General features: G+C 39.0%; 1 protein-coding gene across 1 annotated transcript; it reads right to left on the reverse strand.

Moving 5' to 3' along the window:
- Positions 1-11028: 11028 nt before the first annotated feature.
- Positions 11029-121423, reverse strand: LOC139725469 (polycystin-1-like protein 2). Its single transcript, XM_071636546.1, has 24 exons — positions 121420-121423; positions 117806-118410; positions 114772-114985; positions 104858-105076; positions 97498-97680; positions 94370-95347; positions 87908-88063; positions 83460-83655; positions 76268-76515; positions 73811-74047; positions 72820-72965; positions 69678-69941; positions 67485-67610; positions 60064-60158; positions 51572-51701; positions 49261-49515; positions 45724-46314; positions 33669-33899; positions 32120-32403; positions 28582-29647; positions 27122-27512; positions 22636-22895; positions 12642-12783; positions 11029-12254 (listed from the first exon to the last, which is right to left on the reverse strand). The coding sequence occupies exons 1-24, from the start codon at positions 121421-121423 to the stop codon at positions 11029-11031; spliced, it is 8247 nt and encodes a 2748-aa protein (XP_071492647.1).
- Between the last annotated feature and the right edge of the window lie 360 nt (positions 121424-121783).

Here is a 121783-nt window from a genome sequence, read left to right on the forward strand (position 1 = left end):
TCTCCCTATCTCCCGTTTGAGATTTGATTTCTCCCGCCCTGGCTCTGTGTCTCCCGGTGGAAAGGATTTCTTACTTATTTCTATCGTATGTTGAAAAAATAAGCCCTAGATAGCACCAGAGAACATCTAGAATCCTAGGAACTTCGCGCTTCGCACACATCAGCTTGGAGTCTCCCGTTTGCTAGGGGTTTCGGGCGGGACAATCTCCAGATCAGAAGGTGCTTGGGGTTGGAGTCTCTGTCAATATGCCCAAGCCCAAAACTGTCAAGATATTCCCACAGGCACACTCTCTCCATGCATGTGTTGAAATCTCAACAAATATGCACCAGTGTGCACCATTTAAAATGTAAGATTGTCAAAGCTCCCTACAGTGGAAAGGGGGGGGGGGGGGGAGACAGCCCCCTTCCACACAATGCTCATGCTCATCCCCCAGCCACCACTAGCTTTGATTCTTGGGTTTTGGGTTTGGTGGCTCGCTCCCTCACAGTGTCTCACTCCAACTCTCACATAAGGTTGGCAGCCCTACATCTGAATAGTTTTCCAGTTTGCAGTCATACTCCCTCACTAGAAATGTGGGATGTGATCTGTCAACCTTGGATCTTCTTTCTTCAGTGATACTTTCTCACCCCGCGTTCACATTGGTCCCCGCGACGCGGGGAAAGTCCCGAGCTGTGGGACTTTCTCCTCCAAAACTATAATGTGAACGCTCACTGGGACTTGTCCCCCCGTCCCCGCCAAGCAAGTCGGGTACGGGGACAAGTTTTGGAGGGGAGAGTGACCTTGGGGCGAAATTGATAGCGTCCAGCTGTGGTCATCAAATGTGCGCATGCGCTATGCCTGGCAGAGCTCGCCCCAAGCCCCAATTGCCCCCACAGCTCGGGGACAGATGAGATACCAATGTGAACGGTCAGTCGTAAAAAAGATAAGATCTCTTATGGCTGTCCCGGCGTCGCGGGGACCAATGTGAACGCGGGGTCAGAAGTAGTGTTTGATATAACATGAAATGGGGAAGGCCCTGCCTATCAAGAGGCGTGGTCAGACTGGCAAAAGATCAAGAAGATTAAGGTCGCAATCTTTGAGATCTCAAAGTTTTGCCAGTGTGACCGCAAGCATCCTGCAAAACTTCTTGCGAAATTTTCCACTCCAACTACGGATATTTCCCTCACCCCCGACAAACTTCTTGATCTTTTGGCAGTGTGACGAGAATCTGAAACTTCGTGATTTTTGTCATGTGACCAGTCCATCACCTGCTTGCGGGCAGTATCTCCTAAGCGTGAGGCCATTGTCATGTACAGGTGCGCATTCTTACATCACAATCACTTGCAATCAGAAGGCGCTCTCTTTCTCCTTTGTCACGCTTGCGCACTGATGACCCAAACCAAAGATCGAGAAGTTTGGCTGCCAGTGTGACCGCACAACAGAATAGCACAAAGATTTTTCAATCGTAAACGTCTCGATCTATTGCCAGTCTGACCGCACCTCATATGTGGTGGGAAGGGGCAATACATTGCGGCCATCGGTGGTGCGATCGCGATGAAATTTTGCATGCGTGAGACCCACGTCATAATCTACAAGATTGTGTCATAAGATTTTTTGAAACAATCAATTTCTAATTTCCATTAATTAATTATGCAAATTCAGCTCAAGATCATATTTTAGCCTAATTAAAAGCATTGAGAGTCTAATTTTTGATCTGTAAATCTGGTTTAGCATATTCAACAATTGTACATCACAAAAACTTCCAAAACTCATTTCAATTCTTATGTATTTTATTGTTTTCAGAATTTCTTATGTATTTCCTTGTTTTTCAACATTTGTTTTTTCTTTGTTTTTTCATTGGAAATTGTCACTTACCACTTTTCTACCATAATTTGCACAAAATTAATCAATGATAGTGATTAATTGTAAAAATAATCAGGCTTTTATGACTTTCATGACAGAGCTCTGTTTTCCATAGGAAATGTACACAAAATCACAAAATTGTGCCCGTTTTGGGGCGACATTCCGTTACAAAAACGGGCGTGGCTTCGCAAAAGTATGCGCGGACGTTGCAAATTTGGTCTCAAAAGTTGCGTGAGACTTGAACAAACAAAGTCAAGAAGCCTTGCGACGAGGCCTTCTCGCGTTACAGAATTATAGCGCGAAACGTCGAGGGGGGGCGGAATCCGCCCCTCCCGGCCCTTTTAGGGTTAATCTTGTATCACGTACAAGTGTACATTGTAAATGATACACAGGTATTTATGGTGGAGAAATTGACTACAGTCCAAGGTAGAGCTTTGTACTGCTCTGTTTTTGGGGAAAAAATATGACTTATTTTAGTGTTGTCCTGGTGTGCATAATCACAAAAGTGGAACAAACAATAGTCCTAGTCTTCAGGCATAATTTTCACCACGATCCATGTGGTTTTTGAAGGATATTGAGTGATCCTCTACAAAATGTAACCATTATGTTCTACTGTTTGCATATGGTATATGTTCATTTTCATGCTTTCATACATAACTCTTCATTACCTCAGGGAAGTGTGGCTTGAATGCAATAGACTTTTACTGAACACATGCAGAAGCACAAACTAACTGTGGTTTGTGTCTTTGCTTTTGAAATTTGTTAAATCAGAACTGCCCATGCACTTCTTGTGATATTTTGAGAAAAAAAATTACACTGCTTGTAATTACAAAATTCATAGGGATTATTATCAGTGCTACGTGTAATTCAGATTGGCAGATCTACATTTGTACCTCCACAGCTTATTGAAGTCAATATTGACATCAATACAGTACTTCACAATGATTGATTGCTAGCTAAAATGCAATGACATCAGTAGTCAGGATGAATATGATTTAACACACAATAAGCTGTGATGAAATGTGATTTAGCAATCCTATCAAAGGCTGATGTTTGCAGTAGTGGTCATTCCATGTACAGAGTAAGTCATGAAACAACTGCAAAATAAAAATATTTGTTGATGGCAAGTGTTATCGTTCATGGATTGTTTTCTTTCTTTCTTTTTAATGAGTACAATTGTGTATGGTGATCATGCAAAATGCAGTTTATCCCATTTCATGTAAATATGCATACATATTCTGAATATGTGCACAATATTACATGTATAAATCAGAGAGAATCATCCAAAGTACAGTTCACTGATGATCAATTTTCATAATTTGGTGATCGTCCTCCAGTCTCAGGTCTAATGTCCCACAATGTGACTTTCAGTATTATACTGACATTTCTTGTGAAATTTAGTACATATCTAATCACCATATTTGCTAAGTATATTTTCCATTCCACACATCAACCACGTATTGTTCAGTCTTCAGTGAATTTGGAGAGCGCTGTGCAAGGATAACATAGCTTACATGATAAGCTCACAGATAAGTGAGGTAGACATGCTGCTAACATAGCCTGTTCTAGCCCATATTAACCACATTCATAATTACAGACCAATTTCCCTTTAGGGCAGGGTGAAGAATAGAGTCAAACTTTAAAAGTTCATATGGTCACTGGGGTGACAGGACCATGTATCTTGTAGGTGAAAACGACCTTTTTGGATTAATGGTTAGATAATCATTTAGGTGATGTCCTGTCCAAATTCTAGCTGTCTTACCCCAAAGATGAAGCCACCATGGCCGCATGTCAAAGGAAAGGCTATCCCATCTTATACAGTGCTTTGGCTGCCATTTGTTGTTTTTGCTCTCCTAAACATTTGACATTTTGTGGATGGGCCCTGTTGCATAAAGCCTTAACCAGAATTTTTTTCACGGTTAAATCCAGAAACTCTGGTTAAGAATTTTTAACCAGAGTTTTTCTATTGCATAAAGCTTAACCATAGTTTTTTCTCAGGTTAATGTTCAAGAAACTCAGGTTATTTAACCTTAGCTCTCTGACCAAAGATTAAATCTAAATTACTCTAGTTAGCCCCACTTAGACTCAGAGCTACCAAGGCTGCCATTCTGGAAACAATTCAGCTGGGAATTGGACTAGGAGAACTACTGCGCACTGTTCATTCATTTCTGGGAAGATTTCGGTGCAGGAGTCAGAAACGCAGTAGAACAGCTAGAAAGTTCTAGTAAGACTCTACTAGATCTAGGCCTAACAGTTAGATCTAGTTCTCTAATTGGGTTTCTAGTTCTATCTGTAGTATCACCTTTATCAATGTACTAATCGATCTAGATCCAGCTAGGTTCTTACTTCCTAGTTAGAATCTACTCATTAGACACTTTTAGACGTATACTAGAACTAGATTTAGACTCTAGATACTACTATTACTAGTCTAGAACAATCTAGTTCTAAATTCTAGAAGGCCTGACTTTAGAGCACTAGATATGTGAATGAAGGTAGCACCAAAGAGGCAGATTCAATAGTATTAGAGGTAGACCTACTGCAACAGTGCAAGTAGCTGTAACATAGACTAGATGTAGGTAGCATGATGTAGCCTATAAAAGTATTACCGGTAGTATACCCAGTCATTGGGTGTCCGGACAGGTTGTGGGACCGGACGCGTACTGTAAAGTGCGTCTGGTTTGACAATGATGCGCCTACATAAACAGTTGTTTTGTCAGTGAGGAACTGTGCGTAAATGCGTATTCAAAGTGAAATAAGCAAGTCAGTACGCGAGAGTCTTAAGTGTCCCTACACCCAACCCCCCATCCTATTACAAACTGCGACCAGCCCGAACGAAGCTAACGTTACAGTATATCTGTGTGAAGGAGAACCCCGGGGTTAGATGTAGCCGTAACGGTTGAGTTATACAGTGCACTCCCATTACAACGAACACGGTTATAACGAAATTTCGTTATAACGAAGCAAAACTTCTGGTCCAAAAATTAACACCATTAAAGTCTATGGTACAAAATTCGCTTATAACGAACACGGTTACAGCGAAATTCTCGTTATAACGAAGTCTTTTCCGGGCGTCACTGACAAAGAAAAACAAAAGAAATGTGCTCCGTTATAACGAAATTTCGTTATAACCGTGTTCGTTGTAATGGGAGTTCGAATTGCTTTCGAAAATACGTAGCGGAACAAGCACGATAGCATGTCTGCACGGGTGAACGCTTCACATCACTGTGTGTTCCCTCCTTTTGTCACGCACAGTTTCTGAGGGGAACTTACGTTTAATTTTGTATAATTCCATTCCATTTCACATAGCTTTTCAGTGTATGATGAGTATTCAGCAAACATAATATATATATATATATATATATCTCGTTGTTTCCTTGTTTATCGTTATATATTGTATTTGTACGGTTATAACGAAATTTCGTTATAACAAAAGAAAACTGCCGGTCCCGAGCATTTCGTTATAACGGGAGTGCACTGTTTCTACATTCAGGTACCGCTGTACTTACTGCGCCTGTAGATGTGTAGGGCGTTTGCACTTTCGTATCCATGTCGATATCTCAGCTTCCATAATGCTGTATAGCACCAGAATCACAGATAAATCCCTATAACTCATAACTTATTTCCGAAAACTTATTAGAACCAGATTGGCTATCGGGAAGCTTGTAGCAGGCTCGCTAGCGGAAATACCGACCGGTGCTTGTACTAACGTTAGAACTCTACATGTTTGTGTGGCAGCGACAGCATGCAGCGCGATACTGTCATGTACTCCAAGAGGGACCTCTTTGCATGTACTACAGTACTGTACATCGTACGTACTAGACAGCGCGTAGCGGTGATCGCTAGCTGCGCGCGGAGCGTAAAACTGAGAAAATCACTAGCACTTCCGCATTTTATCCTCGTTCAAGTTTATTTGAATAAAAGAAAGCCAATATACCGCAACCTTAGATTTTTTAACCAGAGAAATTGACTGACCATGAAACTCGGGTAGGCACCCGCCTCTAACCCGAGTTTTTCTCAGGTTATTTATGCAACAGGGCCCAGGTCTTGTTGCCCTAGCAATGATATGTTGTTACTTCAAAAAGTAAAGAAAACAACTATGAAAAACAACAGCAATGACAAAAATGGTACAATGTACATTTTGTACAAACACAGAATTACTGTGTGATAAGTATAAATCACAGGGTAGGAATATATGGTTGATCACAGGAGTGACTGGTCATGCTTCCTTTAGTTGTAAATGTGAGAATATCATGCATCCAGGGGTATTAACCCGTTGAGGACGAGTCCCGAGTATACTCGGGCAGGTGTCTATGGGAAATGCGTGTTGTAGCAAAATCAAACCGTCCTCAACGGGTTAAAGGAGGTCTTCGTAAACGCTGAGTGTGTGCATGTTTATGTGTGTGTGTGTGGGGGGGGGGGGGGCATTTATTACCTGTGTTGCATAACAATTACTGAGGAACATAATATCCACATAACATCATGAAACTATTTAAAGCTGTGTAGGTGTACATGTACAGTCGGCAAAAAAAAAAAGTAAACACTATTTCGAGTTCATATTTTTCATAGAAGATTTTGATGAAAACCAGCGTATTATATACCATATTAAAGATAATTTAAGTGGCTATCAAGCTAGTTGGTTAATGCAGAAGGAAACTCTACGCATGAGTGAACACATTCTTTTTTTGTCCTCCAAGGCACAAAAGTAAAAATTGCAAAAATGGACATGTCTTTCATTTGCAAGTAATGTCCTTCATGATAACAATAACAAAAGACCAGTTTAACACGAGAGACATGAATGAAATAGCAAAAATAAGATTTCGTTCTCTTTTTCTCTTTATAACCTCTAACAAAAACAAAGTGTGGGACTGTAGGGGAAAATAAGAATTTTCTGTCAACTCAAACTTCAAATGACATAGGGAATAACAAGCGTCAAGATGATTAAATTAACAGAATTTCTTTATTTAATTCTTTTAATCTAGTAATTTAAGAATTCATACGACAAATTAAGAAACAAACCTTAATTACAAATTCCTAATTTGAAAAACACCTCAAATTTCTACCATTTTTCTTAATTATTGCTTCTCCTTTTATTTCACTTGAATTAAGATTTGACAGAAGATTCTTTCTTTTCCTCCATTATTTTTAGCATTCGTTGATCTTTTGGGCTTTAAATATATCATAGAGATCATAGGTTTATTTTTGCAACTTAATTCATGTTTCTTTTTGTGTGAAATTTGTTGTTTGTTCTTACGGTTACATGGAAGAGCACATATGCTTGAATGACAACTTGTTCAGTTTTGCAAGTTTTACTTTTGTGCCCTAGAAGAGAAAAAGAAAGGAGTTCACATATGCATGAAGTTTCCCTCTTTTGTGGACTGACTAGGTTGATAGCCAATTAAATTACCTTTAATATGGTAGATAATACATTAACCTTTAGCTAAGTATTGTATGAAAAATGTAAACTTGAAAAAGTTTTTTTTTTTTTTTTTTTTTTTTTTTTTTTTGGCTGAGTGTATATGTTGATGTAAGCCAGGATACAAACTACAGAGCCTTTTTATTATGTGCTGGAAATGCAGTAACATAAATAGCAAGACCAACTCATCACTTTGAACTGATCAACATTAATGTCAAAATAACCTATGGTATCAAAACTCTCATAATACTTTTCTGAATTTTCCAATTATAACACTGTCTTTACCTTTTATCTCTATAGATAGCACAAACCACTCAAGCATTGCTTTGGCACTTTTGTACAAGCATTGATGAAAAACCATTGAGTGTGTGGGCTACTGCAGAAGAAATAATGAAAGTACAGTATGAGTTTAGCTCTTCATCCTACTTTGCCCCAAACCAATTTAAAACATAAGACTTCAGACTTTGACCTGGACTCATCTTTCCAATATTATGTGTACAAAACCAGTCAGTTGCAAGCAGCATAAAAAGGTCATAACATCATGTTTATTTCAGACTTGCAAAGGGAAATATTGTACAGTGTGTGTACAAGAATGATGTACATTGTAGGCACAGAAACAAACAAAATTCAGAAAAAAAAAACTGTGCACAAACTAAACTACTTTAAACATGACCACTTCAGCAAACAGTTTATATTAACTTGAATTTCAGTGGTGTACAAAATAAAAAATCAATATATTCACCTACTGAGAACAAAGCATCGTTAATCTTAGATTAAGACTTCATTTCCAAATAGTACATTTGCTTCCACTTATAATCATTTAATTTCAGTTGATCTAAAACAAGAGAAACAAAAAAGATGAACAGTGAAAGTGTACGCAGGATTAGATGAAAAATGAAAAAAATTTGGAGGTATGTGTTGTCACAAACTACTGCGATATTGGTTACAAGCATTTACCCTAAGATGAGGTGATGACATGTGTATCTCCTTAAAACTCATAGTTTGCACATACAGTTAGGTATCTTTGCTCTTATACTTACGAGCAATTAATGTACACCTAGTACACTACAGACATGGCACACACACATGAAGACACAATTCAGCATGTTTACCTGCAACTTTTGCAAACATTTTTTTTTTTTAAAGAATTTAACTCTTTCAACAGGAAAATAAAAATATGCATTGAAAGACAGATGGTCCATCTCCATTCCATCTATTCACTTTCTGATCAGTTATTGTGACAAACATTCAAACAATAAGCATTTTTTTTCATACACACACCATTCTGAACATCACCTAAAAATAGATCAAATGCCAAATAAGTCGAGGCAAATTTGATGTAACATGCGAAAGGCGAAGTTTGTTTCAGTCAAATCATTTTCTTCAGTCTCTAGTGGGTCTGGCGCTCACCTGTGTGAGTATTGCAAGTTCATTTTCCATGCAGTCTTGCTGAATATTACCTATCAAAAAACACATAGCAAATTAGGGGGGGCTTTTGGGGCCTCTAGGGGCATTGTGTCCAGTTTTCAATTATTCTATCACAATGCCGATAATTCCCGCCAAGTTTGTAGACAATTGTCTATGCATTTTAAAAAAAAGAAATCAAAATGTGAAAACTTGCCCTTTTATTTGACCTTTTTTTTTTTTTTTTTTTTTGCATGAACAAAACTGGAAAGTCCAATTTTGTACACCTAAACTAAAGATTCTCTAATTTGGAAGCTCTGGGGGCCCCGGTCGGGGTTGAGGATGGGGGAAGGGTGCCATGGTGTCCATTGTACAAACAGTTATTCTATACAACACCCTAGTTAAGTCTGGAGAAATTTGAAAATGCCATACATGTGCAAATTTGGCCCAAATTTGGTCCCCACCCACACACCTCGGCCCCAAGGGCGTACCAATTTATGCACATTACATTGTCATAGGAGATGGTGCGACTGATTCTGATTCTTTGGTATATTAGCTTCCATTCTTGGATGGATGGTAGGACAGTCTTAAAAAGTTTGTATTACAGTAGGAACAAGTGGAATGTCCCCTCCTCACATGATGTTTACACTCACAAAAACAATTGAGTTACCACTGGCAAGCACTGCAGGCACTGCAGATGAGCTCCTCATTTTCCTCGGTAATATTAGGGGAAGATAATACCATCATCTCTACATTCAAAGTTTCTGGATTCTGCTGGACAACTCTCAGGAAATTTTATGCAGAAAAATGCATGTTTGCTAGGTTTCATGTGGATGGATAACCAAACTGTTTAGAGAGTAAATATTTGAGAATTTCAACATTTTCACTTGACCTTTGATCCTTGCCTTTTCACCCCCATCATTTCTACAACTGTTAATTCTTTAGAATTACTAACTGGTAACATCTATCATCGTGACAATACTCTGAGCTATTTTCAAAATATTTGGAAAAACGTGATATTTTAAAATTTTTCACTTACCTCTGACCCCAGGTCCAAAATCTTTCTGTACAGAGTCATTGTGCAGTAATTCATGTATACACCTACTTTGATTAAGTTTATGCATTGACCTTTCATCCTTGACCTTTGACCTCGTGACCCCCAAATTCCCAAGAGAATGATTGTCAGGTAGTATGCATTTGCACTGAGTTTCATGAATACACCTCGAGCCATTTCTGAGATATGGAGAAAAAAGTAAAATTTTAGCATTTTCATTTGACCTTTGACCTTTGACCCAAAAGCCCAAAACTTTCCTTAGAGAATCTTTATCTGGTAATTAAATATATGTGCAGGGGTGGATACATGGATCCAGGAATTCCGTAAAGAGGGGGCGCCTTTACACAATTAAAGGGGGGCACTCGTGCCCCCTCATTTTTTTCTTTTTAATTCTTGTTTTAACAAATGATAAAAAATAAAGGGGGGAGGGTGCGCCTGGTGCGCACCCTTCTGGATCCGCCACTGATATGTACACTAAATTTCTAGAAAATACCTTCAGGCATTACAAATATAGGGTGGAAATAGTTGGATTTTAAGAATTTGACCTTGGCATTTGACCTCGAGCATGTGCCATGTTTCATTAAACATTATTTTAGTTATGCTATCCACAAAATATTGACGGAAGGACATACAGATGCTACAACAGATGGAAGTACGGACAGACAACATGAAAACGTTATGCCTCTGGCGAGCTTTCATGGCAGGGGAATAATTAGAGGAAGATTTGTGAGTAGCTGGCGGAAGACTGTATAGAAGATGAGATGGCTTCAACAAATGCACATGCAAAATTTTAAACAGAACTCTCTTCTTCGCTCATCTGATTCTAATCAAACTGTCCTTGTTCTTTTGGCCTCCATTCTACCGAAGTCAACTTGAACATGTAGCAGATTTTATCTTTTATTGCAGTGTTAATGCTCTGCACCATGTATACGTCTTGCAACTATCGTAGTGTATCACAGAACACTTCAAGCTGGAAGAACTTGACAGGCATTGGCTGACATAGCTCACAATAGGTCCTAACACATCTCATGATGGGAGAGCATGAAACTGCAAGATTTTAAAAAATATTCCTTTAATTGAAATCATATATATGCATGGAATATCACATCCCTATCACAAAAGGGATAAAATGCTATTAAAGAAAGGATATACTCACTCAAATCAAGGCAAAAATATATGTTTATATTATACAATGTAGCAACAGCCATTGATATGTCATGTTGTTTACATCTCTTGTTGAAAATCACTAATAACAGCTCAAGCAAAGAGTGAAAGGCACTGTCATACAACCCTTAGGTTTTTGATACTGAAGGAATTAATGGTAATCATTTCTCTTCACTCGTTTGATGGAGAGCACAGAAAAAACCCAATCCACTAGTGCAGAGATTACATCTCTATAGTCCTCATTGGTGGTTAGAGTTCTGGCATCACGAAATGCATATAAGATAAGCAGGATGAAGAAGTTGAAAACGAGGAAAACTAAAACAAATGTCATGAGAGTGAAGTAGATAGGACCCAGCTTTGGGTGGTACTCACTGACATCCAAGAATTCCTCATAGCCACCCTCTAGGAAGAGAAAGATGGTCTGGAAGGAAAACGATATGTCTTTGAAGTCCATCACCTCAGAACCAAAGGCTATGCAGAATAGTATTGAAAATCCATAAAGGAAGACAAAGAGGACAAGGAGAAAGATGAAAAACTGCGAGGAGATGCAGGAAAAGGTGGTGTGCACGGTCAGGATACTGCTGTTGAAGCGCAGGATCTTGGCACATCGGAATGTGTTGATGAACACAAGGAGACCAACAGTGCACATGAAGGAGTGATTTATGTGTGCTGCATAGTGAAAGGAAATGAATTCTGTAGGACTCCTTCTGTAAGTGTCCATGGCCTGAGCAACTGCAAGTGCCCATACACAGTATAGAGCAGCAGCTGCAATGAAAGAGATTATGGTAAGCAGATTCAGGATATTCCAGAATTGGAAGTAATCTACCTTTTTACACTTCAGCTTTTTGTACTCCAATCTAATCAGTGCTACAATTACAAAGATATAGGTACACTGAAGCGCAAGGTTCACCTTGTCAATGACTGTTTCAATGCTAAACATGCGGAAAGACTCAAATTGGCTAGATGTTACCACATTGCCCATCATTGAAGCCTCAAAGAGAACTGTGCAAATGCAGAGTAATCCTGCATCAGGACTAAAGACTGTCCACTCAATGAACACAGCGCGTGTGTATTCATCCAGCCATCTTCCACTCTCCAGCTTCTGCAGAGAACCTAATGAGCTGCGAGCAGTGGCGCCAAGTACCTCAATGTATCCACCGCGAGAGTACTGCCCCTCAGTGCCCGTGAGGTGGCTTCCTTCAGACCTGCTCTGTGGAACAAATGCCCATGGATTGTCACTTTGGTCAGTGTTGATGTCTGGTACTACTGCTGACCAAGACATGTTGTATGTCTTCTTGTCCATTTTCTTCACTGATGTTAGAATTCCAGTGCAGTTCTTGACAGCAATATCTGTTGGTGATGGCACTGAGCAAGAACCTAGGATATGAACGAAAATGGCTGACTATTTAAAGACTACAGCAAGAAACATTGCTTATGAGTATTTTACAGATAACTCATTATATTGGTTAAAGGTAGCTGCAGATAATTGTGGAGGGCCCTTTGCTTATTTATCTAATATTATGTAACATGATGGAACAGGCTTTTACACTTCATGTTTTAGTTTCTAACAGTGCACATGAGAATATCGGAAAAAAACTTAACAAATTACTGAGCGATTGAATTAAACCTATAATTTGTGTCATGTTAGCGTGATAAACTTAAAAAGTGGATAAGTAAAAAGATTATGAGGTTCTGTATTTTACAAACTCCAGCTTCATTACATAATTTACTTATTTGAACTGAACTGACCTTGACTCTCCTTACCTTTTTTCATTCTAACTTGACGTACTCTGGCACGCCCCACACGGAATGTTCTATTGTCTTCTAAATATCCACTTGCTTCTCCATACAGTGCCGGAATGAAGGATTCCTTCAAGTAGCCATAGACATCATGTATTGCCACAACCTGTCCAGTAAAAAGGATATACTGTGTTGATTCTTTAATTCTTACTCTTACAAAGGTTTTTATGGACTGTTGTTGTTTAGTTCGTTCAGATAACAAGCTTTAACTAGAGCACTCGCACAGGAGACCCATTCGAGTACATGTATCGGCCAAACCCGTCTCCCATACCCCATCTGGGGGGCGTTTCATCAACGAGTTCGTCGGAGTTTTCACCGACAAATTTGCTATCAGCCAATCAGACCAAGGATTTCATTAGCTTTTAACAGTTGTCAGTGTAAATCCTTGCGTCTGATTGGCTGATAGCAAATTCGTCGGTGAAAGCCTCCGACGAACTCGTTGATGAAACGCCCCCCTGGATTACTTTCTAGGCCAGAATGTTGTATAATATGGCAACTATCGCAGGATACAATAAAATCTGACGACAAAGGAGGCGATGGTATATAGCACATACAGGGAATATGACATGGCATCATTAAAAGTCGGAACAATGAGGGCGCTGTCAATGGAAACTGTTGTTACCTAGAATAACCCCCACAAACCTCCATCTATAGCAAGTTTGATTAAAATCCGACAAGAAATGTGGCTTATAGAGCATACACAAGAAATGTGACATGGCCTCCAAGTCGGAACACTGAGGGCGCCGTCACCACAAACTGTTGTGTCCTTCATGTACTAGGTGTTTCAAAAAACATTTCCCACTTTTGATTATTAATAGTTCAAAAACTATTCATCCGATAAAACTGTCATTGATATGAGTAATAGCCGAATAGTGTACAATTTTGTTGGAGGTGATTTGAATGTGAAAGCATATGTCAGTTTCATTAAATCTAAGATTGATTTTGAAGTAAGATTTCAGATTTTGGTCAAATTTTAACCCTCTGTACAAAAATTGAACTTTGCACAGGAACCAATGATGTGTATGTGAGTGTGTGCTGACAATGGCCCTGAACAATTGACATGCCTGAACCACCTGTTGACTAGGCGTCAGTCTCGCGCTCCCATGCAGGCACATGAATGCTTCATGTGGATTGCCCTGGGCACTGCTAGTCTGAATTCATGCACGGTAAAGGGTAAAATGCATGCAAATGGAAAAAGTAAGCACATGTTTCCATGTGCTTGCAAACACCACATTTCATTCCAGCTGGCAATCATTTTCAAATTTTGCTTCACATATCACTAAATTTGGGATATAAATAAGCATAAATGATCTAAAGTTCTTCATTTTAATACAACTGTCTATTAATAGTCTGACAAATTTGTCGCTTTTTCGATAAAACGAGATCATTTTTTGTAAAGAGTTCAGCAGCATATTTCATTGTGGCGATTTGTTTCACAGTAGATTTATTCAAGGCTCCATATTCACAAGTGTATACTCTAATTGATTTTCTTTGCTTCCTGTCACCATGTTTACGACAGTACAGAAGGTATTCATTGTAATTTCGTTTTTCAGAAGTAGGGAGAGCACTGTCGCGACTCAACGACAGTATCGGCAGGCGTTTGACTTTACACAGATACTGCCAGAGGCTGAATAAAGACTAGTTGTGATAGTGGAATTTCTCATGAATAAATAACGAAGCATTCAAACCCTGGCCATTGTTCAGGACCATTGTCAGGGTGTTAACCACACACTCCCACACACACCCATTGACCCCTGTGCAAAGTGAAAGTTTTGTACAGAGGGTTGAAAATAGAGCAAAATCTGGAACCTAACTGTGAAATGAATCATGGATTTCATGAAACTGATCTATGCTTTCATATTTAAACCACCTCCAACAAAATTGTACACTATTCAGCTATCACTCCATATCAATGACAGCGTTATCTGATATATACAAAGTAGTTTTTGACTTACTTAGAATCAAAAGTGGGAAATGTTTTTTGAAACACCTAGTAGAATGACCACCCATACACCTCCTTAGCAAGTCTGAATATAAAATCTGTTGAGTAGCAATGAAGTTACTGCATAGATAAGCACTTTTGCAAATTTTGACATTAGGGTTACCTTTGACCCTGTAAAAGGGGGTACAGTGAGGGCAGCATTATCAATAGGTATAGGTGTATAGATTAGACTATGATACATTTACATACCAAATTTGAAAACTAGAAATGTCGCTATGGCGACTGATGCCTCCGCCATGATGCATGATTCTCCCAATAGGCGTATAGTACAATGTCTTCACAATGTGTGATCCATGACAGTTTCACATACAGTGTAACTGGCAAAATATTGAAATGACAGGTTTGTCAGAAATGTCTGAACTGGGTTTGCTATAATTTTCTAAGAGCGCAGGTACACATATTTGGGGAATTTTGGGGAAGTTTATGCACTGAGTAATTTCCAAGGTAATGTATGAAGAAAGAATGTGATGACGGTACAAAATACATTTTTTTTTTTTTGGGGGGGGGGGGGGGGGCATTGAAACCTGGTCTTTGACCCTTAACCTTTGACCTTTGACCTTCTGGCTGGAAATTTCCCGGAGAATCTCCATTAGGTAGTGCATGTATTAAGTTTTGAAACTAATAATGCAAGCACTGCATATACTAGTATATGAGGGAAATAGAAAAATTTTGAGGAGTTGACCTTGACCTTTGACCCATGACTATTGACCCATAACCCCTAAATTCCCTAGATAATCCCTGCCAGACAGTACATGCGTAGATACCAAGTTCCACGAAGATACATTGAACCATTTGCGAGAAAAGTGATATTGCAACATTTTCACCCAACCTTTGACCTTTTGACCTTTGACCTTATGACATGAAACTCTCTCTGGAGAATCTTTACGCAGTAGTACATGTCCACACCAAGTTTCAAGAAAATACCTTCGGGCATTGCATAGATATGGGGGAAATTGCAACATTTGCAGCATTTGACCTTGACCTTTTGACCTTTGACCTCTTGCCAATGTCACTAAAATCTCTTCAACTAATCGTCCCATCATACATCATCCTTGGACCAAGTTTGGTGAAAGCTGCTTCATCCAGTTTTGGGTTATCACGTAAACAGATAAATTTTAGGATTTGACCTTGATCTTTGACCTTTGACCTCCATCCGATTTCACTGAAAAACTAATCAAGTATTTGTCCCATTATACATCATCCTCCAACAAAGTTTGGTAAAATTTGCTCCATCCAGTCTTGAGTTATCGCGTAAACGGATACAATTTTATGATTTGACCTTGACCATTGACCTTTGACCTTCAGCCAATTTCACCCAAAATCTAATCAAATAATTGCCCCATCATACTCCATACTTGGACCAAGTTTAGTAAAATTCCAGTAAATATTACTCAAGTTATCGCGTAAACGAAAGCGGACGGACGTACGTACGGACGGACAGACAACCCGAAAACATAATGCCTCCGGCACCACTTCGTGGCGGAGGCATAAAAAAATTGGTAAAGAAACAAGGCCAGCGTCGCACACACAAGCAGATCCTGTTAAATTTACCTTTTTCATGTATAAAGACGGAACAAACAAGGGCGCCATCACCAAAAACAATAGGCTTCTTCGTTTTACCATAATACACCTTCATGCCAAATATGAAGATGATCTAAGAAGAACTGCAGCCAGTAGAGCGCTCACAAGAAAATCTCTGCGGCGGACGCGGCGCAACGAGGCCAAATCCATAGTATCCTCCGAACTCTGTTCAAAGGAAACAATAATTGGGACTTGTGACTAGTGTTTATTGTTGATTGTTGTTGTTTGCCCTTTGGTATCAATGGGGACCATGATTTCTTTCTCTCTTTTTTTTTTCTTCTTTTTTTGCTGATTTGCTAGTGTGTTCAAAGGTGGCTATTAAATTCCAATCTGAGTAGAGAACTGTCGGCCGCAGATTCCACACTTTGGGCCAGTGGGTGGTTGGGTGGAGTATCTAGCTGCTCTCGCTTTCAGTGCTACCCTTTTTGTTTTCAGCTGTGGTTTTGCGATGCTGCACCACTGCTGAACAGACTGCGCCATAGTGGTCCGTCTAAGGCAAGGTCCTCTCAAGTTCCGACAGGAATTTTGAGGCTCTTCAGGTTGGCCTTCAGGTTATCTTTTAAGCGGCGCTTCGGACGTCCAACTTAACAGGGCTTCCCTTTTGCTAGTTCACCATACAAAAGGACCTTGGGGATGCGTTGGCCATCCATGCACGGGACATATCCAGTCCATCTTGCCTGTGCCTTCCTAAGGAGGATGTGAATGCTGGGCATATTGGCATGGGTGAGGATCTCTGTGTCGGGAATGTAATCCTGCCATCTGGGGGGCATTTCATGAAGGAACATGTCAGATAAAATGTCCGACAAGGCAATTATATCCAACAAGTTCAGAGAAATCAGCCAATCAGACTAAAGAATTTCTCAAAACTTGTCGGATATAATTGACTTGTCAGATATTTCATCCGACAAGTTCCTTCATGAAATGCCCCCCTGATCTTCATTAGCATGCGGAGACAGGTTGTGTGGAAGTGGTTCAGCTTTCAGACATGTCTGCTGTATGGTCCAGGTTTCACAGGCATAGAGAAGTGTAGTGATGACTACTGCCTGGTAGACATTGAGCTTATATAGTGCTAAGGCTGATACCCCTTCACTCCCAGACATTTTGTTGGAGCCTCCCAAAAGCACTGCTGTCCTTGAAGATTATACACTTAACTTCCTCGTTAATGTTGATCTGACTTGACAGGGTGCTGCCTAGGTACCAGGTTTGTGAACTTGTCAACATTATTGAGCAATGTACCATTTCCTGTGATGCTGGGTTTCTGGTACGGCTTGCCAGGGCAGCTAGGTTGACACATGACTTCGGTTTTCTTGGTGCTGATGGTGAGGCCAAAGTTGTTGTAAGACCTAGATAACCTGTCAGTTGTTGCTTGCATTGCCCGTTCACTGGAGGCATAGCACAATCATTGGCAAAAAGAAAATCTGTAATGACTGGCTCTTTCACCAATGTTACTGCCTGCAGTAGGTGCTGATTGAAGAGCTTACCATCTGTGCTGTATCCGACAGCTATTTCTTCCTCACAGTCATGGAAGGCATCAATGAGCATGGCAGAAAATGTGATCCTGAAGAGTGTTGGCGCTAGTACGCAGCCCTGCTTGACACCATTTGTCACTGGAAAGGCCTCTGATAATTCACCATCATCCTGTACATGGGCCATCATGGACCTGGTGTATCATAGTGATGGTGCTCTGGATATCCAAACTTGGTCAAGATTTTCCACAAGCCCTCTCTACTGATTGCATCAAATGCCTTTGTAAGATCAACAAAGGTGGTGTAGAGGTCCCTGCTGTTCTTGGCACTTCTCTTGAAGCTGTCTTGCTGCAAAGATCATGTCTGCTGTGCCACTACCCGTGTGGAATCTACAATGACTTTTGGGAAGGTGTCCCTGTTTAAGGTGCTGGATAAGGCAGTTGAGAAGGGCTCTGGCAAGAATCTTGTGCGGCTGTGGACAGGAGTGATATATGCTCTGATGATTGTCACAGGACTGGCGGTTACCTTTCCTTTTTGTAAAGGTGCACAATGGAAGCATCCTTGAAGTCCTGGGGTATGACGCCCTGCTGCCACATGGACTGGAAAATGTCTATAGCTTTCGGGGGAGGACAAGGCCTCCAGACTTGGTACACTTCTACATGGATGGCATCGATGCCAGGAGCCTTTCTGCATGGGACAGTTGACTGATGGCCTTCTGAGCTTCCTCGAAGGTGGGTGGTGTGTAAAGTCCCTGGTTGACTGAGATCTGTGGAAGGCATTGGATATCTTCATCATTAATGGAGGATGGTCAATTTAAGACAATCTCAAAGTGTTCAGCCCAGTGCTCCATGATAAGGCATCGTAGAAGCACTTACTGTCTTTCCTGTCCACAAAAGCCTGAATTTTATCAGCTTGTTGTTACTGAGCCATTTGTTCTGCATCACACGAAGCTTGGTCTGAACTTCCCTGTGGATGCTGGAGAAGGCCACCCTCTTAGGGACTGATGAGGGGTCACTTAGAATGGTTCTGTGAAGACGGTGCTTTTCGGCCAGGAGGGATAATATTTGCTCATCATTCTTGTCAAACCAGTTTTGACTTCTTTGCTTTGGAGGGTCCAGATGCTCAAAGGTGGTTGAGTACACTACAGTACCAGCCTGAGGGCAGACCAGTCATCCTGCACAGGAGAGCTCCCTCGCTGGAGGTCTTCCAGTTTTCTTTTCAGGTTGCTGATAAGACCATCCACAACCATGTCCTGCTTAAGTTTGAAGACGTTTAGCTTCTTGTAGATCATATGTGACCGTGCATCACAAAACATACAAAAAGTTGCACACACTGATTTTGTGTGACTGAAAATAGGTGAAATGGGTCAACGTAGCCGATCTAGACTTTTTCATATTTTCTGAAAGAGCAAGTCTTCTCTTACATTATACTAAAATTTGGGATCATAAAATGGGCAGGAAACTGTGCTTTTTAGCAGTTTATCTCCAATATTTTTCGCTAGAATAATGTGATTAGGTGTGTCTTTAGAGTCCACTTTTCATTTCTTAAAAACCTAGTACACACTCTTCACTTTCAACTGTAATAACTTTTGAAAGGATGATGCTACTGCTTTGAAAGTTGGCATAAATTTTGGACAGAATGTGTTAATAAGGCATGCTCAATTTCAGTTTAATCTGATAATCCCTTCATTGTTGTTACTCCTGCGGTTTACATCCTGTTTTTTGTCCCATTCATCACACAGCCAGCACGGCTTGGTGAAGATTAAGCGCTTGAATAGACACTGTACTTCAGAGCCTCTTTTCTCAGTTCACACTTTTCCTGAGTGTGTGCTTTCTTTCCAATATTTAGATAGGTTAGGAGAGTCCATTTGATTTGAGTTATACATCATTTTAAAGCTTAGAGTCTGCTCTTTCAGAATATGCTCTTAACTAAAATTTCATGTCTGGCGACTTTCTGTTTGTTTTGGGATGCAGGGTCACATATTTCCCTGAGGCCGTTTCTTGGGCAACATCATAAGCTTTACCTTGGACACAATCAAGCAGTGGTCTGTCCTGCAGTCACCTCCACACATGGTATTGGTGACCTTCACATCCTGTATGTCCTTCCTCGATCCTGGTGATGATATAATAGAAGTAGATCAGATGCCAGTGTCTGGAGCACGGGTGCATCCAGGATGTTCTGTTGCGGGTAGGCAGATGGAAAAAGTTGTTGGTGATGAGAAGGGTGTGCATGGTGCACAGCTTTAGAAGCAGCAGACCATTAGTGTTGCAGTTCCCAACACCATGAGGCCCAACCATTCCATTCCAGGTTTCATGGATTGTGCCAACTCTGGTGTTGATATCGCCAAGCAGGATTACATTCTCGGACTTAAGAACTGCCGATAAGAGGATGTTGAGGTCTTCATTAAACTTGTCTGTTACCTCTTCAGGACTGGTCATTGTTGGTGCATATGCACTGATGATTGTTCCACTCTTGTTTTGACCTAGAGGGAGTTGGAGAGTAATTAAATGGCCATGCATTAGCACCCTTTGGCAGGCTGGCATGCTTGGACAAGATGTGACTGCAAAACCAACTTCTGACTGTAAAACCAACTCCTGCCTCTCTGAATTCCTTCTCGCTGCAACCACTCAAGAAAAAGGTGTAGTCTCCTTGTTCATAGATCTGACCTACCCCGGGTAGGCGCGTTTCGCTGAGGGCAGCGATGTCCATATTAAATTTGCCAGTTCTCTAGCCACAAGTACTGAGCGTTGTTTAGGTCTGTCAGCCTTGGAATTGTCCATTACGGTTTGCATGTTCCATGTGCCGAGAATGAGTGGTGTCACCTTGGTTTTCTTATTTGTTGTTTGACCGTATGTGTTGGAATTCCCTCAAGCTGCAGCCAGCTGGTCGGGTTGGTTGGGTTTAGGCAGGCTATGTTTGAGGTACCTATTCTAGCCCAATCCTCTTGCTGTGGAGGCGAGCAGAGTGATCCTAAAGAGGGCTGCTTGGTCGTTCAGGGGGCTGCCGAATTCCACTGCTGCCTCGGTCCAGTGGGAGACAACCACATAGCCTGAGCTGCCTGTGTGCAAGTTTGTAGCTGCAGCTCGTGTGTAATCTGCACTTGCTGGTTCATTACTCTCCCATCGCCACAGGACTTCTTGAATTCATGGCTTGCGCTGCTGAGTTGATTTAGGTGAGGAAGAAGCGTGCAACATCATCAGCCTCACCCTCTCTTCCTGGCTAGCTCATCTGAATCCAGCGGCAGGACTGAGTCAAGATAACTTGGGATGAAGGAGAAGGGATGCAGGAGCTGCCAGAATGCTGACAGAGTTTATCCACAGACCTTATCGGGGCTTCACTCCATGTTGTGATTACTGTATACACCATATATTTAAGGAGTCTAAATTTTCGCGAATTGGGACTTCCTGTCGATTTCGAGAGTGGTTAAATTCGCGATTGTGGAGTACACTTACAGTAACTGAATAAAGAAATGTGTGTGTGCAGGTCATATTCAAGTAAGGAGTAGAGTCAATATTTTCATGTGTTTTCAAATTCGCGAATAGCACCCGACTTGCAGAATTCGCGAAAATAAAAATATTTCGAAATATTCGGTGTATGCAACATTCTTTCTCAATGTCATTTTGGGTGATTCCTAGTGTGTTAGAGGTCATGTACACTTGTGCACAGTAACACTACAAAGTCCACCTGCAGTGCCTGTGTCACCGGTCACATGTGTACTAAAAAGCTGTTAGGCACAACTTTGTCCACTCATACATACATATCGCAGTTGGGGCGACAAGACCTCATATTTAAACAAGGAAAAGTAAAAATTACGCGGTGCATAATATATGTCCCCGCCGGAAGTAGCATTTTGTAGCAAAATGTACAATATAGGTCAAAAATCAAGGTCAAAGGTCAAAGAAGTCAAAGGTCAAAATTCTGTGTAGAAGTTTTGAAGCCCTCACCTAGTGCCATCACATAAAGCAAACGGAATCGAAATCGGGTTAGAAATGGCGAAGGAGTAGCATTTTGTAGCCAATGTACAATAAAATGTAGGTCAAAAATCAAGGTCAAAGGTCAAAGAAGTCAAAGGTCAAAATTCTGTGTAGAAGTTTTGAAGCCCTCACCTAGTGCCATCACATAAAGCAAACGGAATCGAAATCAGGTTAGAAATGGCGAAGGAGTAGCATTTTGTAGCAAAATGTACAATACAGGTCAAAAATCAAGGTCAAAGGTCAAAGAAGTCAAAGGTCAAAATTCTGTGTAGAAGTTTTGAAGCCCTCACCTAGTGCCATCACATAAAGCAAATGGAATCGAAATCGGGTTAGAAATGGCGAAAGAGTAGCATTTTGTAGCAAAATGTACAATATAGGTCAAAAATCAAGGTCAAAGGTCAAAGAAGTCAAAGGTCAAAATTCTGTGTAGAAGTTTTGAAGCTCTCACCTAGTGCCATCACATAAAGCAAACGGACTCGAAATCGGGTTAGAAATGGCGAAGGAGTAGCATTTTGTAGCAAAATGTACAATATAGGTCAAAGGTCAAGGTCAAAGGTCACAACTGAAATTCTGTGTAGAAGTTTCAAAGCTCCCATGTAGTGCTATCATATAAAGCAAACAGAATCAAAAGTGGCTCATAAATGACAGAGCTTAAGTAGCAAATTGAACATTTCGATCACACACAGACGCACACACGGACACACACACGTACGGAGCCCGTTTCATAGTCCCCTGCTCGAACTCGTTCGGCGGGGATAAAATTGACAAATGCTCAGGAGAGCAAAAAATCATGGCAGACAAAGCACAAAATAAATGGGATTGCCATTCATTTGACATGTCATGATGTACTGTACATATTTTATGAATTGTACACGAACCACCAATACATTACGATTGCAATGCAAGTATTACAGGAAAGAGGAAAAAATATTTACATCATCAATGCCATCAGTGAAGAGGTCTGTCATGGCATGGTTCAGCATGAAGCTGTTTTGGTCCATCTGGAGATGGGCTACCTCCAGTGCCAGGATCACAAGGACAACTTGTCCCACAAGTTCCTTTAGCATTTTGCACATCTTAACCTCTGCCTTGCGTCGTTTCTGGGCATGGCACACATACTCCTGTGCAGGTGGATGGTAGTAGTTTGCAATCCTTTCTCCCATGATGTGCCTGGTGTCAGCAGCCTTGTAAATTCCTGGAATGTTGGAAACATATCTCTATGGGAGAAATGTTCTGTAAGTGTGTTGTATTACCTCATTCAGGGCTCGACATTAACTTTTTGCTCTGATGGCCCATTTACATCACTAAAATCTTTGAATCTGAAATATTGAGAGGCCAAAAGAAGGAATGAAGTGACCCGAAATAAAAGAAAATATAAGAATCCATTTTGAATTTTAGTTGCCATGTCAGGCCAACAAAGTGTTTTTGTATTACATTTTTAGAATTGGCCCTACATCAATTTTTTGTGGCCCCTGGCCACTGCTAAAGTCAAGCCCTGCCTTATATCCTGAGGACTGGTAACTTATTCTTGCCATATTAAGGGACCATAACATCCACTGTGAAATGCCTTTTGTGAAAGTGAGAAAAACAGGGGGTGCAACATTCTCGTGCTCACCCAAGCCGCACACTTTGCCTTCATGGCACTCCACCTTTGGCAAGGTATTTTAAAATCATTTTGAAATTCAGGGACTGTTGCAGGCACTGGACTGTGAGTGATTGCAAAAGTTCACTTGAACCATTTGGCTCAGGTGATTGAGCTAAAACACAAACATATTGCATGCATTCCTTTTCAATTCAGTTCAATTTCATGAGACAAATGCCTGTACAATGATTTGCATTTGTGGCAGTGATTGTCTCTCCTAGCGGTTGACATCCAATCAAATTGAGTGCATTCACAAGGGACAATTGTCCCTTTTCTTTTCTTAGGATGAAACACTGGGAGAAGCAGTTTTGTTTTCCTTTTTGTGATGGAATTACTTGCCTATTACTTGCCTATATACTCCCCCTGTAATCCTACAAAATTATTGTAAACACAGTAATTTTCATGAGTGACTTTCTTTTTTTTTTCGCTAGGCTGGGTAATTGTTATCTTGCACATTTCTTATTTTGCTGAATGTTAAGACAACAGCTCACCGCTGCCACAGCAGTTAGGGGATTTAGAATGTCCATACCACAATAAATGGTAATTGGTCCATATTACGACAGTAATTTCACTTGACAATGCTTCAGGACTAGCAAACTCAAAGACAAACTCAAATAAAAATATAAGTGCTGTTATTTTCTGCACTAGTTTCATGTCATTCAAAATGCACAAAAATTTCCAGTTTTACAATACTGTAAAAGTGGTTTCTTTCGCGTACAGATACTTTCGCGGTTTCCATCGGTGCCAACTTTTTCGCATTTTTAAATTCGCGGTCGGCAAAATCTGTGAATTCAGTCGGCAAAAACTGTTTTATTTTGCACTTGAAAACCCAAACTATAATCCAATTATTCTTTTATTTATTAAATAGAAATTAAAATTGAACGCAGGCTTACCTGAAATCCTGTCTCTCGAGTATTTTATAACATGCTTGTACCTGCTTGTACGTTGCGCGGTATCGCTGTGTGTGTGTTGACCATCAATAACCCATCAATACACTCAATGCGCGGAATCTGTGTGTGTGCATATGCGCTGTAGCGTTGTAACAAGCGGCGAGTTCAAAAAATTTCCTTGCGTGGTTAATTTTGCGCGACTTTTCAAAACATTTTCGCGTGATGTTAAATTCGCAGTTCAACCTCAAAGCGCGAAAATAAAACCACCGCGAAAGAAACCACTTTTACAGTACATAGTCTTGAGTTGCTGTGAAAACATTTAGCATACATAGTCAAGGTTGTTGCTAGCTGTTGCAAATGAAATGTAGATCTTTCCATTATACTACACACATACAGAATTCAATTCAATTCATTCAATTCAATTCGGTTTTATTTCAAATCAAAAGAAGCATAATAGTTAGTCCGCAGACTAATAGTGTCATGCGTACAGAATAAAAATACATGCATGATTACAGAACATTCACAATCCAAAAAAGAATCAAAAAGTTAAACAAGAGACCCGCGGGTCTAGCGCTCACCTGAGTATCGCAAGTTCACCTTTCACGCAGTCACTAATCTAAATTATTCACAGCTCTACCAAAATTTGACCAGGCATTCTCAAGTAGAAGATGAAACTGTACAATAAGGGCCCAAATTTTTTAAGATTCCTTAATTTTGGGGGGGGGGATTGGGGCCCCCTGGGGCCCTCTGGGTGGGGCATGGTGCCCATTTTTATAAATTGAGATCCTGACCCCCTAGGGATGCTACCTGCCAAGTTTGATGAAAATACATCATGAGGTTTTCAGGAAGAAGATGAAAATGTACAATTCAGGTCCCCATTTGGACCTTCCCAACCAACCCCCCCCCCTGCCCCCAAGAGGGGCACCCCTTGATCTCCTATGAACAAACTTGAAAATACAGTCATTAATGTACTCACTCATAGTATTATCTTACCTCTATAACTTCTGATTCTAGAGAAGATTTTTAAAGATTCCTTCATTTTGGGGGTTTGGGGCCCCCCTGGGGGCCCCCTGGGTGGGGAATGGTGCCCATTTTAAGAAATTGAAATCCTAACTCCCTAGGGATGCTACCTGCCAAGTTTGGTGAAAATGGGTCATGGGGTTCTCAAGAAGAAGATAAAAATGTACAATTTAGGCCCCATTAGGACCCCTCCTCACCCCCCTCCCCTGGGTCCCAAGGGGGGCACCCCTGATTCTGCCATGAACAAACTTGAAACTACAGTTATCAATGTACAAACTCATAGTATTAACTTAGCTCTATCACTTCTGGTTCTGGAGAAGAAGATTTTTACAGATTCCTTAAGTTTGGGGCGTTTGGGCCCCCTGGGGGCCCCCTGGGTGGGGCATGGTGCCCATTTTAACAAATTGAGTTCCTAACCCCCTAGGGATGCTACCTGCCAAGTTTGGTGAAAATGGGTAATGGGGTTCTCAAGAAGAAGATGAAAATGTACAATTTAGGCCCCATTAGAACCCCTCCCCACCCCCCTCCCCTGGGTCCCAAGGGGGGCACCCCTAATTTTGCCATGAACAAACTTGAAACTACAGTCATCAATGTACAAACTCATAGTATTAACTTAGCTCTATCACTTCTGGTTCTGGAGAAGAAGATTTTTACAGATTCCTTAAGTTTGGGGCGTTTGGGCCCCCTGGGGGCCCCCTGGGTGGGGAATGGTGCCCATTTTAACAAATTGAGTTCCTAACCCCCTAGGGATGCTACCTGCCAAGTTTGGTGAAAATGGGTCATGGGGTTCTCAAGAAGAAGATAAAAATGTACAATTTAGGCCCCATTAGGACCCCTCCTCACCCCCCTCCCCTGGGTCCCAAGGGGGGCACCCCTGATTCTGCCATGAACAAACTTGAAACTACAGTTATCAATGTACAAACTCATAGTATTAACTTAGCTCTATCACTTCTGGTTCTGGAGAAGAAGATTTTTACAGATTCCTTAAGTTTGGGGCGTTTGGGCCCCCTGGGGGCCCCCTGGGTGGGGCATGGTGCCCATTTTAACAAATTGAGTTCCTAACCCCCTAGGGATGCTACCTGCCAAGTTTGGTGAAAATGGGTAATGGGGTTCTCAAGAAGAAGATGAAAATGTACAATTTAGGCCCCATTAGAACCCCTCCCCACCCCCCTCCCCTGGGTCCCAAGGGGGGCACCCCTAATTTTGCCATGAACAAACTTGAAACTACAGTCATCAATGTACTAACTCATAGTATTAACTTAGCTCTATCACTTCTGGTTCTAGAGAAGAAGATTTTTACAGATTCCTTAATTTTGGGGGGTTTGGGCCCCCCTGGGGGCCCCCTGGGTGGGGCATGGCGCCCATTTTAACAAATTGAGTTCCTAACCCCCTAGGGATGCTACCTGCCAAGTTTGATGAAAATCGGTCTTGGGGTTTTCAAGAAGAAGATGAAAATGTAAAAAGTTTACGCACGACGCACGACGGACGACGGACGATGGACGACGCACGACGGACGACGCACGACGGACGCCGGACGAAGGGCGATCGCAATAGCTCACTTGAGCCTTTGGCTCAGGTGAGCTAAAAACCTATTAAATTATTCAGTCATACCAATATCATACAAAGCGTATTCCTTACAGTCCTGTAATTACACATTACATTTACACAAGATTAAAACTGGATACACATGTGGTGATATTGCAGAATTCATATGAAGCACACTATTTTGTCCCAGTTTTTAAACCACATCATATGAGACCAATTCTAATCATAAATCGTATGATTTTAGATTGGCAATCATCAAGTCTTCATGAAATCTAACGATTGTAAGATACATGTATATCCAAAGGAGAGACAAAAGGTTCATACCTTGAGATGTATCAGCAAAGAGTTCCACACCAACATCATCATCTTCATGCTTCTTCCACACAACAGCAAAGAAGGCAGCAACAAGGATGACCTTTCCTGGTTGCAGGACAAAGATGCTTTGGATGAGGGCCACTGTAATGCTGACAAGCCAATCAATGGAGGCCTGCCTGCCATAGCTAAGGCCGTACAGCACAATAAGATATGCACAGATGGCATTGACAACCACTACAAAGAACCATCCAATGTAGGTGAACCACCATGGCAAGCAACCTTTTCCCTGACAACAACTTTCCTGCCTGTCCTTTTGGTGGCTTGCATCTTTATTTGCATTGCCTTTGATGAAGTGATGCCATCCCTGCAACTTGAGGGTCTCCTCCAGTTTGTGGGTGGCCTACATGGATGTAAAGCATTTGTCAATCAGTTGCAAGGATGTTGTTACCTGGCAAATCCTTGTTTGTTGAAATGTAGATCAGCAGTTGTGATTTCACAAATTTTATTTGTACAGAGAGAAGACAAATTGAAGAAAACTCATACTTCATTCTGAACGTTATCTGTTAATTGATGGTGAGGTATGGCGAGTAAGACCCAATCGCTATCAATAGACCTTATCATTACCACAATAAGGTAGGAGAAGTTTTAACATTCTAAGTGCATATAACTTCTACAGCAAATGCCTGCCCTGTGATGCTTAGATACAAAGTAGGGAAAATGCAAAACAAGGTTAGGAAGTATTGTTAATCTGTAGGTTCATAGTTGTCAAATTTAAAGGGTTTAATGAAAAGATATCTTCTATTGAAGTATGACATATGTCCTGACAGAAGTCTGCACTTGTCATACACGTTTTGATGTCATGAATCAGCAGTATTAAAAAGAGAGACTGCAGGTATTATTACACTGCTTGAAGAAGTTATTACCTTAAAGCAATTTGTTTTGTTTTAATCGATATTGGATAATTATTCAAACTTCAGGATACATGTATTTTAAGATGGTGACAGAAATTAAGTCAAAATCCAGTGCATATTAGTCTTACAAGTACCTTCCTATTCCAGTCAAGTATTAAGTCAACTGCAGTGCAGAGTTGACTAGGATGTCCTTTTGTTCTCATGCAATCACTGTATTCCTGCTGTATTACACTGCCACTGAATATTCCCAACTGCATATGTATGTATAAAATGACATTTTAGCAAACTTTAAATGACCTTTTTTTTTTCTTGATGACAGCTCATTTACAGCCTATGTACAATATCTGTTTTAAGTATCAAGATATCTAAATGTACCATCAAGTTTTTCTTTAACATTTAAATATCAAATTTGGCTATAGTGTAGACAGACATAAGGAAATGACCAACAATGAACAAAATCAATGCCTCTGGCACCTGCCTGACATGGGGTCAAAACCCTAGCATTCATCTTTGAGATGAAGAAGATTGAAGATTCCCACAAAAACATTTCAGGCAAACCTTTTTTTGTTCTTCCTCACTGGAGAAGAAGCCTTGTGGAGCACTGCAGAGCTCTTCATACAACTGGCTGATCTGATGGTGGAGGTAATCTTCATGATGCATGTAGAAAGGATGTCTGTTTTTACCCAGTTCCACTGCAGGCTGTTCATGCTCTTTATTCTTTAGGTGCTCACAAACAGATGAAGAGTCGACCTTGGATGATGTACTCCCATCAGGACGCTTGTATCTGTTAGACAACTTAGTGACAGAGTCACCTTGAGAAAACTTCTCACCTAAAACACTGCCATCCCTTTTCTGCTTGCTGCATGAGCTAATACAACAATACTTTTGGTGGACACTTCCAGACACACTCAACGAAATGTCACTTGAGGAGACTACTTCAGATTTCCCATTTAAACTCTTTACTGACTTGTGCTGCTGAGATCCTGAACATTTGTCGCTAGTACTGTGGGCATCACTGGAAGCTAAGTCTGTTTCTTCACTATTTCTGCTTTTGCGCTTCTTTGTACAATTAGCTGGTCTACCTCCTTCAACATTTTGCGGCACAATCTCCAGAGGTTCATCTGCTTTGTCCGAATGTCGAGGCCTTGCATTGCGAAAAATCTCTAAGATTAAAAGATTGCCTGGTAGGACCAGAAGTCCACTCTCAATACCCACCAGGATGTCAAACCAGCTAAATCGAATTGTTCCAAACCCAATCTCCTGAGACATGTCAGGTGCGGATGAGTCATCCACCTGTGCATCATCTGGAGAGATATTGAAGAACATAATGCTGGCCAACATGGACATCATAAGAAGGGTAAAGCAGCATGTCACACGTTGCAGACGGGTAAAGTTGCTGTTGGGTGGCCGTGTAAAAATTGACACCCAGAGGTGATGGTCCTTCATATCTCGCAAAAGGCGGGTAATAAAGAGGTGGTCAAACTGATGGAGATCTTCAGGCTTGGCAACGGGGAAGGTTTTATCCAGGACACCTTCACCAAGGTCTACTGCCAGCCATGTATGGCAAAGGAAGTACCAGAGTTGACGTGTCTGGAGGTCGTGTACAAGGATGCGGTTGATATGCCTATTTCAGAAAAGTTAAGACACAGGTTACTATGTCAGTGCTTTCACAAGGGGAAATTCTCTTGGAGAATATCAATGTGTTTGACTGCTGAGTACTAATATCTTGCCCTGAAATTATACAAATTTTCTTGGGATTTTTCCCAGTTTTACAAATTTATATATTCCTTTACCAGATGACTATAATTTAATGCACCTCTCTGTAACATGCATGAAATTCTTATCATAGCAAGACATCTTTAATAACAAAGTCACATCTTTGTGTGTGTGTGGGGGGGGGGGGGAGGGGGATGCAACAATTACACTGTATATGGAATGTCTCACCTTATTTAAAATACAGCAAGGTACAAGATGCAGTGATTATGAACATGGAAGTTTTTGATTTGTGGAAATTTTCATAAATTTCACACTCCAGTGAATTAGCATGAAAATAGAAACATAAGACTATCTTACGGAGATACCAGTATTGATATATCTGCAGAAAAAAATGTCATCCTGGGAAATTATAGACAAGCGATTTTCACTGATAAATTAGCCCACAGATTAACTGCATGAAAGTTTCCTCTGTAACAGTGAGGTTAATAACTGTATGAATGTATTTTAGCACATTTTTAGTTCACTTGGCAGTTGCTTTGGTAAACTATTAAAACATGATGAAATATTGTTGTGAAAAGGAGCTCTTCACCAGATATGAACATGTACGGTTCAGCGGGTTAAATAACAATGTTGGGAGATGTCAGTTATAGGAACATGGCCATTTATGACACTGAAACAATAAAAAATGAAAAAAAAAGTAACATCTTTGCAGCAAATTTATGTTGAAATATTGATGATTTATGTCCGTCATACAAGCATGAAATCAAATTGCAACTTCTTTAAGAGTGTCCAAATGCAATATACTTTAATAGATCGTTTTGCTTTGATCTTGACCTGGAGAGAATTTTTTAAACTATTACCATTAGTGGACCTTTCCAGTCACTCCTGGACTCCCATATGAGGGCCGCCTGAACTGCAATGTTACAATGTGGTATAAAATATCTGAACTTGAAAAGTGTTCATTTTCTTCTTTTTTTTTCTAAGGGTATTTCACCAACCTACAGTACATATAGCTTGTTATTCCTTTTCCCTGAGAATCTTTCTTACTAGGTTGCGGTTAAAATCTTGGATATTATACAAGATCGCAATACTATCTATTGAAGAGCTGGGCTTTGTATCCCTTTCTTGTAAAAATGATTCCTACCAAGCATATTAAAGGGGATGGCTAGTAACTGATCAGTGGGAATCAGTGGGAATGCTGGGGGATGATTGTTCCAATTCTTGTGGGATTCATTTAAAAGGACACTATATATCTATTGTTGTGTGAAAATTATTTGCTTCAGAACGGTCTCATATTCAAGTACCTGGGTAATGTGCAGTTTAATGCCCCATCACTGTACAGGCATGCTGACCTGGAAAACATTAAACTGCATATTACTTGAATATGAGACCATTCTAAAGCAAATAATTTTCACTCAACAATAGATATACAATGTACTCTTAAATGAATCCCACAAGGACTGGAACAATCATCCCCCAGCATTCCTACTGATTCCCACTGATCAGTTACTAGCCATCCCCTTCAACTCTTTATGCACCACATTCGCAGGCCTGAATCAGTCGACGGTGTGCTGAGTTCGCATATTTTGCTCAAGCCCACCCATACCCATCGATAAATCACCAAATGCCACTTGACAATCAAAGCATCACTTGCAATTCTGTCCTCTCACATAAAGCTTTCATTATGTGGTGATGGAATATTAAGGGATGTTCCCTGTTGGATTTTTGTGTAAAATCCTTAGTTTCTGTCATTGTTTTGTGTGCAAAAGTCATGCTTGTACATTACTAAAGCTACTGGTCATTTGAAAGAAAATTAATCACGAATTTGTAATTAAATCTTTGTCACAGCAAAGCTCGGGATTTTCTCTATGACCTTGCTATTTCCATGTCAAGCATAACAAAAAATAAGAAGTTAACTCCATTTGAAAAAAGGAACAAAATGTTTTCCCAAAGCATACCTGCAGATAAAAGGAATAACGTGGCACACAGGAGGTTTACACTGTGGCGCACGAAGAGTTAAATTTTGATCATAATTATGTATATTCAGCTGAACAAGTTCATAATAACCATTAGGCTCCACCCCAATCTAGGAACCACTGCCACAATCATGAATAACGTATATTCTTTGCCCCTACGGATTATCTACATGCAATTGGCACGGTTGTTATATTGCTTTGTTGTATTACAGTGCATATCATGTTTTTACATGTCTCCAGTCCATAGAGGTGTCTGTTACTTCTCATGTTTGTCAGTTTGCCTCTGAAGAAGTGTCTGTTAGGATTGAAAGCTCAGGCCTCTTTTGACTAAACCTTTCTTACCTTTAAAAAACAGAATTTATGCAAAGTTTGGGTATGAAATCAGACTGAAGAATTAAGTATACCATTCAGGACTCTTGCCAGAGTTGTTATGCCACACTCTAAGAGCAGTGAGATCTCCAAGGGAGCCATGAGTTGTCAGCAGAAAGGAGTCAGTGCCACCTCGATTCAGGATCTTGCGGCTCCCCTCTGCTGACAGCACATGAGGATCGCTAGAACCAGAGGTGCCATAGAGCGTAATGGTAGCCACAGCAGAGGTTCCTGCTCCCCGCCGCATTCCAGTGAATATGGTCACATGGTACTTGTATTGAGCAGCAGGGTTGTTATCCCCAAGGAAAATTACATGAGCCTATGCAGCCAGAGAAATAGACAAGAATCTTCATTACAACATATCAAGGAAGAAAGAGTGACCCTGCATCACAAGACTGTGATTACCAGATAAGGGATTTCTGTCGAGGTAAAATTATGACAGAGATTAGCGGCTTTAGAATTACGTAAAACGTAAATGTTCTGTAAAAGTGGAAATTTTCATAGTGTTGAAATTTTCACACATTTTGTGCAACCAGAAACTAGGGAAAAATTAAAACATGTCAATATTTTTGCTTGCCTAATGTTCCAGTATTTGATGTCTTGATTCCGCAGAACTAAAAGTATGTGAAACTCTTCTTACCCTGCTGAGCACCAAAAACTAGTTGCACAAAAATATCAACTTTTACAGTATATAGTTCAGCCCTTCTTAACCATATTGATCAAGTCAACTGATTTTGACCCTAACTTTCTCCATGCACTCAAAGGAAATGTTTTCAATTCATTCCAATCCATTACACAAAATATCAATATTGGAATTTCTCAATGGCAAGAAAATAGCATTTTGATTAAACTTAGATCACCTTTTACTATAACCTCTGAATTTTCATATCTGTCATTCAAGGCAAATAACTGTACATTTTTTATCCTTCTTACCAGATAGTATTACATCTAAAAAGTAACAGCGTAAATTAAGGCTTGAGAATGACATCTATTGTTTTTGATACACAAGTTCTGTAAACTTTTACCTTGACCTTTGACCATTATCATTTCATGGAAATGATTGCTTATACGTTTACATCCTTCATGCCAAATTATTATTACCAATAAGTGCTCCTAGACGACTTAACAGCTGCATTCGTAGGGCATACATAATAATGTGGTTTGTAGACTGGAAATACTGATATTGTTGAGATAAAAGACCCTTACAACAGCATGTTGCCATTTGGTTGGACAAGAAACTATAAGATTTAATACCACATGTAAGTGACTTAATTGTATGATTACATACCTGCCAACCCTGAGACTGAATAAATCTGAACAAACAAAGAAAAATTATTCAAAAATCTGAACTTTCATAAATTTCATATACTTTACTATTAACAGATATTTCTAAAAATCAGAACACACTGAAATTAATGCATTTTCTTTCCGTGAAAAATATGAATATTCAGATTGAATCTGAACAGTTGGCAGGTATGTGATTACAATTGTGTCTCTGTTCATTACTAATCTTGAGTAATTTACAACAGTTTCAATACTATCCATTTAACTTTGTTAAAATGGGCTACATAACATGCAACATACCTCTTCCACTTCTTTTCTATCACAGCGTCTTGCCCACACTCCAGAAAAGATGTACAAACCAAAGAGGGTTGCCACAGTTATGACTGTTACTGGATTCTCCAATATTTTGGTGAAGAGGACAGCATCCTTGATAAAATTGATTCTATTTGGCAGAACAACCAAGCCAGCTGCAAAATGTGACAAGTGGTTGCATTGGCAGTGTGTCAGGCTGCGAGATGTCATGGGTCCCACCTAGAACAAAATGACAGATTGTTGAATGTCTGCATTATCACACAATGCTAAGAAGTTTTTTGTTTGTTTGTTTTTCCAGGCCACCTATTCCAGACACACTGATGATAACCTCATGTATTCAGTACATAAAAGTGTGTTTCCTTTTCATTGTTGTGTTCACATATGACACCAAGAGTGGAGATGATGACTTTATTTGTGTGAGCAAGAAATTTTGAAGCTTTAAGATGCAGAACTTTTTGATCAATTTAGAATTTAGGCATCTTCTGATATTTTTGCTCTTTCTTGATCATTTATGTGAAGACTTGACATTGCACAGAATTTACAGCAGTGTTTCTGTCTGCATAGGAGAAATCACTGATGGGGAGTTACAGTTTGTACATCATAAAACTATCTTGGAGTAAGTCAGTACTTTTTCATAAGAATGTAGAGACAGCAGACTCAGTGGGTGTGATGTTCAATTCAACATGACAGTACATGAATCATGTTTGAATACTCTATCAAATATATATTGTATTTATATATTTCAGACTTTCCTGAATGGAGGATCGAGTTTATTCAAAGCAATTCCTAAAAATAAATAGACAAAATTAACAGAACTTTATTTCTAAAAAGTCTTTCAACAGAACATCAGCAACAGAAAATAATAAAGTCATGAGTGATATCATATCTTTACAAATCAAGACACAAACAAACTTCAGGCTCACCTGTGCATCACACTTTGCCCACATGGTACATACATTGTACTTCACCTGAGACAAGCTATTTAAAAAATCTTGAGATTCAGACCTTATTGCAGGCCCTTTGTGCAACACCTCGACCTACCCTGGGGAGCACTACCATTACAATTTGTACAAACTATAATAATGATGATTCTTGCTACATAACACACAGAACACACAACTTAAATACAGCTTAGATATGCTACAGGTCAATACCGTGATGGCGGTGGTACTGGGAGGACATATCACATCCTCTCTACCACCCTCTCAATTGCAGGTTTTTTAGCTGTAAACGGGTCTCCAAACGTCTGTTGATAATTTCAAAATACGCTGGCATCCAGCATACAATATCCAAATAGTTGGCGGTGGTAAGCCTCTCCAAAGCAAGATCTGGAAGAACTTTCTTGGCTCGGAACTCAACCCACATATAGTTTCAAGTCCAGCATTCCATATGATTTACCAACAGGTTGATTTATCCTATTCTCCAGAAGAAGTCTAGCAACAGACAGACTTACCTAAAAAAACATTTACGACTCATCACCTGACATACTTTGTTGACACCGTAAGTACGACCTAACAGTCTTCACATACTTTGACAAAATGACCGCTTGCACACACAAAAGTTACAGTAAAGGGAACTCCCTTTTGTGAATACATCATGACTATTTGGGGAAACAAAGATTTCTAGACTGTTCTCTAGTCTATTTTGAATGGACGTAAGTTCTGATTCATCAGGTAAAGCTCGATAAAGGTACAAAATTAAATCATTATTTCTGGGCTTACTGTTTTAAATTACAAGGACAGTTTTATGTCCAAACTTTGACAATCAGATAAGTTGATGAAACATTGAAGATCAGCTCTGAAATCATCATCTGAATTGAAAACAGTAAGTCCAGATGCAATGATTCAATTTTGTACCTTTAGACAGCATATTTTGTCACCAAATATTTGTAGTGTATTCTCCAATCGCCTTGCATAATCTAGGATATTCTGAATCATTGTAGCAACTTCTAAAAAATCTTTTGACAAAGAATCACAAACCAGCTCTCTACAAAATCTAAATAATACAAATCAGTGTATGACATGCAATCCTCACACTGCCAAATTTGGTCAACATCCAGCCCCCGTTTTTCCAAAATGAGATAAAAATGTCAAAAATCATGAAACTTTGTTTATTTGGGGATTTTGATTGAGCCCTGTCCTAGGGGCCCCTCTGAGTGCACTACCACCATTTCAGATCTACCAAGTCTCATGTCCCAGCAACCCATCTCTCACTCAACCACACAGCAATAATTTTCTCATGCCTATGAGGACAAGAGACCCAGGGGTCTCACGCTCACCTGAGTATTGCAAGTTCACCTCCCATGTCTCCTTGTAGATGAGAACATTGGAACTAGGGGCATGGTGCCATTTGCATATTCCATCACACTGGTAAAAATACCTGCCAAGTATATTGTATTTTATAGAAGGTTGGATAATGTAGTTTGGAAAAAAAAGACTTAAAGCTCTATCACTTCTGATTCTAAAGAAGAATATTATAATATATTCCTTAATTAAGGAGCCCCCCCCCCCTTCCAGGTGGGGCATGGTGCCCATTTGAAGTAATTGAGATTCTATCCCCCCCCCCCCCCCCACCCCCGATGCTACTTGCTAAGTTTGGTGAAAATTTATCATGGGTTTTTCAAGAAGAAGATGAAAATGTACAATTTAGGCCCCATTAGGACCCCTCCCGAGGGTCCCATGGGGGCACCCTGATTCCACCATGAACAAACTTGAAACTGCAGTCATCAGTGTTCTAACTCATGATATTAACTTAGCTCTATCACTTCTGGTTCTAGAGAAGACGATTTTTAAAGAATCTTAAATTGGGGGGGAGGGGGTCGGCCCCCCTGGGGGGCCCCAAGTGGGGCATGGTGCCCATTTGAACAAATTGAGATCCTATCCCCCTAGTGATGCTACTTGCCAAGTTTGGTGAAAATATGTAATGGGGTTCTCAAGAAGAAGATGAAAATGTACAATTAAGACCCCATTAGGACCCCTCCCCCCCCCCCCCCCCCCCCCCCCCCCCCGATCGCAATATTGACATGTATATTATGAGCATAAACCACTGCAAACAGAAAGCAAGATAGATGCAATCATATTAGTAAGTGGAGACATATGGGCATAGGAGACATGGGGAGGTACATTGGAAAGGATGAGAATGCGCTAGAAAAATGCCAGAGCGATGAATGCACAGGAGCCCAGTCAATCTAGCGATTTTTAGGGGGTAACCCACCACTAATTGCAACAGTAGAAATTCCACTGCAGAACAAGTTGTTGGGGTCTCCACAACCTCATACTAAAGGTCCCCAAAAATCCCAAAAAATCCAGTGGGGCAAAATGGTTAAATATTTGTTCCAACTGTGACAGAAAATTCATAATCCATCCAAACTGAGCTATAAACCATCTGGTTTTAGCAATTTAAACATCAAAACTTATATTTTGTAGGTCAGTATACACAATGGATGTATTTTCAAATTGTTGGAAACAATGCAAACTGCATAAAATGCAAATTTGGGTGGACTATAAGAAGAAATTATATGTTTCACTTAATTGTTTTCCATCTTTATTTCTATTTTCAGTGATCACAGTGTTCAGATTTGTGTTTCTAAAGGTCAGACAGTAAATTTGTATTGTTGCATATATCAAAGTTGATGCTTTTCCCTTATAGATGTTATGGCTCTTATTTGAATAAAGATCTAAATAGCGCCTGCTTACGGTAAGAAAATCACGCTTTTGATTATTCGTTATGGCAAAGTGCGGAACTAGAATAAGCGGAATTCAGATTAAACATTAGCTGTTTTTACAGCCACATTAAACACAAGATATACAATACACTTCCAGATAAAATGATGCAACGCATAATGTGAATCTGATTTGCATCACACATACTTTCGCTTTAATCTATTTTCTCATAAATACGAATTTGATTGAGCAGTGACATATGTTAATTTTTCTCGAGAAGAATTAATGTGTGCCATTGCTCAGTTAATAGCTTGAAAGATACCAGAGAGATATAAGATGATCCCAATTAATGGTAGCTCATTTCTCTATAATTACCTCCGCCAAGGGAGGAGATTTTGGTTTTGTTACCGATGGTTTCTTTGTTAGTTTGTTAGTTTGTTAGTTTGTTAGTTTGTTAGTTTGTTGGTTTGTTGGTTTGTCCATGTGCAAAATAACGCAAAAAGTAGTTAATGGATTTTGATGAAACTTACAGGAAAGGTTGAGAATGACACAAGTAACAAATGATTAAATTTTGGTAGTGATCCAAGAATTTGGGGGGATTTTATGACGGACTTTTGATATTTTGACAGGCAGGGTCAATGAACTTGGGAGTTCAAGTTGCGCATTTTTTAGGTTTTCAAACGCGCACTAAAGTGTGTGCTCAAGTTTCTGCTAGTTCGAGGCGCGCGCCACACAGCTGAAGGTTTATGACATAACAAACGCTTCTATATTGGGAAATTGGGCAATTTTTCAGCATATATACCTATGGGTGGAAATTATTATTGATTATGCATAGTATTATCTATAGTTTGTTGACTTATCAATTTCTACGCGAGTGGGAACAATTCAAAAACAAGACAATGGACCATTCACCTTTCAATACGGCTGCGTTGTTGTTTTTTGTGTGCATGACCATGTGTATATATTTGTGTGAGTGTGATGGATGGCTATTGTTTAGCTGTGCACTTTGGCTTTCTTACTCCCATTCCCAAAATGAAGAGGAAGACATCTTTGTGAGTGCATTTAAAGCGTTTCCTCAGACCGACACCAGAGTATCACTTTCTTCAAGACATTATTCTTATAACAGTTACCATTGTTGTTGTACATGATTCTTATCAGATTCTAATCTGAGTAGACGATACTCTTAAACTGGTAGACAAATGTGTGAAAATCCAAAATTGATTGAGGAGTGCATCATTAGACCAGGTTCCCGTTTTAAAGAGAATCTCTCCCCTTAAATTTAAATTTGAGAGGTGTGAGAGCATGTCCTAAGAACTCTAGAGAAAATTCTATCCCATCACAAAAAATGTCCCAAACTGTGAAATATTAATTTTAATAAATCAGCACGCACTAGTGCGCGCTGCAATAGTAGCCAGATCTGAAAATACTAGCCGCGCGTGGACCATCGGTGTGTGCACGTTTCCTTCGTTCGCCTCTGTCTGCACACAGCTATATCGATTACTGTATATCGGTACTGCCTCATTGAGCCATATGCATCCACATGAGTAGAGGCTGCCGCAGCTGCCTACATGGTCAGTGGCCCGGCACGGCACGGTAGCACCAACCTAGCTGCGTACGTGGACATTTGCATGCGTTTGCGTGTTTTGAGAGTAGCGTAGTACACTGATCGTACGGAAAATTATCGAACTACGCAATCGAATGCAGTCGATAAGGCCAGAAGACTACTCTTAGATCAAGGCGCATATAATTTTTGGCAATTTAGAGATTGCTCTATGTCTCTTTATATATTGCTATATCTCTGTATGTGAGTAACGTTGCACTCTTATATTTCATAGGGATATTACCAGTACAATAACCTACAATGTCACAAAACTAAATGTCTGTGTAGAGACACACTTTAAGTTATTATCAAGCTGTGGCTATGATTTCATATCCAGAAGAAGAGTTGAGATGTAATATTAAAACAAAACTATTTTCAAAACTTTATAATTTTTCCTCTTCACACCTTATTGTTTCATCCTATCGTGTAACAGACTCACCGTAAGCTTGTTTTCCTAAAGCCCTAGATATTTTGTAATCCTCAAGAAACATTAGATTCTATAACTACCTCTGCTAGAATTGTGCATAACCGTTGAGTACTATTCATGAATCTCCTTCAATTAGACAATTTTGGCTATGACAAAAAGTAGCAGAAGTGACCTACTGAATATATGCAGATGACATTTAATTTAAGTCTAGATGAGTTTTTCAATAGGAGCAACCTTAACTATTATACTGGGCTTTCATAATTGCACTGACTGAAAATATTTCAAAATATAGGCCTACATACATATGTCTGGGAGAAGATTCTCAAAAACTTTTGCAATCAGAGATTCGTACACTTATTCTAACATCTGTCTATCTACATATTTTTTAGGATCATCATAGCTTAGAAAATCAAAGTTTATCCTCTGAATATTGTTGTTGTTGTTTTTTCAGTACAGGTACTGTAAAAGTGAACATTTTTGCGTTTTGCCGTGTCAGAAGACTTTCGCGTGTTTTTAATTCCGCGGAATCAAGACATCAAGTACTGGGACATATGGCACGCAAAAATATTCGCGTGCTTTTATTTTCGCGCTAGCTTCTCGTTACACGAAAATGCTGGAAAATTTCCACTTTTACAATAGTCGATTGTGTTTCTTACTGAAGAGCTCAGATTGAAGCAATACAGTAGTCCTCGAGAAAGGGGATACTTTCTTACCACCTCTTCTTAAGATATTTCCCAAACATGTGAGTATTTGAAAGAATCTTCCTGTATAAGTTGTTTTTTTTTTTACTTTTGAAACAAGGACATCAAAATGTTACTATTATATGTGATTCAATTTTAGATGTGAGCCTATGGAATTTCTTGTCAAAAGGAGATACATCTAACTACCTGCTTTGGGCTCAAGCAATTTCTTTAACTGAAATATTTTACTTAACCTGCAAGTATAGAGAAGAAAAATAACCATTGTTTTTAAAAAAAAAACTTTCACTCTAAAACTGAAATCATGGACATAAACACTTACTGAGACATTATTTGTATTTTTCCATCATCACGATTTTAGAGATCTGACATTTCAATGTGTTTTCTTTTCTTCATTGCTCGCAGGTAATTATGTCAGATGAGTGCGTTTTCTGCAAGAAGAATTTACATGGCCAGGATACAGTAGTCCTGAGAGATAAGTGGAGCCAAAGTATCAATAGGGCCCGTCAGCAAAAGGGCAGTGATGTAAGAACCTGTACAGGTCAATGGGTACATAAAGAATGCAGACAGGTTTTCACTCATCCACATACAATTGCAAATGAACAGGAAAATGAAAGGGAACAAGATCTGACATCAACAATCGTCCTTCGTTCCGAATCTCGAGTGTTAAGGTTTGACAAGCAGTGTTTGTTTTGTGGTCATTATCGTCAACCATGCAAGAGGAAGTGGCGTGTTGGCAATGAAGTTTACTCTGTAATAATTCCATCGTTCCATAACGCCATAGTTCACTTTTAGGTGAACAAAGGAAGGATGAGTGGTCTATTTTAATTGCAGCTAATGCAAAATACCATTAAAGTTGTAGTGTCAATTTCAGAACTGGAAAACAAGTTCCAAAGTAACATTATTCTCCTCAAGGTAGTGTTGCGGAAAAAAAAATGAAAGCTGTGCAGACCTAAGAGAGATGAAAGATACGAGGCATTTCTGCATATTACCGAGTACCTGGAAGATAATGATGATGAGCAAATCACAATTACAGACTTGATTGAGAAAATGGAGACAAGTCTTTCAGATTCACAATCTACTGGGTATGGCTTCACACATATGGAAAATAAACTGATTGAACATTTTGGTGACAGTATCATGATTACTGACATGAATGGGTGGCCAAATGTTGTGACATTCAGACGAAAAGCAGCAAGAATTCTTGATGACTTTTATCAGGAACAGAAAAAATAAGACCCTGATCGGGAGGAGATGCAAATGATTGGCACAGTTGCAAAACTTCTCAAGAGCAACATAAAGAAAGCTGATTAATGTAATGATGTCTATCTGTCCAAAGAACAGTTGTCATCAACAGAAGGAGCTATTCGATACTTTCCTGAGTCACTGTTGACATCATTGCAAGGTATGCTTGTTGGCAAGAATACTGACCTGAAAGTAGCCTCAACTGGACAAGCAATAATGCAAGCAACCAGGCCAAGAGATATTCTTGTACCATTACAATGTGAACTAGCAATTGAAATGCACCACCAGTTTGCTTCTCGTTTTATCGTAGACACCCGTCATAAACATGGTTTCTGCTGTTCGTATTCTGAGGTGCAAAGATTTGAGATGAGTGCGGCTCACATACAAGGTGATGACTATCCTGAGCATGGATCAGGAGACTTTGTACAGTATGTTGGGGACAATGTGGATCACAATGTAAGAACTCTCGGTGGATACGGAACATTCCACGGAATGGGAATCATTTCCACTTTCACACTGGGGAAGCTTATCAGTGAGCCTGTACCCCGCGTGTCAGTAACAACGGATGACATTATCAGACTTGGAAGAATCAACATCTCAAATTTCAGATCTCAGCACTCAGGATGTGCTCCACTGACATTCCAAGAGCTGCAGGCGATGGAGTACATGAACCAACATATCACATGGGTCTGTTGTGGGAGATATCACTAGCCATCAATGCTAAGAGGCCAGCATTTTGGGTTTCATGCAAACTGTTCATCAGGGTGACTATTCAGGCAAGTCATGTGTGCAATTCCTACTAATGATAAACAAGGACCCAACTGACACATGTTGTATCTTCGTTACACTCACAATGCATATGCAAACAGTTGAAGTCCTACAACGTCACCCCAGTGATCACATTTGACCTGTACCACTTTGGTGGAAAGCCTTGATGGTGACAGAGTCTGAGCCAAGTAGCAGTCACCAGAAGTCAGTAGTCTTGAGACTTGGAGGTTTGCACATGGAAATGAGTTTCCTAGGCTCCATTGATTACCTCATGGCAGAGAATGAATTACAAGAAGTCCTTGAAGTTGTCTACTCTGGCAATGCCGTGAAACAGATGCTTAGAGTGGGAAAGTAATTTCCAGAGCAGTGCGTGCAAATGGCCATCTCCTGGTTGATACAGTTCTTAACACAATACTGGCAGCCAATGCATATAATCTGCCCTTGCCTACGTACCAACTGGACCAGTTAGAGCAAAACTCTAATAACACATTTGTTAACATACATATGACAGACCTATCAGAAGACATGGGATTAGTTGAGAATGGCATAGTTTCAAACTACCAATCCAAGCAAGATTTGTTGGGAGCCAAAGAAATCTTTGATCAACTTCTGGTGGACCCAGGCATCATTGGTGATCTTTTATCTTCAGGAATCCTCTCAAGAATGGCTGGTAAATTCAAGGAAGAACGAGACTCAATGAGATACATGTATATCAAGATGGCCCAACTTTGGTTACAATACAATGAAATGGTTTCCATCCTGAAAATATTCTTGAAAGCTGAACGTAAATGAAATTGGATGCTACATCTGGCAGCAGTACAGGACATGCTACCTTTCTTTGCAGCAGGACATAATCTGTACGCCAAAAGTGCATACCTGTATTTGCAAAAGATGAATTAACTGGACAACACTGATGTGCATAAAGGCTTCATGAATGGTTTTCATGTTGTCAGGAGAAGTGATCGGTATTGGACACGCCTATCAACTGATCTTGTGATTGAACAAGTGCTTATGAGAAGTGTAAAAACAAGTGGTGGGGCTTACCAAGAGGCAGAGGTATGACAGAGATTCAGAGACTGATGCGGATACTGGGGATGCCATTTTGTGCAGATGTAAACTTTGCGATGCAAGCGCTTACAAGAGTTAATTACAGCACCAAGGAGCAACAGTAAGACACATCGGAATCTAGGCAACAACGAGACACTGAAGACACCTTCAAATTGATTGCAGCATTCAGCGAGTGGGATCCATTTGGAAGTGACCCATCGCTGCACTTTATTGTGAGTGACGTTGCTGCAAATGACAATGTGAATGTTGACAAGACGAGATCTGTAGGACAGTCTATCATAAATTTGATGGCTGGGAGAAATGTGACTGACTGGACTTTCCAAAGGAAGGATCAGGCTGTAACGCTGGGCTCCAGGTTAACGGTTGTCACTGACGGAGATTCGGTTCAGGTTGACCCCCATCTGCTTTTTCAATGACTGAGTGTCATTGCCACTCACAAAGACCAGGAAGATCCTGCAGGACTTTTCAAGTACAAGTACTTTTGGAAATGGTCAAACAGGATCATACAGAACCTACCAGTGATGACCTTCACCATGTACTTGATGGTGGTGCACTAGTGCATCGTCTACTCTGGACAAGAGGTCAAACCTTTGAGAAAATATGTCATGCTAATGTCACATACGTTACAAATAGGTATGGAAAGGCAACTGTTGTCTTTGATGGTTATGTACATTGTAGATAGGCCCGATATCAAAGATGCAACTCACTGCAGGCGTACAGGTAACTCAAGAGGGCCTACAGTGATGTTACTTTCGCATCAAACGCTGAAGAAGAATGCGTTCCTTGGCAACAAAGTCAACAAGCAGAGGTTTCTTCATCTGCTTGGTTCATTCTTCGAAAAGGCCGGCTGCACGACGGTCAATGCCAAGGGTGATGCAGATATTTCATAGCGAAGACAGCAATGGAGTCAGCGAAGATTGTCAGAACTGTCCTCATCACTGACGAAACAGATCTGCTCTTCTTTTATGCTACCACAGTGATGCAATCAAGGAAGAATTGTTCTTGAATCCTGAAATCAAACTGACACCAAATATCTGAAAGCAGTAGCATCATCCTTTCTAAACTGAAGAGTGTGTACAGGTTTTTTAGAAATGAAAAGGGGACTCTAAAGACACACCTAATCACACTATTATAAACAAACTAGAAATGTCGCTATGGCGACTGGTATGCCTCCGCCATAATGCATGATTCTCCTAATAGGCTAGATAGTCCATGTGGACAATGTGTGATTACATTTTCACAAAACTGGCAAAATATTGAAATGACAAGTTTGTCAGAAATGTGTTGAATGTTCACCTTCCTTGAACTTGGTTTAATTGGATGAATAGGAGAGCATGTCTTTGGGGATTTAAGGACTTTAACTTGACTTTGACCCATTCATACATTTACATTGAGTAATTTTCATGGTACCGGTATGGAGAAAAAGTGCAATTTCTGTACTGAATAGTAAATTGTTACCATGTTCATCTGGCCTTAGACCCTAAAATTCATAAGATAATCACTTTCAGGTAGAACATGCATAGATATGAGTAGGTTTCACGATAAATTGAATCGAGATATGGAGGAAAAAGAAGCACTTTCAATCTTTGACCTTTTGACCTTTGAGGCAATCTCTCCAGAGAATTTCTATTAGGTTACACATGCATACACCAAGTGTAAAAAAAAAAAAATACTAATCCTGCTGGCATTGCATGAACATGAGGGAAATAGTAAAATTTTGAAGTGTTGCACTTCTGACCCCTCACCTTTGACCCCATGAACCCTACATTCTCTAGATAATCAGCCAGTCAGTACATGTATATATACTATGTTCCATGAAGATACCTTGAACAATTTTCCAATTTACAGAGAAAAAAAAAGAAGTTTTAATACTTTTACTCGACCTTTTGACCTTTAACCTTTGACCTCATGACCCAAACTTTCACCAGAGAATCTAAATTGGGTAATACATGTATACACTAAGTTTCAAGAAAATATCTTCAGGCATTGCATAGATATGGTGGAAATAGTGAAATTTTATGTATTTGACCTTGACCTTTTGACCTTTGACCTTGATCACGTGCACCCAAAAGTTGATAGGCACAACTTCACCCCCTAATACACACATGCCAAGTTTCTCAGGATATCAACAGCTTTTGATAGTTACCTTGTCCACAAAATTATTACGGACGGACGGAAGGACGGACGGACGGACGGACGGAAGGACGGACGGACGGACGGACAACCCGAAAACATATGCCTCCGGCACCAACAAAAAATGTTCAAGATAAACTGCTAAAAAACACACTTTCCTGTTCGTTTTATGATCCCAAGTTTTAGCATAATGTAGAAAAAGACTTGCTCTTTCAGAAAATATGAAAAAGTCAAAATTGGCTAGGTTGGCCCATTTCACCTTTTGTCAGTTCTCACACAAAGTAAGTGCGTGCGACTTTTTGTTCGTTTTGTGATGCACGGTCACAATTATTCTTATTAGGAGTATCACGACTGAGAAAAAAAAAATAGTCCACACCTATTGCCACCCTAAACGCATCTCTGGAAGTGTTAGCGTAACCCTGAAAATTAACTTGTTACTTACTTTGCATCCTCTGTTGTCCCACATTTCCTTTTCCTTGTCCCAGACAACACACTCAGCTGCATAGGCATAGACAGAGTAGACTGACAGATCAACATTGTCCCAGCCCTGAAGAGTCAGGTTATACTCGCCAGATTGCCCTATCTGGTCAACTGGAATAATCCACAGGTAAGGATTGCCTGTTATGTTATTAGTGTCATTCCATGCTGACGCTGGTGAGATGACATCTGCAGGGAATGAGGTGCTAAGTTCCACAGAGTCCTTACTCGACAGGAAGAGCTGGAGAGCTCCTAGATGTGTATCACTGAGTGATTGATTGTTAAGAACAATATCTATGACAACAAATGCAGCTTCTGAGGAGATGTTGATGGCATAATAACTTGATGATGAGTCATTCATTCCAATGAGCTGAAGTGCTCCGACAGAGATATTGTGGTTAACAAGGAAAGCATCAACATCTGTCGTTAGGTTAGTGAGGGCAATGTGTTTTTGCTCTCTACCTATGGTTACAGTCAAGTCCAAACTTGTCACATGACTTGTGATGTCAGCGCTATCCGAAGACCATCCATAAGGATTTTGATGGTAGAAATGCATCTGACAGACAGAAAATAGAAAAAAAAATTAGATTAGGAAAACATGAAAACAACTTTATACATTTCAACATTATGCTTTTATACATAAAATAAATAGATAAAGATCACTTTATCAAAAGGTACATTCTCAGCTTGCAATATTCACCATTATCAGTCAAAATCTCAATACATTTTTTGTCTAACTTGAAGTTACCACTCAACTTAATATGTGCACATGATGAAAACACTTTAACAGAATAGTGATTATTTTGCGAGTGTTGTACTCTCTGTATTTAACCACAAAAGTAATTAGAACTATCAATGAAGGTGACTAAATACCCCTGTTCCAGCAGCTCAGACTCCTATGAAAAAGAATTGAACCATGGTTTGACATAAAAGGTTCTGTTTGTGTGTGTGTGTGTGTGTGTGTGTGTGTGTGTGTGTGTGTGTGTATGTGTGTTGTACCTTGTGAGTACCTTGTGAGATTGATCAGGTTTGTCGTGCTCTTTCTTGTACATCCCAAGTTTATGCAGAAAACCCCAAAACGTCACAAGGTTTTTGTAAAATTGTGGTTACCATGGCAATGCTTTGTCAGTAAACACAAAAATGAGGTCTTCCAAACATATACCTCAATCCATAATGTCCACCAAATTTGATTTCAACTGCTTAAATATTGTGGAAGTAGTTCACTCCACAAGATTTTCAAGAAAATAATATGCAGTTACCATGGCAATGCCTTGTCAAGTACAAACACAAAGAAAATCCTGCATAACTACACCTGTACATCATTATACACACCAAATTTGATATACACACCAAATTTGATATAAATTGCTTAAATATCGTGGAACATAGTTTGATCAATAAAGTTTTGGAAAAATTGTGATTACCATGGCAACGCTTTCTCCGGCAAACACAAAATATGTCTTGCACCATCTACACCTCAATGTCATCATTGTACACACTAAATTTGATATGAATTGCTTAAATATTGTAGAAGTAGTTCGCTCCATCTACACCTCAATGCCATCATGTACCGTACCCCAAGTTTCATCAAAACTGCTTCAAAACTGTAGGAGTTCACAACGTGATATTTGCTGAGTATCATTAATGCCACAGTGTCCATTTTTGCAATTTTTACCTCAGTCTGTACTTTCAGAGAGAAAACAAAACAAAACATGTGTGCTCATTTAGGCATAAGATTGCTCTTTATGTAAACCCTACCGATATGAAACAGAATAATTTTTTTTTTTTAATTTGACATATATATATCATTTGATTCTATTAGTGTGATATGAAAAATCTGTACTTAAAAAAACTGTACCTTCTTATTTTGCTGAGTGTATATTAAAAATCCAAGACTTTCTCATTCTACACCTGATTTTAATCTAGTTTCAGTTTCAATGAGTGTATTTCTAATGGAACACCTCAAATTGCCTCCCATTACCGCAATATTTTTGTCCCCCCCTCCGTCATCTCATATCATCAAACTGTTTCTACCTAACGATAAATATGTGGTGATGCGATATGATGCAAGAGGCCAGGGGAATCAACTTACAATGAACGCAGGAAGTCACATATTTTAGGTTGAAGATCAGGTAGCGCTTGTACTGCCTGTTCATGGTGGATGGTATACAACAATCTAGATGGCACAAACTAGACTGAGAAAATCATCCCTCGCATCTTTTTGCATCGATCATATCAAAAGGTGGATGACAGAGCACCTTGCATCACCACGCATCCGCCATCCAGTGTGTTTCTACTGAGGTAAAATTTGAGGTGTCACCATGCATCGCCACGCATCACTGCATATCACCTTTTAAATACATCATCTTCCATCACTTTGAATTTTTATCGTGCAGTAGAAACAGGCTCATAGATTCAGTTTGTTTGTTTGATTTTACAGTATTCATGGAAATAATGCACTAAAATGCTATTTCTTCAAGTGTAGGAGAATCAGGCTAAACCATGTGAGAGATATAATGATTTGCCACTTCTGAACAGAAAAGATGAAATGCAATGTTTGACATTTTTATCATGTTCTTTTCACTTGTAATGCCAACTGGTATGCCAGGTTCCAAAATGTAGACAGGAGTGTCTGCATTTGTGACCTAAATTATGTTTGTATTTGCTATGCTGACTTGAAAAAATGACTTAGATGGAAAGATTAGAGTTTCTTCAATCAATATACACGTATGTTCTTTTTTTGCGTCTAAACTGTGTGTATTTTTAGTCTAATTTACCTTTGTAATGTAGAATTGTGCTTGATTTCCTACAAAAGTCATTTGAAGATGTACATGTACAATTGAGGCTGAGCTCACTAGATTTTGATTTTCACTGATCCCATTCAGTTGCCTTTGTAGTGTATAACAAAAGAGCTTATGAGCCCATCTGGCACATGCTCTATTCATAAATTCACGTCCAATCGATATTTCCCATTGTTCAATGGCACATGCAATTGACCGTGGAAAGGGGATACATGTACTGCATGACTGCTTTCACACAGGCGGATATCAACCTGTCATTTCTCTGTTCAAAGGCAAAAGAATCTTGTTTGAGGGTGGGGGGGGGGGGGGGTTGAAGGTTCTTGGAGAATTGTGGATATTCCTAATGGATGCTTGGAGGTTTCATGTCAAAATAAATATTTTGTCTGTGTAGATAGACATAATACAATGCCTCTACCACACTTTAGGGTCAACTTACACATTGATGATGAAATAAAATGCAGCTGTTGTCAAAGCACATACAATTACATAGAACATGTCAGGCACTAGTGGTCTACAAGGTAGAGAGAAACATTTTCAACATTCATGTAGCAAACTCTCCTTACCTCCTTATGCCTTTGTTTTGCTTTTATACTTCCCATTGATATCACAAAAGTGCTGCAATTCCAGTTACCATGGAATTGAAATATTTAATTCCTCTGTAAAGTCAATCACTTTCAATGCTTTCTTATAACACAACTCACATGACTGTCGATGATGACATCAAAATCTTCTTCAGGGTCATCGCTAAGAACGTCCTCCGGCAGCTCAAAGAAGCTCCTCCCTGCCTTGCTTTCTCTAAGACTGGAGACCAACTGCCATCTCTCCTGCCTCTGCAGTACTAATAACAGGGCATGCGTATTGATGACTTCATGGTTTTCACCAGGGACCTTGTTTCTCAGGACTGCAACTTGGACATCCTCTATGGCCTTGAGTGAAGCCAAAGTTACATTGCGTATCTGTACGACACAGAAACAGTCAATATTAGTTCATATTGTCAGTATGACATTTTTGCGGCACTGCTGGTGAAAAAGTCGGTGTACAAAAGATAAATTGGCAATTAATAGATACCCGATGTAAAGTGTAAATTATGGTGACTATGTTCCATTCTCAGTATTGGTCATGCAGCTAATTTTCATCTCTATAGTTAAGACATGTTGCATGTTGTCATTATCTGAACATGACATTGCCCATGAATTACATACACTTCACCTTGAGTGACAGATTAGACTTTACACAGAAATTCAATGAGCAAATCAGGTAAGAACTAGAAATGTTGCTACAGTGCCTGGTATGCCTCTGCCATAATGCATGGTTCTCCTAATAGGTCTATAAGACAATGTCTTGACAATGTGTGATGACAGTTTCACATACCTGGCAAAATACTACAAGGCATTAGCAATATTGTGTCTCGCCCATGTTTGTATGCGAAACTAACCAGAAATATCGCGATCTCCGTTGCCACGCAAAAGAATTGTGTAAGCAAATTCAACAATTTGAGAACACCCAAACATATGGATGGACACACCCACAGACACACCCCAGGACATACAGACACACCTCTATATGCACACACGTACTGAGGCCATTTCATATTCCCCTCGCCAACCTCGTTTCAGCAAGGGCAATAAAATAGTTTTGCCGGAAAACTTTAACTTAAAACCTCAAATGACCTCCAACATCACTGTAACATAGAGGTCCCCCCAAGTGCATCTATGACCCAAGTTTGGTTGAAAAGGGAGAGACAGCTGCAAAGTTATTTGTCATAATTCTGCAGGTAAAGTTGACATTTGACCTAAAATGACCTTTGACCTTACCATGTGACCTCCAACACCTCTGTTGCATGAAGGTCTCCCAAGTGCATCTATGATCCAAGTTTGGTTGAAAAGGGAGCAATGGTTGCAAAGTTATTTGTCTTAGACTCTTGCAGCTAAGCTTTAATATATGACCTCAAATTACCTTTGACCTTACCATGTCACCACTGATGGCAACATAATATGCATGCAGGTCCCCCAAGTGCATCTACAACCCAACTTTGGTTGAAAAGGGAGCGATGCTTGCAAAGTTATCTATCGTAGGGGAGTCTTGCAGGTAAACTTTAACATTGACCTGAAATAACCTTTGACCTTACCATGTGAGCTCCAACGGCATCATAACATGAATGTATTCCAAGTGCATCCATCACCCAAGTTTGATTGCCATTGTAGCAACATATGTGCTGAGTTACGTGTGATAAGAGAGTCTTGCAAGTAAACTTTAACATATGACCTCAAATGACCTTTGACCTCATCATGTGACCTCTTACGGCACCATAACATGAAGGTACCCCCAGTGCATCCATCACCCAAGTTTGATTGCCATTGTAGCAACATGTGTCGAGTTACGAGTGATAAGAGAGTCTTGCAAGTAAACTTTATCGTATGACCTCAAATGACCTTTGACCTTATCCTGTGACCTCCAACGGCACCATGACATGAAGGTACCCCCAGTGCATCTATGACCCAAGTTAGGTTGTAATCCAAGCAACTTAAGGCCACCGCACACTACACGATCAGACTGGTCTTAAAGTCTTAAGCCAAGCTGGGTCTTAAGACCAGTCGTACGACACCGCACACTATACGACCCGACTGTAAAGCGCATCTTCACTTGACTTTTGACATTTGAACTTTGACCTCATGACCTGAATCTCTCTCTGGGAATCTATACTTGGTAGTACATGTATACACTAAATTTCAAGAAAATACTTCAGGCATTGCCTATAAATAGGGGGAAATAGTGAAATTTTCAGTATTTGACCTTGACCTTTTGACCTTTAACCTTGAGCATGGACACCAAAAAAGTTGATCAGCTCTGCACATATGAGCCCTGTATGTATATTAGCTATCTGGTAAGCTGGTGACAATCACTTTGCACAGTTTATGGATACATTCAGACTGCCCTCAGGATCTAATAGACAATTTTGTTTCAGAGATGTGCTAAAAGAGAGGGAAAACCTTATGGAATGTGGTCACTTACACTTGTAGTGGCTTCCTCAGAAGTTGTGTGTGCGTCTGCAGTTTGGTGGATGCGCCACGTGTCATTCTGATGGGCATTGAGGACAGCGGATGCAGCATCCATAATGTTAGATATTCCTGTCAACAGCACACTGAGATAAGTGAGAGACCAAGATAGAATATTTGGTGAAACTAGACATGTCGCTATGGCGACATGTATTTATGCATCTGCCATAATGCACGGTTCTACCAATAAATCTAGAGCATGTCTTGACAATGTGAGATGACAATTTCACATAATTGGCAAAATAATAAAACTAGAAAAGCACTCTGACAGCACAGATCTCTGTCAAGCAGCTAATTTCCTCCCATCATATGTTGAAAATTGTCAAATGTCCCAATGTAGAAAACTTTTGTCTACGTCATCATCTTCCAGCTGCGCAGTGTCTCGCCAGAGCAGAGCATGAGCTTTAGAGCACAAAATATATGCAAACCTCAAATACATGCAGCTTGAACTTACAAGTTCATTGACCCTATCTGCAAAAAGATAAAAAATTATTCCAAAAACCATAAAAATTCCCAGATAACTACCAAAACTGAATCATCTGTTCCTTATATCAACTTTTCCTGCATGTCTCACCCAAATCCGTCCCCAACTTTTTGAGTTATTTTGCACACAGATAAGCAAACCGATGCCTAAGAAAACATAACCTCCTTTCCTAACAGAGGTACTGAAATTTTTTCTCAAATGCATTTACTTTCCTTGATGTAAGTTCCATTTGGATGGATGACTAAATTATTTACCTGGTGTTGAAGACTAGCCCTCAGTATACTTGGGCAAGTGTCTATGGAAAATGTGTGTTATAGAAAAATCAGCCAGTTCTGAATATAGGTTTAGAGGGCAGGTATTCAGGGATTTGAGCATATTCATTTGACCATTGACCCTTGACCTTTGACCCCATGGCCAACAATTATTCAAATAATCTGTAACTGGTAACATCCATTTTCATGACAATATTTGTAGCGATTATCAAAATATGGGAAAATTGTGACATTTGAATATTTTCCCTTGACCTTTGATCCCATGGCCAAAATCTTTCCCTACAAAATCATTGTGCAGTAATTCATGTATCATACATATGTAAACTGTACTTAGTTGTATGAAGTTAAATGCACTGAGTAATTTAAAAAGAAAAAGAATACTTACAAATAAAAGAATCTCAGCATTTTAACCCGACTTCATCTGACATTTGCGGAGGTCGGTGCAATATAGTGCGAACCCACACTTTTGTCAAAATTGAGTTACATGCATTTTCATAATCCTTATTCTTCACTCTAACCTCCGTGAAAATATCATATTTGAATTCAACCAATAAGATGGTAAAAAATGCATGCATCCATGTTCTATTGATGTACAATGTATGGACTTTCCAAACATTCAACAGTGATTATCTCAAAATGACTATAGTGTAGGTTAGCACTATATTGCACCGACCCCCCTCATTTGATCCCATAGCCCAAAAATTCCCATGACAATCATGGTCAGTAAATACATATGCATTAAGTTCCATGAAACCATGAGCCATTTCTGAGATATGAGGAAAATTTAAAATTTTGGCAGTTTCCTTTGATCTTTGACCTTTGACCTCATGGCCCAAACTTTCCCTTGAAAATCTTTATCTGGTAGTGCATGTATACATCAAGTTTCAGGAATACTTTCAGGCATTGCATATACAAAGTATGGGGGAAATAATGAAATCAATAGAATTTGACCATGACCTTTGACCCTTGACCCCCATGGCCCTCAAAATCCTGAGAATCACTCTAGGCAGTATTTGCATTAAGTTTCATGAAGAAATCTTGAGCCGTTTCTGAGAAATGGAGAGAAAAGTGAAAGCATTTTCACTTAACCTGTGACCCTTGACCCCATGACCCAAATTTTCCCTAGAGAATCTTTGTCTGGTAATACATGTATACAACTAGACTTGGAATTTGTCAACACTGACAAATTAGGTGATCCGATATATTCGGAAATAAATGACCTTTGACCCTAATTTACCTAGAAAAGACAGTGTCTGATGAAGTAATTGTTATTTTATGAAAAGATGTACTTGACATGGACTAAACATGTGCAAAATGTGGGGGTGAAAGGCATGTTTTTCTTGAGCTATTGCAAAGAAAGTCACCGAAAGAAAGACATATCTCCCGACATTGAAGCTTAGTGTCATATTTCAACCAGGTCTTCAGACGTAACCCCAACTTCCAAAAAGAATATGGATCACATGAACGAGAGCCCAAAGTTTCATCTACAACATATTAAAATCTGGGAGAAATTCACTGAAGGATAATTTAGCTAGTGCTCGATAAAGACAGTCATGTCATTTTTCATTTCCAGAAAAAATGTACTCCCACAGAGATAATACCTTATTTGCACAGCCAAAATGACGTCCGACCAAAGCGTCATTATTTTACAAAATGATCCATCTATCGAAGTCCATGTGTGTGCAAAATACTGTAAAACATGATATATTCGCGGCATGAATTTTTCGTGAATTGGAGTCGACGGCCTTTTTTGCGGCATGAAATTTTCGCGAACTGCCACTGGCATTCAGTGCATATAGTGTACAAAAGAACTTTCGCGTGCCTTTTAATTTCGCGAATCTTCACGCTCGCGAAATTCGTGAAATTAAAATGTACGCGAACATTTCTCGTTTTACAGTATGACGGTGATACCATCAAATGAGATTACAGAATGAAGTATATTTGACCTGTGACCCCACTTTAACACAGCCAAGATGGCATCTGAGCAAAGAGTTGTTATTTTGTGAAATGATTCTTGCAAAATGTTCCTTCCATGTGCAAAATCTGGGAAAGATAGGATGTGTATTTACCAAGATACAGGATTAAACACTTTTGACCTTTGACCCTAATTTACCTACCCAAGATGGTGTCCGAGGAAGTAGATGTTATTTTATGAAATGATGTTCGTAATATGAACTAAACATGTGCAAAATATGGGGTTGATAGCCATTGTTGTTGTTGATCTATTGCACACAAAGTGGAAGAAAGAAAGAAAAAGTTAAGGTATTGTAAAGGGAGAATAAGACTAACTAAAGAAAAAGAGGAAAAGAGTGTTTTTTAAAAAAAGCAAAAAGCAGGGGTGAGCCTCATACCTGGGACCTTTAGATTAAAAGTCGGATGCACTATCCACTGAGCTATTTCATCCCCTATAGGCTCTGTGTATTAAGCAAAATGACGCTACATCGAAGTCAAGTGCCAATTTTAACCAAGTTTTTCGACATGATCCCGACGTCATATGGGAAATGGGGGGCACATCCACAATAGCCCAAAGTCTCATCTACAACATATTAAAATCTGGGAGAAATTCACCGAAGGAGAAGTGAGCTAGGGCTCGAAAAAGATAGTCATGTCAATTTTCATTTCCAGAAAAACTGCACTCCCACAGAGATAACATGTAAACTGGTCAAATTTGACAAGGTTACTATCAATCCATTTTTACCAGGTGATGCCGTCATCCAATCAAAATTTTGATATACAATTATGAAAGAGCATTTAATAAGCTACAACATACTGAAATCTGGGTGAAAATTGGTAAAGGATAAGTGAGATATGCTTGAGTGAACTTAAAATTTGATGACGTCATTTTGAAAATTTACTTTTTTTATTCTATTAAGAAATTTGATATCTTTTAATCATATTTCCAGCATTGCCAACCCACGGAATTACATGTACAACTCATCAGCTTTCAGAATATGTAAAAAAATGGGGGGGTCATTGTCCATCCAGACAAGTAAAAGTGGATTTAAAATTGGCGGTTTTTTGGCATAGTTGCACTGTATATCGCCATTGACGCGCGCGTGGAATTTCAACTTTGATGGGCCCGTATGACATCTTATCTTTTAGTGATCGTGAATTCTGTAATCTCATTGGTCAATCAACCACTGAATATATCCCGTATTCCGTGATAAGGTCATATTGTGCGCATGCGCTAAATCTACCACTGAATATATTATTCTGTATTCCGTGATATGACGTCATGATATTACCCAGCTAGCTGCGCTGCGCCTACTCAGTACGTGGATGCGCGCATAATCAGCTCGATCGCGAGCTAGCTAATTGTATTAGTGTCACTGTTAGTGTTACTGTCAGACGTACATAAGTCAACATGGCAACACAGCGATTTAAACATATTCAGAAGAAGAAATAAGCAAAAGAAGTTACTACAACTCCTAAAAACACAGCAAAGCTAGCCAACGAAAAGGCAGCCCGGGCCCTCAGGGCGTACTTGAAAGTAATTCATCAAGACTGATGTGAATACCGGAAAAAAGATTTGTATGCAAAGCCATCGACGAATTGAACAAGAACCACAATGAGTTGGATAGGGAGAGCTACACAGCAGTGATGCCGGAGTTACCAGGTAATCCGCGGTGACCCGTTTATGTCATTTGAAACCTACCTTCAGCACCTGAGTCCCGACTGTGACAGCTTGTGGCAGCGACCGAGAGACAAAATTCATTTGAAGAACAGTCAGATTTGGGACTATAACAAAGTCTTGGCATTGACACACTCCAGTCTTTCATGAAGAAGGTTATAGTCAGAAATATGAGTTGTCTCAAACATACACCAACCATTCAGTGCGTGTTACTGGTGCTACGATCCTATCAAGGAAAAAGTATGCTGCGTCACAGATTCAAGCAGTGACTGGACACAAGTCAGTCAGTTCCCTTGCTGTCTATGAACGCGAATCACACCGAGAAAAAAATGGACATGGGAAGAAGTCTTAGTGAGAATCTCCTGGATCAAGTAGATCTACAGTCAAGCACGTCAGATCCAAGCGATAGTCGGTCTTATAGGCCTGGGCCTAGTTCGACAGTAACCCTAGGCGCGTCATGTTCACAGCCGAACGTTAGATCTACTACTACGACTACGAGTAGTACGACACCGCCTCACACTAGCACAACTGTTCCACAAGAACCTCGATCTCTAGCATCAAGCCAAAACCAAGACCAACTTATGCCCAATTTTGAATTGGGCCCATTTTTGACAGAATTTGATGAATTAAGACTCATTCTTTCAGCAACAAACCCAAGAAATTCATGTGAGAGAACATGGCAATCAAATATTAAGAACAGCTCAGCTGTAACTAGCCTGAGATTACCACGACAGAAATCTGCAATGCCTTTTCATTCAGTGGGTGTAAAATTCACAATCTGGCTGTGAATGTGTATCCACCACAAAAATAGTTAAAGACTGTTGCCAAACCTGTAATTGTACATACGTTTGGACAGTTTGAAAATTAACTTTTCGAGTTTTGGAATTTGGTTTTGGCATTTCAACGTTGACTTTGACGTCTTGAAGTTCGAACTGTCAGTGTTCACATTTTCAAGCGAGAAGCAGGAGTTATGTACAACAAATGACTTAATTAGAGACTGCTGATGGAACATGTATTCCTGATGAATGTAGGAGAAACTGGAGACAAGAAAAGTACAAGTGGTGAGTAAATGCCGTTCATTCATTATTTTTTGTTGATATTTGTGCGCATGTGAATATTCCGCATAGAGTTGGATTCAGCTCTATGGTATTCCGTGACTGGTGAACATTACGCACAGCTGCAGCTGCTTGCACCATAATCAGTACGCTAGCTCAAGCATTCGACAGCCGGCAGCTGGCGATTTCAACTTCACTCGCTGCAAAAAATTAACGGGAACAGAAGTGAAATCCAGGATTGCCTGTGTAAACTTTACCAATGAGATTACACTACAGAATTCATGTAGATCTATAGGGCCTACACTAAAAGATAAAATCGTTACTCCCTGCTTGTTCTTACAAAATACGGTAAATATCTACAGTCTGGTGCCATATTCCATTCCGCCTCCGGCGTCATGGAATATGGCACCAGACCGTAGATATTTGCCCGTATTTCGTGAACAAGCAGGGGGTAACTAATAATATTGAGTCAGATTGACTTGAAACTTGGTAGAATTATTCCTTGACATTTGAGACATCCGATCTGTGTGAAAAAACAGGAAATTTCTTTTGCATAAGAGCTGTGCATGCGTATATGCTCGCGCGCGTATGCGTCCGTCCATTTTTTTTCAATTTTTTGAAAAATGCTCCAAATGATCTGAAATGAGTGCAAAAAATTTTGAGCTAGATTGGAGCATGTCAACATTTCAACGTGCGCGTACGTGTACGTTTTAAGTGTAGAGATGAATTTTGAGAATATGAGTAGAAAGAGCTTGACTTGAACTATATGAGACGTAAATTTCATTGAGAAATTCTTTTTCATTAATGAGATATGAATGCAAATGTGATTTCATATAATGACGTCATAGTGACGTCGACTGATCACAATGATTTTATTAGATCTGTCGTCTTTGGGACACTATACATATATGGTATAATTTTGAAATTGATAGGCAGAGGACCTTCTGATTTAACCTCTACACGACTTTTGAGGAGAAATATAAGAAGAAAAACAAATAATCAGTACAGATACAGAAGGTGATCCAAGAGGATACTTGGATCACCTAATAAGTTTCAAGAAAATACCACCAGACGCAGGCATTGCAAATTAAGAAAAGGGGGAAATACATGTAGTGACATTTTAAGAATTTGGCCTTAACCTTTGGCATTGAACACATTCAACCAAAAATTAATAGGCACATCCTTGTCCACTCATACAAATGTACATAACATATGGTAAGTTTATTTGGATACCTCAAATGGTTCTTCAGTTACGCTGTTCACAAGAATTTATTATGGATGGATGGACAACCACAAAACATCATGCCTCCAGCAACACTTTGTGGAAGAGTCATAAAAAAGCAATGACAATGTGGCAACTATAATTTAGAAATAACCTGGTACTTTTTCATGAAGTTATAGCTATTGCAAAGATTTGATAGACTATTTGACATCACCTACATGACGTATAATACAGATATTGACTTATCAGAGGTGGAATATAACATTTGAGATCCTCGCGGGAAGTTATATTTTAGTCAAGGAAAAATATAGTTTTCCGAGACAAAAATATATCTTGTCAAGGGAAATGAAATGTTATATTCCTACCAAAGGAAAAAAGTCAATATCTGTTATATTATATGACCTACAGTACAAGAAATAAACTCCTTTAAAAAGCAAAACGACTTCTTGTTTTTCAAACCCACAGTCAAACTAATGAACGCAAGTGACAACAGCACGCTAGTGGTATTCAATCGAGCCATACGTATGTAGTGTTTGTCAGATCTAGCATAACTGATAGCTTTCATTCTTCTATGGAGCACGACAGCTGAAATATCATCGCTAACTATACACAGCCCAGTCGCTGTATGTTTCGCATGGCGTCTGGTCGGGCTACATCATCGCCTGACATTACATTCCTAACGTTACTTTGTTATAACAGTCGCTATTCAATGATCAATCGTACGTAGGGCCTAGTTCCGTAGCATTCGATCTAGATTTTGTAATGACAGTAATTTTTGTAAAAATTGTAGAAAACTACAACTGCCGCTTTTGGTTTAATAAGCAAGCTTGTTGAGATAACATTTGTTTGTGGTGATGTATGAGAATGTGAATTTTCTGACAACGTAGGGCCTAACGTTAGTATCTTCTGTCTGTGATCACTGGTACCAGAGCTGCAGACTACGGACCTGGCCCCGGTCCAGGTCCTGCGCTAGTAAGTAGCATAAATTATCTAAGAAACTTACTCAGTTCAGGCGTTGGTAATGTGATGGGAAATCCTTCTGCTTCCCTGTCATGACTGTCTAACATTAGAGCAGCAGGCTCTTTAGCTTCCAGCACACAAGCGAAGTACAGCTGCTCATCAAAGCTGCCATAGATCTACCAGTTTGCCGAAAACTAATCTGTTGTAATTCCGTAATTCCAACTTGTGTATGTAGGCTATATAACGTTGGTAACGTGCGCTGCTCATACCACTAGTGTGCTGTATACTGTGTGGTAGATGGTCGACTGGTCATGACTGTATGTATTCGTGTGTGCAAAGCGTCTCTGTGTATGTTGCGTGGTCACATGACAGCATTTTGACCAATCACACATTGGTATCTATGTATTCATGGGTCATATAGTATATTCAACAATAGCCTTCTTTTTCTTGCCCACAAAGCAAATAGTTTCCTGCTTTAGTTTCTAAACTTGTCTGCAATAGATTTTGTGTTTATTGAACATTATTAAGGAGAAATTATTGCATATTAAGGAGAAATGGTAACAGAAATAAAGATTGTTAAGATCTGATCAAGTCATACCAGCTAAAATCACTTAAACATCATGTGAGGCCACTATTGCATCAGCCTGAAAAAAAAAAAAAAATCACTCATATGACAAACTATATTCTTACCTTGGCATTCTGAGTGAATTGGAATACAAATGTATAGGTAAGAAATACATTGTATATCTTTTGCATCTTAGCAACATTAGATATGAACAATGAATATATCATGATAGCATTACAATGACAGTACCAGTAATTACCTTGCAGCTCTGTCTACTGCTTCCCCTGCAGTGCCACTTCCACTTTGTTCTCTTAGAACAGCACTCAGTTTCAGGTTGCTTTCCGCAGCAGTAAGCTGAAATAACCAAAATTGAATTTGTATTAGATTTGTACAGGATTTGTCCTGTTTGACAACATCTGTGTAGTCAGTAACACACAGAGAAAATTTATCAAGTTGATGCGACTGTTATCAGCAAAGTCGTCTGAAATCTGTGGCAGTTGTACAAAACAAAAGTCCATCGCAAGGAGGCTTGATGCTATCACCTGAGTTTCAGGACAAATTCAACCTATTTGCAACTGATTGACAAATTGCCCTACATCAACGTAAATAAGCAGTGAATTGATCAGTGTTTTAGTAGTATATGGCCATGATAAAAAATCATGGGCGTACATACTCGAGCGGGATTCGGTCGAACCTATGATCTCCTAATCTCCGGACAGGCATCATCTCCACTAGTCCACCAAGCTTCCGCCCGACAGCAAGTGTTGCTTCTAATCCTTATAGCATGCACCAGTTACTGCGTTATTATTCAAATTCATGAAATTCTTCCGTTGAGATGTTTTTATTGCAATTGATTGACTTCTTGGGATGCAGTATGTAGGTCTTTACATCACAGACTTTGAAGAAGATCTCCTGTATTGTGAACAAAAAGTAACAACCGCCGACCAACAAACACAGCTTCAAATCCAAGGATATCTATCCTTCTTCCATTGCTGCGATCATCAGAATGATTCAGCAAAAGGTGGTGTGGCTTTCTACATTAAAGAATCAATCAAGTACAAAACAATTTCACGTTCAAGTACAGTGCTCTCACCTGGAGTTGAAGCTCTCCTGATTGAATTTTCAGACCACATCATACTTGGAATAATTTACAGATCACCAAGCTACAACCATGAAGACTTTGAAAAATACTAGTGTATCTGATAGATCAGGTCCCACAGGCATCACCTTTTATACTGTATGGAGACTTAAACAACGATACCTTGAGTCACCCACACCATACAGTTTTCAACGCACTCAGTAGATTCAACCAACACATCACAGAAGGCACCTTCTACATTGACATAGGTCAAGGATCTCTCCTTGACTACATATACACAAGAAGTTGCACAACTGTTCAATCTGCTCATGGACAGCAATCTACAGTGAAGGAAGCAATTCAGACAGGCACGCAAATTTGCTCAAAGACAGCAAGCTCCAGTAAAGGAAGCGAGACAGGTGCGTGAAATCTGCTCAAAGACGACAATCTGCAGTGAAGGAAACAAGACGGGCGCATGAATCTGCTCAGAAAAAGCAAATTCCTGTAAAGGAAGCGACACAGGCACACCAATCTGCTCGAAGACAGAAACCTGCAGTAAAGGCAGCAAGAGACATTTAGAATAGCCCTCTTGCCCAAGACAAATAGAGTCGAATGTTACAATAGTATTTCATCTTTTTTGCCAGTTGTTTAGTGGTCATCAGTGGTGCCACTGCCCTACTGGTATTCAATTCAAGATGTGTAGTATATATATGTATATAGCAACATGCAAACGCCTCACTTGTTTTTTGTTTTTTACTTGCCATGTTTAACATGTTTTCATAATCATGCAAGACCAAATATTAGCTCTTTCCCTTCGGAGGTCAAATAAAGTGGCATGTAACTTTGTATTTTACTGTTATATTGCCAGCTATTTAGCAGCCCAACACGCTACATCAGTGGTGTCACTACCCTACTAGTATCTATTTCAATGTGTTATGTGTACAGCAATATACCTCACTTGTCTTATTAAATGTTAAACATGTTTTCATGTATCCAGGACTCAATATTAGCACTTGCCCACAACAAATAGAGTTGCATCTTTGCATGTTACTTTGTATTTCATGGTTATACTCGCAGCACCCGTGGAAATCCACAGGTCTGAGGGGTTTTATTTTTTTCTCATAATACCATTTTGCACATTTTTATTGATGAAATAAAAAGAAAAGTTTTCTCATTCTTTCTTTAATTGTGCTCTCTTCTACCCATGACCACCCTTCGCAGAAATATAATATTACATTTGTAGTACGTGCCCGGCGATCCGGTCCATTGGTTGAGATTGTTCCCGCCACTTGCTTTTATTATAGAACTTGAGTTTTGAGGGGTTATTTGCACCCGTTGAAGTCCAACAGTCGTCTTCTTGTCCCTCACCCCCTGCGACCCCCCCCCCCAACACACACACACACACACACATTTCCACCCCCGCAGAGCAAAAAACAAAAACAAACATTCAGGGAAAATTACCAAAAATGCTTATGAGATTCTGCCCACAGATTCTTTCCGTCAAAACGGGGAGATACTATTGACACTATGACTTTTAATTACCCCCTGCTCTTGCATCCATGCAGGCACCTGAGGGAATCCACGGCTGGTCTCAAGGCCTTGCATTTTTTTTTCCATTCATATTTCTTTTCCCACGTTATGAGAGAAAAATAAAATATTTTCGTCTTCATTTGCTTCCTCCTTTTTGTTTTTAATCACCAAAACTTGGTTCGATAGATCATAGAACCATTTATCTGCTTCAGACTATACATCATCATTATTATTATATTACTATTCTTATCATTGTTATCATTATTATTATTGTTGTTATTTGGGGAGGGGGATCATAGTCATTAGGTTTTATAAGTATTAGGCACCCATGGGAATCCATGGGTCTCATGGCTTCGTATATTTTCCTTGATATTTATTCAACCACGTTATGAGAGAAGAAATACATGAAGAATATTTTCGTCTTCATTTGCTCCCTCATTTCTGTTTTCATCATCAAAACTTGGTTTGATGGATCTAGAAGCACCCGTTTATCTCATTGATACTGTTTATTGTTTTTATTCATATTTTAGTACTATCATTATTATTGTCATTATTGTTATTACTATTACTGTTGTTATTGTTATTTTGTGGGTAGGGAGATCATATTCATTAGGTTTTATTATTGTCTTATATAATTCATTGCCATATAATTCATTTCCGTCATGTCAAGGTTACTCTAATAGACGTTTCAAATAGCTTCATTATCATTGATATTTCATTTTAAACATTAAAACAATCCAGTACCTGTTTGTGTCTCTTCCGCCCACTCTTAGTTAGGGATCATAGCACCCCCTCCCCACTCATTTGCATTGTCCCATTGTATCATTATTTCAGTGTATCATAGTTATTGTTGTTATTATTATTATTATTACTAACATTATTATCATTTAGGGGAGAGGAGAGAGTAGAGTCATAATATAGGGATGATCAACCAAGGGAGGAGGAAATGTTAGTTTGCTAAGAATTGTAAAAATCTGTTTCCCCCATTTTACTGCCCTTGATAGAAAGCTTTACTCAAGACAGTCCTGCGCAAACTGTCCAAAACTGCTTCACTGCACTAACATATATGTAATCTTGTGCTACTTCATAGACCCCCTAGTGTTTTGTTGCTATTGTGCTGAGAGAAACTAAAATATTTTTTTGTCTTCATTTGCTTCCTCCTTTTGTTTTTATCACCATTGGTTTGATAGATCATAGAACCACCCATACATTATTATTATTATCATTATTGTTAGTATAATTAGTAGTAGTAGTAGTAGTAGTAGTAGTAGTAGTAGTAGTAGTAGTATATTATCATTATAATCATCATTATCATTTGGGGAGGGGGAGATCATAGTCATTAGGTTTAATAAGTAGGCACCCATGGGAATCCATGGGTCTCAGGGCCTCGTATTTTTTCTTAATATTTCTTTTCCTACGTCATGGGAGAAAGAAGATTATTTTTGTCTTCATTTGCTCTCTCTTTTTTATTTTTATCACCAAAGTTTGATGGACTACAGAACCACCCATTTTATTTCCACTTGTAACTTCAAAAATAGGCGGTTGGCAAAGCGAGGTTTTCCCCCACGTCAGCACATGTCTTATGAATATTTATGTTTACAGCAGCAATGCAGTAAACGATGGACAGCGGCGCGTGTAATCTGATATGGAAGGGCACGATTGGCAAGGACAAAATTTAAGTGGATATTTAGCCGTCCTAAACAGTCTGAGTACAATGATACCCAACTTGAGAGCAAACTAAATGATGTATCCGAGCTGCACAGTATCCTGCAGTTGTGCAAAATACAATAAAATAACAGCATTCGCTGTTTTCATTTGGGCTGTACATAAATGCCCTTGTATGACCATGCCGTGTATTACCATATGAGAGTCCGTATCACACACACGCAGATAGTCTTTCGTGTAACCATCGTCAATACATACTCAGGCGAGACCACATACTGGCATACCCGTGAGTACATTGTGTGCGTGCGTGCGTGCTTGTCCGCCGGAAGATGACAGAGATTTCGCTGCACCCCATCACTTTTAGTATCCCACCGTCTCTGCAAGCTAAAAAATGGACGATCGAGAAAGCAGGAGTCCAGCGCAAAATTCAGTGAATACTAAAACTCACAGCTCTTTTGTCATGCAAAAAAAGTGTCTAATTAATTTTTCTTTGTCGTCCTTGACGTCGACACGGAGGCGGAGCGCGGACGAAACCCGCGCCGTTCGATGCAGGATACTCTCCCGCGGCCGACGGCACCGGTCGGGAGGAGATAGACAATCCAGCAAAGCCGAAATAAAACAGGAAATACATAAGGCCGCGACAACAACAACAACTTTGCCTTTTACTGTATATGATTGCCAGTTATTTAGTAACCCATGCTACATCAGTGGTGCCTCTATTTGCACTACTGGTACCTATTTTAAGATGTAAAAGGCAAGTGCCAAAATGTGACTCGCCAATTTGCGTAGAAGAAATTAATGCTTTTCTAACTCCTGGAAGTTCATTGACCCCGCCTATGACCTTTGACCATGTGGTGACCTTCAACTCCCCAAGGGACATTTACCAGCCAAGTTTGGTCTCAAATGGACACAGGGATCAAAAGTTATGAGCCATAATCAAAACGCGCTGTAAAAACTTATCATTGGACCCTAACAGTTCATTGACCCCTTTCTGTGACCTTTGACCTTGTGATGAACTTCAACTCCCCAAGGGGCATCTACAATCAAAGTTTGGTTACCAACAGACATAAGGATCAAAAGCCATAATCGAAACGCGCCGTAAAAACTTAACATGGGGCCCTAAAAGTTCGTTGACCCCTGTCTGTGACCTTTGACCTTGAGGTGACCATCATGTCAAATAAAATGTGTAACTTTGTGTAACCACTCTTCCCTCCAACTTTGATTGAAATTGAAATCCTTAGAGTTATTCAAGTTTTTGTGGCGTTACGGACTGACGACGGACGGACGGATGGACGGACAGACAGAGTGCTAAGGGTGGGATTTCACGGAGCACGCGAGCGATTTGCGAAGGACGCGAATGACAAAATCCAACATTCGGAAAAGTTTTTCTCCGAATGTGTTCCGACAATGAAGCCGAAAACTATTCTTGCGCAATTTGCGCGAAGTTTCCACGACGTATGTGCGAATGTCGTGTGTATCATTGCTAAAGTACAGCATGTTACGTACACGAAGAACACGCGACGGAAATGCGAACAACGAAAAATGTTCAATAATCATGAAAGAAAATGTACCCAAGGAGAGGTGGAAGCTGTCTTAAGTTGATTTTTTTTTTCGTTCCTCTTTTCTCCTTTCTTTTTCTCTCATTTCTCTATCGTGTGCTTGCCTACATTTTTTTTTCCTAGGACATATCTCCACTAGTAAAGCATTTGATTTTTTTTTTTTTGCAGTTCCTCCAACACATAATCTCTATATACAGCTCAAATGAAATTTTGAATACTTTATATTAATATTAAGTGTATTCTGCGATTTTGTTTGTGTATATCAAACATGTCTTTTTCTTTGGTAGTCTTTAATTTCTTTTGTTACTGTAGTTGTTAATGATTGTTTGATGTTTAGATGTATGGTACGATTTCTATTTGTAGAAAACGTATAGGTCATACATCCCCAAACGTGCGCCAAACGTTCGCGAGAATGTTTCAAAAGGTACGCGAACAGTTTGCGATTACGTCGTAAAATGATCGGAAAAACTTCGCAGATTTCGCGTAACATACGCGAGACATTCTCCAAAGTTTCGGAGTCTGTTTGGGGTTTCACGAACATTTTGCGAACATCGCGCGTGTCTTGCGAAGGTCTTGCGCATATGACGAGGCTTTAAAGACACTTTCGAGAACAATTCACGAGCAAATCACGACCAAGTGTGCGGAAAAGGTTTGCAAAAAATTTCAAACTTTTTTGAAATCATCGCCGAAGTAAAAACGACATTCGCGAACAATTGACGACGCTTCCGAACCCTCACATTCGTTTGGCGATCTTTTTCAGACTAAAATACGAATGCTGGATTTTGCCATTCGCGTCCTTCGCAAATCGTTCGCGTGCTCCGTGAAATCCCACCTCTTTAGTGGCAGAGCGATCACAATGCATTTATTACATAATTCTGAGTTCGCATTTGCTTTAACCAACATTTCAATAATATCTTATTAACATACATTCCACATCTCTCCATTTCGAGTTCTTAATTTAACACTTCCTCTTTTCAAGCCCACATTGAATTACATGTACTATTTTTTCAATTGATCAAATGGTTTTCATTATTTGAAATTATCATCCATTTCTTTTTATATTTGCCCATTATTTTCATTAAAGTCTATTCATACCCACACATTCCTCAACTTACATGTATCTTCCCCATCTTACAAGTATACATTCCTTTACCACTCTTGCTTTCAAAGATGAAGCAAAAGCTGCTGCTAGTGCCGGGTTAACAATCGCATTGCGCGGCAATGGACATTTCTAGTTTTTCAAGGACATGATTGCCCGAGTCATTCCTGAAAACATATCCCTCAATGATTAAGAATAACCAAAGTTAACTCAGGCTGAGGATATCACCTTTGCAGAATACTCAACACAATAACGGTCAAAAGTAGGTGAGGTCAACCTAAATTTGAATAAAATTGAAGAGGTAACAAAAATGCATCATCATTGACTAAATCTTAGCAAAATAACTGCGGTATGATATCATACAAATTAACAAAATAAAAGAGTTATGATAGGGCTCCAGTGTCCTTCTTACTTAAAAGCAAAAGGTTAATCTTTTTGACTTGTACACCATTATCTTCATATTGAACTTATTGAGGTTTTTCTCTGTACAAAACAAGTGACATGATAAAAGCAGTTGACAGACATTATGTTCATTTGTACAATTTCAAAACAACTATATTCACCAGGGAGTGTTCCTGGATGGTTGCTCTTGGCAAAGTTCCAGTACAATCTAAACTTCATGAGTTAATTACTGACACAATGGTTCACCAGTGAGTAAATGTGCTAATGCCTGCAAAAAAGTCAAGACTCACTGGGTGAGGTTTCGCATAGCTAGTCTTGTAACTACAGGAATAGCGAAAGACTGTTACCTGTGTTTCCACCGAGATCTCATCCTCCTCCTGAGTCACCTGGGCTATGACAGCACTTGTCTGCTGCAGAGACTCCATGTCTCTTACCTCCATTTGCTGAATGCTGGTCATGATGGCTGCTCTCGCCTGATAGAAAAACAACCAATGAAACATGTATGTATTATACATATGATGCTGTTTTTGGTACCTCAGGGTACCAACTAAGAATATGCCATTTTGTTGAATAATCTATTTTTTTTCCTAGTGCAGTACACTGGGTAAAGGTGAGAAGATAATTTTGTGCTTTTCTTTGTTGTGTCAGTGATCTTATAACAGCAATAATTGAATGCCAATGTATACATCAAAAATGTCCTGCATTATGTACATTTTATTCTCTCTCCCTCTCTCTCTCACTCTCTGATTAAAGTGCTGTTTTAATGGTGGCATGATCAGTCCACAGATGAATCTTGAGTCAAGTTTATAGATCTCTTTCTGAATACATCTCCAAATTATACTTAGTTTACAAAAAATTATGCAAAATTTTAGAACAACACTCAGAAAACGCGAACCTCCTCCACGCAGATTATTTCCACCCGTATATACATGCATGCTGACAATTGCCAAATTTCCCAATACAGAAGCTTTTTTGTTTAGGTCATCAGCTTCCAGCTCACCCAAGCAGAGCACATGCTTGAGAGCCCATATGCAAACCTCAAATACACGCAGCTTGAACTCCAAAGTTCATTGACTGTATATGTGACCGTGCACCACAAAACGAACAAAAAGTCGCACTCCTTGACTTTAAGTGAGGACTCAAAAAAGGTGAAATGGGTCAACCAAGTCAATATCAAGTATTTCATATTTTCTGAAAGAGGTACCCTTCTTCTACATTATTCTTAAGTTTGGGATCATAAAATGAATGGGAAAGTGCATTTCCAGCAGTTTTTCTACAACCCTTTTTTGTAAAGTAGTGAGATCGGGTATGTCTTATAGGCCCCTTTTAATTTCTTGATAATCCTTTGCACACTCTTCACTTTCAAGTCTGATAACTTTTGAAGGAATAATGCTACTGATTTGAAAGTTGGCATTAATCATGGACAGAATGTATTAATAGAGCCTGCTCAATTTCAACTTAATCTGATAATCCCTTCATTGTTGTTGCTCCAGTGGTTTACATCCTGTTTTTTGTCACATTCATCGCACAGCTAGCACGGTTTGGTAAAGATTAAGCACTTGAAGAGACAGAAAGACCCTGTACTTCAGAGCCTCTTTTCTCGGTTCACACTTTTCCAGAGTGTGTGCTTTCTTTCCAATATTCAGTTACGTTAGGAGAGTCCATTTCAATTCAGCTATACATCATTGTAAAGCTTAGAGTCTGCTCTTTCAGAATCTGCCCTTAACTAAAAATCCATGTCTGGTGACTCTTTGTTGGTTTTGTGATGCAGGGTCACATAATGTCAAAAGATAACAAATCTGTTCAAAATTCCTGGATCACTATCAAAATTTATTCATCTGTTGCTTGTGTCAATATGAACTTTTCCTGCAAGTTTCATCCAAACCCGTTCACAACTTTTTGAGTTATTTTGCACACAGGCAAACAAACAAACAAACAAATGCCGATGAAAACAGAACCTCCTTCCTTGGCGAAAATAACAGGGGTTCTTGAAGATGTTTGATTTTTTAATACATGAAACTTTCATACTTTTGTTCTTTATGATGTTCATGGAATTGTGCAGTTTGTTTGTTTGTTTGTTTTTATCATGTAGTCTATGTCTCAGAACTGACATTGCTCTCCTTGCACCAAAGACTTGGTGGGAGAGAGAGAGACTGTACTGTAGTCTCATTGTGTATTAGTGCAAATGTTTTTGTTTTGTAAATGCGGAGCAACCAAGTTCATTGTTGACTGCAGCTCCTTAAGCCATGCAATCTTCAAACAAAGAGACAGGATAGTTCTCAAGAGTTTTGCCCTCTAGGTCCTTGGAGTTTACAATATTTCAGTCAGGAAGTTTGAAGAATATGAAGAAATCATGATAAGTCCTTCCGTTGAAATGGTGATTCGTGCAATTTTGCTGGTTATGCTATCATTTTGTAATCATCAGATAGAATCTTCCCTTGCTTTAATGCAAGGTAATTGGTAAAAAATGTATAAATACTTGTTCTGTTTGTTGGTTTTTTTTATTTTTCCTCGCCAAAGTGTAACAGAAGTCAACTGACCTCAACTCTCTTAGCTGTCTTTCTGGCCAGGTATTCTCTCTCGTCTGCCAATTCCTCTTGTGTCAAACTGTCCTGGAGATTGAGATCACTGGAAGCCTCAATGTTGAGAAGAGAGGTCATAGTGAGCACAAGCTGAGAGGCACCCTGGGAATCCCCTGACACTACAAGGTTGTCCAGGACATTGTCATCACTTGACAGTAGCTCTAGGACACTGTCAGTGATGGATGCATCAGGTTGGCTAAGGTCAAGCTGGGGCTCAAAAACCTTTGGAGAGGCATCAAATGGTGGTGCAGAGGGATCAAATAATAATGGAATGTACTAAACAGTGGATGAATACAGAAACTCAGACATAGTACATAAACACATCATGTTGTGATTATGGATGATGTGCTTAACAAAAAAAAAACATTGTGTTTTGCTCTTTCTTATTTTTGATATTATTTATTGCTTTATTAGCATTAGCTAGTCCAAACACCTTACACTAGCTGTCTTGGATACATTACAGACAGAAGTAGAAATGTCACTATGCCGACTGGTATGCCTCCATTATAATGCATGGTTCTCCAGTGTGCGACAACAGTTTCACATTAGAAATGTCACTTTGGCGAATGGTACGCCTCCGCCTCACATTAGAAATGTCACTTTGGTGAATGGTACGCCTCCCCACCATAATGTATGGTTCTCCCAATAGGTCTATACTAGGCTTTGACAATGTGTGACGATAGTATCACATAATTGGCAAAATATTGGAATGACATGTTTGTCACAAATATGTTGATTGTTCACTTTCCTTGAACTAGGTTTAACTGGATGAATGGTTATACAAGTTTTGGCAAAGAGATCAGGTACACTGTATTTGGGGATTTGAGGAGTTTTACTTGACTTTTGACCCTTTTATAAGTTTATGAATTGAGTAATTTCCAAGGGATGGAGAAAAAATGTAACTTCAGTATTAAAAAGTAAAATTTTAGCATTTTAACCTGGCCTTTGACCCTTGACCTTTGACCATAGAATTCCCAAGAGAATCACTGTTAGGCAGTACATGCATAGATATGTACTAAGCTTCATGATGATACCTTGAACCACTTCCGAGATATGGGGGAAGAACTGAAATTTAGCATTTTAACTTCACCTTTGACCTTTTGGCAAACACCTTTCCCAGCAAATCTCTATTTGGTAAACATGTATACACTAAGTTTCAAGAAAAATCCTGGAGGCATTGCATAAATATGAGGGAAATAGTGAAATTCTGAGGAGTTAATCTGGCCTTTGACCCTTGACCTTCGACCCCACAATTCCCAAGGTAAACACTGCCAATCAGTACATGCATATTTATCAAGATCTACGAAGGTACCTAGAACCATTTCTGAGATATGAGGAGAAAAAAAGTGAAATTTTAACATATTCACTTGACCTTTGACCTCATAGCTCGAAACACTCTCTAAAGAATCTTTATTGGGTAGTACATACGTGTAAATACACTAAGTTTCAAGAAAATACCTTCAGGCATTGCATAGAATTTGGAAATAGTGAAATTTTGAGCATGTGACCTTCACCTTTGACCTCTGACCTAGAGCATGTGCACCCAAAAGTTGATATGCACAATGCCAAGTTTCATTAGGATGCCTCTAAGGGTTTTTTAGTTACACTGTCCACAAACTTGATTATGGGTGGACGTAAGAACAGACGTAAGGATGGACAACCCAAAAACATAATGCCTCCGGTGACACTTCGTGGCGAAGACAAAATAATTGGCCAAAACTCAAAATGACATGTTTCTTTCAAATGTGTTGAGTGTTCACTTTCCTTGAAATAGGTTCAACTGGATGAGTGGCTATAATGTTTAAGAGAGCAGATACATGTATTTGGAGATTTGAGTAATTTTCCTTGACTTTTGACCCTTTTATAAGTTTGTGCATTGAGTAATCCCCAAGGTATGGAGGAAAAAAAGTGTAATTTCAGCATTACGTACAAAGAAAAATTTTAGGATTTTAATCTGGCCTTTGACCCTTGACCTTTGACCCCATGACCCTTAAATCCCCAAGATAATCACTGTTAGGCAGTACATTAATAAATATACACTAAGTTTCATGATGATACCTTTAGCTACTTCAGAGATATGGAGGAACAAGTGACATTTAGCATTCTTTATGCCTAAAACTTTCCAAGAAAATCTCTATTCGGTAATACATGTAGACACAAAGTTTCAAGAATATACTTTTAGGCATTGCAAAGGTATGGGGGAAATAGTGAAATTTTGAGGAGTTGACCTTGACCTTAAGAGAATCACTGTCAGGTAGTCAATGCATATGTACTAAATAATATGAATATAACTTAAACAATTTCTGAGATATGGAGAAAGGAGTGAAATTTTTGCATTTTCACTTGACCTTTGACCTCATTGTCCAAAACTTTATCTAAACAATCTTCATTAAGTAATACATGTTTACACTAAGTTTGAAAGAAACACCTTCCGGCATTGCATAGATATGGGGGAAATAGTGAAATTTTGAGCATTTGACCTTCATCTTTGATCTTCAGCATGTGCACCCAAAAGTTGATAGGCACAACTTCATCCACTCATACATATGCCAAGTTTTATTACGATATCTCAAACGGTTCTAAAGTTATGCTGTCCACAAAACTGATTTAATACAGACGGACGGACGAACGAACAACCCAAAAACACAATGCCTCCAGCGACCCTTCATGGTGGAGGCAGAAAAAACATTCACCAATACATCAACTTGGGATTATCTATAAATGTAAGACATCAATGTCAGGGTAATACCCTTCTCAGGAAGAGGTACAACCCTGACACTGACGTCAGGGTTTATACATTTATAGTAATGCTAGCCACATAGCGTTCACGATACAATACCAATAAATTTGCCCTCTAAGAGGGGAGATCAGTGTGTGCTCAACAGCTGTGTTACTGAAAGTAGTGTTGGCTCCAATGGCCATTATGATATACTATCTGACTATAATCATCAACAAAAGCAAAGCGACACCAAACTCTCTTTCCAAAAACATGTGTCGGTAGTATGTGCTGGAATGGAAATTGTCTCGACACCTTACGGGATAATCATGACACTAAATTTGTTGCACGAATCTGGTGAACCGAAAATGTAGGAACACAAACCTTTGTACTGACTGTTGTATGAACGTTAGCTCCATGCTCATCTGAAACTACAATGTTGATATCAACACGGAAGTCTCTACTTGCAATACCCACAGGTAGTTGGGTAGATGGAATATTTGGATCAACACCAAAATATATGAGGCTGCCTGTAAGTATGTCAGCAAAATGGAATTAGAGCAGGTTATCCAGAGAGTAATTCTTATCAAATACAGAAAAAAAGAGCAGTCTACAGAACAGGAAAACACTGTTATATTGAGGTTGTCATTTTACCTTGTTATAACCAGTACCTCATTACAAACATAGTAGAAAAGAGACTAGCTAAAAAGAAAAACAGTAATTGTGCCTACATACATGTTTATTTAAGTAAATACCCTCCAATCCCCTCCCCCCCCCCCAAAAAAAAAAAAAAAAAAATAAAAATATGACCTGTCTCTCATGAAGGTTCTCCTGTGACATGAATTTGATGATCCTATCACACTGCTGGATTAAATTATCACAATCTGGCTTTAAAAAAGAAAAAAAATGCCCACAAACATTATATATGTGGCCTTGTCCAAACTAACTCATATTCACTTTTTACCAGTGCTCTGTAAATTTGGTGATCCCATCATACTGCCCTAATCTGTTGTGAAAATGTAGTGCTCTTTAGGTAAAGTTCAAATACCCTTAACCTGTGACACTGGTGGATTTTTTTTTTTGCAGCTTAAGTGCACCAAAATTTGACCATGATACACCATACCAACTGAGCATGAAATGTGGCCAATATGGCACATGGAAGAAATATGACATGGTGTCGACTGTGCTAATGAGGAGGCACTACTAAATCCAAGCATTGTGTAGTGGCTTCCTAATCAGGAGGTACATATATGCATGATATCAGGAGGTACATGTATGCATGATATCATGTATGAAAGATAGCACATTGTATATCACAGGGGTTGGGAGTAGAGTATAGCCAAGGACTGCTCATAATTCTGATGAGCAACTTTACCTGCTGTTTCTCCATCCCTGTTAGAGCTGAGCAAGGCCAAATGCTCTGCCCCTGTCACTGCTGTGATCTCATAACTTAATGGCTCATCCTCATCATGGAAGCCTTGGCACTGTATAGTAAATTTTGTTTCAAGGACTGTGCCCTCAAGAGGCCAGATACTGCAGGATCCAAGAGTCGGAGGGGCATTTGTGTGGAAGGTGTATTCAGCAAAGGTAGATGCTCCACTCCACGTTTGTACTACGAACAATGCATGGAAAAAATCCAGGAAATACACAAGAGACATCTGTCACTCAAAAGTTTAGGAGGTCTATTGTTATAAAAAATGTATATATGAAACAATCAAATAAATTTATTTGAAGTGATAAACTACTTTATTATTATTTATTATCTTTATTATTATTATTACTATTATCATTATTACCATTATCATTCTTATTACTTTTATTATCATTATTATTCATATATACATATAAATTTATTTGGCATTTCAACATAAAAAAACAAATAGAAGATCATATTACATGATACAATATAAAGAATATGGTGATTCAAGGTGCATACCGCTAGTTGCCAGGGGAGGAAAAGGCAAACTTAATCACCAAGGCTCGAGGCCTTCCTCCCTAACCAGTGTATGCACCAAGATTCAGCTGTATCGATGTAAAGCAATTACTGAAAAAGTGGAAATTTTCGCGGTGTTGAAATTTTCGCGCATTTCGCGCAACCAGAAACTAGCGCGAAAATAAAAGCACGCGAATATTTTTGCTTGTCATATGTTCCAGTAGTTGACGTTTTGATTCCGCAGAATTAAAAACATGCGAAACTCTTCTAACCCCGCCGAGCGCAAAAAATTAGTCGCGCGAAAATATCCACTTTTACAGTACGCACAATGTCAAATAATCCATTATTTAAATACATATACTCTTCAAGTAAAACTAGAAATGTCGCTACAGCGACTGGTTATACCCCCGCCAAACAACATTTCATAAGCTTTGGTCAAAACAACATTTGATAAGCTTTGGTCAAAAAACTGAGGAAGTAGTTAAGTCCGCAAGATCTTTCCTTGATCTTCTGCCATTAATATGCCGTTACCATGGCAACGTACTTTTGGGTACTGTCGAAAAATGCGTCTTGCACATCCACAACCAAAGGCACACATCTGTACCAAGTTTCATGGAAATTGGGCAAAAACTGAGGAAGTAGTTTGCAACACAAAATTTTCCATCATTTTGGCTCATAATATGCGAGCTGTTACCATGGCAACATACTTTTTGTCACTGTCAAGAAATGTGTCATGCTGACCTATATCCTAAGACAAACATTCAATATGAATTCCATGAGAATTGGAAGAACACTGATGAAGCAGTTTTGCCATGAAGCATTTTGCCCTATATTTTACCAATAACGTGCCGTTACCATGGCAACACACTTTTTGCCACTGCGGAAATATGTGTCTTGCACATTAACATATTCAGATGAACATCTGTACCTAATTTCATAAAAATTGATCAAAAACTGTGGGAGGAGTTCGCGACGCAAGATTTGTACCCATTTTTGCCCATAATATGCCGTTACCATGGCAACGTACTTTTGGGTACTGTCAAAAAATACGTCTTGCACATCTACAACCCAAGGCACACATCTGTGCCAAGTTTTATGGGAATCGGTTGAAAACTGAGGAAGTAGTTCGCGACGCAAGATTTGTACCCATTTTTGCCCATAATATGCCGTTACCATGGCAATGTACTTATGGGTACTGTCAAAAAATACGTCTTGCACATCTACAACCCAAGGCACACATCTGTGCCAAGTTTTGTGGGAATCGGTTGAAAACTGAGGAAGTAGTTCGCGACGCAAGATTTGCAACGGACCGACCGCCCGACCGACCGCCCGACCGCCCGACCGACCGTCCGCTGATTCCTATATACCCCCTTCAAACTTCGTTTGGCGGGGGTATAATGAATACAATTAAGATAAGCTCACAAATGACATCTATAAATATATATACTCTTCAAGTACAAATGAATGCAATTAAGATAAGCCCACAAATGACATTTACCACTTAAAAGATAATATGGTTTATATAATCTCACTTTAGACAGAAAACACAACTGGAAATGCACTGTCTAAAAATGTATGTCATATAACAGTCATCATAACATTTTGAATCACTTTTTGAGTTTGTCTTTTCTTTCTAAGAAAAGATTTATCTCAGGACATGTTTAATATAACACCAGTACCTATTCCTTGCAACACATCCTTTACTTTGTGATGTAACACCTGAAAGCCCATGGTCACTAATATTCAATCTTCTTTATAAAAAAAAAAAATACAAGATCTCCAAAGTTAAGCAAACAAAGATATCTACTTACAATATGTCTCACTCATTTACTGACTGATACTGATCATGGCTGCCAGCTGAGAATTAACACAAACTACACAATGAATAATTTTGCTAACCATGCAGGTATAAGCTGTATGTTTCAGACACTGTGCTTGAAAATGTGTTCTTGCGAATGGACAGGAATGGGTTGGTTCGACTAGTAGTCGTGTCAGTCAGCCACACAAGTTCTTGACGTGAGTTGTTACTGGCAGGGATCAGGGACCAACGGTACCTCGGCCTGGTCTGCAGAGTGCAATCTTGACATTTAGCTGACAGGATGATGCGATTAGATGGATTGATGCTGGCAGCACAGTTCATGAGACAGCTTCAAAAGATGCACAAAACCATAAAATCAAACCAATATGATGTGTTGAACAAAGTTCATTAAATTGACATATTAAAACAGGCAATATCATGGAATGGGTAACAAGAATCCTGCAATGTCATTGTTTGAGGGCCATGCATCAATTTTTGCTGGCAGCACACTTGATCATTGGCAATAGCCCCAGTGCACATGTTGTTGCATGCACTTGAAATAGTTCACACACTTAGCAAGCCTTCGTGTACTTATAGTAAGAGATAAGCACTTGGCAAAAGGTGTCTAGCCCAGCATCAGTACCATATATCAGTAAAAACGTTCATGCATCAGTATACAAATGATGCACAGGACAGACTGGATTGGTGAGAACTGGATGCACGAGTTTAACTTTGGAACTGTTTAAACTCAGGAGCGCAGTGAGTAGGTTTTAGACTGTTCCAAAGTTAAACGAGAGCATCCATTTCTCACTGATCCACGAAATAGGCCTGTGCATCATTTGTGTTATGAAATGGGCCCGTAAATTCATGAAATACAAGTACAACCATTTTCCCCCATCATGTGTCTGGTACACCTACAACACTGTACAAGACTTGAGCCATATGTTCGGATTTTACCAGACGCATGGCTCAGTGTGGATCAGTAAAATATCAATGCATGACAATTGACCAATCAGATTGCAGAGATTCTAAATCCCATTTAATAATAATTATTATAGAATGGGTAGCAAAAATTCTGCGATCTCATTGGTCAAGAGCTGTGTGTTGATTTTTACTGGCCTCATGCTGCCTCACAGTGGTAAACATGCACTTGTAGCAAAGGTTTGCACACTAAGCAAGCATTTGTGCACTCACAGTAAGAGATGCCTATTGGCTAAAAAAAAAACATGCATCCAGTAATCACTGGATGCATGGTTTTTGGGCTTTTGTCTATGGCAAAGCAAAAGGAAATGCATCAAGTAAATTTGCCATCAGGTAACATGATCAAACAAGGCAAGTGCCAAAATGTGTCTCATTGACCCCGCCTATGACCTTTGACCTTGTTATGACCTTTAACTCCCCAAGGTTCATCTACCATCCAAGTTTGGTCACAAATGGACATATACATCAAAAGTTATGAGCCATAATCAAAACGCGCCGTAAAAACTAACATTGGGCCCTAAAGTTCAAGGACCCCTGCCTGCGACCTTTGGACTTGAGGTAACATTCATGTTTAGTTAAATGTGCAACTTTGTATAACCACTCTTCCCTCCAAGTTTGATTGAAATTGAAATCCTCAGTAGAGTGTTGTTCAAGTTTTTGTAGCGTTATAGCCAGACGACGGACGGACGGACGACGAAAGGATGGAAGACGGACAGACTCCGCAGGGGATCCCTTAGTCTCCCCTCACCTCTGGTGGGCTCGAGAAAGATGGATTTTTGGGAAGAAAATTGCCCCCATTCTATAACACAGATGACACATCTTTTGTGCAACAGTCGGAATAGTGTGCATGCGGTAACTATGGAATCAAGCCTAAACCCACTCAGCTTCTTCTCCTGGGTTAACCCGTTGAAGACGAGTCCCGAGTATACTCGGGCATGTGTCTATGGGTTAAGCATTCCATTGTAGCTTATGCACACAATTCCAACTGACCCACTTAGACTTGTGCATCATTTTTATACTGATGCATGGTTTTATTTATGGCAAGCCACAAAAGGAAGGCTTGCAAATTGTCAGAAATATGATTAAAACAGTGGACTTGGGCAAACTTTGTAACTGTTCTATAATTTACAAATGATGTATGTGTCTTTTCATGCGTCAAAAGGAATTGTGTGCGTGCAGTAACTACGGAATTGACCTAAACAACAAAAGCATTTCATAGTTACCTTATGCAGACAATTCCTTCTGATGCACTCAGACCTGTGCATCATTTGTATACTATCAGGTTTATTCCAGTGGAACTGTTTTTTGGAAGTGTTGAATTACATGTAGATAAATGGTTTCTTTACATTTACACTGTGCAAATACAACTCTCTCTTTTAGAAAAATATTAATTTGTCAACACAGCTAAATGATTTTGATGAGTTTGAAGCATTCCAATATTCCCATCACATTTTTCCTTTGTCATACTTTGTGTGACAAATCACGTGACTCATGGACCTTTGTTTTTGTATATTTTTCTGGTTAGTCAGGGCTCCACACTAACTTTTTTGTTTGGTGGCCCGATGGGGCCACCAAAATCCTCAATTTCCGAGTTTTGGTGGCCCGAAAAAAAACAACAATAACAAACATTAAAAGTCTTTTATTTAAATGAATCAAATAGTTAAGTTTTATCATAGTAAGAACTGGAAGTTGGACATATCTACTCATAAATAAACCTCAACAAAGTCACAACACTCACTCTCAGGCACTCATTTAGTCCTTTTTATCCATCCTTTAAACAAATTCAATTGCTAATTTCTGGCGCAAAAAGTTACAAATTCATTGACATACTTTCCAAAAAATTTTGGTGGCCCGAGGCGGGCCACCAAATTTGCCCTTTTCTAAAATTTGGTGGCCCGACTTTCATTTTTGGTGGCCCTGGGCCACCGGGCCACCGTTAGTGTCGAGCCCTGGGTTAGTCATCTCATACTGTAAAAGTGGATATTTAGGCGAGACACACAGTTAGTCGCTTGCATATCCAGAATGCATTCAGATTACCTTCTAATCCCAGGCGGCATGCATTTGAGAATGCACACTTTTCCTCATTCCGGCCGTCATTTGGGAATGCTCAGCTTAACTGGGCCTAGAGATACGACAGGCATTCTGGAATGAACCGAGAATGCTTCAACAATTTGGGCCGACCTTGTTTAATCACTCTATTGTCTGTCATTGTGACCAAACAGTAACAGGATTAATTCGTCAGGGTTCACAACCTTTGTCTTCTAGAATGCATCCGATAGCCCCATGCTTTCACCAAGAGGTACATGTGCTAATACTAACAGCTGACCTTGTACCTCCTTGCTCTTGAACGCCTTGAATATGTGACTGTGCATCACAAAACAAACAAAAAGTCGCACGCATTGAATTTGTATGAGGACTGAAAATAGGTGAAATGGGTCAACCTAGCCAATCTTGAGTTTTCCATATTTTATGAAAGAACAAGTCTTTTTCTACATTATGTTAAGATTTGGGATCATAAAACAAACAGGAAATCGTGTTTTTTAGCAGTTTTTCTCAAACACTTTATTGTAGAACAGTGTGATTAGATGTTTCTGATAAAGTCCACATTTTATTTCTTAAAAATCCTGTACACACTCTTCACTTTCAACTCTAATCACTTTTGAAAGGATAATGCTACTGCTTTGAAAGTTGTCATTAATCATGGACAAAATGTATTATAAAGCATGCCTAATTTAAGCTTAATCTGATAATCCCTTCATTGTTATCGCTCTGGTGGTTAACACCCTGTTTTTTGTCCCATTCATGGCACAGGTAGCCTGGCTTGGAAAATATTAAACGCTTGAATAGACTCTTTACTTCAGAGCCTCCTTTCCCAGTTCACACATTTAAAGAGTGTGTGCTTTCTTTCCAACATTTAGATAGGTGAGGAGAGTCCATTTGAATTGAGTTATACATCTTTAAAGCTTAGAGTCTGCTCTTTTAGAATCTGCCCTTAACTAAAAATCCATATCTGGCGACTTTTTGTTTGTTCTGTGGTGCAGGGTCACATATGGGATCTTATAATCCCCATTCTAAAAATATGACGGAATGCCTCTATTCACAAGACCGAGGAGATTAACAGTTGGGCATTCTCAATGCAGGCAGAATGCGTGCATTCGGGAATGAAGTAGAGAATGCATGCATGCCAGATGTATTGTGGATTGCCAGCGACTAACTGTGTGTCATGCCTTTAATAAGCACAAGTAATTTTTTGCACTCAGCCAGGTATGATGACTTTCACATGATTTTCATTCCGTGGCATCAGGACAATCACTACTAGAACAAATGGTATGCAAAAATATTTGTGTGCTTTTATTTTTGTGCTAGCTTCTTGTTGCACGAAATGCACGAAAATTTCCACACTGCAAAAAGTTCCATTTTTACAGTATACTGTACTATCAGCCTACTACTAAGATTTTGAAGAAAACTTGTGCAACTTACCAGCTGCACTTTTCTCTCCACCTTTTCAAGTGCACCTTACTGCTCTACATTTTTCTGTCTTCTCCTGACTTTTCTCTAAGAAAGTCCAGACTTTTCTGTTTGGACCTTTATTTACATTCCCTTCTCGATGTATGTATACATATGACGGCTACAATGGCAAAGTGGTCTCTTCTTCCACTGAAATGTCTAACAAATTGTACTATGACTGTCTGGGAATGAATTATGGGACCACAATTTTGTTCACTGCCACTGTAGTGTGACTCCTTGTCAAAAGGGCAAAAGGAGGGTCTGAGTGTTGACTTCCATATCACCCAAAAGATGTTCTTATTATGTTTAACATTCTACTTGACGTGTATAGCACACTATATGATAAATTTACTGGCCAGGACAACACATCTACCATTGCATGATCGCCAACAGTTACCTGATTTTATTACATAAGTAATTTATTCATATTGGTTAAACCTTTCAATCTCTGAATGTTTGCCTGTTGTAAAGCCCATTTTTGTTCAAAAACATTTAATACCACAAATACAGGATCATCTGCTAAGCGAACACAAATATGGCAATGTATCTGTAGGAACAGGCAAGAAATGTCCCTATGGTGACTGGTATGCCTCCGCCATAATGCATGGTTCTCCTAATAGATCTATAGTACAATGTTTTGACAATGTGTGATGACAGTTTTACATTACTGGCAAAATACTGAAATGACAGGTTTGTCACAGATGTGTTGAATGTTCACTTTTCTTTAACTAGGTTTGCTATATTGTCTAAGAGTGCAGGTACATGTATTTGGGGATTTTTACTTGACTTTTGACCCTTCCATAAGTTTATGCATTGAGTAATTTTCAAAGTATGAAGAATAAGTATAATTTCAGTATTAAATAGAAAAATCTTTGCATTTTAGCCTGACCGTTGACCCTTGACCTTTGAACTTAGGACCCTAAAATTCCCTGTCAGGTACACTGTAGAACATACAATGTACAAGGTTTCATAATACAGTCAAACCTGTCTATAGCGGCCACCCAAGGGAGATGAAAAAAGTGGCCGCTATAGACAGGTGGTCGCTATAGACAGGTTATCCAACTTTGTGTACATTGCCTACTTGTACATGTATCATCATTGTATACATCTATAAGTACTTACAAGTACATTTTGTATGTGTGTACGTATGCACACGTGTGTATCATGCATTGAACAATGCCGGTGTTCATGAAATTGTTGCACACTAGCATGTGTACAGTGTTGAAGAAAGTTTAACACTGGTGCATTATTATGACTGAATGAGTGATGAATGCAGTGGTTACGATCACGGAACGTTGCCCATGAATGACTGGCACGGCTACAAAGCAGAAAACACACTTAATTATCGGCTCTTTGGCCACTATCTATAGACAGGTCAAAATCTACCGCGGGAAACAAAATTTGTGGCCGCTGGCCGCTATAGACAGGTGGCCGCTACGGCAGGTTTGATTGTACCTTGAGTCACTTTCAAGATATGGAGGTAAAGTGAATTACAGCACTTTCACTTTAGCTCTGACCTCTTGGCAGGAAATTTCCCAGAGAATCTCCATTAGTTAATACATGTATATATTAAGTTTCAGGAAAAATCCTGCAAGTATTGCACAAATATGAGGGAAAGAGTGAAATTTTGAGGAGTTGACCTTGACCTTTGACTCCTGACCTTTGACCCATGACCCTAAATTCTCTACATAATCCCTACCAGTCATTACATGCATATGTACCAAGTTCCATGAAGATACCATTTTTACCTGACCTTTGACCTTTTACCTCATGACCTGAAACTCTCTCTGCAGAATCTCTATTTGGTTGTACATGTATACACTAAGTCTCAAGAAAATACCATTCAGCATTGCATAGATATGGGGGTAATAGTGAATTTTTGAGCATTTGGCCTTGAACTTTTGACCTTTGACCTCTTGCCGATTTCACTCAAACTAATTAAATAAATGCTCCACCGTACGTCATCCTTGGACCAAGTTTGGTGAAATTTGCTTCATCCAGTCTTGAGTTATCGTAGAAATAGAAAAATTTTACAATTTGACCTTTGACCTTTGATCTCCAGCCAATTTCACTCAAAAACTAAACGAGTAATTGCCTCATCATACGTCATCCTTGGACAAAGTTTGGTGAAATTTGCTTAATCCAGTCTTGAGTAATTGCATAAATGGATATAATTTCATGCTTTGACCTTGACCTCTGGCCGATTTCTCTCAAAATCTAATCAAATAATTGCCCCATCATACTTTATATTTGGACCAAGTTTGATAAAATTCAACTCAATATTGCTCAATTTATTGTGTAAACAAATAGGGTTGGACGTATAGACAGACGGACAGACAACCCAAAAACAGAATGCCTCCGCCACCTTTAGGGCGGAGGCATAAAAAGGGGACAGTGTATGAAAACAAACATCAAAAGGGACTCTTGTTTTGCGCTTGATTGTACCCACCATTGAATCATTTGAACCTTTGAACTACCAAATGTGGAATGAAAATTGACTATGGAATTTAAAGAAGACGAAATTGTAAAAAGATGTGACAAGAACATAATCCACAAAAAGTTATTGCAGTGGCTCATCTATACCCTTGACTCTGGTGAGCTTGATATCAGTATATAAAAAAAAAAACCAACAACAACAACAACAACATTATCTGTGATTAGAAATTAGCTCTGTAAGTTCCATCTCTCCACTTCTGCACTGGAACAATCCTATAAATGCGGACAATTAAGTTATTGCTAACATGAGCCTAAAACTAAATTATTGCTAACATGAGCCTAAACTGTGTCTTGGTGTCATGTTCTTACATAACTTGAATACTGGGTGGATCCCCAGGGAGAATGGTCACCAGCTGATCAGCAACAGAGTTCTGCCTCCATTCTTTGGAGAGAATAAGTCGGAAAAGGTGGGTCTGGTTCCCTTCTAGTGTCTGTGCTGGAATGTGCAGTGTTGCCATGGACCCAGACTGGAGCCAAAATCCGTTACCGAGACACCCTCCATTTTCTACATCAAAGGGAAAGCCGCCAGATCATAGATATCAGAGAATCTGCTGATAACCATGATTACATAAATTTGTAAATTTTGCCCTGTTGCCATGTTCTAAAGCAACAGGAATTAGCAAAGACAGGATAGTTCTTCAAATGTAAAGAGTAACCTGTGCATTTTGAGAGAGCTATCTACATGAGATATGAACATGTTGATAACCACCATGTTTCTTACACTGCTGAAATAGACACACAGTATATACAACTTTGTTTAAAAATTCATCATTTTCTCCCAAATCAGACCTACATGTAGATGTGTTGCTGAAAGCCCATACATCTGAACAAATGAGCTAGCTTCTGTTGTATGATCATCCTTTCCTTACACAATTTCCATTCCACTTCATTCCTGTTCCAATAAAGAGCACAGACTGTCATAGGCTACCACAGATTGCAAATCAATGATTTGTTTTCTACTCAAGGTAAAACAGTCTTCAAAGGCCTATCATTTGATGTTAAACCAGTAGACAGCATCACCTACAGCTTAATCTAATACTGCATGAAACCCAAATGTAAGAGAGCATGAGCTCAGATATGTCATAATATTTCCTTGAAGGTGATGCCATTCTGCTTATTACAAAACAGGCTTACATGTCTGAGAATACCCTTTTAACTGAGATTATGAAATATCTGTCTAACCATAGTGTTCTGAACTCTACTAAAGAGAGGATAGCTATCTTTAAATTGAAGAGTATTTCTTGTTTTGTGTAACGGCTATCTACAGAAGATATGAACATGCTGATAACCTCCACATATCGTCTTTGCGCCGACAAAAAAAGCATTGACATAAATTTCAGCCCCAAATTAACAATTTGTTTTTAATCAATCACAGTGATCTAATCACTACTTACACGTAAAAGTAAGAGGGCATTAGCTCAGATATTTCCATATTCAGAGCAAGTAGAAAGGCATTATCTTATGCTTTTGTCACAAAAAATATGAAGTCTATATGTTTTGGTTGTTATAACCTACTTTTATCTTTGACAAAAAATTAGCAGGGTTTAAATGTGAATGTTTCTTAATGTGGGCATTTTTAAAGTAATTTCATAAATATTCTCTTCATCACAGAAATGAAGAAAAAAATCTCTAGACATGATTTTCCTGTTATGTTTGTGTTGAACTATTGCTGGTTTGTTTGTTTGTTTGTTTCTTGCTGGTGTATGTTAAAGTATGGTGAACAAGAAAAAAAAGGATGATTTCATAAACAAGGTGATTTATACATTTTTGGAAAACTTAAGTCTCTAGGAATATGAATAATTAACTTGCAGAAGGTAACTAGAAATGTCGCTACAGCGACTGGTTATACCCCCGTCAAACAACATTTCATAAGCTTTGGTCAAAACAACATTTGATAAGCTTTGGTCAAAAAACTGAGGAAGTAGTTAAATCCGCAAGATCTTTCCTTGATCTTCTGCCATTAATATGCCGTTACCATGGCAACGTACTTTCGGGTACTGTCGAAAAATGCGTCTTGCACATCTACAACCAAAGGCACACTTCTGTACCAAGTTTCATGGAAATTGGGCAAAAACTGAGGAAGTAGTTTGCAACACAAAATTTTCCATCATTTTGGCTCATAATATGTGAGCTGTTACCATGGCAACATACTTTTTGTCACTGTCAAGAAATGTGTCATGCTGACCTATATCCTAAGACAAACATTCAATATGAATTCCATGAGAATTGGAAGAACACTGATGAAGCAGTTTTGCCATGAAGCATTTTGCCCTATATTTTACCAATAACATGCCGTTACCATGGCAACGCACTTTTTGCCACTGCGGAAATATGTGTCTTGCACATTAACATATTCAGATGAACATCTGTACCTAATTTCATAAAAATTGATCAAAAACTGCGGGAGGAGTTCGCGACGCAAGATTTGTACCCATTTTTGCCAATAATATGCCGTTACCATGGCAACATACTTTTGGGTACTGTCAAAAAATACGTCTTGCACATCTACAACCCAAGGCACACATCTGTGCCAAGTTTTATGGGAATCGGTTGAAAACTGAGGAAGTAGTTCGCGACGCAAGATTTGCAACGGACCGACCGCATCCGACCGACCGCCCGACCGACCGCCCGACCGCCCGACCGCCCGACCGACCGCCCGACCGACCGTCCGCTGATTCCTATATACCCCCTTCAAACTTCGTTTGGCGGGGGTATAAAAACGTCTCTAGTACGATGGAGAAATGGTGTTTTGAGACCCTTTTTAGACCATCTGAACCCGATCTGACGGCGAAATTTTAGTGACCAGAATTACGATTTCACGAAATGAAGGAATCAGCCCTGCACTGATGCGCTGTGCTACGCACTCCATCCACACAGTGGGCTCCGTCTATGGAAGGCCGTTGCGGACATAATTTGTTTGGGGGCATACGTATGGAAACGGGCATACGTATGCAACTGCCTTTAAATACCGGTAGCAAACGTTTGCTAACTGACCAATCAGTAAGTGTTGTTTGGCAAACATTGGCACGGTGCGATAGCATAAGTTTGCAAGTTGTTTTTTTTTTTGTTAGCAAACGTATGCCATTTTTATATGTATGCGCTGAATGCCAGTAAATTAATTTTCAAGGCAACCAATGAAGTTAGCTGTTAGAACCAGCTGATCAGCTTAGTACGGCTCAGTACTGATCAGATCAGCTCAGTATGGCCAATAAAACTCAAGTGGAAAAGAACTGCGGTAAGTGCAAAAGTTTCAAAAAATATCTTCAGCTCATTGAAGAAGGCAGATTGTTTCCAGCTGAGGAACTAACAAGGTACGGTGTGAAATGCATAATAAACAAAGTACCTGATTGCTCAATCAATTGCATACATATGTGCAGTAAATTAACATACGTATGGAATGGGGCATACGTATAATAGATAACATGCAACGTTTGCTGAACACCGTTCAAACGTTTGCCAAACAACGCTCACTGATTTGTCAATTAGCAAACGTTTGCTAAAGGCAGATGCATACGTATGCCCCAAACGAATTATGTCTGCAACGGCCTTCCATATCCGTCACCTCTCCCTCCCTTCTTCTACCAACCCAACTTTGAATTTGAAACTTTGAAAAAATTGGACATTTGAATGTCTCAGTCGAGAAAGCAGATGCGACTAAAGACAGGCCAGATATTGCATCCGCTCACTAAGAAATATGTGCTTTATGAATGGCAGCCTCGATGTCCCACTGCACTTGGTGAAGTAAATCAGTCAGTTTTAACTTACAATTTCTCAGTGGCGCAAATATCTTTTAATAAGTGACATTAAAAATCTGTTTTAGGAGACAATTCCCTCTGCTTTGACACCTTCTTTTATATGACTTTCTTGATTTTAATGTCTCGTTCACCATACTTTAAAGTCCCCTTCTGTCAGTGGCATGAAAAAACCTGAGCCTTCATGATGTCACCTCAAGGTGGCTAATGGCTGTGGCATGATATATGATAGACTTAATATATGTAGAATTGGAATCCCTCTAGAATGTGGTCATGTTGGCTTTAATAAGCAGAGTGTAAAATTAAACACATAAAATGGTAGCGATTCCATCACAATTTGACCCTGAACAAAAAAAAAAGATCAGTGTTTCACTAAATGTCTACTTAATGATGAATTACATTAGATGTAACCATATACACTAATTGATGCTGATGTCATCACTTTACAATTTATCCATTTACCTGTACGTAATTTACATTAAATTTCAATTTTTCAGTGTGAAATCCTTTAAATAAAAAATCTTTTTTGGCACCAAATAATATTAGGCTTCAAATATAATAGCAACAATGACTTTTAAGGTGAAAGGGGAAAAAGATGATATTTCACTGTTTTTGTGTTCAAACTGATGGAACATTGTGAGGTGAGGGGATTGTTTGTGTAGCTGCAAATTATTGCCATTTGATGAAAACAAGCTAAACCATATTCCATAACTCTTTCATTTAGTGCTTGATATGCACAAACATTCTACCACTCTATTAGTCAAATTCTATATTACTTTTTACAGTCACATCAAACATGGTGTAAGATTACAACAAGTTGTTTTGAAATGAAGAAATGTCTTTTCTTTTTATTGCTCCATTAAAAAGTACTAGCTTTCTTATGTTAATGGAACTATAAATCAGCCACTCACAAGATTACATGGAATATAGACACATACATTGTAGCTTGTACTGCATGCATTAGGCACCAACAAAAGAACTGTACAAAGAATAGTCTTCTCTGACCTTTTTCCTGATCCACGAGAAGAAGTAAGTCTTCAATAGCAGGAAATGTCTCATTAGACTTTCGGCAGAACCAGTTGAAAGTAAAGCCTCCAATGTCATCTGGGAAATCAGGGTCTGAAGATGATGAGCTATCCATTGTAACATTGTGGTACCACCCTAATGTTGTTGAGGGAAACAAATATTGTTGTAGTATTGCAGAGCAGTGTTAAGACTTATGGAAGTTAATCTATTGTGGTAAAACAATGATTCTCTAACTTTCAAAGTAATCTTTTGCATAAAGCACACATGTAAACTGTCTGCAGGTGACCACGGTATATCAGTACAATTGACCTGAATGGCAAACTTATTCTTTAGGACAATATATTTTGTCCTTAAGAGACACTGTGTATCGATGAAAACAACACCCTAATTTCCAAAATTATTCAGTGAAACATTGTATTTTAGTGTAACAGAGAATGCTTCCTGTATATATTTTTTCTGAATGATTTTAAGTCCTTAATGGACCAAGTGGCTAAAATTTGTCTAGATAAGTACTGATGCAATTATTATCGACTATCCGATTTGTATGCATCACATGATCTAGTGTGTATCAAAGGAAGAAATGTTTGAAGCACTTTCAACTATGACTGATTCTTCTGGTTCCATAAAACCTCATATCTACATGCAAAAATTGTAATTTTTCAGTCATTTACACAAATTAGTGACATCCTTCACTTTTAACTACACATTACTTAAGGCAAGAAATACATCAGTGTTGTAATTTTGAGTAAAGCAACAAGACATTCAAATTATTGCTGGCTGCATGCCATATCATGTTTTTCATGAATTTCTGGTCATCGTATTAATGGCAACAAGAGTTGGTGGATTCCAAACAGAAATGAAAAACTGGGTTTGTGTTTCAATTATTATTCAGATACAACTATGATATTGACAGAGATGATGATGATGATCTCTGATTAATTATGGGACCATCCTCAAAGGAAACAAGACAGGGGGGGGGGGCTTGAACTGTTCAGATACCTTTGCATCCCTTAAGAATGATTCTTGCCAAGTTTGGTAAAAAATCACAGGAGAGTACAACTTGTACATTGGCCCTTTTTTTGTCATTGGGCCCCATTGTCATCATAATTTAACAGAATTTCTTCTTAATGTTAATTTTCTTCAGTCATTTCAATCAAAGCATATGCACGTTCTGTACAAGTCAACATAACATTCAGATGAATTCTAAAAATGCAACAAGGCTTTTTTTATATATCATAGTCATCAAAATGTATCCAAATTTAAAAGAAATTAAAAGTTCCCGTGTCTCACTGAGCAATGCTTCGTATTAGCATTCTGTCCCCTCTAGTAAGAGGCAAAATACTACGTTCCTCTCACAGGACATTAAATGGAGGTTCCCTGTGTGGGTAAGCCTGATGCATGTAAAAGATCCATTTCATTTATGTACATAGTATTGCAAAGAGCAGGGTGCTAACCTCGTGAAGTGGTACCCCTCTGGGGACAGTTGTACCAAATATAGGGGTAAGTTGAGCATTGATCCAAATAACAATAGATGAAACACAACAACATTATTTTGCTTTAAATCATGTTTGACATCTGAAATTCAACAATACCCAACAACAATGATTTCATTCTGTTCATGGTTATACATACAAGTGCATGTAATCATCACTTGGGAACAGATTAAGTCACTTTCATACTACTATGAAAGAGAATTTACCAAAATATTCATGTACATGTGGATTGAGTGAATGCAGCAATATCATTCAAAACAAAAATCAAAATCCATTCAAAAGTTATGAATTTTTTAACTTGATGACAAGACTGCTGGAGCACAAGACTACTGCAGATCATGACAACACATATGCACCAAAATACGATGAAAATATAAAGAAAATTCTACAAAATATCATTTCACATGAAAAGTAGAAATTCCCTGGACTTGTTACTGACACATGTCAAAGGCAATATTATTCCCCCTGCTTTCTGAAACAGGTATTAAGTCTTGTGCTTTTTTACTATGCTAGAAAAGAAAAGAAAAATATGTTGAATTTTCTTTATTTTCTTTATATCCTAGTGCATATATTATGTGACGTCATAATTGGTTGTTGTTTTCTGATATCATCCAGTGGTCTAATCACCAAAACTTCAAAAATTCATAACTTTTGAACAGGTTGTCCAATTTTCCTCAAACTTTCACTGATGTATTCTATCAATATTGCTGCATTCACTGAATCAACATCTAATAAAGGGTTACATTCCTCAATAAAAAAGAAAAAAAACAAGAGACCCGGGGGTCTCACGCTCACCTGAGTATCGCAACTTCACCTTCCATGCATTCTGGCAGACTCTTACCTGAGAACATTGAAAACGTATGGTGGGGTAGCTTTGAGAGCTGGGGGCATGGGCATGGGGGGGGGGGGGGGGGGCACTGCAATGAACAAACTTGGAACTACAGTCATTAATGTACAAACTCATAGTAACTTTGATTTATCAAGTCTGGTTCTAGAGAAGAATTGTAAATATTCCTTGATGGGGGGGGGGGGGGGGGGGGGTATTAGGCCCCCTCGGGTCCCCAAAGGGGAGCATGGTGCCCTGTTGAAGAAATTGAGATCTTAAACCCCTGGCACGCTAACTGTCAAGTTTGGTGAATATTCATCAAGGGGTTATCAATGATTATGAACATGTACAATTTACATCACCATTTGCACCCATTCTATGCCACTCCCAAGGGGGGGGGGGGGGGGGGCACCCCTAATTCTGCCATGAACAAACTTGAAACAACAGTCATCAATGTACTGACCCATTGTATTAACTTAGCTCAATCACTTCTGGTTCTAGAGAAAATCTTTTAAGATTCCTTTCTGGGGGAGGGTTGGGCCCAACTGGGGGAGGGGGGGGGTGGTAGGGCATGGTGCCCATTTGATGGAATTGAGATTCCATCCCCCTAGGGATGCTACCTGCCAAGTTTGGAGAAAATTCATCATGGGGTTTTCAAAAAAAAATGAAAACTTACAATTTAGATCCCAATTTAGGCCCCCTGGGGCCCCCCAGGTGGGGCATGGTGCCCATATAATAGGAATGAGATTCTATCTCCCTAAAAATGCTGCCTGCCAAGTTTGGTGAAAATTCATTAAGGCATTTTCAAGAAAAAGATAAAAATGTACAATTTGGGCCCCATTAGGACCCCTCCCCACCCCTTCCCCTGGGTCCCACGGGGGGTGGGGGCAACCCTGACTCCGCCATGAGCAAACTTGAAACTACAGTCATCAATGTACCAACTCATAGTATGAACTTAGCTCTATCACTTCTGGTTCTAGAGGAGAAGATTTTTTTAAATTCCCTATTAAATTTTGGGGGATTTGGGCCCCTCTGGGGCTCCCCAGGTAGGGCATGGTGCCCATTTGAACAAACTGAGATCCTATCCCCCTTAGGGATACTACCTGCCAAGTTTGGTGAAAATCGATCATGGGGTTGTCAAGAAGAAGATGAAAATGTTAAAAGTTTACGCATGCCGGACACCGGACGAAGAGCGATCGCACTACCTCACTTGAGCCTTTGGCTCAGGTGACCTAAAAAAGGTGGAAGATTGTCAACTTGGTATTAAAAGTAAGCTCCATCCAACTGTCAGAGTTTCATGTAAATCATGTCCAAAATAGTGCTGACCATTAGCTAAAGCAAAAGTTGAAATATATCGTTAAAGGGAACATAAACTCTAAGAGAAATGTGGATTGAGTGAAAGCAGCAACATTAGTAGAACATATCAGTGAAAGTTTGAGGAAAATCGGACAATCGATGCAAAAGTTATGAATTTTTTAAGTTTTGGTGTTGGAACCACTGGATGAGGAGACTACTAGAGGTTATGACGTATGAGTGGACAATAATGTAAAGAAAATATAAAGGGAATTCCACAAAAATTCACTTTTCTAGCAAAATGAAAGAGTAATAATAATAATTGATATGATTTATATAGCGCCAAATCCACTCTGCAGAGTGCTCTAGGCGCGGAAGGAAGAGAAAGTGACGAGGTAAAAGACATACAAATATCAAGTACATGTAATGAGTAATCAAATTGAGGCTTTAAACAAGTGAGTTTTTAGACTGCTTTTAAAGGAGTCTGATGAAGAACAATTTTTAACGGCTGAAGGTAAGTTATTCCATAAGGTGGGAGCAGCATGGCCAAAGGCACGTGTGCCCCATATTGTAGTGAATCTTGGAATTATCAGAGAACCGGAGTTGGACGAGCGTAAAGATCTAGCAGGGATGTAATTATGGAGTAAGTCAATGTTATACTGAGGAGCAGCGCCCTGAATGCAATGAAAAGTCAAAAGTAAAATCTTAAAAATAATGCGATCTTTGACTGGTAACCAATGAAGTGATCTCAAAATAGGGGTGATGTGAGTGTGCTTCTTGGATAGTGTGATGATGCGTGCTGCCACATTTTGAAGGCTCTGTAGCATGGAGAGCTGAGTTTGTGGTAAGTTAAATAAGACAGAGTTTCCAAAATCGAGCCTAGAGGATATCAAGGCATGGACTAATTTTTCGGTAGAAGAGCAGTTCAAATATTTTCTAATGAAGCCGATATTACGAAGTTGGTATCTTACAGATCTACAAATGTTAGAAACTTGATGAGACATAGTCATATTACAATCTAGCATTACACCCAGGTTGCGACAGGTTTGGGACACACTAATTGACATGCCGGAAAAAGAGATGAAATTAATGTCAAGTTTACCTAATTGTGTCTTCGAACCAAACATTAAAAACTCAGATTTGTCCGTATTCAATTTCAAAGAATGTGAGTTCAGCCATGAATAAACATCGTTCATTGCATTCTCAAGCTGACTCAAAGCATGTAAGGCATCAACCTGGTTAGGTTTGAAAGACAAATACAATTGAATGTCATCAGCGTATATGTGATAATTAATTTTGTGCTGGCGCAATATGTGTCCCAGGCTAATAAGATAGATGGAAAACAAGATGGGCCCGCCCACAGAGCCCTGTGGAACACCGCATTTGAGAGGCATAGCATTTGATTTACAGCTGTTGACATACACTGCCTGTGAATGGCATGAAAGGTAAGATTTAAACCATTCGTATGCCTGACCTTTTACACCAAGAGATTGGAGGGTGTTTAACAAAATTGCATGATTAACAGTATCGAAGGCGGAGGACAAATCAAGTAAAATCAAAGCAGTGACATTTCCACGATCCATTTCCTGTAGGATGAAGTTCGACACATTGAGGAGAAGGGTTTCTACGCTATGGTAAGGACGATATGCGGATTGAAAAGGATCAAATAAAGTATTAACCAAGAGATAATCTGTAAGTCTGGAGAAAACAATCCTTTTTAAAATTTTAAACAAAAATGGAAGGTTACACACGGGGCGGTAATTTTGGAGTGAATCTGGGTCTAAGGAAGGTTTTTTCAAAAGAGGTGTTATATATGCAGATTTCAAACATGAGGGGACGTAACACTGATCAATACTTAGGTACTGATCAATACTTGAGTACTTGACTAACCGCTTTCAGAAAGTAGGGGAATAATTGCTACCCCTAACATATGTCAGTATCAAGTTGATGGAATGTGTAATTTTCATGAAAAATGAATTTTTATTGAATTGCCTTTATATTTTCTTTATATTGTTGTCCTCTCATAAGTCATAACCACTAGTAGTCTCCTTACCCAGCAGTTCCAACACCAAAACTTTAAAAATTCATTACTTTTGCATCGATTGTCCGATTTTCCTCAAACTTTCACTCATGTGTTCGACTGATGTTACTGCTTTCACTCGATCCACATTGCTTTTTGGGTTAGTGTTCCCTTTAATGTTGTGGCCACAGCAGTGAATGAAATATTTCAAACACTTTTTGTACTCAGTGTTCCTATTTCAATTAAAACAAAATAAAAAATCCTATGGAGTAGACCATTGTCTCAACAAACATATGAAAAGAACAAAACCACTGTTTTGCCTAAAGAAGAACAAAATCTTGTTACTACAAAATTGAGGCAATTATTACTCTGTGTCCATGTACAGAGTTACAAACATAAATCAAGTCTTGGGAAAATCACAATTTGCAAATATAGGTAAGGAGAATCACAGCTGTAGTTCAAGCTAGCAACCACTTTCAAATTATGTACAGTATTTGTAACTATAGTTGGATGGTGGACTCTAGCTATGACAGACTCCTCAGACATCAGACAGTGAAATATGAGGAAAAATCTCAATGTTCGGACCAAAAAATTATTGTTATGTCACGGTTTGTATAATGAAAAATAAATCATGTAAAACACAAAAACAAAAGAGCATCTTCAATGTACATGTGGTTCCCATCAGTTATCATAAATTAAAGGGAATTGATTTTTTTTTTTTTTTTTTTTTTTGGGGGGGGGGGAACATTTCTGCCAATATTGGTTTGTGTGATGAATATCATGAGATGAAAATGTACAAATACACTTACCAAAAGCTACTGAGCTCCCTCCTCTGATATGTGCAAAGAGTGGAGATGCAGTGACACTGACATAGGTTTGATCATCCTTGTTCACACCAACAAAGCCATCATGAAGCAAAATGGAGACCTGTACCCTAATTACATATTCCCCATATTCCAAAATGAAAGGTGGTACATAGAGTGTTGTCAGGTTAGTGCTGACAGAGGATGGCAGCTGATGAAGATTGTCTTGGCTGGGAATGGTGAAAACTTCATTCAGCTTGTACACTGCCCACTGGTATTGCTTTTTGACTGCTGTTGGACAGTTTACATCAAGACTAACAGAAAATTGAAGTCTGTGACTGCGATGGTAATGTTTGGCTGAGGAAAAGCTGCTCTCTCCATCGAGAATGCGTATAGAAGGTATCTCACAAGTCAAGACCTGCACAAAGACATCAGAGGTGACTTGTCTGCTAGACACAGGATTTGAAGCAGTTGCCACTGCAGAGAAGAGTCCACTTGAAACATAAATGTAATTCATTGTGGTGCAGTAAAGTTCAGCAGGGTTGAAGGGAATGTCAATATCAGACGGGAGCTGCGAGGCGATGTGTTCCTGCTTTGTTGGTGTGGGAAATGTCAAAGTGTTTCCATCTCCAACATTAATTTCATACAGCGAGTTTGTTCCAAGCTGGTATGTGAAAAGGAAAAATGTTATTGGGCTGTATGGTGTGATGGGGCCGTTATTAAGAAGATAGACCCCAGTGATACCCTTCAGCACAGTTACATTTATAAATCCACTGTCAGATGTAAATGCATTGTAGGAGTCAACTTCAACAATGTATGACCCTTCTGATGCAAATGTATATTCAAGAACAGGATGTGCAGTTGTCTCAATGAGTGCTCCATCTACCTTCCATTCATAAAACTGCACTGTACCCTTTCCAACATGTGCCTTGAAAATGCTGGAAAATTCCAGTGGCAAATAAGACGTTGGATTGCCAGTGTCTCCTGCAGGTAGTAAAGAAAATGAACATATTTGATATCTCAGTAAATCCAGATAGCACTCAAATCCTAAGACAAAGTATCTTAGCAATATATTGCAATACATTGTCTGACAATGACAAAATATGAAGTCTACACATCTACAAGCCACAGCAATCACATATGCCAAATTTAAGTCAAATGACAAAAAAAAAAAAGAAAACTGGGGTATAAGAAAGAGTTACAATATTCTTATATGATATCCATTTCAAAATGTCATTACTATGGCAACATTTTGCTCAACAATGAAAAGAGATGAAGTATGCACATTTATGTATTATTAATAGCAATTACATGTTCCATATTTCAATTCAAATGTCTAAAAAATAAGGGAATGACCAAAATCAATAATATTTTTGTATAACTATTATTAAGAAATGCTGTTATCACGGCAAGAAATCAACAGAGACGAAAGATAAAGTTTACACATATGCGTATGTACTATTTTGATAACATGAGCCAAATTTCAAGCCAAATTTCAAGCCAAATTTCAAGCCAAAATGTTTGAACACTGAGGGAGTTACATTGTAGCTCAATCCAGAATTTTTTTGTGTACTATATATATCAAAAATATTGTTACCATGGCAACATTGTTCAGCATTGAAATGCCTGTCTGACATTTATATTGGTCAAAATGTGCCAAACCTCAAGTGCTGAAAAACAAGAGAGTTAGCTAAATCCACTGCTAATTTGCATATTTCTATGGAAAAAATGCTGTTACCATAGCAACTAAATCTGATGTTCAAATATAAAGTCTGCACATCCACATGCTACAGTGATTATATGTGCCAAATTTCAAATAAAAAAACAAATGGGGAGTGAGCAAAATCTACACAATTTTCATATGAATTCCATTAAAAAATTGCAGTTACCATGGTAACACATTGTTCCACAATGACAAAAGATGAAGTCGGCACATCTACAAACTATAGTGGTCACAACATGTGCCAAATTTTCTGTCATATCCCCTAAAACATAGGGAATTAGGTCAATCCACATATTTTTGTATGATTTGCATTTTTAAAAACTGCTGTTGTAATGGCAACTGATTTCTAAAAGTTTTTTTTTTTTTTTTGCACAACTGCACAGTTCATTGATGGCATATGTGCTATATTTCAGCTGAATAGCTTTAAACAAAGAGTAAGACCCACAACATTTTCTGTGATTTTTATGAAAATTACTATTGCCACGACAATGCATATTACGGGATACTGACAAAAAAAAAAGTGTTTTACACATCTACAGGTACATCTGTGAGTAGTCAAACATACCAAATTTAGGGTCAATTGCTCAAAAACTAAGGGAGTTAGGGCATTCCACATTTTTTTGTAGGATTTGTACAAAATCTGTTATTGCCATGGCAACAGATCTCTTAACACTCACGAAAAAGGTGTCATGCACAACTTACTACAATAGTATTACATTGATGGCAGGTGCCAAATTTTAACTGAAGTGCTTTAAAACTGACGTAACAGTTTGATCCATATTTCAAGATTTTTATGAAAATTTTTCATTGCTATGGCAACACATTACAGGATACTTAAACGGAAAAGGTGTCATAAACATCTACCTATGATCAGTCACACTGCCAGACTTTGGGTCAATTGCTCAAAAAATGAGAGAGTAGTTTGAGCCACAACATTCATTTTGTATAATCATTATGGAAATTTGCTGATAACATGGGAACTTATTACTCCATACAGATGAAAAAGGTGCTTGCACAGCTACCTTTGATGGCAATCACACCTGCCAAATTTTAGGCCACTGCTCATAAAAATTAGAGAGTAGTTAAAGCCACAGGTTTTGCAACTGCCTGAACACCCGACTGACTGCCAAGCCAAGCGACGTCAGAGTGATTCCAATATACCTCCATACACACTAGGTGTGGGTGGGGTAGAAGGAAAGCTAAGCTACTTTTCTGCATGTAAAGAATAAAATATTGGGCAGGCAGATGAACAGACAACCTACAAACAGTATCTTCCATAACCAGGTACATTAAACACATTCTACGAGTACTGCAGTTTTTGAAACATGTTCATTTGTGTAAATGTATTGTGGATAAACTGTACCTGGAAGAAAAATAAGGAATAGTAACAGTAGTACATGTACTTGATTACCTGAAAAGCTCTGCAGTGTGACATTATAAACATCCTCCAGTACAGCAAAGGGAATTTCATGGTACGCATAGCTGACATAGTTGTGAAGATAAATGTTTATTACATATAGCCCTGAATGGCTGTATGTGTGATTCAGAAAGATATCCCTCGACACCGGGTCTGGATAGATGGGAAGGTCATAATCTAGGGGAGAAAAGAAAAGCAAAATATCACATAGGAATGATTTCTAAAGCTCAACAAGACAATAATGTCAGTATGTACAGAATATTCAGAATACTCTCAAAGTGAATATTTTTGTGCGAGTATTTGTTTGTGCTCAGCTGGGTAAGATGAATTTCTCATTTTTAATTCCGCGAAATCAGGACATTGATTACATGAGCATGTGGAATTCAAAATATATGTGCCTACTATTTCTGGACTGGTTGCATGAAGTGCACTTAATTTCTACACTGCAAACATTTTTACTCTTACAGTATAATTAGCTGGATATATTTTCTTTCTGAAAGAAAAAAAAATGTGGAGACTGAATACCTTTTGGATCAATGTTCACACTATCTTAGGCAATGATATCAGTGAATAATTTTATCTTTATTGAGAACATTATGTAGATTCAGTTTCAGAAGGTTGGTTCACCTTTGCATTCGCAAACACACCACACTTGAATGAAAAGCATATTTGTACAGATCCCCTTCTCTTCATACACATGGTAGTATTGCTCAAACTATGAGTACAGATTGACCTCTTTCCTGTTCTTTGATCATCAAAAAATTCTTTGTCCTTTGTATTATTACAATCAGACCGCAGCAAGTACGGTAATGAGCAGTACACTTCGCATTTATCATACTTTTCTTTTCACAAATCTTGCCAATGTACATTGTACGTGCATTATTTTTGAGGAAGGGAAGTTTGTTGAACTCAGGTCGAATATGCCACCCAAGCGATCCACGACTGCCGGTGTTGAAGACGTTTTGCACTCTCCGACTTCTTTCCATTAACCTGACCCATGTGAGACATCAAATAACCAAAAGTTGGTATATTTCAGCAAAATATACCTGAGATTCATTTGAGCACACGAAAATGCAGTCGTGGCAAAAATCATAGTATTTTGCAGCCCTGAACACAGGACTTATTTCATTTTGTCACCACACATTGTGTCATTATTATACCAATTTTCATCCATAAATGAGAACTGATTTTGTAATATTGTATTTATGAGAAAAAAACCCCAATTCTTCCACTTTCAAATGATATGCGTTTTGCTTGGTTTTTACCTGGCGTCTGGCGATGAGCTGTGAAATGGCAAGGTGTTGTAGCTCATCACATATTCATGCCATTCATTGACCCACCTATGACCTTTGACCTTGTGGTGACCTTCAACTCCCCAAGGGACATTTACCATCCAAGTTTGGTCACAAAAAGACAAAGGGATCAAAAGTTATGAGCCATAATCGAAACGCGCCAGAAACACTTAACAATGGGCCCTAAAAATTTGTTGACCCCTGTCTGTGACCTTTGACCTTGTGATGACCTTCACCTCCACAAGGGACATCTACCATCCAAGTTTGGTTGCATAGGGACAAAGAGATCAAAAGTTATGAGCCATAATCAAAACACGCCATAAAAACTTAACATTGGGCCCTAAAAGTTCCTTGACCCCTGTATGTGACCTTTGACCTTAAGATGACCTTCACCTCCCCAAGGGACATATCTACCATCCACGTTTGATCACAAACAGACAAAGGGATCAAAAGTTATGAGCCATAATCAAAATGCACCATAAAAACAACATTGGGCCCTAAAAGTTTGGTGACCCCTGACTGTGACAGTCTTGCAAGTAAACTTTAACGTATGACTTCAAATGACCTTTGACCTTATCATGTGACCTCTTACAGCACCACAACATGAGGTACCCCAGTGCATCCATCACCCAAGTTTGATTGCCATTGTACATGTCGAGTTACATGTGATAAGAGAGTCTTGCAAGTAAACTTTAACGTATGACCTCAAATGACCTTTGACCTTATCCTGTGACATCCAACGGCACCATAACATGAAGGTACCCCCAGTGCATCTATGACCCAAGTTAAGTTGTAGTCCAAGCAACTTATGTGAAGCTATTTGTCAAAAGAGAGTCTTGCAGGTAAACTTTAAAGCCCAAACAAAGTTCTGGTACGCCTGCAAAAGTTGTCAATTTTCGCTCCCAAATGTGAACGTATGCTTAGGAAATGTGCAGGATAACGATGTTATTACAAGATATTCGATGGGTAACGACGAAAATACGAAATATTAACCAAAAAGGTTCAGTCTCAGAACTTACCCGAACGGGGTCAGGCTAAACTCGGACTCGGGGATAACTCGGCTTCGCTTTGACGGCGGGGGATGAGTTGTAATGGTTGTCCCTCTCATTGTACAGTGTTGTCCAATGGGAGCGGCCTGTATAAACTAGCGCTTCGTGTTCTGGCTACTCGCAGTAATGGTCCGAGTTAGTTGTTACAACACGCGCATCAAAAACCTCTTTTGCGCGCATGCAAAATTAGTGTGCGCCTATCAAGCACCTCTAAAACAATCAAAGGCGCTTGATAAACAACAACAAAAACTCCAAAGACCGCGCGTCTCAGCAACTGAGGACCGCGCGCTGTCATTTTTGTTTTGTTTCGTACAGGATTACGTTAGCACGCACTTTCCTGTCCATTCAGTTAGGCCCCATTTGGTATTATGCAGTGGCCAGTAGAATGTGGCGATCACTTACTGCGTGTGAATTGTCTGAAGTAGGGTCGAATTTTTCCCGAGACCGAGTTAGTCTGGAGCCTTCTGGAATAAAAGTCGGTTTTCCTACTATTATTATTTTTCTCAAAATACTCCAAACCGACTCATCATTCCGGCAAACCACGTCAGCCAGGTAAGTTTCTTAGTGGACTCTTTCGATATATTGCAAGCAAAAATGAAATGGTGCTAGACGGGTTCTCAAGCACTTACCGAAACTTAGTTTTCACTTTAACATAAAAAACAGTCTTGCATACTCTTTAACATATGACCTCAAATGACCTTTGACATCATCACATGACCTCCGACAACACCATAACATGGAGATACCCCTAGTGCTTCTATCACCCAAGTGTGGCTGCCATTGCTGTAACAGTTGCCAAGTTATGCATCATAAGAGAGTCTTGCAGGTAAACTTTAACATTTGTGATGGACGACGGACGGACGACGGACGGACGACGGACGGACAACGGACGACGGACGACAGACGGACGCCATTTGGATCCCTTAGTAGGTCTCGCCTTCACCTCTGGTGGGCGAGACAATAAATTAAAACCCTGACACCAATGACAACAGTGAACATTTCTTGTTTCTTGTAAACTAGATTTCCACGGGGGGGAGGCAATCAAAGGGATGATCGAGGGCATCTGCCCCAAAAGATTTCCAACAGGCAATTACTGCACCTTTTCTGAGTCAAACACATTGTGCTTTGGATATGTGCCTCTAATATACAGTTGAACCTCTCGTATCCGGACAAGTCGGGACCGGGGCTCATCCGGATAAGGGATTTGGCCGGATATGGGAGACTCAATGCTTTATACATGTACATATACATACACATGTACTGATGTAGCCCATTGTAGTACCACATGTAGTAATGTGTACACTGCAACCTTTTCATTGTTACACTCAGTAACAGACCCCAAAATAGAGGTTCGTGTTTGCAAGAATGAAATCATTTTCTTTTATAAATTCTTGGGATGATTTACCTAGATAATTATTAAGAAATGTATCAAGTAGATCTTGAAAATAAACAGTATGAGTCGACGAAACTACGCGTCAAAATTCGATCATCACGGCTTGGTAAAGTCGACTGTAGGTCACCATTGTTAGATTGAGTTGGGAATCCTCCTTTCCTCCCGAAATTATTCAAAAAAAATCACGGCGAGATTGCGTCCGTATAATAGAGAGATCCGGATAAAGGGAGGCCGGATAAGAGAGGTTCAGCTGTACATGTATAGAACAACTTTGTTTATTCAAATAATTCTTGCATCCAGTTGTTTTAATTATGTATGCCCTTGATTTTCGTTATGGCTTTATACTAAAAAACAAGGCAATCGCCAAATTGTGTCTCGCCCATTCGCGTACAAGGAATATTTTTTATAACTCCCAGAAGTTAATTGACCTGCTTATGACCTCCAGTGGGCGAGACAAGAATGAATATAATTGGTGTGTATTTACGTCAATGAAGGGTAATTTGTCAATCAGCTGCAACACTGTTTCTTTACATCTCTTTCAGTCTACAGTTAACAAATTTGTATCATTTTGCCAATGACAATGCATAAGGCACATTATTTGTTGAGAACACAAATAGTCCATGGGCCAAGACCCGAAAAATGGGTTGTTGGTACCATCTGAGGTGGCACAACCTTTTTGGTGTCATTTTGTTTGTCGGGCATAGATATGCTTATCAAGCTATGATAGCATTTCCAAATGAGTAGCTGAGTCATAATAAATGAATTTTTAACCAATTTGGTCTCGTATTTATATCCCTATACTTCTGAATCGAAACTAAACAGCTATACAAAGAAGAGCACTGCCTTCTGTATGTCCACAGGTGTTCTGTTGTAAACGCGGTGCGCTTAGTCTTTATTCAAGGCAGCGAAGGGAATATCCAAAGGGTTATGATGTCCACAGCTGTCACGCGGTGCACTTAGTTCTTTATCTAGACCAATGTACCGTTATCATATCTAAAGTTCCTCATAAAAGGGATTATCTATACTGTTTTTATACCACCCTATCAACAAATACATCAGTTTTAAACAAAAATCACTCTGTTCATTTACAATGTTATTCATTATAATGTATTGTAGTGTACCGGTACATTGTTTTTGCATTATCTTTCATTATTGGAGGGAAATAAAGCGACATTGGCGTGGTATCAGCGTTTTCACCGTAGCGTTTTCGCCGGAAAATGATAAATAATTGAAAGATACGGTAAAATTCACGAGGAATTGCTTTTGTTGTTGTTGTTGTTTTTAGATAAAAGGATACACACTGTATCATACGCTTTGGATATTCCTTTCGCCGTCTAGAATAAAGACTAAGCGCTGTGGACATCATAACCTTTGGATATTCCCTTCGCTGCCTTGAATAAAGACTAAGCGCACCGCGTTTACAACAGAACACCTGTGAACATACCATATAAGAGCTGCATTTTACAGCTCTATGGAACATACAGAAGACAGTGCTCTTCTTTGTATGGCGGTTAGTTTCGATTCAGAAGTATAGGGATATAACAACGAGACCAAATTGGTTAAAAATTCATTTACTATGACTAAGCTACTCATTTGGAAATGCTATCATAGCTTGATAAGCATATCTATGCCCGACAAACAAAATGACACCAAAAAGGTTTTGCCACCTCAGATGGTACCAATATCTGGCCTGGCCCATGGACTAAAAGTCGTAAATCCATCAACAAGACAGCACATTCTTTGGCTGAATAAGAAAGAAATAGGTCCACCCTTGCAAGGGTCTATGGGAAATGTGTGTTGTAGCAAAATCAGTCTGTCCTCAATGGGTTAAGAAATATTCGTCAAAAGAATCTAAGACTGAAAATGACTAGTGTAAGTATGTCACAGCTACATCAGTGGTGTCTGCACCTTTCTCGGGTATCAACATTACATTTTGATGAAAACATAAGAGAAGTATCTGACAAATCCTGTTACAGATAATCCTACTTGGCAGTAATGTAACATTGATCATAAGTAAACACTTAGGACTACAGTAGGAAGATGTTCGTTGTCAAGGGAACATATCTTTTTATCATACATCCAAGGAGATGGATCACTAGAGAAGTCTCTAGAACAAATTTGAGATTTTGTCAAAATAAAGCAACGGGAGATTAAAATTCTTCAGGAAAAACTAGCCATTAGCTCTTCTGCTATTAAAGCACTCAGCTTGTTGGTGGTTAGGTTTTTTTCTTTGCAGTTTGATGCAATGTCAACAAGAGGAAACATCTTATTCATTATTTCTGTTCTCCTGAAATATGCCATGTACCATGCACGCAACAATATTGGTTGATTACTTTACAGAGCATGAAACCCATTTTTATAGTATGCCCTGCACCTTTTCTACATGATAACTTGTTCTGCTGCCTGTGGTTGCACATCTGGCTCTTCTTCTTCTTCTTCTTCTGATTAAGTCTGCCTCCTTCAATAGACTGAAGATTCTTGCAGACTGGTGCTATTTACGTTATAATACAATTTATTTACAGATATTTACAAGCACATAGAAAATTTGACGAAAATAACTAGCCACTGTGATCAACCGTTAGACGGTTTCGAAATGATCCCACAGATGGCGCTGAAACAATTTCTGACGACAGGGAATTCCAGTTCCTTACAGTTCTTGGGAAGAACGAATGTGTTCATTTGACTTTGGCTTTCATGAAGTACACATAATATGCATGTACAAGTACATAACACAGTTTTCCAACTTAAGACTGTTCATCAATTACAAGGCATGCTGTCAAATTCTGTTTATGCCAAATATTTTTGCAAGGTTTTAGTTTTGTGAATTTCAAGAGTCAGGTGCTATTCGCAAAATTAAAGACCAAAAAAAAATTCACGATTCACATGCTACTGAATGTCAATATTCATATCATATCATCACGGTTTATACGAGAAAATCAAGTTGGCTATAGAGAAGCCACATCTAGTACTTACAGTGTACACTCAAAGATTAATTCTCAATTAAATTCCTGGTGAGCAATGAAGTATTTTCCTGTATGTAGCAGCAGAACATTTTTCATTTTGAAAGAATAAACCACAGCAGTAAACTGCACTCTTGGTTGTGGGAGAGGTGCACACTTCATATAGGGCCATCATAATTTCATTATTTGAAACTAACTTGAATTCATGTACAGATGTAGCTAACCTGATCCTGATACCCTATTCCCTTATCACATTTGACCAATATCCAATCAATTAACTGCCATGTTACACGTCAGTGTATTGAACTTTGTCTTTACAATCTGCATTTATACTTTATACTTTATTTATACAGATACTTTTAATTTATCAAATCTGATACATTTCTGATTAGTATGTATTTCTTATGGCTGTTGCAAACCAGAGTAAATCAAACCAAAGTAACACGATTATTTGCAAACTGCAAGTATCCACAAAAGCTGGTTCGTTTCTAATATGCTACATGCTAAAACTGAAAGTATTGTCGTGCCTTTCAATAATCACTCACGCAAAGGTTTATGTAACAATCAGGAGACATGAAGGACAGGCAGATTAATACAAGGACAACATAAAACTAAATGCCTCCTGCACCCCTCATGTGGAGCCACAAAATAATGTCATACCTATTTGATCATCTCCATAGTCAATGTCCAGGAAGACATCTGTTGGAACATCAGCACTGGTAAAATTTATATGTAATTCAAGTTGAGTCTCGAACGGGTAGTGAAGTGGGGAGAAAGCAAACACATCAACAGATGCGATTGGGTATTCAACAATGACTGTTGTTGAAGCTGAAACATCATTCAGTTCATGGTATACTGTTCCAGTGACGGTGAAGTTTCCTGAAAGAATAAAACAAAACATAACAAAACAGCCTTGTAGATGCCAAAGTGCAAAAACTCTAATACAAGTACTAATGGTTTCAGCATCAACACAAACTATACATCATTGACGAGAACAACAGTCTGCCATTTGTCTTTCAATTCTTATTTTACCAGTACAGAGCAGAGACTCTTCATATGCCATCTCTTTATGATAATGTAAACGAGAATGTGACATGACTGTTAGGATTACAGACTTCCTTTATATCTCATGCGTTACATGAAAAAGCATATAAACAGGCAAAAGAAATAATCTACTCACTTGCAAACAGCAGTTTAAAAATATGCTCTTTTCAAAAGTTTCCATGGCAGTCCTCAGTTTTTTTAAATGCTACTCATACATTCATTAGTACGGCACAGTCTCAGGAAAATGTGCAATTTATCAGTTAGCTTGAGCACTGACATCTCAATAGCTTGTTCCTTTACATTTCAAATGTTAAGTAATCTGAAAATAAAACAAGGAAAAGTAGAAATTACGCGGTGCGTAATATATGTCCCCGCCGGAAGTAGCATTTTGTAGCAAAATGTACAATACAGGTCACAAATCAAGGTCAAAGGTCAAAGAAGTCAAAGGTCAAAATTCTGTGTAGAAAGTTTTGAAGCCCTCACCTGCTGCCATCACATAAAGCAAACGGAATCGAAATCGGGTTAGAAATGGCGAAGGAGTAGCATTTTGTAGCCATTGTACAATATAGGTCAAAAATCAAGGTCAAAGGTCAAAGAAGTCAAAGGTCAAAATTCTGTGTAGAAGTTTTGAAGCCCTCGCCTAGTGCCATCACATAAAGCAAACAGAATCGAAATCGGGTTAGAAATGGCGAAGGAGTAGCATTTTGTAGCAAAATGTACAATACAGGTAAAAAATCAAGGTCAAAGGTCAAAGAAGTCAACGGTGAAAATTCTGCGTATAACTTTTGAAGCCCTTACCTAGTGCCATCACATAAAGCAAACAGAATCAAAATCGGGTTAGAAATGGTGAAGGAGTAGCATTTTGTAGCCAATGTACAATATAGGTCAAAAATCAAGGTCAAAGAAGTGAAAGGTCAAAATTCTGTGTAGAAGTTTTGAAGCCCTCACCTAGTGCCATCACATAAAGCAAATGGAATCGAAATCGGGTCAGAAATGGCGAAGGAGTAGCATTTTGTAGCAAAATGTACAATATAGGTCAAAGGTCAAGGTCAAAGGTCACAACTGAAATTCTGTGTTGAAGTTTCAAAGCTCCCACATAGTGCTATCATATAAAGCAAACAGAATCAAAATTGGCTCATAAATGACAGAGAAGTAGCAAATTGAAGATTTTAATCACACACGGACGCACACACTGACACACGGACGGACACACATACGGAGTCCGTTTCATAGTCCCCTGCTCGAACTCGTTCGGCGGGGACAATAAGGTTCTATATTCCCGATGGTTCTTTATTCTGAAACACACAAAATTCCCTGTATCTAGAGGTTTTGTTAATCCAAAATATTTGTGGCGTTGTTCGAAAGGTTCATTATTGCAAAGGTTCATCAGTCCTGAAAATGAAATGAAATTCATTATTCTGAAGGTTCGTAAAATACAAAAACTGAAACTAGAAATGTCGCTATGGCGATTGGTATGCCCTCCGCCATAATGCATGATTCTCCTGATAGGTCCTTGATAGTACATGTGGACAATGTGTGATTACATTTTCACAAAAATTGGCAAAATATTAGAATGACAAGTTTGTCACAAATGTGTTGAATGTTCACCTTCCTTGGACCTAGGTATAATTGGATGAATAGGAGAGCATGTATTTTGGGGATTTAAGGACTTTAACTTGACTTTGACCCATTCATACGTTTATGCATTGAGTAATTTCCAAGGTATGGGAGGAAAAGTTGCAATTTCTGTACTGAATAGTAAATTGTTACCATTTTCATCTGGCCTTTGACCCTAAAATTCATTAGATAATCACTGTCAGGCAGAAACATGCATAAATATGTAGGTTTCAAGATAACTTGAGCCACTTCTGAGATATGGAGAAAAAAACTTAGTTCAGCACTTTCATTTGATCTTTGACCTTTTTGACCTTTGAGGCAAAAACAAAAGAAAACTAGAAATGTCGCTATGGCGACTGGTATGCCTCCGCCATAATGCATGATTCTCCTAATAGGTCTAGATAGTACATGTGGACAATGTGTGATTACATTTTCACAAAACTGGCAAAATATTGAAAATGACAAGTTTGTCACAAATGTGTTGAATGTTCACCTTCCTTGACCTTGGTTTAATTGGATGAATAGGAGAGCATGTATTTGGGGATTTAAGGACTTTAACTTGACTTTGACCCAAACAATTCATAAGTTTATGCATTGAGTAATATTCAAGGTATGGAGAAAAAGTGCAATTTCTGTATTGAATAGTAAATTGTTACCATTTTCATAAGAGAATCACTGTCAGGCAGAACATGCATAAACATGTACTAAATTTGAAGATAACTTGAGCCACTTCTGAGATATGGAAGAAGAAGTAAAGTTCAGCACTTTCACTTGATCTTTGACCTTTGACCTTTTTGGCAAAAAAGAAAAAAGAAAAAAAAACTTCCCAGAGAATCTCTATTGGGTTATACATGCATGCAGCAAGTTAAAAATGATAACCCTGCAGACATAGCATATATATATATAAGGGAAATAGTAAAATTCTGAGGTTAGCTCTTGACCTTTGACCCCTGACCTTTGACCCCATGAACCAAAAATTCCCTAGATAATCACCGCCACTCAGTACATGCATATACTGTAAAACATGATATATTCGCGGCATGAATTTTTCGCGAATTGGAGCCGACGGTCTTTTTTGCGGCATGAAATTTTCGCGAACTGCCACTGGCATTCAGTGCATATAGTGTACAAAAGAACTTTCGCGTGCATTTTAATTTCGCGAATCTTTACGCTCGCGAAATTCGCAAAATTAAAATGCACGCGAACATTTCTCGTTTTACAGTATACTATGTTTCATGGAGATACCTTGAACCATTTCCAAGAATGGAGAAAAAAGTAAAATGTTAACATTTTTACTTGACCTTTTGACCTTTGACTGCATGACCCCCAACCTTTCACCAGAGAATCTTAATTGGCTAGTACATGTATACACTAGGTTTCAAGAAGATATCTTCAGGCATTGCATAGATATGGGGGAAATATTGAAATTTTGAGCATTTGACCTTTTGACCTTTTGACCTTTGACCTTGAGCATGTGCACCCAAAAGTTGATAGGCACAACTTCACCCCTTAATACACATACATGCCAAGTTCCATTAGGATACCTCAAAAGGTTATACGCTGTCCGCAAAATTCATTACGGACGGACGGACAGACGGACGGACGGAAGGACGGACAACCCGAAAACATAATGCCTCCGGCACCACTTCGTGGCGGAGGCATTATAAAAACGGCTAAAAAACTAGACTAGGGTCGGTGATGCTTGTTGCTATTATTTTAAGGGGGCACTGAAAATGACAAAATAATCACAGTTTTTGCATTTATTTCATCAAGAATTCATCAAAACTCCATAAAACCATACATGTACATGTTGCTAGAGATGTCAGCAATACAATGGGATACATTGTAAGGTATAATATTGTGCATAGTTACCATGGTAACCAGATGCCTACAGGTGATTGGTAACCCCCAAAAATGCCTCCTACTGCTGCAAACTATGGTATTTTTTGTTCATTTTTTTGTAGATAGATGCAATTAAAAAAACTAAATATTTTTATTTATTGTTAAAAAAATTTTCTGTTGCCATGGCAACCAGTATTATCCAATCAAGACTCAGCTGTCAATAACTTGAAAACTAAAGCCCCTAATTTCAAAAAGCTCAATAAGCATGTCCTTCTGCATAAGTGTACCACATATGGGAAGAAAATATTGAAGCATTCTCAAGTTACCGCAAAATTTGTAAACAAAGGCATATAAAAACACATTTTGAGAAAATGGCCATTGAAAGGAAGATATCATTTTCGAATAGTAAAATGCATGAAAAAGTTGCATCCGTCATACAGTGTACTTTCATCACAAATTTGACTGCAAAAGTACAGGCAAATATCGCTTTTAGCAATGTATGGAAACAAATTTCCCTTAAAAATATATGTGAATACAGAGAGTAAAGCCAATGACATTCTAATGTTAGCTCTTTTGAGTAATTACAGAGCGATGGTTATTCAAAATAACCTTGGAAAAGAGCAGAGGAAAGCAATTGATTGTTCATGTTCGTAAAGGAAGCTTATTCAAGAATGCAGATAAATTCCTTTCTAAAGAAGGAATATACACGTACGCTGTATTATCCATCAAAGAATTAAAAGTGTACTTTTTTGTTCGTAAGCTATTGTAAAAAAAAAAATAATCGAATAAAATGAAAAATCATGATATGTAAATTTGTTTCAAAATGTGCAGTAATGAATTAATGCTAAGGAGAAAATGAGGGAAAACTCTTGCGCATCCTTTCCCTTTTATCCAGGCTAATTTTATAGTGTTGAAGTAGGTAGTTTAAGATCCGATCTACAATGGGTGATGTGCATGAAAGGCAAAAGAAACAAACCTGTCTGGATTCCAGATATCTTTTTTTTTTCACTTTATCCTTCTTTGCTGTGGCAAAATTATAAACGACTATGGTAAAATAGAAAGTTGTCTGACCCCAAAATTATTGTGAAAGTAACATCATAATTTATGCTTGTACACCAACAGAGTAACATTCAAGAAAAAAACAAAGGAAGGGGACCCTCAACATGATTTTCATTAGTATATTATTGTTCGAATGCATATACATGAACACAAATGAATAGACAGCAAAACTATTTTTTAAAGGGCAATTTTATCAAATTATAGGTTGAGAATTAACTTTTACGTAACAAATTAACGACAACTTTGATAAATGGCTACTATCTTGAATTTTTGTGTGGATGTTATTTTGTTCTTAAAATATGACACACTGGAAAATGCTTGATGCCAAATTTCAAGCTTTCATCTCTTTTTAAAAGATACTTTCTGTTCAATCTTCCCACATCTGCTTCTTAACAATCTACTTCAAATGATAGCGACCAGCGTCACCTACCATTTGGCATGAAAAGGAAAGGCCGTACTATCACACATTTCCGGGCAAGCCTTGCGTGCGACTTGCGAAGAACAATAAGGTTTTTTTTTTTTCTGCTACACGGAGGTCCCCGCAGATAACCCGCACATGACAGTACCTAGTATGAATCTCGCCTGTAGTTACCCGGAGTTGCGCACGCAAGTCCTATTTATCCGCAGTCAAGTTTAGGCCCTGCTCACACCTTTTCGGGCAAGCTACGCGGGCTTGTTACGTGTGGGGATTTTCCTGCACGCAGGACAATTTTTGCGGGCAGACAAGGTTATTTGGGCGAGTTTCATGTTAGTCCTACATGCTGGACCCCTGCTACTTACGTTCGTCTTAAGTGCATTCCATGTGACCTGCGTGTCAGGCGCATGGGTGGCGAATGAAGGCCGACAACTTGGTGAAAGAATCCTTCTAAAGGAGTTCAATTTGCATAGATCCACGGGCAACTTCCGTACTTCAAGTGGGTCAACTGCTTGCGACTTGCGGCAGCTACGGGCCTCCTACTGGTGTTCTGCGTGGACCTCTGCAGGCAATCTCCGCGACTCACTCGAAAAATGTTTTGGTCATGCTCAAAACTTGGCTGGGGATAAATGTATCAGACTAGCGTCTGCACCTCCGGGCAACTACGGGCGAGATACCAGATAAGTACTGCTAGGTGCGGGCCAACTGCGGGGAGCTCCGGGTAGCTATTTGTTTTCCCCACAAGTCAAACCCACAAGGCTTCCCAAGGCACGGTTTGACAAGGCCTTGAGCATGGTCAAAACTTGTTCCGGGTGAGTCGCGGGGGTTTGCCCGCAGAGGTACACGCAGAACACAAGTAAAGGCCCTTTAGTGGCAGACCTCGCAGGCAACTCCTACGCAGATACTTCGCAGTCCCCGTATGTCGCTCGTAACTGAAAACGGGTCAGTTTCGAAGCTTTCACACAGGTCATACTACACGGAATACACGCAAGTAACAGGGAAGTAGCACGCGTCTAGCAGGTAAGACGCAAGTACGGAACTCGCCAACATCCTTGTCTGCCCGCAGAAAATTCTCCTGCGTGCTGGAAAATCCCTACTCGTTACAAGCTGGCGTAGTTTACCCGGAAAGATGTAACAGCTCTGTTAGTTTGCAGGCACAAACCCTTTTTTGGTCGAAAAAAAGTCTGCGTCAAGACTACTACACGTGCCACTGGCACTGTACGTCCACTAAACTCTATATTGGAAGTGACGTTACGCGCAGTGCTAGAAGCCACCGGAAATGCTTTAGTTGGCGCTGCCATTTAAGGACTCGATCCCCCTTTAGGCCCCGCCCACTTTACTATACGCTATTGTTGTGCAGATGGTACGCAGAAGAAGCGCCCGTTCCTATGATCCTAAGTGGAAAGTCACTCTGGTGTAAATTATGAGGCGCTAAGTATCGCTATTTGCTATTTCATTACGAAATGGCTCTTTAGTCGACAAAATGGACATGTCCTAACAAAACAACTGTTTTTTGACAAAATGAACATTTCTTCAATGACATGACTGATTTCGAAATGCAATTTTGCGGACAAAATTACTCATTTCGTAACGAAAAAGCCATGTGATTCTTGGCACCTTATTGGTGCCCCATAGCAAAGTCCCAAAATGGCCGCCACCGGCCAGCACTTACGGTGGCTTCAAGCTTTTACCCACAGTGCAACACGAGCGTAGTGGCTTTTCGGTGTGTAGTGCGCGCCAAGCGCGTACAGCGCCCCTTCCACTATAGAGTTCAGTGTGTACGTCCCATAGAGCTTCCTGCAAGTGCCAGTGGTGCGTGTAGTAGTCTTGGCATGTGCAGACTTTTTTACGTTTGTTCCAACAAATAATAATGAAAAGTGGCCTGTAAAATTTTATTGATACCACAATTTGGAATCACATACTACCTGGGGGTGTTCATGGAGGTCCCATCTACCACCCTGTGTGGTCAAACCTTTTCTGCAGGGTGGGTTGACCGAACTCCTTAATTAAGCCCCTTACAGGAATTAGCGCCTTGACTAGTAGATGACAGGTTCAAGTCCCGTGGTTCTTTTTTTTTTTCATTTCTGACATGTTTGTTATATTATAGATCAGCAGTTGTGATCTTACAAATTTCATATGTAGAGAGAGAGAGAAGAAAATTCACACCTCAACCTTCACCCCTCTGCTTAATATTCTTTCTTACATTCTTTTTAACATACTGTAAATGACCAGCAGAGCTTGGTAATGAATATTCCCCATTTCATGTTCAAGAGTTATTGTTATAACTCTTTGGAATGTGATTCAATCAATTTAGTCCATTTTGTACTACTGGTGTACACATAATTTCATATCAATGGTACGATTACTAATGCTCTTGACTTCTACTTTTATAACATTAGATGTACAGAATAGTTCTGTCAGAATTTCATCAACTCTATTAGTGATGAAAGGGACTCTGAAAGGAGAGAATTAGTTATCAGTATACAAATCAGTTTGTAGGATATGAATCAATATGTCAAGAACTTTCATAAGTGACATTACTCAATCAGAATTGCTTCTGAAGAATGCACTACATCACATGCAGTACTCATGCACATGATTCTGTACAAGGATGAACCATTACCATGCAATGCTAACATCCAAACTTAATTGTCAAATAGCCAAGATGCACCTTGGTGCCACATGTAATTTTCCTTGTATTTTCATGTAGCAAATTCCTGTGGAAGGGTAGCAGGGATCATCTTTGGTTATGTAGGACAGCAGGGTGAGAGAAAAACAGGACATACGTATGAACAAGGTTTATGTGATTTCTTTACAGATTTGCTTTCACTATTCATAGGATATCATCTGAAGCGGAACAATTTTAATCAAAACTGTATGCCACATCAGTCTTTCTGCACACACACACACACACACATATACACACAAAATAGCTGGAATACAAAAGTTCACTTTCAATACGGAGTTTCATTAAACTATAATGATGATGAAACAGATATACTTTTATGTGTGACATTCATCAATTTCACTTTGATTTACATCTAAGTTTTCAGCATGAAAAAAGGAATATCATTTCCATTTTTGATAGTGTGTTTGAGCTCCATATGTAATGTTTTCTGATTGAACTAGAAATATCACTGAAGGTGATTAATACCCCCGCCCCGTGACGACAGTCTTACCCAAGGAATGATCTTTCCTTGATCTTCTGCCATTTAAATGCCGTTACCATGGCAACGCAGCTTCCGACACGTCCGAAAAATATGTCTTGCACATCTTCCCACCAAGACTATTGTGTGTGCCACATTTCATAAGCTTTTGTCAAAAACTGAGGAAGTAGTTCAATCCACAAGATCTTTCCTTGATCTTCCGCCATTAATATGCCGTTACCATGGCAACGCAGCTTCCGACACGTCCAAAAAATATGTCTTGCACATCTTCCCACCAAGACCAATGTGTGTGCCACATTTCATGAGCTTCAGTTGAATACAGAGGAAGTAGTTCAATCTGCAAGATCTTTCCTTGATCTTCTGCCATTTATATGCCGTTACCATGGCAACGCAGCTTCCGACACGTCCGAAAAATATGTCTTCCACATCTTCCCACCAAGATCAAGGTGTGTGCCACATTTCATAAGCTTTGGTCAAAAAACTGAGGAAGTAGTTAAATCCGCAAGATCTTTCCTTGATCTTCTGCCATTAATATGCCGTTACCATGGCAACATACTTTCGGGTACTGTCAAAAAATGCGTCTTGCACATCTACAACCAAAGGCACACATCTGTACCAAGTTTCATGGAAATTGGGCAAAAACTGAGGAAGTAGTTTGCAACACAAAATTTTCCATCATTTTGGCTCATAATATGTGAGCTGTTACCATGGCAACATACTTTTTGTCACTGTCAAGAAATGTGTCATGCTGACCTATATCCTAAGACAAACATTCAATATGAATTCCATGAGAATTGGAAGAACACTGATGAAGCAGTTTTGCCATGAAGCATTTTGCCCTATATTTTACCAATAACATGCCGTTACCATGGCAACGCACTTTTTGCCACTGCGGAAATATGTGTCTTGCACATTAACATATTCAGATGAACATCTGTACCTAATTTCATAAAAATTGATCAAAAACTGTGGGAGGAGTTCGCGACGCAAGATTTGTACCCATTTTTGCCCATAATATGCCGTTACCATGGCAACATACTTTTGGGTACTGTCAAAAAATATGTCTTGCACATCTACAACCCAAGGCACACATCTGTGCCAAGTTTTATGGGAATCGGTTGAAAACTGAGGAAGTAGATCGCGACGCAAGATTTGCAACGGACCGACCGCCTGACCGACCGCCCGACCGCCCGCTGATTCCTATATACAATACCCCCTTCAAACTTCGTTTGGCGGGGGTATAAAAATGCTGTATTTGCAGCAACAGCAGTACGAAAATGAAGATACAACAGCTAGCTGATCAGAAACATGCCATTGCTTATGCTAATGGATGATAAAAAGAGAAAACAATGAATTAATTGACTAATATGGAGGGTTCTTGTACCCTTAGAATTACAGGCTAAAAAGTCAACGCACTCTTGGAAACAAACCTGGTTTAGAGATGTACAGCCAGACGTTATCTGATTCATATATCCCTCTTGCCTCACGAAAAGTGTCAAAGAAAAAGTCAACAGTGTTGTCATCTGCATTTTGAGCTCTCCACTCAATAAGTGCTGGCCATCCTCTCTCAGCAGTAATAGTTGCAAGGAAAGGGGCATTGGGTTCCACATAGTAGTCACTTATCCAGAAAATCACTCCAGAAATCTGGAAGAAATAAACATATATTTGATGCATGATGATGTGATCATTTTAAGCATGCACATGATGGTACAGTGAAAAAAAAAAATGTCCCACAGTCAGTTTATTAAGAAACAAACATGAAAATATTGTTACCACGGCAATGCATTGTTTAACATGGAATAAATGTATTTTGCTCACTGTTAGTCACATGTGCCATATCTAAAGTCAAGGGCTCAAAAACTGAGTATGATAAAAACTGGCACTTTATTTGATTTTCATCAAAAATGCTATTACCATGACAACACAATGTTTGACATTAACAACAAAATGAATTTTGCACTATATATCACAGCAGTCAAATGTACCAAATTTCAAGCCAAATGCTCCAAAGCTGAGGGAGTTTACTGAATTCACAATATCTTTTTATGATTTTCATTCAAAATATGCTGTTACCATGACAACTCATTTTTCAACAATGACATAAGATCAATTCTGCACATCTAGGTACAGTACTGTAACATAGTGCTAACATGTGCCAAATTTGAAGCCAAATGCTCATGACCTCAGAGACTTACAAAGTGTAGCTGAATCCAAATTTTTGTATGATTGTCATTCAATAGTGTTACCAGGGCAACACATTGTTCAACAATGACCGAAGATGAAAATTGCACATCTATGTGCTATAAGACTGAGGGAGTAAGCTGAATCCACAATAATTTTGCATGCTTTTTAGTGAAAAAAAAATGTTATTACCATGAATAGCATGGATATGCATTGTTCTACAAAGACAAATGAGTAAGTTTGCACATCTACGTACCACATAGCTGTCACATGTGCCAAATTTAAAGCCAAGCGCTCAAAGACTGAGGGAGTTCACTGAATCCACAGTATTCTTGTATGATTGTCGTTCAAAATATGCTGTTACCATGGCAATGCATTGTTTAATGATAAAAGATTAAGTTTGCACATCTATGTACCATAGCAATCACATGTGCCAAATTTCAAGCTAAATGCTCAAAAACTGGGAGTAAGCTGAATCCACAATGTTTTTGTATACATGCTTTTTAGTAAAAAAAAAAAAAAAAAAAAAAAAAGCTGGTTCCAAGGCAAAGCATTATTCAACATCGACAGAAGATGTGTTCTGCACATCTACATACTGTAACGGTCACATGTGCCAAAATTCAAGTCAAATACTCATAAACTCAGGGAGTTAGATCAATCCACATAATTGTTGTATGATTGGTATAAAAACTGCTGTTGCCATGGCAACAGATTTATTCACTCACAAAAAAAAGGCGTCATGCAAACTACACATTATATTGATCGTATAGGACCAATTTCAACAGAATTGCTATAAAACTGAGAGTAGTTTGATCCAAAACATTTTGTAAGATTTTTATCAAAATCTGCCATTGCCATGACAATGCATTATGCGATACTACTGAAAAAGGCATCTTGCACATCTACCTTTGATAGCAGTCACATATATGTCAAATTTTTGGTCAATTGCTCAAAAAATGAGAGAGTAGTTCAATCCAATACATTTGCAACAGACCGACCCCCCGACTGACCGGTAGCCCGCCCAACAAAATTGTACACTATTCAGCTATTGCTCATATCAATGTTATTGTTATCTGATGTATAGTTTTTGAACAATTAAGGATCAAAAGTGGGAAATGCTTTTTGTAACACCCAGTACATTGAATATGATTCACTCTTCCAAAAAATGGGAAACAAGAATCACATGAAACATTAACTGAAAGATGACACACACACACATGCACATGTGCAAGATGTAATACAATCTCTATACAAAACAATTGCATGATAATGCATACCTTCGAAATAATGACACACACTCGCGACTTGCACAGGTGTAGTCTCGTTTTACGACATCACATCGCTCTCATGCGTGTTCATTCACTACCCCACTTCCAGTTAGAAAACATAATTTGCCCTGTTTTCAACAGGAAAATTCACAACCGTAAAAATGGTGCCCCTCTTCATTTTTTAATTGATCATAATCGCTCAAGTTTCGAGATTGTGAAATCGAAGAAATTACAGAGATCTATTTTCAATACCAGTCAGGAACTAGCAAAACATCAAACTATGATCTAAAAGCTTCTTAAACACTGGCAAAATAATTGTTTACTTTGATGCTAAAATGGACTACTATATAGAGATCAAAAATAGGGAAATTAGGTATCAAATTAATGAGCATAATCAGCTCTATAACTTACCCAACCATCCTGGGTCAAACAATGCACTGCGAAAGCTATGAAAGCTGTTGTTGCGACCTCTGCAAAAACTCTCGCAAAGTATCGCAAAATCTCGTCAGTCTCAAGGGCACAAACTGCGCAAACGTGATTCTGAATAAAATTGTCGTTCGTGCCTCATTATCGCACGCGCTGCGGACTGACTGTATGTGATCATATTCTAAATTTGAAAATTAAATGAATAGATAAAGGCCTAATTATTCCCAATTCCCATAGGACTATTAAAATTCAAAGATACCTTCCATAATTCCAGTTACAAATGTATACTGCAACATGTGAGAGAATAAATCATACTTTGTACTCACATGCAGGTACAATGTAAAACTCTGATAAGACTATCTCAAGAACTTCACTGAATGAGATTTTGTTTAAGTTGCAAAAAATAAATTTCTTCTGAAAGATTGATGAATTTTTTATTTTAGTACATGTACAGATATATTCATGGACAGGCAATACAATTTATGTACATATTTGATTACACATATACTTGCACATAGTTCCTCACATACTCAATTGTATGCCGTTTAAATTATGACCATTGGAAAACAAAGCAGTTTTGATAACTCACCAGTTCAACAAACTTGATCTCTGTCTCACAGTAAACAGCACTACTATTGAATTCACTGTATGCAGTTACAGATAGATTGTGATTTCCAAGGTCAATAGTGTTTTGCAGTTCTATGGGAAAAAGTATGCTGTCCATTTCAACAGCATATAGCTCATCATTTACCAGCGGTCCATATGAGAAACCAATCTCAAAAACAGGATTGCCATCCAGCTCAACGTAATAAAAGATTGGGTCTTCATAGTCATGCCGGTAATAAACAAAAATATCATGAGCTCCACGGACAAAAGTGTCATATGCATATGAAGCATTGGTGCTTCGCATCAAACAAAAGTCAAAATGCACATCTGAGTAAACCAAAACTTCTGAAAAAAGGCCTTCTGCTGCCTCAGAGGTGTGGCAAAATATATAAATCTCATACACCCCTCCAGCTGTGTAGTTGTGTACTATGGGCTGTTGCAGTTGAGTGGAATTAGTAAGTATGGTGACATTGTCATGGAAATCCCAGGAACAAACAATGTCAGGATGGAAGGAGAAATTTGTCCAGAAGGTTGCCTCAAACTCTTTGTTGACCTCCACTAGAGCTGGCATGACCACCTGGAATAAATCTGAAAGGAAAGTACAGGAAGGGCAATTTCAGTTTTGCAGTTGCATCTTATTAATACTGATACTTAATTGTAGTGATACAAGTCAGCCTTTGATTTATGTCAAAAGATGCTGAATTACTAGAATTAAATGAATATTGCCTCCAATATTCATAGTGTATTACACTAATGTATGAGTACATCATAATATATTGGCTTTGCATTATTTCCTCAAAATTTCACAGTAGATACCTAGGGCAGTATTCTGAAAATCTTCCCAAGTTTCTTCCTAAGTCAGAAACTCAGGAAGTGCCTAGGAAAGACAGAATCGGCATTCTGAAATTTCTTCCGAAGAACTTCTCAATGCAAATTGGCCATCTTTATCCCCACCCACATCCTTTCTTAAGCCAATACAAAATGCTGTATCATAAAGAACCAACCAATGACAATTGCATACCACTATGACGTAGGGTCTAATACACATGTGCGCGACATGTCCCCTTTCTCAAGCTCATTTCCTGCATCAAAGGACATGTGCGTGCAGTGAATGACAAACGCGCCTATCACGATGTTCACAGCTTGCTATTCTTAACAACATACTTAGGACAGGGGTGTGGGGCTTTCCTAAATATCTTCCTTAAATTCTTTCCTAAGTGCATTCTAGAATACCAACTTCTTCTCGAGTCAGAAATTTGCGTACTCCCGCCCCCTTCCTAAGTTTTTTTCTAAGCTTAGGAAAAAAACTTAAAACTTAGGAAGATTTTCAGAATACCACTAAGGAAAAAATCCTGACTTCTTGCCCTACATCAATGTAAATAAGCACTGAATTAATCAGTGTTTTTGTAGTAGCCATGATAAAAATCACGGGCGTACATACTCGAGCAGGATTCGAACCTACGACCTCCTGATCACCAGACAGGCTTCATCTCCACTAGACCACCGAGCTTTCGCCCGACAGCCAGTGTTGGTTCTAATCCTTATAGCATGCAGCGGGTACTGCGTAATTATTCAAATTCATGAAATTCTTCCGTCAAGATGTTTTCATTGCAACTTATTGACACACTGCCCTACATCGACGTAAATAAGTACTGAATTGATCAGTGTTTTTGTTGTGTAGCGGATTTTTCGCTACATGGGATCATTAATATTTTTGAGAGGTACACATCACAGTAAAAATGAGTGGCGACACAGTTCAGTTAAGTTTCCATGTGCACTTTATTTGAGAGGCGTTTCAGAGCGATCCTCTCTCTTAGAGCGTCAGAATCTAAGTCTTCGTTCTCTGCATGTTCTACAACTTGTAATCCACTTCATACATTCAATCACGAGGATTACACATTGGTCACTGGTTACACTTTTGTGACACACTATGAATGGGTGAATGGGGGTGGAGTCTTTGTGCTAAAGAGGGGTTTTGATTGGGCAAAACTTTGGTTGTTATAGGAACAAAGGCGGGACTAGTTTTATTAAGGAGGTAGTATTCTTGGATTTGGATTTAACAGCAATTCTAAGTAATCAATGGGGGAAGGGCAGGATGTTTAGGTTTGGCTTAGCCTGGTCGTAAATTAGATGGGGCTAGATGAACAATGTATGCTCAAGGGCTGATGAAGGTCGATGACTCACTGGATGAGGTGGAGAGTATTGGTAGGGGTCATTGACTGGTGGAGGTGAACTGGTATGGGAAGAGGTAGTCATAATTTTGTGTATCATTACACAACATCCCTTTTATTTGGAAATTAAGACTCCTCTCTTATTTTTTTTTTTTTTTTGAGGGGGAATGGGTTTACACACAATAATTCAGTATATACTGGGTGACAAAATTAAAGGCGATTGACCATGTACAAAACATGCTTGTGAAACCATTTATCATAGTTCCAGACTCTTTCATACTTTCTCTCTTGCTCAAATCCCTACAATAATAATTTACAATTAAATCAATTAAACCACTTACTGTAAATGAAATGCACGATGAAGACATTTACCTTCTGCCTAAATAACTCACTCGTACCAAGGGGGTATGAGACATATATATGATTTTACCACTGAGTGAACTTTCCTTGTCTGATATGTATTTTTGGGAGCTATTAAAGTTACCAAGTCAAAGAACACTTCATATTCAATAATGTTTATACCCCTTTTAAGTTATAGAATAAAACTAGACAAATCAAATTGTGCAGACTTATGCACTATAATAATACATGTATTTACACAATGTTGTGCAGACTTATGCACTGTAAACAAAGCATTAAATGTGATTTTGCCTATCACACAACGGCAATTCTGGTAACACAAAATAAAGTAAAACAATTCGCTGGTCATTATTCTGTGCAGATGGATAAAACATTTGATTTAAATGACAACCTTGAATGCTTGTACAATGCACTATATCCATGCATATATCTTCATATTAAAATCGTTGGGAAGATAATAGGAATGCTCAAGGAATGAAAGTCAAGTATATGATCCAGGCAAAATGTCATTCAATTTTGAAAGACTATCATAGAATATCATGGCTTACAAAGTACCTTTCCTATTTAAGCATAAATGCAAATTTCCCAATTGATAAAAAATAAAATATGAAATGAACGAGGGAACGAGCACTTTCAAGCTTGCTTTAATTCTAACAAGTATAGTCTCAACTTGCAAGTAAATGAATGTTCACTTAATGAAACAATAATCGTTCATGATGTAAGGGAATGCACTTTCACCTAAATAATTTCACTTTATTTCAGCCATAGCACTTTGATTAGATGCCCGGAATATGGTGTCACTTTTATAAGTCACTATAACATATCTCCCTTGTACTCATATAATATGTAGGTCTCTATGTGGAATACAGGTAGAGATAAATTTTAGTCCCTACCCATACCTACAACACATGCACTGTGGGTATTGGATTAAGAAAGGGGCAAGCAATGTCCATGCATCTATTGTGACCATGAAGTTTATTGCCAAACAATGTCTATGTATCTATTGTGACCCTGAAGTTTATGACCAGCCATATCAAACTAAGGAAACAAAGAGCTGTCCCCTTACTCATGCTGGCCACTGCATTGGCATTGTCCTCATACCCTCATTTTTGCTATGTGAGCTCGCGACTGCAAGGTGTACAACTCAAGTGCTCCAGTTGTGATAATTTGTTCATGTTTGTGGAGGACAGGGAGAACCTTTAGTTTGGTTATGTAAGCAGCATCTTCTGCCCTTTTTTGTTGGAGTTGATTTTATACACAAAATAAAGTGGGCCTTATACCCAACGGTGCTGAGAACCCAAACTTGAACTTGCCCAAGATCCTTTATTTGAATTGCGATCCCCTTACATTTGGTAGTACGGATGGGGTACAGCTTTTCAATATAAGTTCTGATCGAGGTGGTTACTGTTGGCTTGGCCTCTAAACGTGAC

This window comes from Diadema antillarum, unplaced genomic scaffold (assembly GCF_040938485.1).
Source record: "Diadema antillarum isolate AM-2024a unplaced genomic scaffold, OU_Dant_1.0 seq00000043_RagTag, whole genome shotgun sequence".
Classification (NCBI taxonomy): domain Eukaryota; kingdom Metazoa; phylum Echinodermata; class Echinoidea; order Diadematoida; family Diadematidae; genus Diadema; species Diadema antillarum.

Excerpts from the sequence above, each read along its gene's own strand:
- LOC139725469 (XM_071636546.1), bottom strand. Across the intron at positions 88,064-94,369 it reads AGGGAGCTCAGTAGCTTTTG|GGTGGTACCACAATGTTACA; the intron begins GTAAGTGTATTT and ends CAACAACATTAG. Across the intron at positions 60,159-67,484 it reads AGATCTCGGTGGAAACACAG|CTTACTGCTGCGGAAAGCAA; the intron begins GTAACAGTCTTT and ends TGGTTATTTCAG.